Source organism: Achroia grisella, unplaced genomic scaffold, assembly GCF_030625045.1.
Source record: "Achroia grisella isolate CSIRO2021 unplaced genomic scaffold, CSIRO_AGI_Agris_v1 utg413, whole genome shotgun sequence".
Taxonomy (NCBI): Eukaryota; Metazoa; Arthropoda; class Insecta; order Lepidoptera; family Pyralidae; genus Achroia; species Achroia grisella.
In genome coordinates, this window is record NW_026712846.1 from 2,490,227 (window position 1) to 2,615,738 (window position 125,512).

At 31.8% G+C, this 125,512-nt stretch overlaps 1 protein-coding gene across 3 annotated transcripts; it reads right to left on the reverse strand.

Moving 5' to 3' along the window:
- Positions 1–1,153: 1,153 nt before the first annotated feature.
- LOC131844817 (forkhead box protein O) lies at positions 1,154–119,025 on the reverse strand. 3 transcript variants are annotated; one of them, XM_059193788.1, is made up of 9 exons: positions 118,042–119,025; positions 115,539–115,729; positions 23,975–24,157; positions 23,449–23,549; positions 22,203–22,442; positions 21,200–21,417; positions 20,255–20,442; positions 18,311–19,013; positions 1,154–4,544 (listed from the first exon to the last, which is right to left on the reverse strand). In XM_059193788.1, exons 1-8 carry the CDS (start codon positions 118,268–118,270, stop codon positions 18,831–18,833), a joined length of 1,533 nt encoding a protein of 510 aa, XP_059049771.1. In that variant the 5' UTR covers positions 118,271–119,025; the 3' UTR covers positions 1,154–4,544; positions 18,311–18,830. The 3 variants fall into 3 exon arrangements, with proteins under 3 accessions (XP_059049771.1, XP_059049769.1, XP_059049768.1); XM_059193786.1 differs by having other exon boundaries at positions 22,203–22,439; positions 115,539–115,750; XM_059193785.1 differs by having other exon boundaries at positions 115,539–115,750.
- Positions 119,026–125,512: the final 6,487 nt, after the last annotated feature.

Below are 125,512 nucleotides of genomic sequence, written 5' to 3' on the forward strand. Positions count from 1 at the left end.
AGGTTAATTACAATCAAGATTTTTTTTTTCGAATTTGGTGTTGTAATTGTGCCATTGTGTTTGCTTGCATCAGTAGGTAATGCATATATCAGATTGGCATTAAGTGTACGTAAACAATATTAATATTATACAAGAACATAAGTACAAGTAGGCACTTATTTCTTCTTGTAAAAGACTAGAAGCGGTCCTCTTCATGTCGTGACTTTTCATTTTTATCCCTAGAATCTGATACAGTCTCTCAATCTAAGTAACTCTTCAGTAGAGTAAAAAAACTCGAAATGGAACTCCAGTTCATTTGGTCGGTTTGAAAATAGTCTAGGGTAGACAATATTGATGATTTTAATATAGGTATGTGGTGGAAAGGGGATTCTTAGTAATGTGGACTGATGACTAGCAATGCACCACGTCAGGTTGACTTCCACACAGTTCCCCCGGGAAACCGTCATGGTGAATTTGCACGATGGGCTAACTGACCTCACTTCATCCTATCTATCTAATAGCTATCTATAGCATCTAATAGCTAATCCTATAATTCCCCACTGGTACCCCACTCGCTTAAACCATTAGCGCAGGCGAATGCACAATTCCATTATCATCAATAAAAAAAAATATTGGTACCTATGTATTTGAAAGCTTAAAGTTAGGACTACTATAAGATTTTTATGTAGGTAACTGAAATGCTGAAAACAAACAGTCAGCCAGTATGGTGATAACTGCCTACTAACCTGCCTAACGGCAACTCCACGAACACCATGCATTAGATTGGTGGTACATATCTTACTCATCTGTATAGCTACTTATCTACCAAGACAGTGTCTTAGGAAGATAAGTCTTAATCCTTATAATAATAATCTTTATTTGTCTCAAACAGAAACTTTTTACACAATACAACTATTGCCCATAGAATAATATAATTTAAAAACTAATTAATGAGACAAAACGGTCTATAACTCAGTGAGGGCAGTGAGTCCACCCTCTCTGCTATTCTGTTATAGCCTTTATCAGTAAAATACAATATATTTGTTTTATAAACGTAAAATCTCTCCTAATCATTTATTAACTACAAGGAATGATAAGGTTAATAATAAAACAACATATTAAATTTTGAAAACAATATCAAATTTAATACATAAATAATATTTATGTACTTCTACATACAATGTTTTTGTCTATATATTTACATTAAAACACATAATTTCTTCTAATTTAACTAGTTTTTCACATTTTTCGTCATAATTATAATAATAAGCAACTGAAAAAAAAAAACAACGAATTAAAGAGAATGTTACGCAATAAACAATAGCTATGCAAACATATAAAATTTTTAATATTGTACGAAATAATTCACATAGAAATATTTTGCTTGCTGTTGCACCCGATTCCTATAAATACATGATTACTAACGATGGACTAATAATAAAATATATTTTATCTATTAAACACTAGAGACAAGTAAATCCCATGAGCATCATAGAATGGGGACTTAATGCGCACTACGGTTAGTTACGCACACACATATGAGAATCATCTCAGCTCAATGCAGATAATATTTCTATGCGACTCATCTAGACCTACACCAGGGGCCCTATTCTAAACAATCGTAATATCCACGTCCATACAATAATAATTAAATCATAAAACCATTTGTTGGCAACATTAATTTTATATTTTTATTATGGCAACAAATTACGCGCCTTAACTCTTCTCTTTCAAATGTCAACCAGTTCCCATAAATGACGTGCTAATAAACGTGTCTTACTAAAAAAATACAATTAATGTTGCCAAAACCATTTCAGAATAAACTCATTTCATTAATCCTTCATTCGTACTGTAACTTATTTTTTTTGTGCGGTGTTAAAGAATGATTAACTAGATGCCCTGACATCCAATATCCACTTGTACACGGTCGCAACCGAACAATAAATAATATATAACATAAATAGATAATTTGTGTACAAAAAAAGTCTTTACGTTTGTATAAAATCGGGTCCCTTATCACACAGTTTCAGTATCAAAATTATGCATGCGACTGTAAACTCTATTGTTTAAATAAATAAACAAAATGTAGCATGCATAATTTCCCTACATAATAAAGCTGCGTAACATATTTCTTATATATAATATCTAATTCACGTTTGTGCTTCTAGTTCTAATTTGTACTTTGAAACTGACGTTTTGTTCGAAGTAATAATGTGTTGAAAAAATAACATTTTCTTATGTAGGTAATGGAATAAATAATTGTACGTATTTACTATTATTACTAGGTAAATATATATAAACTTGAACGAAAATTAACTAATATTACGGTAAAGATTTAACTAGGTATTTCTAGTTGACGTCAGTATTTATGTAATTAAGCAAAAACAGGACTAGAAGCACAACTAAGTCTACAATTTCATTCCTTCACATTAACGCTAGGCCTTAATGGGAACAGACTTAATTCGGTCCATACTTAATTGACCATATGGATTGACATTGAATAACGTCTCGTCGCAATGTATATTTTCAATATTTCAACAACCAAGAGATACCTAATTAACTAACATTCTTATTTAACTACTGCATGAGATAACTCCGAAGAGATTAATCATCTAAAACACTCATATAATACAACTATCGATTTAATTTTCGCATTATATAATAATATAATCGAATAGTTATTGGGCTTTGTTACGTATGTATATTTGGCAAATGGTTACTATTTATAATTCCCATCACCTAGTAAACGTCGATTGTCGACATCCAAGGACTATTATGACTTCAAGTCACGAAAAATAAAAGTATACATTAACTATCTACATAATTAAAGAAATTAAATTGTGTGATCGTCGCTCGCGTCCCAATTCCAAGGCCTAATCATATTAAATGCCTACATCTAGTAGATACATGTGACGTTCATACATAAATTCCTGATAGAACTTTTGTCAACAATATTGACTGAAATTCTACCAGAAAAGTGCTCCATGTTGTCAAAGAACGCATCGTTAAATTAATTAGATTTTTGTACGTCGTTTTCATTTGTAAAAGTATTCAATTTTGAAATTAAAAATGTCAATATGCGCTATCCAAAATAGTATCTATAGCACCATCATCAGCTGCAAATATACGTAGTACAGTAGATATAAAAGCGGAGAATAATTTATTACGAGTCAACTGCATAAAATAAAAAATATATATGTATAATAATGTATATGCAAAACCAATCGCTTCTTTAAAATATACATATAAATGGACGCCAAAAGGTACAAGAATTGACTTATAATATGATACAAGTACTAAATTGAACACTTATTGGCTAAATCTATCACAAACAGTCCACTGAGGTAATTCACAGAATGAACTTTTCTTGCTACTTTGGGCTAAACCTCAACACTGCTTAACTATGAGTAAAATCTGAACTTAGTAGGCAAAGTAGCTTATTCAAATTAACATCTGGGACTAGAGATCTGACTATATTGGATTTTGTTTGTGCATACTTCTAAAATATAAATTCCAAAGTCATAAGGTCTATTACAAAAATGTTTGAACAATGAGCATATGATCTAAATTCCCTTCTCGAAATATTCTAACAGGCACAATCAGTAGTGTTATTATTAATAGTATCGATAAAGTCATAATGGATTCTGCGACATTTCATGAAAATTTAAAAGATTTTGAGTACAAAATTGATTATTAAAATGTAAACGAAATATTTATTGGCATACCTTTGTCATTTAATGTTATACTGAAAAGTTATTACCAAAAATATTCTATTTAAATTTAATAAAATTGCGCAGAATGGTTCAATATGGTGTATATTACGTACATGAAATCTAAACCAAATATTTTGTAAACTGTACTTCATGTCGATACAAACCAGATATAATAAATATGATTTTCGCAAAAATATTTCATTTAATTACTATAATATGACAAACGGTATGGCATTTGTAGACGATATTCTAGAAACTAAAAATGGCAATAACCTATGAACCATGAATCTCGATGGTTTATTATGAAGCTTTCGGTTGAACCAGACAAGCATTCTTAACGTGCATTAAATTCCGACAAAATAGTCGAAATAGTGAAATCAGTCTATTTGTAGAGGCATGTTAACTACATTTTATTCAAAATTGAAACAGACCTAATTTTGACATTTAGGAGGGGACAGCGAGAAGATACTTCGAAACGGCGGAAATCCTCGATACATTCACCAACTGTTACTTACGCGAGGTCAAATATCTTAGCCTACAATTTTAAACGTCCAAAATATCACTTTAATTATCCAATCACGCACTTTTATCGTCAATTTTGCTTGCCAATAACAACTGTTGGAACACTAGTATCAGTCTCGATAATAACTGGTCTTCTCGTATTTGGTTCCTTGTGATGATCGTTGTAGGAATCGTTTTAGAATGTCACCACAACCTCAGGTAAACTATTTTTCTCCACAAAGTATATCAGGGCATGAATTTCATTCACCGCTCTAATATCCGCAAATAATGACCATGACCAACTCCATCGCTGTGTAACGTCGTCGCCACATTGGAGTAGCTATGAATGACCTGGAACAAAAGCAAACAAATGTAAGAATAAATCTTTACGAAAGAGATTTTAGTACAGACTATTGTCCATTGCTAGATAGACAAAATAGACAATAAAGAAAATATGTTTGCAATATATCAAATATTAGGGACCGTAACGAATTGGGCCATTTAATTAAATATAGTACGGTATGCAATAAGGCCGTAAATGCGAGATGTTTACCATTTTTTTTATTCATCTATATTATGTTACACGCTTAATTTAAAGTTAATATAGTTTGCTTTATCTCTAAAATAAATATTTTTAAAAATCAATTTTATAATGTAGAAAACGACTTTACAAGTCGTTTTGCTAAAATTTAAAATATTTTATTTAATGTTATATTGTTATTAGCCGTGTTTTCTTCTTTTCTATTGTTTCATTTCATGAAGATTTTATATGAAACACATTCCGTTAGAAATTGTTATAACGAAACGTCGCAATCTTGACAACTCTATTTCGAATCTAATTAAATCCGTATGGCCAATAAAAACGTCACGCGATGGCAATATCATAGTAATCTCGATCTAATTCTCACGCAGCGTCTGTGGATGTGGATTATCAGCATTTCTCGTTCGGGCAGAGTTTCTGCTGAGTTGGTGGAGTGTAAATCGTAACCTGCCCGACATAGCGACGCCAAGTCTGTAGCCCCCGCGCCCCGCACACCCGCCTCCCAGGTGACGAGCGATAGTGATGGAAAATTGCCATTGCTTCGACCTTCGATATTCTGAGAGATTGTTACTTATAATTATTAGTATCTGGATTATTATATGGATGGTTATATTGTTAATGTAATTATTCGTTAAATTTCATAAGACTTTTTATAACTATTACTTTTAGAAATAAAAATGAAAACTTATGTCTCAAGAGCGAGCTCGTTATATTTTTTTATTGTAACATTTTTGTTAATATATATAAAGTATACAAGTATAGTTCATATAATATTTCTTAACCTGTCATAGATTTTGTTTAAGAAATTTATTTTGTATTTACAGAAGTTAGATCAGACTTTCAAAATCTACTAGATTTGTTTTGTTTCGTATGTACCTACTTTTTTATCTGATTTTTATTTAGTGACTGTTATCATAAAAAATACTGGAAAATACTGTATTACAAACGAGTATTAATCAATTGTTTGTTTTACATAAATATAATCTTTTACACTTAATGTTATTTAAATATATATAATATTTACTAAGCATAATGTCAATCAGTCCATATACAAATACCGACTATGACCCTATGGTAAAGATTTTACACTGCGCCAACATAATGTGTTTGATATGTAAATATTAAAATGAAATGCTTGTTTGAAATAGAAGAGTGCTCGCGGAATGTGGTTTGTGCGGATATTTGATTATGTAAACGTATGACTAATCGGGAGTGAATGAATAACAAGGCCTCTACGATCTAATGGTGAAATTAGTTTTCGTTTTTTTTTAAAGCGATCCAAGTTAGCTTCAGTGTAGATCTCTTAAAAGTCTTTCTTTCATATCTATTAACAATCAAAATTGTTCCGTTGTATATTTTATATGTGAATATTCGTTTATGAAATATATCGATAAATTTTCAATTAAATATATTTAATATCGATAAAAATACCCCAACTCTAATAAACCACGATAAATCTGTCGCATATTCAGCGATGTAACGGACTTTCTCTGCGTGAGTCATTGCTCAGAATAAAGTGCGCTGCTCTTAATATGCGATGTGGATAATTGACATGCTTATCCTGAAATAAGTTCGATATAAAACAAGCTTAAGCGAAGACATAAAGTCTTATTATGTATTGAAGACGCAGATTCAGAAGAATGCGTTTCACATTTAATTACGGTTATCTGTTAAATTAGATTGATAAAATAATTAATTGGAAAATAAAAATAGCATATAAATGGTATGATTTCGACAGTAATCACTAATGGATTTTAGAGGGATTAGTTGATCTACCGATGCGATGATCCTTTTCTTTAACGTATGCAAATATTTTCTAAAGCTTTCCACTCAATGAGAGAAGACGGATAGGGTGTATTTTTATTCCCTAAAAAATACTGTAGGCTATATATATGGTACAACATACCTACCATATGACACCGAACTATCGCCGAGACTCTAACTTATATGTACCTACGTACATTTTTGTAATATTTATTTTTATAAATAATATATTACTCACAAAATGCATTCATTTTCAGTCGACAGAAAAGATGTAACTAGATTTCAATGTAGAATTATAAAATTACGACTAGGTTGTCACTATATTACGAGTGTAATTTCCGATATATCATTATATTCTTGTCAACTAAATATGATTAATATTTATTTATAAAATATGCACATATTTTTTTTTGAAAGGTTTTCAATCAATGAGGAATGGAGGATGGGATGTATTTTTATACTTTAAAAAACACTGGGCCTCGAGACGCAATGGCGTGCTGAAGTCATGTGGTAGAGCATTCTACCTACCACATGACGTTGAACCGTCGCGAAGACATCAACATTCTAATTGCATTACATTTTGACAAGACTGGCATACATATCCAACAGCAAACGATCACATATCCCTTAAGATCATCATAATAATTGCGTTTGTTACAGATGTTTCCATATCATAGAGTTCAAAACCGATTGTTTAGTCTGATACAATATTTTGTGTCAGTAATAAACAAAAGTGATCCGTGAAACGTTTATTGCTCGGAACTTGTACAATTGTTTTATGGAAATCCATAAAACTATTGGATGTGAATGGATACTAATAGAATGTAAATACTTATTTAAAATGACAAAGAATCGATCGTTACCACATGCTTATGGAAATAGAAAAAGATAGCAACCGACGTCTTGGATTTATTGATAGATTCCTTTACCAGTTGTCTGTGCTCTATAGTTTACGCAAAGCAACATGGCTGCCATACCACAGTCTCACAGATATCGTCAATCCTAATTGACAATTATTCAATTGTTAAACCGAACAGAGAACACTTTTAGTTCAACAATATTTAATAGGCAAACACTTAACAGCTTGCAATGGTCCGGATTGTACCGGTTTCTGTGACATCATATTTATAAAAACACTTTTTTTTAACCACTGAGGTGATAAAGACGCATGTGGTTCACTGTTCATTATATCAAGGTCCCATCATACATTGTCGACCTTGAAGAAACATTTACATACATTACCGCTTAGTACATTAGTGTGGATTAAATTAATTCATATATAGCGCACAGTTTTTATAGTAGATCAATTTAATTCGTACGTTACTAGAAGTACTAATATATCTATCTGTGGTACGTATTGTTATATCCATAAAGAGGAAAATCTGCGAATACGGACTGAAAGTAAAAGGGACTATGCAATGATATTTAGTGCATTAGAGGATGCAACAAGCAGATGAAGCGGACAGTTTATTTGGTTGACTACAATGCGTGTGTCTTTGGGTACCACCACACTTGCTGTAATATTATTTTTTAATGAGGAGTTAATAATGCTTTTATAAAAAAAATCGGTAACAAATTGTACTGTAATCAACAATAATTTGCACGAAAAATTCGAAACATTTATTAATATTAATAAAATTTCACAAAGAATATTCTGGTTGTCGTTCGAAATTTAAATAATATCTGCGAATATATCAACTGACCAAAACAACGGCTTACAACAGGAAGGGGATATAGATAACAGGGGAATGAGAAATATCGGGAGCCACATTACCATACTACAGTGTAAAGTGTCCTAGAAAAGTCTAGCGTAACTTTCCCGATTTTTTCGAATCACGAGACAAGACAGTGTGATAATAAATCGAGTTTCGGATGTCATGGGTTATAAAGCATAGGCGTAGTCGGTTATCAAGTGATTCCGGGGAGGCGGGACAGTTCTCAGCGCGAATTTATTCATGCCAGGGGACGGGCAACCTCTTACTCTGGCGTTATTTAGGGCACACTTCCTTTATAGCCGCGGTGGAGACGATTTGTAACGATTTCTAAATGTGACTTTTTAAATGCGCCTCTATATCAATGGACATTAATTTGCTTGTCATTTTGTCACGGTTCTGTTAGCTTCTTTTCTGATTGCGAAAAACAAAAATAGTATACTGTAATAAATATTACTCATATACTGACGGTCTCGGTGGTCTAGTGGTTTATACAATACGTGTTTTTGTATGTCTTTCAGTTGTTTAGCACTTATAGTACAAGCTTTGCTTAAATTGACTCGATACCATTGTGTGAATTAACCTGATTTATTATATATCTACCAGAATATTATTAATTAACGAGACTATCATATTGTGTAAGTAAATAACGTAACTAGATTTACGTAGACAAAAGTAATCTAGAAGACAGAATTATAAAATGATCACGTTGCTTGTAACTATGTTGTAATTTTCGATACATCACAATGCCTGCTATTTTTGCCTGACTGAATATGATAATTATTTATTTACATAAGGGCTGCACTAAAGTATCTATATTTAACAATGAAATTTACACACTTACGTTCCATTTATCATACAGTCGTATTTTGATAAAGGCTAACAAAATATACGCTAAATGTATATAGATAAATACAATACAGACTTACAATGTAATAATCAATTGTAGTTAAAAACAAGTTTTTACATGAAACTTAAATAGATCTCAACCTTCAGACTTAATTATCAAATCCGGAGGGTCAATAGTTCACTTTACATAATCATATATGTCTTTTGTATAATCAGCCGAGTTTAAGAGTAGCATGCAGGTGATTGGTAGAAGTTAGGCTGATGACATACTGTAGTTAATGGTACAATGCTACTACCGAGTGATGACTAACCGAGTGTATATTGGCATCCTCGGTGTGCATCTTTATTGATAATGTCTTATATATCCAGTTATTATTACTTTTTTTTACGTTACCGGTATAGAAAAAAACTACTAATTGTATGCGTAGTATTAAATAATTAGCTTTTAATATAAGTACTTTATTTCATATGCAAAATGTTTACTTCTAGATATGGCAACATATATATTAACTAACTAATTTAAAAAAAACCATATGCATTTATTAAAGTTTTTATCCTACCCGTTTGTTTGCTTAAATTAATGTTAAGATATACGTTATAAGTACGCTTCGAATAAAAAATATGTATAGTAAGCACAGGGCAGGGCACATAGCTCGTAGGACAGATGGCCGTTGGGGCAGTAAAGTCCTCGAGTGGCGACCATGGACCGGAAGACGCAGCGTGGGAAGGCCTCCAGCAAGGTGGACCGACGATCTGGTCAAGATCGCTGGAAGGCATTGGATGCGAGCAGCGCAGGGCCGATCGTCGTGGAGATCTTTGGGGGAGGCCTATGTCCAGCAGTGGACGTCTTCCGGGCTGCGATGATGATGATGATGATGATAGTAAGCACAGGTTAGCAAAATTTCTTTAAACTTTGCTAACCTTTTTTTTTAATCTTTTATTTGAACAAATCGGCATCGTATCAGATTTAAATACGGATTAAACGAATTATTATATAATATGAATTCTATTAAAATAAACCAGAGTGTTCAATGCTAGTAAAAATAAGAAAATGTACAGTGAAAAATATCGTTTCGTAGTTTTACGTTATCTTTTTTTTAGTAAAACAGCCAATTAGGCTGTTATAGTTTTTCTTTGCCAACCTGATTAGTACTTTTAATTTGCAATTAGTAGTCTTGCTATTACTAATTCTGATTCCAAACTCAATAAGTATCTTAGGTTTGGATTTTTTTTGTATCCGATTTAGGAGACGATATTATCAATGTTTTCAAGGATAACGGGAAAATGAAATAAGTAGTAAGTTAGTACGAAAAAATATAAACAATATTTAACATACGCACTTTTTTCTATTTCATATTATGATAACAGGACAAAGATTTATTTATGCCTTCTGAGGGTATATGTTTTTGCTTTTTTAATTGATGTTTCATGAACCAAATTTTTTTTAATGAATTTAATTGACATTTACTTTCGGATTACATCAAATATGTTATAAACTATATATGAAATGTTAACAAAGATTATATAGGAGTCGCCCTCTACAGTTAAAAAGTACACATAAAAGAATGTAGTCCACTTAGAAACTTTTCTCTTCGAAGTCGGTTGAGAAAACAATGACCTCATACGGCAGTATAAATAATATACCCATGATTATGTAAAATGTGCTTGATACATAAATGGTTTATTATATGAATGCTACGGCACCCACGTTGGCAGCCAAGGGTGAGCGGTGAGGGGCGGGCGGGGCGGGGGCACTTGTTGCATGAAGGCGGGACGGCTACGCCCAACGCCCCTGTAACCACGTGTTAGTAACTTCTGGAACTGCTGCTGTTAGCTATGTTTGATTTCATATTGATACGCTATATGAAACTTTTCGATATTCTGTTACCTACTTACAAAAAACCATAGATTTGTGACTGAAAGTCTGAAGATATTGCTAAAATTTCTAGGCATTGTTACAATGCAAGCCAAATGCAATTTTTAAGAGTTGTTAAATATACTTGCCTGTCCCATATTAAAAATACATGTCATTGGTGATATCGTTATGATTTCATTAAGGTACTAGATATTATAAAGTTACTCATAAGGAGAGATAACCAACAGCCAATTAATAAAATTAACGCAGTATTGTTAAGAATAAAAACAACTGTTAAATCTTTCAAGTTCCTATCCGTCCATCATGTTAGTACGGGTAGGAACCCTTCTAAGAAGGGAAAGGAGAGGATTTGGTTAGTATATCCTCTAGATACGAATAATCCTCTAGAAACGATATATAACTGGAAAACTTAATACTCGACGATAACAACTGTGATCTTATTTTACTTTCCAATATTATCAACTATAATTAAATATTTAGATAATATTATTTTTATACTAAAAATCTACTATATATATAAATGATAGAAATGTATGTAAATTAATATAAAATACATATATATTGTATCATCTTAGAACAATGAATTGCCTATCATATATTTTCATTTTTTTTTATTAAGTCAATTTAATTCGATTTTAAGCAATTAATACTTAATATTGTTAGTACATAGAGAAAATATTAACTCAGAAATATGTCTAACTTTAAAAGCTTCAGTACCTATTGATCGTAGCAAAATTTATCCAAATTTGTCTGTAGTTATAATCTCAACGCATTTGGGGGTCCGCAATAAAATCATAAAACCGTTAGTAGCGCGGGAGCGTGCTTCTGTTGGCAGTTAACACGTAATCCAATTTGTCGGCGTACGGACAACCAAGAAGAATGCTAAAACCGCGCTCAACCAAATTACATCCTGTATATCCTATCCTATTCACCCTCAAAGATTCTTGATGAGAAAGTTTTTTCTTTTTTTTAATACAGGATTGAGTAGTCTTGATATTTGATTGTATTACTTAATTTCAATGACTTTTCTATAAAATGTATGTTCGTGAGAAATGTATTTATTATTGCAAAAAAAATATATTTTGTTTTACAAACAAAATATTTTTTTTTGCATATTAATGGTTATTTTAACTATTAAAGATGTTTAATCATTAATAATAACGCAAATATGTCTATATCTAGAAGTAAAAAATCAATTTCATAAAATATATAGACAGAAATCTTAATTATGTCATCTCTTGCAATATAGTATTTGTGTTGCAAACCTAATAATTTGATGACTATAGGTACTATATACCACCTTTTTCTTAAATTTCGCATAACAGAAGAAATACTTAACCGAAGCTCATTTGTCAGACATAAGCGAAACTGCATTCCTATATTTGTTACGTTCCAATAATGGGAGGAGTTTTCTGACTATTTCAGAAGTCTCGGCACTACACACGCACCGACACAAATGCACGGCTAAATACAGAAAAAGGAGGTTATTCACTTTGTAAGAAGTCGTCTACGTGGGTACCTCAGTCTCCCTTACTATAGTCACTAAGGTAAATAACGTAAGGTTGCTTTGTAAGCTGTGTTTTTGTGAAATTAGGCTGTGAAATTGCAGAATTCATGTATATAGACTACTTTGTATGTTATTCTAATTACGTAAAAAGAAACTATAATAAATTGAAATATAGTATAAATAGTGTAGTTTACGATATCTAAGACAACTACTTATACAATACCATAAAAAATTCCCGCGCAATACATTGTAAAATATGGCTAGATTTAAAATGAAAATCTTTTTCCTAATATACATTACGGTCACGTAAGGCTCAAGACAGATTGACGGTTCTAACTATATTGACTCTCATTTAAATAACTGATCAAACTCGCCAGTAAGCTGTCAAACAATAACTGCCACAGACTTATTGGATATGCTGCGTTCATCCTGCCTACTTATATTAGATGGGGAAATTGAGGAGCAACTTTTTGAATTCATAGCATCTCGATTTTTGCGCTCGATAATATGATTAGTATACACTAAGAAAATGGATTATTCATTGTAAAAAAAATATCATTTTGATATGGGACAAAAAATGACTGTTATTTACGAAATTATTTATATAATACGATATATTAACTAAATCATGGTATTATTTTCCTAAATATCTATATTCTTTTTATTGTTTAATTAATAAAGAAAAATGTTTAATGACTTAAATTACTGACTTCAAAATTTCGACGAACAATTTTTAAATTAGGTCATGAATATTTTCCATTATTTTTTAAAATTCGTTTATTACCATAAAAGTGAATACATAAAATCTCTATAATATTAATTAGATAACATACGTAATAGATTTTTAGGTTCATTGGTCAATTTTAGGAAGTATGGAGCAAACCAAACGTATCTCTCAAGTTTCTCAGTGATTCTTAATACGGTAATAAAAATTCAAATATCTATGTATAATTCATTACTCATCAGTGAGGCCATGCGGCAAATATTTAAAGTACTTACCTATAAGTAACATTGAAAGAGGGTGTAAAAAACGAGCAAAGGAGCTTTTATTAAGTAGGGGGAGTGGGCCGAATATAATGAATAAATTCCGCGTAAGGGCCCTCGTAACGCAATTGAAAACTTTTAACAAGTGCCGAGAAATCGTGTGTAAAGGTGGGCCCTACCTAATTACGTTCGTAGCCGTGCCGAATACAGGATGAGTTCGGAAATTTAAACGACCCCCGCCCGCGAACCGAGAGACCTTATGAAAATCAGCTTGTTAATAAAATCTTTTGAGTGTTGACTTGTGACCGATGATTGACGGCCTCGGTGGTATAGCGGTTTCGCACACAGCTTTACTTCCGATGGTCGCGGGTATGATTCCTCGCACGGGATGACATTTGTATTCATGAGTATGATTGTTTGTATCGGTCTGGTCTGTTTTCCATGTACATTATGTATGTATTTACAAATATGTATTTAAAAATCTAAGTATTTATATCGATTGTCTAGTACCCATAACACAAGCTCTGCTTACCTTGGGACTAGGCGACGTTGTGTAAATTATCCAGGGGTTATTATTATTATTTGATGGAGTTAGACGTGAGAAATCAACGTTTGGGAAAATAAATTAATGAAGCTTAATACCATTTACTTAGTAACTACATGACTATCGGAGAGTTGTTTTTAAAATGTACGTACGATGTGTGTTTTTAAAAGAGTATGACTCTTTGTCTTAATAAAACTAAACAGTTTTACCAATTGACAAATGTTCATTCGATTTGTACAGCTGTTAGTAGGTGGTACACTGGGTGGGCAGAAAATGTCTGTTGGTCGGTGAAATGCTATGTGAATGTCAGACGACGTTTTCTTGAATCAAAAACTTTTTTTATCATTCATATTAATTATGAATTATGATAGAATAAGTATTTTATGAGTATAACATTTAATAACTCATATTGTTACAATTTGAATAATACTTTTTTACAATTTTTTTAAGGATTTCTCATTTCAACTTTGAGGTACTAATTCAAAGTACATTTTAAAACTCATGCTGCATGCTGCATGTAAGTTTATTTTATTTCTTAATAATGTCCTACATTAATTAATTATCTATTCTCGCAAAAAAGCCGTATTCTGCTGAATAGAAACTGCAGTATAGTACAGTAATTTACTACAAAACCAGTTTTTAGAAGAAACCAAAATTAATTGTTATTATTTTAGTTTATATTTAGTTATGTAAAATTTTTGTAATGAAATTGTTTTATAAGTTTAAAATCTGAGCAAGGATTACATTCGCTACATGAACATTTCACGCTACGCTACCCATTCTTATCCACCATTAACTAAGCTGGATTATAACAAAAAATTAACAAGATTTCCCGTCGCCGCTACCGTCTGCTTAAGACGTATTCTTTAGTAACCCTAAAAAACAAGTCATTACCCGAGGCGGGTTTAATCTAGCGTTGTTCTGGGGATTTTTTCGAGATGTTCTATTATTCGAAAGCGATCGCTCGGGTCGTCGACGGGCACCGTTTACGCTAAAATGATATGATTAATTACCGTCCGGGTGCCTCATTAGCGCACAAATAAGATCATTCATTGGTGAAATTGAATCACGAACGCTCGACGACCGCTCAATCGGAGTCTAATTATAATTTTATTTTACTCACCGCACTGCTAAATGCTGGCTTTTCACAAATTAATTTTTATTTTTTTAAATGAATGATTTACATAACAATAATCTCCGTAATCACTGATAACTGAGTTGATTGAGCATGAAATTTTGCAGAGGAAATAATTATGCAAGTTGAATCTTTAAAATGGGATTTCCCTATGTTACATTCCAATGGTAGATAACGGTTTTGGGCAACAATAAAATATAGCATATACATACTAATAAAAACCTTACACACCTAAGTGATTTCCATAATACATGCTTAAGTTATCTCATACTCAAATGTTTATAATAAAATAACTAAGAAATAATTAGGTAAATTAAGATTATTAGAAAAAAAATCCTCAGGTTAGTTGGTACTTCTATAGAATTCTTTATAAATGTGCATATGTGGACAAACGAGCTTTCGGCTCACTTGATATTAAGTTATTACCGCCGCCCGTGAGCAACACCAGGGGAATTGCATTGTCTTCAATATCGCGTCGGTTCGGAAAAACCGTTGCTGGAGGGTGATTCCAAAGTATAGCAAATAATTTCTAGATGATATCTAGATACATTTCTAGACCGTCGGCGTAATTTATTCTGTGTATAAATAACACGTTTTTACATTTTAAAATGCTCAATTAAATTATAAAACGCATCGCATTTATATTCTATTTCGACGACACGCAATAAAACTTTACGATTTTGACTCCTACACCTCCTCATTAAATATTTTGTTACAATGGTGACATAGAAAAAGTCTGTAAAGAAAAGAGCTCGAAATTATTCATGGGATAATATAATTTGCAAGCGAATACCATGGGCATACACCTAAGGCGTTCCAGCTAGATTCTTACATAAATAAAGGAGACATCACGTCTCATAATCCACGTACAAAGAAACATAAACATGAGTGACGCACTTATCTTTTGTAATACCTAATGTCGTAAAGCCGAATGGATGAGGAAATTCTTTCTTTCGGATTTTGGGGTCAGGCTAACATGAAATGTGACGTAGATATTTCGACTCCTCAGAATAATCGTGTTTTTTTTATCTTTGTTAAGTTGCGAAATATTTTATGAAGGGTGCAATTATATACATTAATAGTTATATAATAATTAGAATAGAACTAGTATTCACTCGGTACTACATCCGCGTTATCGAGAAATATTGATTGCATGGAAAAATTAATCACAAATAAAATCGGACAAATGTAATGTAGATTATTTTCCATCTTAAATATTACCTAGCAGTTAAACTTCATCAAATATAATTTTGTTGTTTTAAATTTCATATAGTTGGAATGTCTAACAAACTGTTGATTCTGGTGGTAAGTGGCAACTGTCACCTTTATATAAGTACATGGAAACCGTCGGGCACCACATTATCATGTGACACCCGTAGGACCTATTACGCGTTGCCATTCCGGACGACTAAGGAGACATGCCTCTGTACCAAGTAATTTTACTGCTATATCTTAACCTGAAACCGAAATGCGGCTGACTAAAATGGTTGTAATAGATGTATCACGCAGACGAGTTAGTACAAATTCTACCTCATCGATTGATTGATTAATATGATTTATTATGAATTAATAGACTTCAATATGAATACAATGTAATTAAACGATGAATGAACGAATGAATGTAAACGGTTTTATTTTCGCGAATCAAAATAACCTGCTCATTTTGATAGTCGGTTAAAAAGAAAATGCAATGTGATACTTTCATCAGTTATGTCAGGATCTGTGGGATTTCAATACAATCAAAGTTTTACCATTACAATAACATAGAATGGTAAAATAATGTAAACGCTATGCTTATAGTATTTGCAACCCGTAACAACGTAACCAATATCTACACATAAAAATAAACGTTAAAATTTACAACGCTTTATCGACTTAAAACTTCAAAACTAGATATTTCGAATTTTAATCTTCGAAAGTTCTTTTCGTGTACGTATATGAAAAGAATAGGGTTACCTTACTTTCGAAGTTAAATGACTTTAATGGAACGAATAACTTAAAATTTATATCTTAAACAAATAAGTAAGAAGGCTAACTATTGTATGCAACTTGAAGGAATACCATTTGTATATTTTATTAATTTTGTTCCACATAAGAACAACTCGACAATCATTGGTAGAACTTTTATTAGAATAATATTGAAGTAGATCATTATCAAAATCTCTTGTTTTGGGGAAAATAATGCGTAATAAACAATTACATAGAAATGAGAGCCATTTCTTACTGACAGTCGGTAGAAAAACGAAAACCTTGGTATAAATTTGAAATAGAATAATTACTTCGAACCAAAATGCAATTATTTCTTTTATAAAAAAATATAATTACTTTTTAATATGGAAACATTTATATTCCTGTGTGTGATCATGATTGGAGATTATACACAGACATACAAAAAGAAAAGTATTCAAAAAATTCTATCAATATATACATACATATACAAGTTCTACATAGCCAAAGACTAGATGGTGCTGTGAGACATACGACTATAAGATTTATTTCTTTATAAAACCATTTATGTGTGTTTAGCTTACTTAAAAATGGCGACCCTACTAAACGGGTCCGGATAGCCATTGCTGCATTTCCGCGAAACAATAGACTTATAGTTTTGTCAGATACGGAACCAACAAGTTATTGGACACACCAGAAAGTTCTGGAGATAATCGCTGATATTCCACTAGATTTATGGCGCTGTATTGTTAAACGCTCGCTAATATATCGCAAAGAACTCTTTGTTCGTACTTTCCAGTTGATTCGAGTTTCTTCAGAAATGGTTTCATTCTTGTTTTTGAACTTGTTTTCTCTATTTGATATTTTAGTGACGGAATGTGTTACGCATTTATATAAGACTTTCTTTTAATACTTAGAGTATTAGGCAACTATAATAAATATATGATATAAGAACAGAGTAATAATAATAAGTATAACTATAATGTACTCCTCACGAATTAAATCATGAACACATTTACATACTTTACACTATTATGTAGGAATGGAAACATTTAAATCTTGTCTCAAAATATGATTCAAAGTTCTCCATACTGCGACTGAGTATGGAGAAATTGGAGTAATATAGTATGTAAGTGGACTTGTAAATAGTCATGAAACATAGAAACCTCTGTGTTGATTTCTGATTCTAAAGGTAGTATAGTTAATAATAATAATTTATGAGTAATGTTAATATGTAATGTAAAGTTGTATACTCTACCTCTTTTGTTATGCTGATCATCGTCGCACTGGCTCAAACCTAGGTCCTGCCCCCTCCAGGTCCAAGCAACTATTCGGATTACAATATCCTATCTATATCACAAGCTTCCACCTAGCTTAGCACTAAACCCTATACTAACACAATTGACACTTCAACAACGATCGGTAACCGTCCACTTAACTTTAACACTAAATAAAACTCTAATATTAGTTAACATGATAAAATGAACAGAAATCTCGACTACAATACTAGGTACCAAAGTAACAAATTATAAAAAAAAACAAATTTTTCGCTGTATGTACATAGGACGTGGTAGTTTGTGGACAACCTGGAGGTCTAAAATAGCATCTTAGCACGAATTATAATACAAATAATTTCTAATATTAGTAATTAAAACTGTATTAACTGAGATATGAAACCTCAGCGGAGTATAGAAAATAATTCGTATTATAATTGGTGTAAAGTCCATTTTAAGTCCCTGATAAGTAGGTAACTTAGTCCGAATTGTAGCAGAATGCGTTTAATGAACCCAGGAGGGGGCGACGGAGTACGGGGTGCGGGGTGCGCCGCCACCAGACAGCGTGGTGGGCACGGGCGGCGCGGGCGCCACGAACTGGCTCTCCGCTTCGGCAGCCATCGAGGTCTGCTGCTGGGTGAAATTGAAGTCCAACGATCCGTCCATGCTCAGCTCGTGTTTTATGACCTGTTAGTGAAGTTCCATTATTAATATTGTATACTGAACAGGTCGGTAGATAAAAGATATTAATACAAAAAATTATACGTGATTATATATGATTTTTGATTTGATTTGAATTCAATACTCCACACTAATACTGTTCTAAAAATAGGTGTACACACTGAAACGAAAATAATAACCATATTATTATTGAAAATAAGTGTGTCTGTGTGTTCAGAAAAAAAAACATGTCAATATGATAACATAAACCTACTGGTCAGATCTTAATCAAATTTATATGGTACCACCGCCTAAGAAGAATCAGGTGTTAAATAAAAAAAAATAACCAAAATTGACTCACGTAGAAAATAGTACTCAGTTAATACTAAAAAAAACTGGTAAATAATTTGAATACAAGTGAGAATCTTTCCTTTCTATGAATTCAGTTGAAAAATAAACAGGTATATTGGCTGGAAATTTTCGAAAATATCACAAATAATTTACGCAAATTATACTCTCCCTTTTCCTGAAGGCATATCTTTAAATTAAAATCAAGGCAAGTCGCTAAGCTATTATATAATAGCTGATTATTTTTGTAGCTAATGCTGATTATGTATATAGTAAGTCTACGTTAATTTTCAATACTATTATAAATTTTATAAAAACTTATATATACTTATACATATTTTGTACATTTTCAAAGAAGTGTCAGTCAAGGCTCTGTGTTATTAATTTCTTACTAGCTTAATCGTATTCCGTTCTAAACTACACGCGTAAGCCGTATTTCATAATTATAAGTAATTCGGTGATAACAAAGAAAGTACTTTCATATCCAACTATACTAACTGCATTATAAGGCTGAAAGTTTGTTTGATCTAGTAATTTGAATTGGAAAATGCCATTGCCATGATAGCCTATTTATTATGAAATATAGGCCATAACCAATAGGAGCGGGACAGCAATGAAAAACGAAGCCTGAAGTCAAATCAGTTTCACTATCGACACCAATTCATTTGAAATTAATCAGGACCGATAGTAGACCGCATACTTTAGTCCTCAGTATGTCGCCTCCTACCTCGCGTTAGTTTCAGTATAGATTAGGAATAATCTCAAATAAAACTATTATGAAATAAAATAAACACTGTGGCAATTGTTCCAAAGGTTTTTATTAGTACATTACTAGTAATGGGGCCATTAGTTCCCATTCCAAAAATCCCGCTCCCCCCTGTAAACTATTTAATAATAAAGTAAAAATTTGTAAAGATTACCTCATCGACATTGCATTCAAAGCCATGTTCCAATGTTTCGATGTTGATGTCCTCCGCCAAGCCAGCGTGCAGAGCCCCCATGATTTGCCCCATAACTGTGGTAGGTCCCATCGTGCCAGCCTGCACCATCATACCACCATTCATGAGGGCTGGATCCGATGTCGTCACCATTTGGGCCGGTACATTTTCTGTGAATAAAATACAACTTGTATTTTCGAAATAATATACAAGGTAGTAACAAACAATTTCGACCATTTTCTTTTAAATGCAATTAATATACATATTTTTAAGATTAATACAAATTTCGAATGATTTAATAAATATTAGGCTTGGTATTTAGACCAAAGGTGAAAAATTATGAAAGAGGCATGAGTCCCAGCAATGGACGGCAGGCTTTGCATTTATTAAGTCACAAAATCATTAATAGATCTAAATCATCAATAATATTAAAATTGAATAACTACTTTTTGAGATATGAGGGTGATCCAATTTAGTTGACGATAGAATACTTTATATATTTCTTTTTATTAAGTAGTATTTTGTAGCTGGTTTAAAACACTACCTTACTATCTATAGTCGCAGTTACAATTCCTCGTACGATATAAACATTATACCTACTCATGACTATGACTATTTTGTATTAGTCTATTAGTCTGGGGTATTTTCCATGTATTTATATAAAATGTATTTATGTCTATGTCTATCTATCTGTCTAGTATACAAGTATATCAGTCTAGTACAATTTCTGCTTAGTTTGAGGCTAGTGGTGTGTGAATTATCTTGGATTATTATAGTAATTAATTAATCAATTATTTATTTCAGTATTATTTTAATTAATATTATAAGGAGAATAAAACATTTGTTTCCTATATATAGATTAATAGTGGCTGAGCTACACTATTTTCAATAAATTAAAATTCCGTACACAAAACAAACAATTAATACCTGTTTGCATAATATCGGCAGGATCAGCCGGTGGCGGTGGTCTCACGAAGGGATCCATCGCATGCTGATGCGGATGTGTTGGGTGCGCAGGATGCGCTGGATGAGAGTACAGGGATGCGCAGGCGCACCCACCATGAAGATGCCGTGGACACGTTGTCCCATATGAGGGGTAACGATAATTACTCCCGGATGACGACGAGGATGTAGTTGGAACATACCTGGAATATAAACTTTTATATAGGTCTATATTTGATGGTCTCGATGGTCTAGTGGATTAGCACAACGGCGTACTTTCCGATGGTCGCGGATTCGATTCCTCGCACGGTGTAAAGATTTGTATTCATGTATAACTGTTTGTATTGGTCTGGGTGTTATCTGTGTATATTATGTATGTAATTACAAAAAAAAATGCATTTAAGTATTTATTTCAGTTGCTCAGCTTGGGAATAGATGGAGCCTCTGTAGATTGTTCAGGAAATAAAAGAGGGAAAAATATTATTTTAACAATACGCAATTGAAAAGTAATTTATTGAATTCATTTTGATTTTTTATGTATTTGGAATGGGAAACAAGCTGACGCTGTCCGTGCCCGCCTGATGGAAAGTGTTGACTGTCGCTTATATACATTTTTCATGTATCACGGACTATTCAATACAATCGAAACACATGATCAATCCAATCGAAAAATGACACAGAGGTACCCACGTAGACGACTATATAAAGCCCAGTATATATATATATTATTTATTATACAATTTAGAGATCTTAATCTTAATTAAAGTAGTTTCTATTCTTAGCTTAAGTATACGTAATTCTATACAAAGCAAAGCATATTGTCTAAGACAAGGTAATTAGGATGATGCTATATTTACTGTAGAAACGAAATAGAAATCAAGCTTAAAACCTCTAAAGGCTCATAAAATAATATGCTAAGACTACACTTTATTGAAATACAATCCAAAGTGTACTCTTAGCGCTTAAGCATACTAATCTTAATCCTTACGTGTTAAGGAATGGATCAGCTCCTTGCAACTTCATCGAGTCCGCGAGTCCGGCCAACTGCGCGTCCTCTTGCGCGTAGTCTGCTTGTGAGAAATCGCTATTTGACGCATAATCCCCAGCGGGGTTGTAATCCCAGTCTGGCTCCGATGTGATCATGGATGGAATTGGGGATAGTCGGCCACATGACGACGCATTGGATGACGCCCTCTGACGGAAGTCCGGCGACAACTGAAAACTGCTGCTACGCAGAAGCGAACAAGCGTCAACGAAACAATCTCAAACATAATAAGAATCACGTAATCGTTAATTTTGAAGGCCATCAAAACTGTTCATCAAATTAGAAACGATAACATGATTCAGATAATTGCTCAATACGCAAATAATGAAAATTCTCGGCAAATAAGAAACTTAAAGCTAGTTTATCTAGTAAGATGTCTATAACAGTCCCAAACATTGAATGTAATGGGAAGCATGCAAATGTAATGTCTATATAGAGGGCTGCTAACATATAAATTTGTAGGCTACATGAAGCGATCACCATAAAGGGTTCAGTGGTCAGCGCAGAAATATTTTTATTACTGCAAACAATGACAAAACATTGTCGTAAGAAATGTGCTATGGGCTTGTTCTTTGACCATTCGAGTGTAACTGTCCGAAATAGAAGTTATGCCTGTAATCCCTACAGATATTCGGCAATAAAAATGTTAAATATTGGTGAAATGTCGAGATTCAGCATCCATATAACTCATCATCTAATGGTTGTGAATGATTTAAAACCTTTTATCATAAAGTAGCAGAGTTGCAATAACTCAATTTTATTAGTCTGGTCAACGCAGTTTATGTCCGATAGTTTTATTATATTGAATGAATGGATGGATATACCGTTTGTACAATTCGGATCTCACTTTGTTTCTAGTGGTCATAAAATTTCAATATCTCACAAACTGACGCTATTTAGGAATTCGTCGAGAACATGCTCGTGGTTTTGGCAGATCTCGCCATTACATTATTCGTATGGGTAAGTTATTCTGCGTTTAAAGTCAAATTAGTATCGCTATCCACTGCATCCGTTCTGTCGACATTATTGGCGATATGCCACGTTCCTTTAAGTCCACTCGCATCTGTAGATACCATCTTAACGAGAAAATGATCTAAACGATTCTAAAAATTATCTATACTTGCTAACTTCTATTTTAAGCTTTGTAACAATACTTTGCTTACAGAAAAAATATTTTTGGGATTCTTACCTGTGCAGTGGTGAATCTGGGAACATGTCAAGACTTTCGGAAACTGAACTACTGGGACTTGGTGTGGCGTCAGCTGTCACGCCATTTCTTAAAGCTTCAGCCTGTGAAGGCGGTCATCTCATTAATATTCGTTTGTTAAATATGCATTTTAATTTAAGTTTAGAAAAGTGCAATAATAACAAGAGATAATTTTAAATATTCAGTAACATGAGGGTTATACTGATGTTTATCACTGTCATTTATCATTTTGCTTTGGTCATTTACTAAGATTTTATGCAGTAATGTAAATTAAAGTTTAAGTCACAATTCTACATTAATTTGTGTTCTGTCTTATATTACGATTTTATTAAAAATTAAATACAAAGATATATTAGATAGATTTGATGAAACAATTTATATCCAGTAATCCACTATAATTGTCTAACTTTTTACATAGTTTTTTTACAGTAAGTGTAAAAAAACTATGAGATTGGCAATTTAGTGGCAGTTATATTGTACATATATGTATTATAGTAACTATTCTAACCTTCTTCTTAACCCTGCCTCTTCGTTTTTCGAATTTGGATGTCTCCATCGAGGCTGCGCGTCTTCGAACGGATTTTCCTGGTTTCGCATCCGGGTTGATCATCCACCAAGAAGATTTTCCAGTGCCTTCGTTCTGAACCCGCATGAACCGGTTATGTAATGACAGGTTATGCCGGATCGAGTTCTGTAACAGACAATTATTAGTTAGTGATGTAGCTATAAATTAAATAAGATAATGAGAAGACGTTTTAATTTTCATAATGTATACTTAAAATAGAAAATATTCACGGAATGGACGGATTAAAATTATTATATTTTTAGTAGAATTTAAAATTTATAGATTTAACATAACGACGAGATTAAGTTGCTTAAAAATGTATGTCCTAAACTGTATCATTAAAACTCACTAACAAAAACTCATCACATAGGTGCCATAATCTTGTAATGTTGTACATAATTTAATTTATTAGATAGATACATATGTATTATATCCTTAAATATATAACTTTTCTTGTTAACTTTATATATGAATAATAGAAAACTTATAGCCTAAATAATTTAAAAAAACTATTTAGAAGATAATCGTAAAAATATATAACGTTACCACAAATAATTACTTGTCAAGTAATTATGGCAAATACCTTATGACTGAGTTAATGCTGCTAAAAATAGTACCATAAAGAGAAACCACAAGAGCCCAGACGTTTGTGGCCGCAAAAAAAGGTCTATTTTAATTTCATCTACCGTTAAAAGTTAGTGCAATAACGTGTCCTACCATACTATCTCACACCGGCAATAAAATCTCACAACTTTTTCCGTCGAAGGAATAAAAGCGACCACAGCAACGAATGAAGTTTAGCAATAAAAGAGTCCATAAATAATTTCTGCGTGCCCTCAGAGATTTGCCACTTAAGGTGGATATCCTTCTCTCCATGTAAATATGTGGCAGTTATACTTTATGGTAAGGAATGCTTCAAAAAATTCAATGTCGAATATTTCTACGTAATTCTCACACACAATTTAACACCAATGTTATCTATACTCTTGAGTGGGATGCATAAATTTCCCGCGCAGTTTATGTAAATCACTTAAATTTTATGTTCGTCTGCAGCAAACGACACGTGTCATTTGTTCTTATATATTCATATAACGGCGGTATGATTTGTGTACGTTTAGAACACAGATCGACTCAGGTCCGTCGGATTATACGATGTCCCCTTTTTCGATGGAAAATTTCAATTCTATCGGTCAATCCGACTTTCAAACTAAGACATATAAAATTCATGGTGTTCTCAATGCCTTCTTCACGAATTTTAAAAAACGTCAATGACATTATAATGTATGTGGATGTACACGAGATACCTAAGTCATCTCTGTAATATTAATAACAAATAATGACTTATTGTTATATAAGGTTTATGCGCAGAACAATTAGCCTGTAATATCAGCGTGTATTAACTGCTTCCAATTAAGTTTATGTAATGTCCAACAATTGGACACGTACATAAATCCAGTAAATGTGGACAAGTTTCGCGATTTATCAAGCGTGAAAACACACGCAACAAATGGCCTGTCGACACTTTGATGGATTCGTCGCCAGCAGCCCTTACCATGAATTATGTCTGAGAGCGTGACAAATAATTTATAATATATCCTTTCGCGTATAATATTCTGAGGAGTATTATAGAGAAATGCAAAATAGAATGCATAAATTATAATCATGTATGTAATTATACATGTACAGAATGTATTATAAAGCAACAATATCAAAGTCGACTACGAACACACGAGTCTCAAAATAGCATGAAGCGCGAAACGTTCATATCTCTGAATACCAAAAGATCATCAGCATCATCTTTTATCTACTACGTAATATTATAAAGAAAATGAAAAATAACTAAAAATTTACAGTAGATCCACAAAAAAAAAATACAGTTTATTATTGTAGGAATTTCCAATCTTTGGTGATGTTTGTGATAAATATATAAATGACATAGTCTTTGAATTGTTTATAATAATTGTATTTAATAGATCCAAGTATATGCGTAGGTAAATAGTGTATATATGGAATGTATACGTAGTATATGATTTATAAACACAATTTTATACTTTTTTTCACTATTATAAACAATTAAACACGTAACTAATAGGATTTTTAACTTATCGGGAGCTTTTAAATAATATAAATGCATCGTGTATATAAGTTGGGCATATAATTTATATAACATACAAAAAGTCCAAATCTAGGAAAGTATCAAAACACATGAGACCACACCGGAATCGATTCCACTATCGTATGAATGACGCAAGTACGAAAATCCTTGGTAACGTTCGAGGTAAATTGTGACAATAGACACCATGACAGGACTCCATCACTTTTATTATGCAAAGTAATTGGACTTTCCCATAGACCTCGACTTCATATCGTAAAACTATGTCTAGACTTCGTATTTATATGCCTACATAAATGTTTAGGCCTGAAAATCAGACGATGAGACATTTATATTATATAATTTCAGGAGTGTATTTTATGGCTTTGCGAATAGGTATGAGAGAATAGTTTGCTCATCGGCTAAAGTTAATCGAATCTTTTGCCTCTGTGGCATCACGTACGTGTGTTACGCATTTCGTAATTTACCTGTTTTTTTTTCGGGGGCGTATATATTATGGTTCATACGGTCGTATTTCTCTACGCTCCAGTGAAGATTGAACGGGTACTGAATGCGGTGCTTTGTAAAAAGATAGAAAGATATAAAATAGAATCTAGAATCACATTTCTTGTGTTAACAAGATTTTATTTAAAATTATCTGTATTACTTTAACGATAATGTGGTACTGTACTTGAATTACCGTTTAACCAACTGTCTTACTTTCCGATGGTGTAGGATTCAATCTCTGCACAATATTTGCCTTTTTTATCTAAATCTATTTGTGTTCATGAGTATGTCTCTTTGATATTGATATCAGTAAATCTATATTTAGAAAAAAATATATATTCAAGTATGTTTATCACATGTTACATAGGTATCGATAATATTAGTCCATACATATTCAACTTAGTTTTGAATTATAGCCCTAATCCAGAATTATTTATTAATACTCAAAAACATATATACAGCGCAGTAGTTTGGATGTTCTTTTTTCTTTGTACAAACTACTGTAAAACGAACTAAGTACGACCCGATTAGCACCCGACCGGTCGTGCCAATCTGTCGGACCCATACATTGGTACGTGACCTGGACGTTGGGTTAGACCGTAGAATTTTTCTATAACGCAATAAACAAATATTATCTGTAACATTGAATTATTTATTATATTTATGATGATTCTTAAAAATGTGATGAGAATTATTTATTTACGTTTGTTACTCTGTTCACCACTAATAGATTATATATAAAATGAAAATAATTGATAATAACGCTCCAAAATTCTAAGACCCTTCCAGAAATATTATATAGAAGTTGCACGCATCGGGCGGGAACGGGTGCCGCGTAAAACCGGGGCGGCAAGACGTCGTACTTAGAATTTTGTCTACGGCAGGATCTTCGGCGCCACTGCGACCCTTATGGGGGTGAATTAACCGTCTACGCCGTCGACAGTCCCCTTTAATGCTCCACCGACTTAAATTTTGTCGAATTTCCACCGCTATTATATCGCGTTACGCAATCTCTGAACTGAATGGCTTATGATTTCCGCAGTTTATTGCCAATGCTTATTTCTGAATCTATGAGAGTTGACAGCGTGTCAGATTGGGAACAATAGTTGTTCACTTAGGGAAATAAGATCAGATTTACGCGCACTCAATATTGTATCTTCTTCCGGGGATATGCATCTGTCATTGCATTTACTGATTGCACATTTATACAAGTGTTTACATAGTGTGAATATATTTTATTAGATAGATAAATAGTTTATTTGATTATTACAAATCATACAAAATTAAACATATAAATGTAGACATTATATTGTTCGACATAATATTAACAAGTTTGTATCATTATGTGTGATTAGCAGCAAATTTGTATTGTATAAATTATTTTGTACAGAACATAGGCTTCACTTATCATACTTATCATATAACGCCAGTGGTACAACTCATTCCTTGCCATTCCATAGGACTAAGATATCATGTCCCTGTACCCTGTAATTTTTTTATTGGTTTATCCCACCCTTCAACGGAAACTTCATACAAAGCAAGCTGCTTTCTGGCTGAATATAAAATTATAAAATTTAGAGAGATTGTGTTGAAATAAGGTTCATGCCTCGACTTCCAAATAAAGCATTGCGTAGAAAAATCTCGCGAATTTCTTTCCGCACGTGAGAATTTGATCATCGTTTACGTACTTAAACCGTATCACAAAATATTGTATAGTCTGTAGATGGAAACGTAGCAACGGGCAAGAGAAGGCTTGTTGAATAATTCAGCGTGAAATTATGCTGTTAGGGTGACACACTCGGTGCATATAGTGATGGATTTTCAAACTGGGTCGTTAATATATTGTCATATGTATGTGTTGTTATTGTATTATACGGTCTGCATCATGATTACCGTAGATTATGTAATGCAGTTAAATAATTGCAATTTGAAACACACTGAACTTGTTAATTTTACATTTAAACATAAACCATTTGACAGTTGTATTTCATGCCGTTGTAGTACGCAACTGCAACTGAAATGACAAAATTTTAAATGTAATGAAATGTGTTACAGTATCTAGTGTGATGATTCTTTTAAATTGCAGAATTATGCCCAAATATTGGTACTAATTATCGTAAAAATTGAAGACAGTATTTTTTCGTAGGAATCAATCTTAAATTATCCCGGTAAAAAGAGAACGTATTTATAAGGTTATCTAATTAAAATTATTATACGTCTTAAACGTTTCCAAGTCACTTAAAAGCAACAGAGCGTCAATTAATGTTATTTATGACATATTAAACAAGATCTAGAGCCGTTAATTAATGAATAAATTTACATGTTGAGTAATTAAAAAAACTAATATACATTTACTTCCAACGGTATGAGTACCAGGCATATATGAATTTCGAGGAAGTAAATTCGTACAAAAATACAGATAAAACTATCAGCCTGTATTAGGTACTGCTTCCTTTTCAAAATGCGTCACATATACAAATGAATGCGCATACGAAAGGTTCCTGTGGACATTAGATGAATGGAATTATGGAACCTAACCGATCTACGCCTCGGTTACGTACTACGTCTTTTGTTTCGTACAACGTTTTATACTGGTTTATGTAATAAATGGTTTATTAAACTAAATGGTTTACTAAACTAAAAATAGAAAAATAAGTCTTGAAAATAAATTGAATTTATATAATTTACCGATATTTTAACATGGAAAGACAAAGTAAAAAAGCAATCAAATCAAAATTTCAATCAAATGAAATCTTAACTGTGGAAGCTTTATTTTAGGAGTATTTTAGTAAATTCATTTATAAACAAGTACAAAATGGAAACACATTAGGTTTTTTCTTATAAATCACATATCATATTGACAATTTTCCATTACAGACTAAATGAATAATATTATCATTAATTGGTCATCATTTATATTTTCATTTATATTAGTTTAATATAATAAATCGTTCTTTGAGTCCATATAATAAATCAAATTTATTAATAAAAATATTCATATTTTACTGATTACAAAATTAACTTGTATTTTTAGTATTCTATATTTATGACATATACTATTGTAGATATATTTTTTTCATATAAATTAAAATTCACATGTGTAACTTTTTTAGTAGGTAGTACGTTAAATGTCACTAGTAATTGACTGCGTATAAGAAATTGGAAATTCATCTGGTTTCCTAAATAGAAAGAGAATAAAATATAAGTTCTTCCAAATGGTCTCTTGAGTGTGAAATCAAATAATAAATAATTCAATTAGGGAATGACGATTACACAATAGAAAGGCAACGGGGAGGCGGGGACGCGACGTGAACGTGACGAGCCCGTGAAATTTGGAAGAAAATCCAGCAACGTGTCAACCGCCAGTGACAAATTTAATTATTCAACTTACCGAAACGTTAGCAAGATGACTGCCTCCGAGCCGATAACTAAGTAGGAATAAATTCACTTAGAGCCGCCGAAGCAAAGTTTAACTTAATAAAACATTAAAATTTTCCTAATTCAATTGTACTGAGGTCGAATTCCGGTGTCGACCTGATTTGAATAGGCACGGTAATGACGTGATTTTCTGACATACCTGTCGAATTATTGGTGAGCTGCGATGTTACAGATTTTACGTCTGCCAAAAACCGCGCTGTCTAATAACCGTTTGAGAACAAGAATGACAGCCATATAAAATATGTAAGTACTGAAAAATAAGTCAATCTAAATATATATAAAATTGATATTATCTTTATACAATATAAAGACCACAAATTCGTTACGAGGGAAAGGGTCTGTTTGTTTATGTGTTAAACTTTCACATACAAACGGCTAGATGGAATTTTCACAAAATATGTTATTAATTAAACATCAATATGGTTTAGAGAAATCCGAGAAAAATACCCATTTTGTGAATATTTGCAATATGTCACCTATGCTTTTATTAAATAATATACGGCGCCGTATAGATGCATTATTTATGTCTTTTGAATATCATCATTACATGGCTTCTACAATATAAATAATATAATTCTGATTGCCTTTTAAAATTTCTAATGACTTATAAATTGACTACACGGGGCATTCTAGTACAATTCCATGACATTCGTGATTTATTAGAGCATTCTTATTGAAGGTATTTGTTATATTAAAGGTTTTTAATATAAAATATTGGATAAATAAAATATCAGTTTGAGATGTTGACAGAATCTGTTTATTTTTCTTTAGTACTAATTACATGTCATTCACTAAGAAGTTTCTATATACAACATCCTTCTCTTTACATAAATGAAATTAATAAAAAATAACTTCCTTATCTTAACTAATAATCATATCTTTGAGGACGATGTATTATTCGACCAGAACGAGTAATATATGGGAAATCAGAATGTGTTTGTACTCTAGCAGATTGAGACGTACTATCAGTAGCAGTGTCACTATTAACAATTATTTCTTTTCCCGGTGTAGTAGTTACAGTAACTTTATTATCTTCCTCATCCGGAATATAGTATGGTACTGAAGGTAATATCTTTATAAAAAACCTATTCCTCAAAAATACTCTATTATCAGATTCTATAAAATACGATCTAGCATTTCTCTGACTCTTAATTACACCCTTTCTCCATTCATTCCTAACTTTAAACAACACAACATCCCCAGGTTGCAACATTTTTAAATTCACCTTATTTCTGTTATAATTTCTCTCACTCATCATCGTTCTTTCTATCAATTTTGGTTTAATACTAACTTTAGGTTTGAATCGTTCAGAATTACTTGGTAATATTCCTCTAAGTTTTCTATTAAATAAATTTTCTGCTGGCGATGGAATGTTATGAGCTATAGGAGTATTTCTAAATTCCAACATTGCTAAGAATGGATCCTTATTCTCATGTAAAGTTTTACATAATAAACGTTTAACGGACTGAATCGTGCGCTCTACCATCCCATTAGATTGTGCATGCTCAGGACTACTAAAAATATGATCAAATTCCCATTTTATAGAAAACTCTTTAAATTGTGTTGAAGAAAACTGTGGACCTCCATCACTTATTAATGTCTCCGGTATTCCATTCCTACTAAATATTCGTTTAAGATTAATAATAACAGAAGTACTTGTAGTTGATTCCAAATAACATAGTTCAGGATTCTTTGAATAATAATCGACAGCTAATAAATAACTGTTTCCACCAAGCTCAAATATGTCAACTGCTACCTTTTGCCAGGGGCTATCTGGCACACTATGAGAAACTAAAGGCTCTTTTTTATTGTTATTACTATAAAGTTTACATGTTTCACAAGAAGAAATCATGTCAACAATTTGAGAATGCATACCAGGCCAATACATGACTTCTTGAGCACGTAACAATGACTTCGTTATACCTAAATGTGGATAATGTATTCTAGATAACATTTCATGTCTTAATTTATGAAGAATTACTAAACATGTATTCTTTAAAATAATACCAGATTTAATTATTAACTCATTTCGCACATTCCAGTATGATTTAACAATATCAGGTACTTGAGCTCTATGAAAAGGCCAACCATTTTCAATAAATCCTTTTACAGTTTTTAATTCATTATCTTGTGCAGTTAATTCACGAATATTACCTAATTGTCTATCAGAAATATTAACTACAGAAAGTAAAATATCAATTTTAGCCTCAATTTCCTCAGTTTCTAAATCAATTTCAGAGTTACACTTTTCATTAAACGATCTAGATAATGTATCAGCCAAATATAATTCTCTACCTCTTTTGTAAACCAAATCAAATTGATATTTTTGAAGTTTAATTAACATTCTCTGTATTCTAGGAGAAGCAGTATTTAATGGTTTTTTAACTAGTGAAACTAAAGGAGAGTGGTCAGTTTCAATCGTAATTTTTCGACCATAGATAAATTGATTAAACTTCTCACAACCAAATAAAATAGCCAAAAGCTCCTTCTCAATTTGAGCATAATTATTTTGATTTTGGCACTCATTTAACGCTTTTGAGGCATACGCTACTGGAAGATTATTCTGTAGTAAAACAGCACCTAATCCATATTTTGAAGAATCAACGGACAAAAGAATAGGTAACTTTTCATTGAAAAATTGTAGCACTGGCTTTTTTACTAATAAACTCTTTATTCTATTAAAACTTTCCTCATGACTTTCATTCCAATCAAACTCAACATCTTTTTTAAGAAGATTTCTAAAAGGAGCATTTTCTATTGCAAAATTAGGCACAAATTTGGAAATATAGTTAACTACTCCTAGAAATCGTTCCAACTCTTTACGATTTTTAGGACTTTTCATATCCAAAATTGATTGAATTCTATCTTTTCCTAGTTGTATTCCTTCTTGACTTATTATATGACCTAAATATTTCAATTCTGATACACCTATTTTACATTTTTCTTTATTTAACTTTACATTACCTTCTTGTAATCTTTCAAATACTTTCCTCAGTCTTTTTTCATGCTCACTTTCATCTTTACCCCAAATTAATATGTCATCAATATATACCTCAACCCCTTCTAATCCTTCTAGCATCTGACGCATACGATGTTGATAAATTTCTGGAGCACTACAAATACCAAAGGGCATTCTAAGAAATTTATATCTGCCAAATGGCGTATTAAAACAACAAAGATCTGAACTGGCTTGTGTTAATTTAATATTCCAAAATCCATTTTTAATGTCAAGCGTACTAAAAATATTAGCTCCAGATAATTTGCTAGATATTTCATCAAAAGTCGGGAGTTCAAAATGTTGCCTTTGAATAGCTTCATTTAAATCTTTAGGATCTATACATAATCTCAAATCGCCATTAGGTTTATACACAATTACTAAAGAGTTAACCCATTCAGTAGGATTTTGAACTTTAGAAATAACACCTATTCGCTCTAACTCCTCTAACTTCTTCTTAAGACGAGGTTGTATAGCTAGGGGTACACGTTTACTTGCATGAACTACAGGACTCACATTTTCTTTCAATTTAATGTCATACTCTTCTTTCATACATCCCAAACCGACAAACAATTCTTTATAATCTGTCATAACAACTTGTTCACATGATACCTGAACCATACCATATTCAGGATTTATTATTTTCAATTGTGCAGAAGATTGCAATCCAATAATATTGCACGCACGTTTACAATCTACTATAAAGAACTCTAATTTATGAACATTACCATTATATTTACAGTCCAGAACAGTCTTACCCAAACAGTTGATCGGAGTTCCCGTATAAGTCGTCAACTTGGAATTAGTAATTAATAAATTATGTATGTCACCACCTAATTCAGGTAAATTATCTGCCCTTAGTACATTTGCTTGTGCACCAGTGTCCACTTTTAGCTTCAATTCTTTTAAATTACTTTGATTATATGCTCCAACTGTTATTACCCAGTCTTTATTACCATTGAGTGAATGTATGAAAACTGCGCCCAAACGAATAGTTTCAATTTCATGTTCGGATTCATCAACTTCAACAGTTTTTACTTGACACTGTCTAGCAAAATGATTATATCTCTGACATTTCAAACATCTTTTGTTGAATGCTGGACATTGTTGAGGTATATGTTCATATCCACATCGTTTGCATAAAAAAGTTTTAACTTTCAAATTACTATTTTTTATCTGATATCGAGAAGATTCATATTTTCTGTCAATGTCAACTTTATCACGTATGTTTCGATTTAATTTTAGTATTCCACTGGATTCACCACCACTACAATCTGCTGTGTTAGCACAAAGTTGTTGAATCTGCATTTTCGTTTCCTGTGATGCCCGACAAATTTCTTCAGCTTTTATCTATGATAAATCCCTAGTTCGTAATAATCTATCCTTTACTGTAATGTCTGATATTCCACATACCAAACGATCCTTTATAAGACTTTCGGCTAACGCGCCAAATTCACAGGTCATACTCAAATCACGTAAACACGCAATATAATCTTCATATGTTTCATCTGGCTTCTGATTTCTAGAGAAAAATTTGTATCTCTCATACGTGATATTTTTTTGAGGAGTAAAGTGTTCTTCAAACTTAGATAATATTAGTTCAAAATCATCTTTATTTTCATTTTTTGATGCATCATATACAAATGTGTTATATAATCTTAGACCTCTATCACCTATAAGACTTAGAAGAATAGCTGTTTTTATCTTACCAGATTTACTGTCATTCCCCGATGCCAACAAAAATATTTCTAATTTCTGTTTGAAAATTTTCCAACTATCTTCCATATTGACATTCCATATTAATTCGGAAGGTGTCCGTAATATATTTCCATAACTATTCTTTTCGTCAGCCATTACAGTAATAAATCCAAATAACCGCGCTGAATCTAAATCTTTATTAATTTACCGACTGCGCCATGTTATATTAAAGGTTTTTAATATAAAATATTGGATAAATAAAATATCAGTTTGAGATGTTGACAGAATCTGTTTATTTTTCTTTAGTACTAATTACATGTCATTCACTAAGAAGTTTCTATATACAACAGTATTCATTCATTATAAATGGCATTCATAAACTCACCACTTGTGCAGTGACTTATTTAATTACATTTGCCACAATTTATGTTACCAGTATTTACCATACTCGCACTAACTTTTTGAAAACAACAATTTAACCTGATGTTTAATAAAATCGTATTATTAACTTTTGAAATCCGTTTTGAATTTTAAGTGACTACAATTTTATGTGATTGTTTACTATATAATTAATGTAGATAAGGCACAATAAAAGCTTGTTTAGATGCGGCTATACAATATAAAGTTCAGTTTAATTAGCTTTATTTGTGGGTATGACACTAGTTTCTTATAATTAGGAGATATTGTACAAAGTTCTCTAAAGCGTGGGTATTCTGATCTTACCTGTTTTTGATGCCAAGCAGTTGTTTCATAAGGTTTAGTCATGTTTTGGTATGGCAGATAAATTACAGGCTGCATGAATAATAGTAGATACTTGCAGACACTGTATTTTATACTATTCATAGTCGTATGCAACTATTACCAGGTCTGTAGGTACTTCTTATTGTAAATCCAAGTATAATAAATAAATATTTACTTTATATTACTTATATTTTGATGAACCCAGTCCTTCTCAATACTATAAAGGATTTGACACATATAAGTATTAAAAAAACTAAATTATTATTAATATAGTTATAATTTGTGTCATGGCCTAGTAGTTTAGTAGTCCACATTGTAGAACACTTAAGGTCGGAAGTTTAAATGTGACAGACACCAAAAATAACTTTGTATGTTAATTTGTATTTCAGAAGAGCACTATGCTGATAGAAATACATGTGATATTATTATAAACTGATTAACCGCAGTAAACTCGCCCCTGACAGGGAAATTGCCATTTGACGTGTGTTTTTTAAATAGTATTTGAAGATGGAATAAGGCAATGGTTTACGCTGGCAGTGCATCAATGGAGATGAGAATAAAATCAGTTAAATAGTGGCGAATTAACTGGGAATTAACTACGATGGTTTCCAGGGTACACCGAATGGAGGTCAATCTGAAATTATATTAACCTTTCTCTCTCCTTTTCCCTGAATCTAAATAGGTTTAAAAATTCGCAAAATATAATATTCCTAAGGTATCTTTAGCAAAGTATACTAATCTGCTCTGGGCCATCATTGGGCAACACCATCAAGTTAAAGAGGATATTTATTTATCTTTTTAAAATTCAAATGCGCAGTAAGCGTCTTTTTAATTGATAGATATGTAGGATAAAAGTGTTATGATACATGTTTACTAAGAATATGGATGCTGCGCAATCATTAATCTCATCATTAATTTTGAAGAAACAATAACAACAACAAACCTTTTCACGGAACTACGAGTGCATACGCCCAAATGAAATTAGGACTTAAATATCAAACAACCCAACAATTAGGTCAAAAAATAATTCATAGGATGAATAGCTTTCAGATGGATAGCCAAAAATCGGTAGGCGTGTTCAATCTAAGAGATATACAGATTTATTAAAGTGTACCATAGAAATCAAGTTAATGTTCCGAATAATGTCCTATCTTGAGGTGTAACTATTATTAGGCACTTAACACACTACTTGAAATCATCATTACATCGTATAAAATAAAGTCGCTGTCGCTGTCTGTAGTATGCTTAAATCTTTAAAACTACGTAACGAATTTTGAAGCCTTTTTTTTTAACAGATAGAGTGATTGTAGAGGAAGTTTTATATATATAATAATACATGGACTCCCATGCGAAGCCGGGGCGAGTAGCTAGTAAACTTATATACCTAAGTTAGTAGAGACGTAACTATTCAATTCAGATGACATCTGGGTTAGGGTTTCTGGGGTTTGTCAGTAATAGGAACTAGTGATCATTGCTTGTAATGTTTAATTGATCTCCTATTGATATTTTCTCTAGACCAACGTAGTCATTTCCCCCTGAATTCGCTACGGACGGTGTAGTAACTAACCTGACTTCTTTTTCATTGCATTATCATCCACTGGTGTCGTGACTGTTAGCATAGGCGAAGACATCATTTTAGAATATATGAATAATATACATACATTTCAGGGTATCATCTATTTGGTCCTAATGCTTTCCTGGTTACACCGCGTATAAAAAGTAAAGGGTATATGTGGGTAATTATTATTAATAAAATTTATTCGTCATTTCGTAGTTATTTCAATAATTTAAAATTACATAGGTTTCGACATATAATATAATATAATATAATGGAGAACACGAGTGTACTTTAAGGCTACATAAGAGTTTCTTCATCAAAATTAAAACCGGTATCAAAATGTGATGATGAATATTATTGTTAGAATCTTTAATATTAATAATTAAAATATATACTACAAAATCCATATTATTCTTGAAAAATGATCACCTAAATAGGAAAATATTATAAAATAGAAACATTAAATTAAATCATTCTTTTGGCGGTCGGTTAAAAAAATGACCAATTCTCCATTGCCACTGATATTCAACACGACAGTTATAAATAGATGAGATATGTCGAAACTAGTCTACTAGTGCGTCATATAGTCTTGAAAAAGAATAATTAACATACTAATTATAATGGCTTCCTTTATTTATGTAATAAGTATGATAGACTAACTAACATTTTCCGTGACATTATCATTAACGCAATCGAATATATATCATAAATCAATTAAGATAAGTCGTTTAATTCTCGATAACACAAGTACAATGATAACCCTATATCCTAGACTATTAAAGATCACGGTTTGATCTGGGATGTTTCTAAGGACAAATGGTAGATAAAGAATTTAAACTACGTAAGCATAATGTAAATATAACTAATATATAGATTGAAATTCAACAAGACTCATTAACAATTTTAATTTTCCCGCCGATTCCAAAGTAATTAACGATAAGAATAACGCGCAGATACAGTTTCGATCTGTTCAAATAAGATCATTTGATATTAAATTAATCCTATTACGCTTCTCCTCATAAAAATACGTGTTCTGCAAGTGTCTTAAGCACAACATATTTTACAATAATTTTGTTGTAAGCAGCTGTTATACATTTTCACATACTAAAATCATGTGTTATGTAAGTTTCATAATCTGTATAAAACGGGTGTGCCAATACAACCCGTATTATTTGTATTTACCTCCAAGATTGGCTTAGACTCACAAAAGTTAGTGAAAAGACGACGCACGATTTCGTGATGAATTGAGAAAGAAACAGATAAATAGATGTCTTACTTATTATAATATTCCAACATCTTACTACTTATAGACACTCATAAAATGTAAGACTCATTATTACTAATGAATTTATATAAAAAAAGACATAGCTTTTATCAGTTATTTGGCCTCGCTGAAGTCAGGGCACAGTGATATTATTATCAAGCTGTGATTAGCTCTAATGACTTCACACTATATTTTAATCACAAACCATTAAATTACCTAAATAATAACCCTACAATATTATTTATTACTCATACATTTGTATAAGAAATAATCTAATTGCTTATCAAGGGAAGTTACTTTATATCGGTACCTACTTACAAAGATATTGATATATTGTGTTATTATATATTTATAGGTCAAAATATTTACTAATCAAGAAGACTCATCAACATGGACACAAAACAATATTTATCTCATATACAATATCTTCATACTTTTTAACGACTTAAACTATACCTTCTAACTATATCAATTATGCACATTTATCCTGTTCGCGCGTATAAACTCAGACTTAAAAACTAGTAATATTATAAATATACAAGTGAGTTTGTTTGTACGTATGCTACTTTTTATCCAGGTCAATCAAGTTATCCCGGTCACACGCATGAAGTTGTGAGAATAAACTAATATTAAACAGGTTTACAATGCCGGCTATCATATACAATATAAGATATTTATAATAAGTGATATTTATCGAAAAGAAAATAACTTCATAAATCCAAACAGTCACAGTTATATTATATAGATAATTATTTCTATGGGATATATTTAAAATTAAATTGCATTTAGTAATAAAAGAGAAATCATTTATGCAACAAGCTTGCCGGGATCAGGAACTTGGCCCACGCCCAGATCTAAATCTGAATCTTTTGGTCTTGACCCCGCCTAAGACGTTCCTCAGTGTGTAATTAAAAAAGAATAAGTATTTTTTGTCGCTGTTCAATCTTTAAGCCATGTTTATTTGCTGTTTTTGCTGATTTATCAACTACTAATTACGGATAATAAAGTAGAAACATTTGAATATTAAAAGGTTTTAAACATGAACTTTGAGATCGTGCTTTTATTGTACTTGCATAATTATTTCAAAAGGCACCCCCATTATTAAACAGACCTGCAGCCAAATGCAATATGGAAAAAATGTTACAAAGAGCATTTCTTTCAGTTCAGCGAACGAGGAATGACTGTATAAAATTCGCTTTAGTGAGATCTTTTGTCAGCCAATGACGGTGGAAGATTAAAACATTTCATGCTCGTCGAATAATAACTATCGAAGGCTAAGTGATCTTGAGTAATTCTTTAAAAAATCGAGGGGAGACCTATTTTCCCCACAGCGGAACGCAAACACCTTTTCAATCCTTCAATGGATCTAACGATGAGGCGGAGGGTAGAGCCGTGAAATACCAACTAGTGATGGCAGTTTCTTAATGGTATTGTAAGACAGAAAAAATACCGGGATCTTGCTACAATGGCGCAAAGAAAAAGATTAATCGTTCGGTAAGACGCACTCGTGAACGGCATACTCAGTGCTTTGGCAAAAATTTATCATTTTAACGCGTCATTGTCGTTCGGTCGCCTCCCACGCGTGAAAAACTTCCTGCGCTAATTAAATTAGAATTAGGGGACCGTTTGACAGATTACGTTCGAATTTTCACTCGAAGATTTTTCGACATAAAGACAAATTTTTACAACTGCCATAAAATCCGTCTTCTTGATTAATAGCCGAGGACACGAAAACTCGAGTGGAGAATTTTATTCTACTACCAATTGTGAAAGACGACGAAGAAAGAAGAATTACATAAAGCTTTCAGAAAGTGTGATGTAATCTCGGCCGTCGTTTCCATAAACTTAATGGCGAAGTATCACAGAACTTACATATCGCTGTTATAACAACCTAACTTGGCATATTTGTTACTCCCTCAGTCAGCATATTCGCGTCGAATGACCGCCAATTTATGTGAAAAGTTCTACCGGTTAGAGCATGACCTATCTATGGCAATAAAACTTTTCACTCGTCAAGCTATCGGTGTTTCGAAAAGAATGTCTTAAGTAAATATGGCAGGTTAAAGTTTTGGCGCGAAAGTTTATGGTTTGAGTGCGCTATGTGTCAATTCTTCGATTGAAATATAGCTTCGGTTGTTCGACGGTGCGAGGTGGCTTTTCCAGCAACTTCTCTGATGCGTAACATGGATATAATATATACTTCGTTATAGCAAAATTATGTAACCAAGCAAGCATAGGATTTATTAATAAAAAATATCGAATTTAAAAAACAAAACGGATTTCGTCTTTGAAAGAGCTCATTAAAAATTGTTATCGGGTTAACGTTACCGAAATCTGGCACCTTGATAGATAACTGTCCTGCAGCATGATTTTCGCCATTATCGGCCACTGACCCGATCCTTTCTACGCATAATTTTTTAGCGGATCGTACCTATAAACTATCAGTATATTTTTATTATAATTAATCTCGAGCACTAAGACTGCATTAAATTATGATTAAAGAAAACTGTGTAACCTTAATTACCAAATTTTGCCGGTGGACTTGGACCAATGATTATAATTTATGGTAGTGTTTTTTTAAAATTGTGCACCGCATAGATTCCGATATATTTAATGTAGTCGTAATACAGACAGTGAATCATTGTTCCATCATAATCTCAGAACATGACAAGTTTTTAATAATATATTTTTATTATTTGGTAGTGAATATGGTATACCAAGTCGTCATGTTAAAAACAAAACGTCATACATCGATTTCGACTCAATAAACTTTATTAACGAGGTGCGTAACGTAATGAATGCGAGCGATATATCTCAATATATAAAGTGGGTAGACAGCCGTGCCTTGCGGAACGCTATGAGGATAAGTAAAATATTCCACTTAGCGAATTGCTACGTAAATTGCCACAATTATCATACCGTTTTACCGGCGCTCTGTCTAAACCACTGGAATTGTATATCAATTGGAAAATCGATCTGAAACTCCAGAAGCTTAATTCGAAATGCAACCTAAATCCTCATAGTTTCTACATTCTTACTACTACTAAAATGCATAATATTACGTTAGTCATCTGCTTATAACTAATCCTTAACACCTTCATTGCAAAAAATACATAATTGTTTAACGTCTAATACATACAACCTACCAGTGGTAAGTTTGCCGGGTAAATGGAAACTTTTTAACACAATAGAAACTTTTCAACCTTTTCTACCTTGCATTTCATGCAAGGCGTCCATTACCAAGAATCCATTTAAAGGTAACTAGAGCTATTTCTGACACGTGACCTGTAAAGTGTTAGGCAGCTCGATTGAAATACGTAAACTTCGAAAACTATTGAAACTTATTCGAAACTTATGAAATTATAATGAACGGATGATTTTCAGGCAACCATTTTCAAAAATAACTTATAGGTAAAACAATAATAGCTATTAGATAATAATATCAATACTGATAAATATTATTATAGAGATATCAGATTTTGTTATGAGGAAACTAAACTCCGGAACCAATGAATCAATTTGTGAATTTCTATCACTGCACAATGTATTGCATTATTGCAGAGCAACATGGGCTATATATGTAATACGTTAATATATAGGATACCCAAGCAGCTATTAGCATCCCAGTAAAACCCGAGCGGGACACTAGTAATAAACATCCAGAATATCGCAGTATATTAATAAATTAAGGTAGCTTTTTAAATAAATGTACACATGGATAAGGCTACAAATTACTTTCAACACAAATACTATATTTTTATTCAACAAACATGTCCACTATTTCAAAACATAAAATGTAGAATTTATATAAAAGCGTAAAGGAATTTTGTTTCATTAACCCAGTACAAGGTCTATCGCATTCAAAGCATCTACTATGTATGACCAATAAATAGACGGAAAACCTTAAAGGGAATTATTTCCTGTATCACAGTGGGACGGACGGCCCGCTCGGAAAAGTAACTGTAGTTAGGGCGCTCTTTACTACGCTTTAGTGAACCCACTACTTTGTCATAGAATTTATCTGGACTCTCTTATTTTTATTTAAAGAATAAATCTATCAATAATGAAATAGTGGCAAACGAAATCAAAAGATATTAATTGTTATGTCTTTATTTCTCTACGCACGAGATAGTATATTTCCTTATTTACATTTCCTTAAAATTAAATAAAAAATTTTTGAATAATTTGTTGGACCAAATAAATTAGCTTTTGTTTTAGTCTATATTTTGTATGAACTACAAATAAATAATAAAGTTATTCGTCACTCTTTCATGTCTCCAAGAACTATATATACAATATTATACAAAAATATTGTATCGCTATTCTCAGTTTCATATTTAGTAACAGAATATTATTAATATAAATTTATTATAATATTTAATATTCATATAATAAAGTAGAAATTGAAAGCTTCATAACTGAGAAAATAGCAACAAACCGCCATTAAACAAACCACTATTTCAATATAAAACATTATATACTTCGTTCTGTGGTCGTATTGTGATATTTGCGTCACAGTAGTTCATTCAAGATTGAAGTAGCGCCTTCATACTAAGAACGTAAAATAAAGTACAATTCTTACTCCAATTACAATACCTAAGTAAGGTTTGCACATGTTGAAAATGTACGATCTGTGTCGTTAGGTAGGCGTCCGCGCGTCGCGTCGGCAGGTACATCGGTGGCGCCACATGGGCTTCTACCAGATTAATGGATCATTGCCCCCCCACCTCCCCACATGCTGCCACCCCCGCAGATGCGAAACTACTGTTCGACGACATCGCTCCTTCCTCCGCGAGATATATAGCCTTCGCTCTTTAACACTTAACATCTACAAAATTCCTTTTATAATAAAAATTATGAAAGTGACCTGATCTCACGACCTTCAATTTCAACAAGTAACCAACTACATTTATGCTCGATAAAACACTCCGAAACGGCTCCTCGTAAATCAGGGAGACATCGAAAGTTGAGCGAGCACTTAAAGTTTAACAGACAATAATAACTGGCGATGAAAAAAGGAGATACGTCCTTCGCTGGTGGGGATAAAAAGTAATGTGGCAATAGTGGTGTTCAGAAAGGGCTAACTTGGTGAGTGGGTAAGTTTTGAGGGATGTTGTAATGAGACGCGCGGGACAATCGATAAATTTGAATGTTCCCCGGCGCCGCCCGGCAACTTGCAACTTTTTTCGGTAGCGAGGGAGTGAGCGCCACCGCGACGCCACTCCTATAAGTATTAGAAACCACCAAATATACTATGCTATACTGTTAAGAAAAAGACACGCCAATTTATATCATCAATTATTTTTTATTTCTAACAACTACTATTACTACTATTTTAAGGCAGTTACGAGTCATTGCTATTCAGGTATTCCGTATTTCAATTGTAGAATAATTTAATTCAATTATAAAATATTTTTCCTATTATGTCATTACAAACACTTGTAGTGACGGATAAATAATTAAAAAATTAAGTAGAAACAATTAATTAATTGATATAATTAACTGGAGAAGTAAAAGATAACACACAGTAAGAGCATCTGTGGAAAATAACCACGTCAGACAAATTATATTGACATAAAGTATTGACTCGAGTTACTGATTAACAATATATCTCTTCATTTCATATGTAGAGAAAGACTAATTAGACATTTCAATAATTATAATAATAATAATAACATTTTTTTTTGGGTTTTTCATAAATGACTGTTTCTAATCAGTAACAGCATTAATAAGTAAGATTAGTAACTGAAATACAATATTGAGGTGAAGATAGACAATGGTATAAATAGATGAGTGAACACTACCAATACTTTTTACGCTTTTACTCTTGTGACATGTCTCAGGATCTGCTCGAATTTTCTCTCTTTACGTGATATTATTATACTCGTTCTTTTTAGAACTCTTTATAAAAACTATTTTAAAATATAAAAAATAAAATTACCAACTCCCTATTATTTTTAGAGTATTTCGCCAAATAATATAGTATAGCTTTAAGTATGCCGTCGCGCGTTACGATGAAAGTGTACCCTTACGCAGGGCTGTCAATCGAGATCGTTAGACCAAACTGCAATATTTAAGAATATAAATTCGAGGGTGGTGGGAAATATTACACTTGTCAATTCATTTATATTTTTTGCATAATTCACGAAATTACGTGTAAGATAATATAATGATGTTGTTTAGGCGGAAATACTATATAATCTAATCTAATATAAAATATTATATACGTGTATAATATAAATATTTAAATTATTATTAGCGGTTATTATTTATAACACATTGAATATAGTGATATAAGTATTGAAATCATAGTAGTTAATAACCTCAGTGATCTAGCGCTTGAGCAGACGGCTTTACTTCTGATGGTTACGGGTTCGCGGGTTGTTTGTAAATTTGTTTCTGGATATTTTCTATGTATATTAATTCTGAAAATCTTTGATTGCAAAAAAATGAATTTAAGTATTTTCGTCAGTTATTTAGTACTCAAAACACTGCCGATTAAAATAAAAAAATGTTTATATTACTAATAGTTGTAGTAACTAAATTATTATTGAATATATTTAACTGTTTAAGAAATTTTTATATTTAGCCAGAATTTCCACAATTTTCTGTGAATAATATATTAATCATTGTTACCTCAAAATGTCACTATGAAAGTAACTTTGAAATTATATACGTATTCAATGTAATATGTACGCAGTGAACACTTTCTCATAAAATATCCGAACGTAACAAGTTTCCTCAATAAAGTACATATAATGCAGCATGAAAAACATCGTGTTTCTGCGTATCTCGGAGATTTTCTCGGTTTCGCTTCTATCTGAAATACGTGTAAAACCATATCAATGTTTAATTTCCTGTAAGTTACAACCCTATAAATAAGCAGGTAAGCCAGTAGGCGGACGCGGAAGTGATAATCTTAAAAGTTAGATTGACATAGTTTCGCATAAAACTGTGTAGCCAAGTTACAATGTCAGCCCATGAATATATGTACTGATTTATTGAGCCTGGCACTCTTTCAACTAGTAATTGGGACGAAATGCGTAAAATCGGAATAGCGAAACTTTTTATAGGTCGATAGATACCTTACCTTAGTACTTACCTTAAAATTTTGTTGGCAAAACTGAAATTATTGTAGACTCTAAGAAGTTTGGTAAGTACTTTGTTCTTCTTTTTGTAAATGGCACGAGTTTGGAATATGTTTTGAATTTTTCATTTACTTTTTTAGTAACTAGAACTTATTCTCATGTAAATAATATATTTCGTGGAAAAAAAAACGGGCACCAGTCGTAGGGTAATTAATAAGTTTTTCATTGCATTTTACATTTTTCCAAATATATTAGGTATTTTTTTTGCTCATGATATAATATCAGGAGTTGGGGAGTATCAAGACTTGCTATAAGACTCAATAAGAAACGAGTAAAACTTATCAATTACGACAATAATAATTGAATTCTGGTCAGTTTTGGTACACATAAAAAATGGTTAAAATAATATCAGGAATTCCCAGGTTTGTTCCCTTGAATTAAGTATGGTTACTGCAACCAGTATCTTTTAATATGTCACTATAGTTAAATTTATATTCCGTACATTTAATTATAGTTACATATTGAATAGGCCATCTATCTGTAGGTATCCTAGTTAGTATCGGAACAAACTAAAACAAAGATGGCTTGTCTCTATTCGTAAAAGACGTCATCAACTTAATTTCAGTTAGAACGATTACATCAGCGTAGGTGAAACAAGGATAAAGTTTTGTATCTAGAGTAGTCGTACCGAACTTAGCACTTACAATAAATTACCAGCTCCCTTCAAAGGAGAATGGATTAAAACTAGTTCGTGAAGTGCGGCCCTGGAAGCGAAGAAACTTTCAATTTTTATGACAAATTCAATTAGGAAAAGATTTATGCTTCTCTATCGCACGATGAAACCATTTCTCTTGGTGTGAGGGAGACGTTATGGCCGTACAAGTTAAGCCTTTGATAGCCAAGTTTAGGTTGTAATTTCCAAATGCATTTTGTACAACTAAAGAGACATTAGTTTTATATTAATGTCATTTATAATGGATGTAATTTGTATATTAATATTATACTGTAATGGACTACCCTTTTTCGTGCTGGATTACAATTATGATACTTCATAAATAATTAATAATACTGAAACTGACTCTTATTATTATTTTATCGATTATATCTTATTCAGAAGTTTTTATATATATGGAAAAAATATTGTACTATAACGTGTTTCCTAATTAGAATGAAGCAAATATCAGCAAAAAAATAAACACAATGTTGTATTCATATTTTAATTTAATAGTACAAACTATACAGCAATAGTTAATGAATACAATAAGAATAGCCTACAACGCCAGCATTTTGGTATTGCTGCATAATAAGTTGTTGGGTTTCAAACTTTTATTTTTCTCATTAAACAAAAGTTATTTCTTCCTTACTTCAGATTTAGTAGGGTTGTTCATCCAATGGAGAAACAATACGATACACTGTTGCAGATTTATCAATTGGCAACGAGTCTGCCTTGAATGTAGACGATGCGTCCGATCCGAACACGACACCAAATCCCATTACCGATAGGAATCTCGCGACATCGGTGGACAATAAAATGGTTCCATCATATCTGAAACTTTGCCCCATAATGAAGCGTATGGGGCGAATGGTTTACGACAGTCGTCGGCGAATCTTTATTGGTAGCGGACCAATTTAGATAAAAGGAAAGAGCTTTCGCCCTGAAACACCAGAGATAGCAGTCTTAACTATCGCCAAGTTAGCGGTACTTAATCCGGTTGGTTCGCGAATAAATCAACAGTCCAAGGCCATAAATTTCGGTCGCTCACCGTAATAGGTGAAAACTATTAGGTCCAAGGATAATTTAGGTGGTGCGCCGAAAAAATATGAAGGCCGACCGGCGCCAGGAACGACTTACAAATTTTAATTCGGTTAATTTCGTCGTGACAGTAAATCATTGGCGAAATATGTAACGACCAGTTAATTGAATCACTTGTTCTACATTTTTTGCGTCACTTTTTATTTTTCTCAGAATCTGTAGCGCCCACATAAAAAAGGGTAAAAAATATCACATGTGTTTATCTAGAATGAAATGTGCAGTAAATTTCATTCGAATCCGTCCAGCCATTTAAATGTGAATGAGTAGGTAAACTTTCTCATTAATAACATTAGTAGGATTATGTCTCCGGCCATAATTATCCAATTAAAATGTCTTCGGCGTTCTACGCTGCTTATTAGTGAATATTATTCAGTATTTTCATCTATTAATGGAAAGTTAAAGGAAGCAAGATTTATTCTAAAATGCCTGGTTTTGGTTTAGTTCCCTTATAATATCTATATATGATATATTATAGGTACGTACGTATTACTGCGTTTTTGTGGAGGTATATGAAGTTGCCTATTTAGAAAACAAAAATATTTTTTACTGGACTCGACAGAAAAAAAGTAGATGCAGAGAAGACTTAATAAACAGTGACATTACATACTATATTAAAATAAATTTGTTTTAAGTAATTCACATTATAAAAGAAAGTGAAGTAATTAATTCCTCACTAAATTTTCCAAACTTGAGATCAATCCGATCCACTTATGATCTCTTGTTACTTTTCCAATTATGTAACGGCCAAGCAACTTGAGCTTTGTATATCGATCGAATTAATACAATTTAGTTTAAATGAAAGGGGTCTAATTAAATTGGACGGGTTTATCGCAATAGCGCTAGGCGTCGTGGTTCTTCGCTCATTCACTCGACGTAAACCGTCGGGACCAGTCGTTCAAAATGAGATATTTCTTACTTCCAATTTTACGTCCAAACTTCGAGAACGTTCGACAACTCGCATTGTGAAATATTACTGGACGGACTTGACTGTCTTTCATCGATATATTTAAAGTTTTCTCTTTTGATTTACTCAGACACCTTATGCAATATGATACCTGATAAAATGTATTAAATGTGACAATATTACTAATTCTAAAAGATAATTGAAACTATTTTAATAAAAAACATAATATAAGTATAATAGTATCTATACCATAATTGTTTAACGACAACGTATATAAATAAAAAGTTTGTCTCCAAAGCCACCAACTCATATAAAACGGTATAAAAGTAATATTAACCGCTTATGTAATAAAAAAATATATAATTTTTTTTCTCCCACATTATTATATATAGGTACATAAATGAAAAAAAAAATGGTTCATACATACACGACATGACATACATCTATACACGACGCATAACTACACCTATAATGAAGAATCAATTTCTATTCATCTTGGAATCTGGAATAGCAAAGAAACATTTATATTTTCTTGGAATACTTCTCTTGAATTTTTTTTTATTACAATTGAGATTGCATTTTGAACGTAGCTGTTTATTTACTTATTAAGTTTAAAAATAATTTTAATTTGGGCACCTATAATCTTCAACGTTACAAAGAAATTCGCTCAGTTTTCAAGGAAACAACATAATCCGAGATCTTTAAGTGGACTTAGCCAAATCGGCGTCTCCCTTTCTTAGCTTGTTATCTCATATCCTAAAAGTTTAAAACGCAGGGGCCATCGAAACGGAAACTTATTAACTCGATGTGATCGCCCCCTGGAAACTACTCTGCGATAAAATGTTACAGAAACGGGAACTTCGACAAACTGTAAAAAGAAACAAGAAAGTTTAAAAAGAGAGAACGCTAAATGCTATCTGTACTTAGCAGAGTAAAGTAACATTCACACAATGGTAACAATCACACGACGGCGACGTTCCAGCGCTACGAATCGATTAAGGGCTACACTACGCTTAAACGCATCGATTAGTCGCGTATCATTCTAATTACACTTTTATTCACGGGAGAAATAAACGACAATTTTTATGTCTAACTGAAATCACAAATAAGACAGCATTAATAACAACTGAAGACAATCCACACAGCGCCATTTAGACCCAAGCTAAACAGATCTCGTGTTATCGTTACTAAACAACTTTTATATCAAAATACATCTTTTTGTAAAAAACATAATGAGTGGTAGAATAAAATAAGAGATTATTCAAAAATGTTTATATTACGTTTATTTCATTGAAGATTATTTCTATTTCTACCTCTTGCGTACATGTTAAATTATATAGATTCGAAAATTGAATTTAAACATATCATGTTTGTCTGATTTTATTGACGAGGATTCACAGCTACGTTGTGAGACTACAATTTAAAAGTTTACACAATCAATGCATTTTCAGTGTTCGGATCACGCTCTACCTACTGATCATAACAAGTTTGAAATTCGAACAAAATATGGCAACTCTTTTTATTGTGCTCAACCTGACGCGAATGTGTGCACGGTTTTATTCTTCTACCGTGTAAATTTTTATGCCACTACGATTTTATACCACTGTCGTATATTCATACAAAAGTTCGAATGTTTACATACTAATAAATTTTAATTAAACGCGAACTGCATTAACTTAAGTGTGTTGCCACCTTTTAGAAATAAAAATTATACGCTATAGAATTCTTGAATTTAATATATATTTGTCGTTATAGTAACAGCAATTTAGTTTGTACTTATAAGACGTTTGATAGTTATAAAAATAAGGTTACAAAATTTTGTTTTTATACAGCTTACTTTAATGTAAATATTTATTAAAACAGTAAAACGACAATTACTACAGTTTTTTATTCCAAATGTGGATTTATTGATATTTTATTCCTTTATTATTTATGTACTTACTCCATTTCTAGTATTAGTCGTTTGTTTTTATTATTTTAGCCTTCTATCACAATTTTGATCTAGCAGCTTGTTATAGTGTTTTATTCAGTTTTTTCCTGTTTCAGACTTCATAGTAATTCTTTCCTGAGTTTTAGAATATTATTTTGCAATGCTTTTCAATGCATTAAGCAAATTTTTATTTAAAATACAATCAATTAGATTCACGTATCGCGTCATCTTTGGTGGTCTTGAGTATGACCAATTGCAATTAGAAATAGATAATCTACTGAAACGAATACGGATTTAGTGCCACTAAAAATAGATTTTAATGAATTTATTTCTAGCTACGAGAGAGATTTTGCTCGCTAACTTTATATTAACTGCGTATCGATCTACTTAGATTTCCCTCGTTCTAGTTATTTTATAATTTTACTTTTGATACTACACAATAAATAGTATATTTTTAAAACTATTGTAGTAAGCATACAGACGAATATCGCTTATTCTCTTTAAATACAAATCAAAATATTAAATATTAAAATTATTGATAACATTTAAAATTACTAAATTTAAAGATTAAATACACTACACTATTACGTGTAATGTACTCATAACACGTAATACTGTCAAAATAAGTACATGTCGTGTTTAAATTAGCAAACAACAAAATATATACAAGTAACAAGTTAATAATAATAATTAAAAGTGAAATGGACTTATAATTAAAAAAATATTAATTATACCACATCCATTATCGATGAATAAATATTATATAAGAAAACTTAGGAAAAGAAGCAATTTTTAATTTCACTCCGTTCTTGTTATTCTCTAGGTCACGCAATATCGTCACCAAACTACATATACTAAGAATATATCCTTATATATATTTTTTAATTTTTACCTAATTTCATGATGATATATATAATAAAGCATTTTTTATTATTTAACATAATGTAGTAGTTGCAATTACTTCCCAACTGAAGTATCTAGTCGGACTGAACGGTAAGAAGTTTGATATAAATTGACTTGCAAAAATTGCAGTCTGCCAGAAGAGTCATGTGAAAAACAATTTTGACTTTGACTTTGATTGTAACTGTGACAACATGAATTGAAAATTCTTCCTTTTTTAAAAAAGATATAACAGACATGAAAAGACTAGACTTATAAATATCAAGAGGATCGCATGGTCCCGACTGAATGTTGAATGAGTAGATAAATACTTAGAAGGGCGGTAATAGTGTCAGGGGTAGGTTTCAGGCTAATTATGCAAATTATGTGCATTTACCTGTCATTCCACGTAAACCTTCAACCCCTGTATATGTCGGAGTATAATGAATAATGAATCTGTAAGAATGTCTAGAAACTAGTAAATTACATTTCATGACATTGCACTTTAAACTTTAAGTAAAAGAATAGTCGCCAGAATATGAAAGTTATTTTTTATTGGTCTTTAATTTTTTTTATGTGTGGCAATACATATACATATATGTATTTAAAGTTACATTTTTCAATAGATTTTGATAGTAACAATAAAAAATTATTAACTATCTAAACTCTCTTATACATATTATAATTATATATACATTAGTCACTTATAAAAACAACTAATAATATCAGAAAGAGAAAATAAAATTATCTTTACTAACTGTTAACGTTGTTGTGTAACAGTAACATTGAGAAATAATACTTAACTTTTGTTTAAACATCATACATTATTGGTATTAGTACGTATATATATACTGTATTTGTATATGTAAATAAAAAAACATGCCTGTTTTTTTTTAATGGAGATAATTTTCATATACATAACTTACTTACTACATAAGTTACTTCATTTTTTAACGTAACTGTTTCAAATGTATTGCCAAAATTATGAACATAACAGCTTTAAATTCGACATGGCTGTTTAGGCAGCTATAATTGAGTAGACGGATGCAGAAATATGACACCTACCTTATAATTACTCGGACATAAAAGAGGAAAACGCGTGGGCGATATACCTATATAGGTAACAATATAATACTTCAGTTATTGGGTACATAAATAATAAAAATAATAATAAACAAGGACAATTTCCACAGAGCAGTCCAGTCCCAAGATAAGCAGATCATCTCTTATGGTAACTGTTCTAAAATCTAAAATTCATTTTTTTCTATATAAAAATAATTTTATTTTTAATATTTCTATAAATTATGTACGTACGTATAGAAATGTTTGTACCCACGACCACTGGAGATAAGGCTGTGTGTTAAACCGCTTGACCACCGTGGCCGTCATACATCCATACATATGTTTTGTGTGGCGTAGTATATAACAGCTATAATTTCAATAAAAGAGATATTATAAGTTTGAGGTGAACATACATCTGTGCGTTTGAGTAGGTATGTCTATGGCATCGTAGCTAATGAACAAAGGAAACTAATTATAATGCGGTTTCTTTTGTTCGAAATTGATATGGTACTTACTTAGCCACAACATATTAAGAGCTTTTGTTAGTTACATAGAATTTTGTAAAATAATTATAAATTACAAATGATACTTCTCAATGATGACGCAGTAAGGAGAAAAATTCATTATCATCACCAGGGTTTTCTAAACAACAAAGCACATCACATCGTTTTAAGGGAAGAAAACGCAAAATAAAAACATATACAAGGCCGCATGGCTATGACACAATAGCAGAGTAATATTCTCATAGAGATTCGTGCTCTAAGAAATTCTAAGCCCTGTGAACTCGTAGTGAGTTGTAGAATTTAAATATTTTTAAAAGGTTTTTATCCTAATAGCGGTGTTCCTATCGTATACTTTTTCCCAATTATAAATATTAAATTCAAGCACTTTGTATAGGAGCAGACTGAGAGTACTTGTTATAAATCTTACAGATGCTTATGAAATATAGGCTATCCTTGTTACATTGTTGCGTATTCATCAGATAGCATATTCTGTCCTTTTTCCGTCAATCATAGCCGTGACTGTTGCAAAAGACACCGCAAATTTTTTTAGTACTTTTGTGTATATATTTATTTTTAATGGATGGTAATGGAATAGTGTTCCCGCCTGGGCTAACAGTTTACGCTGGCTGACCAGTGGATAACAATATATGCATAAGAAGTTATAGTTATTTAAATGGAATTTATTAGGATGGTATCCAGGGAGGTAAACCTGGCATGGTATATAGCTAGCAATGATTTCATTAGTTTTCGTTACTTACATAAAGTAAGGGAAAGGGGGATTCCCTTTCCCTTACTTTATGTAGGTATAGAACTGAAACGTCTATATCAGTTTCCCAACCGTTTTATAGCCATGCCTCACCTGAGCCTTTCTAAAATACTTATGCCTTTAGAAAGAAATCACTAGGAAATTGTCAATCTTATGTTTTTAGAAAGAAATCACCAGGAAATTGTCAATACAACAGTAATTATTCGAAAAATTTAAATTGACATTACATATAATATTAATAAAGAGTGAAATTTCGAATTGCCACCCTTAACAATCTAATTGCCCTCCTGTGGGACGTTGGGATACACTGGTCCATACTAAGAATACCCCTAGTATACAGAGCAATGTTGATAGAATATAAAAAACATCTATATTGATGTCATGTCACTGTCATGGCATGGCATGGCATGGCATTGCCATGTAGCCCGCACTTTATGTATATTATTGAAATTCCATAGCATACCACCACGTGCCGATCGGGGAGTTGCATAGTAACATTAGATAATAGTCATATCTATGTACAATATGTAAATATTTAAATACGTAAGTATTTATTCTACGTTTTATAAAAAATATGTCTACAAAAATACGCACGCTTGTGGCACATATTCCGAGGCATTGGAATATTTAAAACTAAAATGTTTTTTACCGCATTAAATTGTCTAGTGCCATGAATCATTGTAATATTAAGTATAATTTACAATTCAGTCAAAATAAAACATGACGTAGAGAAGTGCTATAGTTTGTACCAATAATATCAAATTAATGCTAAATATTCAATTTCAAATCAAGTAAAAGAAAAATATATATGTATATTTAAATTATATGCAATTTGACTGCAATGACTTTCCATATGAGTACCTCATTGGACAAGGAACCCTAAAAAATATTAAACGGTAAAAACTAACTAGTTTCATGGTAGGAATTCAATACGGTAGCAGTTAGCAACTATTCGAGGCGGATTAAGCTACAAACGAACGACCTTGACTCTACGAACGTATGCGGCGGCCGAGCAAAAACGTCTCAAGAACGTAGCATTCCTAAAACTCATTACCAATTTAAATAGAACACACTTGGAAACAATTCACATTCCATATTCAACTTTATTGCTTAAGTGGTAAGCGATCGGTTTAATTTACGGAATGGTACAATTAGCTTTGTCGAAATTATAGTCACGGAGTCGTAACCATTATAAAAATTAACAGTACAAAGTCATAGTACAATAAAAAAAACCGGTCATAAGCGTGTTAGACACGCCTTATTAGGGTTCCGTAGCTAGGTTTTATGTTTAACTTACCTGCTCAAATACTTGCAAGTCATTAATATTAAGTGACCAAGTACATTGTTATACATTGAGAGCTGTCTATTTTAGGCAAAAAATTCACATGAATATATAAACATTTATATGTCCATATATCACAAAATAGACACTTTTTTAATGAGTGTTATGATTTTTTAATTTGGTTAATAGTAAGATGAGATCTAATCAAATATCCAAAACATCCGATCATTTTTGGTAAACAAAAAACATACTTGTTTTCTTAGTTGATATATATTAGATGCAGTCCATAATTTTTTTTTTGTAAATGATAAATTACATACAATAAAGATATTTAGCAGTTCAATATGCCAATACATAATTCAAGCATGCTAATATATATCCTATATACAATATTCATACTTATATTACGTTCAATTATCTTGCTACAAAAAACTGAACAAAAAATTATTCGTAGGTGTCTAATAATATAATATGAGTATACTGATTTAATTCGAAATTTCAATTTAAAGTTAATGAAATTTTGCGTAAAATATATAGCGATGATAAGTGATCAGCATAGTAGTATATAGTATGTAGATAATATTATTAACTGTGGTATATAGCTATGACGCAATTATAACGGTTTTTAATTCTTCTCACGTAATTCGAAGATTGCTTTTCTTGCTTTCTATTGAACATTGGTTTGCAATGAGTGTAGTTCTTAGTTCAGAACTGTTGATATTATAATAAAGCCGTATACATTCGTATTAAAATTAGGGACAGAATCTGGCAAATGTGGTAGTCTACCTCAGAAAAGACTGTATACCATATACAACATTAACTGACTCATGCAACTTCGTCTGCGTGACATCGAACACTAAAATAATTATTCAATTCGAAACGGTTGTTTCTGAGATTAGTTCATTCAACCAAATATAAACTCTTTAGCTATACATATAATTTTGTACCACATTATTATTCTGCACTGATTGTTTTATAATAACAATCTCAGGACAATTCACACAGCGCCATCTAGTCCCTAGTTAAGCTAGCTAAAGCTTGTGTTATGGGTATTAGATAACTGATACAAATACACAGATTTCTTTTAATACATACATAGAAAACACCAGACCGATACAAATAATCATATTCATGAATATTTATATACAAATATTTGTGCCATGCAAGGAATCTAACCCGCGACCATCTGAAGAAAGGCGGTGTGCTACCGCTAGACCACCGAGGCAGTCATACGTGTAAAATATTTTATTAATCATTTTACAAGGACCTTCATAGATCACTTTGGTCAATGTCCTCGAAATCAATCCTGCGCATCAAGGTCGCTGAGGTGACATTGCAGCCAATAGACTGCGCAGGCGACGATCTTCGCTCGGGCACACTATTAAACTGATAACGTTACAATTACATATGTGTAGCTACATATCAGTATTATGTTCATATATCTATATAATAATATGTGAAGCAACAACTTTTTACCCCTTTTTACAAAAAAAAGTGCGAACGGAGGAGAATGAAATTTCTCACACTTATAGTTTATATAGAGAAGGAGTGTAGATTTAGAATGCTAAGACTTTTTTTTTTATTAATTGCATAAATACATAAAATAAAAAAAATACAAATACACGTATATTATAAATACTCTTTTGCTTACTGCTGTGACTGACAGTGACTGCCAGTGTCTGTATTGTACAAGTCTTTGACAATAGAACCTTAATAACGTTCAAACTTCTAATTTAAATTAATTATAGTCGTATAGCATATCATTTACATATATCGTTAATATTTCGACCACTAGGCGCCACTAGTGTACATAGATATACCAAAGTACATCAAAGTATATTTCTGATAAGATCTGAAATTATTCGGATTACAATGATTTCAGATAAAATAATAAATATTTAATTTGTAGGACAAGTCCAGCGGTTATAAGGAAAATTCAAAGTACACAAACTCCTGTTCAACCTTGATTTGATTACTTATACCAATGTGTCAAGTCCACATTGAAATGAATGATATATGAAAAAATCATTTTAATTTTCTATATTGAATTATATTATTTTGTGAACATATCGTATTTTAAAAGAACATACTGCGTCGAATAATAATTTATTAACGTCTTATAAATATTCCATAATATATTATACCTACATAAATTGTTGAAGGTCTAATTTAAATTTTATTATTTTAATAGATTTTGTTATGTTTCCTCTTTTCTACGAAACTTCAAGATAATCCATATTAATTTATAACAATAGGTAAGGGGTGGAGGAAAAATATTTCCGTTAAACAAATTTTACGCAACAAATAAATGTAGCGAAATTATGTAAATACAATTTTATTGCTACATTTATTGCTTACACTGCGTATAACATACAATGGCAGCCATTAAATTTAATTTGACTTCATGTATATCATAAATAAAAGGACAATGGATTTATTAAGATGTTTTTATACGTACACGTAACTATAATATATTTATCTCTCTATTTTAGAATAATCATTACTTACATATTATATGTAGCAATACACAAGAAACAAGCCTATATTTATGGAATGTAAAAAGATACATTTATTTTTATTATGTTATTTCAAAATATTTCATTTTATAAATATTTTATTGTTTCTTTATTTTGAATATTAGAATATTATTATTACCAGAATATCAAACCCGCGATATTTCAATTAAAACATATGGTATACTACTCTAAAAAATATTAAGAACTGCAAGATAATGAGAGAGCATAGAGCGACGTTTTGAACTATCCAAAAACATATATCGTAAAAATGTACTTACAGCTAATCTAAGTTTGGGCATACGTTCATTCTTTATTTAAATATATAATTGTTTTATTGATTTTAGTGAAACAGTCGTTATATCATTAGTACACGTTGAGTGCTACAACGATAGTTGCGCAGTAAGGTAATAGATGCAGAAGTTACTATAAATTGACATAGTAATGCGACATTAAAGCATTCTAGTGATAAACTGTCCCGGTTTACCCAGTTAGAGATCAGGAGGCGATGACAAAAATCCAGGGAACATCAAGGGATTCATTTTATAGCTTTAACTGCATAATGTTGGTAGGTAATGTTTGATGCTGCGCTAACGGATTTGAAGGGTATCTAAACTGAAGAACATAATCCATAGCTACGGCTCCTGTACTGACTAAAATGACTATGCACATATGTAGCTCTTGTGTTTCCTTTCCTAAAACTCTAATTATTATGAATTAATTACTATCATTAAAGTTTTAAAAATTATTACATACATTTTTTGTGACAGTGAATAAAGGTCTTCCTAGTTACAAAAATAAGCTATAATTATGCATTTATTACATAAGTCGATGGGTGATATAAGTTAAATTACCGGTTTGTAAGCCCTTCAATATCGAACAACCTTGGTAGTTCCTTACCTACCTCAAAATATATTTCCGTGTGACCAACAAGTATAAAACGTTTGTATTTGGGTTTGGTTACGAATAGTTTTTATACCCTTTTAGTCATATTAAACATGTAGAAGATAAAATCGTTAAAGGGCATTCGTATAAAAACATATGGCCATGAGTGTAGCTTCCGTTAGCGTGACATAGTTATATCACTGAAAGTATGGAATGAGTTATGAAAAAATATATATTTATTACTTTATTTATATATTAGTTACCTATATCATATCTTTTGTAGTTTTCCTTATTTATATTGATATCACATAGGGTAATCCCTAGAAATAGCTTAGATTTTAATATTTTTAGTAATATTTTATGTAAAAAATATGAATACATGAACACAACACACACGAAGAAAATAGAATTAATAATAAAACCAATTATAAAGTAAAAAAAATAATTAATACCCCTATTTATACTGTATATTCAAATCGGGTAAAGTCGGAACGGAATACCAGTAAATAATAAATTAGAAAAAAGAAATGGTTTTGTACTCTGATAATGCTATCTGTAAGAGAGGATTGAATCGAGGATTCAAGTGGGTCAATTAATCATTATGAAAAGATATCTGTATCGATAAAATTGAATGCGATAATGTCAAAAAATTACTCGGCCGAGCAATGATTCATGATTTTAAATTGACTAGTAATAATTGAGTTATGAGTAATGCCAGTGGTGGAAGAAATTATGATAAGAATTCAATTTTTTTTTATACTATGATGGTGGCAATCAAGCATACGGCCCATCTGATGGTAAAATCAATACCAGATGTGTAGAGGTTAAGACAATAATGTATCTAGTTTCACATAAGTGTGATAGGACAAACAATACTCAAAATATGTATATATTTTACATATATTATATGCTCATATATTTGCAAAAAACTATGTTTATGAATGTCTATAATTTGTCAGTTATACAAAAGCATAGTACAAACATTCATATTCATAAACATAACCGTTTGTATCTATCTGGATAGTTTTTATGTATATAATGTACGCTTTTACAAAATAAAGTTTTTACAGTCATTTTACAGCCAGTCATCTATTAATATTCAAATACTGATAATTTGTAACTGATCCATTGTACAAGTTATATTAGACTAGATGGCATTGTGTGGTTTTATCCATGAGTATTCATTTTTAAAACGGATTTCAGTGCTTCGCGGCATAATAGTTTACTACACAGATTTAAGCTCTAATGGTCAAGAGTACAAATCTGATCGACATAAAAAAATTGTGTCAATTTATATTTCTGATTAATTCTCCAGTATAGGAAACATGAGAATAAAATTGTGTGACGTTAGATCCAAATATACTCAGCGATATGTGGGTACGTCAACTGCAACTGTACAATACAATACCTCTGACTACCCCATCCAGGATAAAAGTCATGAAGGTATGTTTATTTTGATTGTTCATTTTATTTTATTTATTTCATTGACAAACTATTTAAAATAACGTTTAAAAATAAAACACAAAGCTTATATTCGTAATTCGCAAAATTCAGAGCATGAGTTATTAGCGATGGGTTATAAGAACGATTTAATCCGATTTGGTGTACGTCCGCACCCTATTATTCTCAGGGCGGTTCTCAGAAAAAACGAATATAATTTTTACCAGCCTCATTTTATCTCGGACGTACAACGTTGTAGGCAAATTGAATTTTTTGCTATGCTTCAGTGGAGTAATTTGACTAATGCATTTAGTCCAATGCACGTTCAACGTGTGCGGGCAGCCTGCGTAAATTCAATAGCAATACTCGATTAATTTGCGAATCTTATCGTTGGGCTACATCGGTCCCACAATAAGATTACAAAATCCAATTGATTTGGGAACATCAGATGATGACGTTCTAATCGATTGAATGTAGCATGTATTCATTTTTACTATATAGACTTAAAGTGTTGGAATACTGAGAGGAATCCAAGACATTGTGCTCATGTTTTGTTATGATTGAAAAATTACAAACCTGTAACTTGTCAGATGTCTGATTAAATGTTTTGAAGCCAAAATAATATAAGAAGAATAATAGAAATAGAAAAGAATAAGAAGAAATCCCATATTTGTGTTCCGGAATGGCATTTGTACAGACAAACAGTGTATTAATTATATGAACAATTTAGATCAATTTATCTACTATTGAAGAAATCACATACTATTTTATGATATAATCGAATTTTGTTATTGGGCCACCATATTAATATTATTCATTAGACAAATCTAATGTGTACAATGTAATTCAAATTTTCTTCGTGTTGGTGAATTTTTATCGTGAGGTTATTGAGACAAGATAACACGAACAGTTGGGGTCTAATCAATGTTAATAACGAATGTAGTAATAACATCCCTATCTTTGATAGCAGCAGTACAATTCCATAATAACAATTCGACCACCTGTTACGTCTCACGGGTTTTGGACCATGGATTTCTGTCAATAAACTTAACTATTATACATTATTACTACCTGAAGATTTTGTGCAAAACAATATGCAAAGAAGAAGCATTATTGGAATAAATATAGATTTGCTTTATGCTTCACCTGAGATCTTTTGACTCTACTTTACAAATAATCATTACAATTTTTTTTTAATCATTATACATTCTGACAATTGTAGGCAAATATTTTACTTATGAAGTAAAATCTTTATAGGCACTGCTTTGCACGGCCCAAAGCTGTGATAAGAGTTTGTTTTGAAATATAAATATCAACATTATTGTTTACTTACCGATCTTAAACGATAGTCAAAATTGTTATATGTCATCATTTATTTACCTGTAACAAAAAAAAAACGATAAATTAAAACAAAACAATTTAAAGCTCAAGACATTCAATCAGGTCCATTTTGTTGGACAGCAGCCAAACTCCAAATGCAGACGTTCACACAAGTTTTGCATAAAACTTAATCCCAAAAGTATTTTATGAATAACTCGGAGTCCCAGGGAGTTTTGAATGCATTTTTTTAAATAAAATTTATTGGTGCAATGTATATTTATAGATTGGAAGTGGATACAGTTGAAACCACGCCAACGTCTGCCAACTTGGTAACTACATTTCGAAGGCAGAAAATGTGGTTTTGGGAACTTTTATTTTTATTATGACTACTTTCGCTTCGCTCGTAAATTGACGGTCGTTGGCTGGTAAAGTGATAAGTGGTAAATTGTTGGCTTTGAAGTCATTTTATTTAATATTTATTAATTTTTCTTTTTTAATGTTGGTATTAGGTAAAATATAATTTCTATAATTTGCTAGCAACTTTCATAATATGTGTATTTTGCAGTAAAACATTAAACTTTACAGTAGCATTATCATTATCATAAACAACAACTTTTATAGATGCCTAGCTTTTGAATAGTAAAGACTCATAAATAATCTAACAATATTATTTTTAAATATTTTTAGTGGAGATAAAAATTGTACAAGTTCTGTATAAAGTAAAAAAATAACTGTATTTACAGATCAATATCCCAGTAAAGTTATATGCATATTAACAGAGGGGAAAACCTAGAGAATTACGCCATCAATAGCGTATTTACTTTTAATAACTACTTGCGTGAAACCATGACTTCCTCGCTCATAGGTACAGTTACACATATCCTGTGAATACAAAAATTCCAAGAAATCTTTACATTCATTAAGTAACATTCTAGCATTCTCACATGCCTTATATTTGGTATTATATGTTTTGTAAAACATTATGCCTTTACTTCAACGATTTTACAACTTTAGATTAGGTGGCTGTGGTAGAGTTTCAATTATACGATTAAGTATATATCACTATTTTGAATTTGCTGTTTCTGGTTTAACAGGGTTTATTATATAATAATCCATTACCATGACGTTTTGCCTATCAAAATTTTACATACTTTTTATGTATGTATTAGTTTATATACGTTTACAACGTATGTTTGATACGAGCTTATTATAAGCATTAAAATTATTTTTAATAAGAATAGGTTTTATCCATAAGTTTGGTCTTAACCATAAGTTTTCTTTTAACAAATCTATTATGATTCAATAAATCTATTGATAGAAGTAAATAATAATTAGTTGCTTTGGATAATGTAAAACTAAAATTATTATATTTATACAGCAATGTGATGCATTTACTAAATTGTTACAGCGCTTTTCCAGTTGCTGCTTGCTTGTTGACAGTACAAAATAGTTTAGTACCTACTTCGTTCTTGGCACATTAACATAATATTCTTTTATATTAGTTTCATTATTTAATCAGTCCGTGCCATAAGGCGTTATGAAAACTCCAATAGTATAATTGTATGTATCATTCTTGCATGTACCTATTCATATGTTGATAGGATTCCACACGGAAGTCATTAACGTTTTGTGACCTTCGTTCGCCGCGGGACCGAGTTGGTGTTACAGTCGACCTATTTCCCTGATGACGTAATAGAGTTTATACCAAAATTATCATACAATACTTAATCCACAAGATTGGATTAATTTTGAGCCGGTCCTCAATTCAAATAGTAAAGTAAACGATACAAAGGAACTAATGTGCTCAAACGCTACAGTAACTGAGGGATTTATTAATCAAACACAGAAATATCAAAGGCTTTGATATTAGTAACATTTCATGATAAGTAACACCTATCAGATACGATACAAGTACGCGATAATACAATTTATTACTATAAGGAAAGTGGAGTAATTATTAGTTACAGAATTAAATATCGATTGTTGTTACCTACATAAACTGCGTGCTTTAGAGTAGGTAAATGATATTAGATTATATGCTGTTATCTAAAAAAAGGCGCGAAGCTTCCACTGCGGCGGCAGTGGCAAGGCCGCGGAGCACGTGGCTGAGGCGCCTGTTGCTACTTGCCCCCCCTTCCCTCCGCTTCTAAACCCCCCCAAAACATTGCGACGTTGCCGTTCCGACCAGTACGCTCACTAGCATGTGATTTGACTGTTCTATAATTTTGATAGGGACCAATCATAACGACGAGTGCGGCGTGAATTAATGTTACATACTGCTAAAATACTTTGATGCTAAATAACTAGTAACAAATTTTACTCATCCATGCGTTTTCTATATAAAAAAAAGCATTTAAACAATCCCATTCTTGCACATACGAATATTAGACGACACATTACAACGTATAAATCTGAAAATATAGACAGAATGGAATGCATATAATGTTACCTACTACAAAAAGCGGACACATAGTGATTGATATAGATACCAAAATGGTCGATGAACTCAATACATGGCATGGCTATCTGATTCAAGGTAAGTATAGTAAAACTGAGATAATGATAAAATGTTGTGATTGTATGATACGGTAATAGATAGATAATATTTAGAGAGAAAAATGTAAAAGAGGCTCAGTAGAGTTGAAGCAATATTTAAAAGAGATCAATAATAAACAATTTAACCTAAAAATAAACATAATTTATGTTTATTAGTATATCAAAATAAAAGTTGATCAAGAGTGTTCTTAGAGAAAATACATCTATCAAACGTCCGAGATATAGGCGAACTTGATCTTAGTTAAGTGCTTCAAAATAGATAAGAATGCACTTCAAGATATAAGCAAGGTTACGACTGCAAATTTATATAAAAGACTTTCCGCTTATTCTGGATATTTAATATATTTTCTATAATTTTTGTTCTATAATTGTTACAATTACTTTGGGTCGCAAAAGGAATACAACTAATATTTATTGAATATACCTAATAAAAAAGATGTTTACCTTTGAATAATACTATATTTTTTCTTATTCAGAAAGGAGACTCATCGCACGAATAACGAATAAGAACCTTACTTGTTGATGTATTAAAAACTTTAAAAACATAACTGCTGCAAAAAATAATTAAATAAAATAATGCATATAAAACACCAGAATTGAAGAAGCATGTGAACGTATGCTACTAAGAGCTGGTGTCACGTGTTATAGTATGGAACGTAATGCAAAATTTCCATTTGAGATTACAATGCTATCGATAAATGATCGATCATACGCCAAAGGTCTTCTGTGTTTATCTTTGCTTTCAGAAGTTAGGGGGCACTAGTAATAATAAATAGTGGAACGATAACAATTATAGATACATATAAATATAACTCATAACTATGTTAAGATTGAGACGAATCATTTCCAATACGAGATATTAAGGTTGGCCCACATGTCAAAGAGTTCTGCTAAAAATAAAGCATTTCGCAGCGAACGACTGTTTATAAACATTCCGTGACGTAAGTAAATTATAAATATCCTTCAAATGCCATTTCTTGTCGAATCGGTCAACCGTTAATGATCGCGAACGATAATAAATTATATTGACGCTGGGGGAAAGTTCCTTACTTGCCCGTTTATAATCTGTGATGTGAACACAGCCAATGGTTTGATGCGAAGAAAGTTTTTGATTCCGTAGACATAACGTCGTACCAATTCACACATGTAGTATAAAATACATTTTTAAAACTAGAGTAAAATGTCGAGGCGGTTCCTAAATATGTATTCAACGAATATGACAAAAAACAACATATATTTTACTAGATATATTAACAAATAGCTTTCTATGGTCATTTGACGGAAATTAAGAATACTTATGCAACAAATAGGATATTGGTAGCTTAAGCAACTGGATGCATAAAGGAACTGAATGTAAATAGTCGTATTATTTACAGAGAAAATCAATCTAGATTGTACGATTACATAATATAGGCGATTCAATATATATAGATAGTGGTACTCGAGCGGCTTTTTTGAAATGCCTTTTAGCTACTTATTACGCACTGTAGCAGATAATTCTGTTAGACAGGTGTCAAGTTTCCTGTCAGAATGTAGCAAAAGGAAGATCGCCGCCTTAGTATTTTCCCTGCCGACATTACTGCCTCTCAGACCTCTAAATAGGTCCTAATTATAATTTCCCAGAATCTTTTTTATATAATTTGGGCAAACAAGCTGATGGACCACCTGATGGTAAGTGGTACCGTCACCTATATATGAACAGCACTACGCACATTATAATGTGACACTATTATTACCACTCATACGTAGCCAGTAACGATCCATAACCTGTAATTTCACTGCTTTATCTAATTCAACCGAAACACGGTTTATAAGCAAATACCCACGAAGACGACTTTTTACAAACTCTACCTCGGTTAACATTCGCTATAATATCTATAATTAAACAAGAACAACATGTATAGATTGTTTCAACCCCGTCAGCGTGTGACAATCTAATCACATCACTGTCTACCACTCAGGAAATTGACGTGTATTCTGTAAATCGTTCGAACAATTGCATCGATTATCTACTACACAACTCTATATTTACAAAAGTTAATTTTGTGTGGACATTAGCGGCCAATTACCGGCATGAACTGTGTTTTACGATACCTATCGATATTTTCGTTGATAGTGCTCGATCACGCGATCCCTGCATCATTATATTGACGCGCAGCATTGATAAAACTGTCATAATTAAGGTTTTTATAATGCGATAACTTGATAACAATTTATGGAGAATTTAATTCACTGATTTTATATGTTTTCAGCCTGGAATAATAATTATACGCAATAGTTTTAATAGTAATATTTATCTCGGTCATCAGCATTTTTCTATTCAAGGTTTCCCCGTAATGGAAGAGTTGTTTGTATATATAAATATCTTGTACATTTAAAAATAAAGTACATTTAACAAACCAAACTTTATATGTATCTCAAGTGAGTCAACTACTAAATAGAGTTTTAGTTTCTATTTTTTATTATAATAAATTTAATTTAGTTGTATAGACATTTGTTATTGCTTTAATTAAATTACTGATAGAATAATATGATAAAGTGAAAATTTTCAATATCATACAAGGTCGTGTCTCAATTAATCATTTACATAGTAATATTTATTCAGTAAGTATTTCTTAATAAACAATTTAAATTTATTTAAAGGTAGATGCAAAATATGTTTTATACATTGTAATTTATTGTAACTATCAAAGTATATAATAAAAACGTGTGTAAAAGTATAAAATGACTTATATTAGAATACAATAGTCCAAAGCAGGGTGATCAATATTGTTCACAATATTATAATGCGTGTGAACCAGACTGTTTGTATACCAACACCCCACTATACAAATATTGTTTACAAACCTACAGGCATGGTCATAGAATTTTCACGGTCGCCATATCGCGAAATATACATAACATGGCGAAACGCGTAGGCGTCACCGGGATACTGAGTATTACGCATTTATTGATGTATTCTATATTTTTTTTTCGGACTACTCTAATGCTGTTGGCCGTAGCTGGCCTTTACAGCTTCATCGGACGTTATGGGGCGAGTGCAGATGGCACTCCAAACCCGCGGAAGGACTTATGGAGCGGCTGAAGGCCAACTCCTGCCTGGCGGATACGACTTTAGTCTGAGGGCACCACTAGGGGTTCGAACCTCGGCTCAGGCCGTTGTAATTTCGATCCCCGTTTGAATTGGACGGGGGATCGATCGGAAGGGATGTATTCTATAATTTTAAAACTTCTATGTATGTACAAAATAATAGTAGATACTGATTATAACATTAAATTATTATAGTATGTTTATATATTGAACACCACAAAAATATTTACCTCAAATTTAAACAATTATTATTGCAGGCTTCCTCCAGATTTGGTTGGGCAGGGATAGAAAGACAATGGTAAAGGCGAGTTGACGTACTTTCGCAAAGGAGCCCCTTAAAACTACACCGGGGTCACAAATCCCGGGAACTTCTTAGAGTTTCCCTCTCTCCCATGAACACAAAAAACTCAATTCGCTTAAGCCGTTTCCCAGATTAATGTGGATAAATGCACAAATAAAAAAAACGCCTTATTAACATAAGTACAAACACATTTTTGATATATATATCGAACAGATATGGTTCGTTTACAATTTTATAACATGTATATTGTCCCAAAACGTTAATTTAATAATAAATAATTTATACGTCGCATTATACACCTACAGCCTCCGTAAAGAAAATGATTTACAAATTTCAGTTTTCATAAATTCAGTGTGAATCCTACACACTCGTACAATTACGAGTTTATTACGCATTTGTGAGTAATTAAACGTTATTTTGTAAGGAGGCGTTATAAATTTATAAGCAGGTATCATTTGTGTTTATAGAGTATTTTAGAAAATGGTTTCAAAAAAATTGCGTATTAAAAGAAAATATAGTAACATTTTTAAAATACAGATAAATAATTTTAATTGGTAGGTAAGTATGTAGGTAGTGTCTTTTTGCTTTCAGGACTTGCTCGCTTTATTTATAACACCACAGCTCAGAAAATCATTCTCAACTTTATAACGACGAAACGGAAACAGAAATAGAATAGTAGCATATATGACTCTTTGTATCTTCTGTCGTATTCAATAATAGTAATAATTTATACTGTTTTTATTGTTGATATAAATTTGTTTTTAGCGAAACATCCATTAGAGTATTACCAGTACACCCACTATAGGAAAAACAGATAAAAGGTAGGTTCTCTACGGATTAATATTATCGAAACAACACCTAACATTCGAATTTCGAACAGTCATGTTCGAAATGATCGGTTGTTTATTTTTAAATTTTAATTTCTAGTACACTTTTGTTGCTAGCTAGTGTAATATTCTACGGACGACTCAACTGGGCAGCTGATTAGTCATGTCAAATGTACGAATAGCCAAATCAGCCTATTGCCTAAAACTCTAATTTGTAGAATTGATCTTCAGTGTTGAATCATAACACCAACATATTGGTTCTACTACTGCGAATGGTATTGTAAGACTTCAACAGATTGTTCACATTGATTGAATGCAAAATCATGTCAGACTTTAATACTGGCCACTAATAAAAGCTGTACCGAATTTTATATTTTAAAATTAAAATATTTTGTTTTGGATTTCCATTTTTAATTCTGTTTAAATAGTTATATATGAATAGATTTTAAAATAGAAATGTTTACACAGTATACAGTTTACACAGTATTCTAAATTTTATTTGGAATAGGTGTGTCTTTGCTTTTGTTATGAGTAGAGATGCAGTTATTTTCCGGACCCCGAATATATATAGTAGGCACTTCGAACTTCTGCTGTATATTGTATGTTTAATAAATATTCCAAATACATTATCTGTTCATCATATTATACCTACTACGGAGGTCATTGTTCAAAGTGCGGTATTTAGAACTTGCAATACTTACTCTTAATAAATGAGGCATACAAAACAAATTATTTATAGGCATTTTAATTAAATAATTGCAATGAATAATGTATTTTTATGGTGAGTAATTGTGTTATTCGCATATATTATATACGTATTGTGGCTGAATTCTTAATGGGTCAAACGTCAACGTCAATCGTCAAAGCCTTTTATGTCATAACTTAATGATAAGAATTTAGAAAAATGAATGATGTCGATAATAAAACATTACAAGATTATAACATTACAAAATTAGCACTGGCTGAAAAGTGTTTACTCTGTGTTTACATGCATGATTGCAATATTTCAGATTTTTTTCGGTTTAATGGAACCTAATAACAAAGTAATGGCCCATCCCCATTACTTTGTTATTTAAAAATCTTATAATTTTACTAACACATCATATAATTTTACCAATGGTAATTTATTGCTAGCAAAAATATTACAACTTTCCAATACGCTCCCAATATCTTGAGCGTCGTTCCGTGATATCGTTGCCATGACAACGGATCAAGGCGCCGTCGAGCCGCCCACCTACCACTGTACAAATTATAAGCAACAGAAAGCAAAAAAGTAAAACATAGAATTGTCGGAAGCGATCCACGCAAGTGAAATGCGGTGACATAGAATCGATTTTGTAACAGAGTAACAGCTGAATAGTCGCCGGGTAACAGGTACGCGGCGCGACGCAACCACTATTCTGTGTATCACGTTTTAAAAGATTCCATTCACGTGACACTACGTATATATATATATATATATATATATATATATATCTACTGTAATTTATAAGACTTTAATATAACTCACTGGATATAATGTATAGTAAATTAGAAGAAAAGTATTTACCGTCGTTTCATATAATTATTGTATAATTATATTAAGGCCTTTCATTAGTAATTGTTATGAATAATTCGAACAACTCATATATGAAGACATAGTTCTATTCTAAATTATCAACAGAAAACAGAACAAAAAATGCTTATCCCATATAACTCCTGAATTCTATTTTCCGATAGTATAACCGTTACTTAAAAACATTTTATTGAAGTAAATACATACATTATTGTTTGGATTTGTTTATTTGATTATATAACTGCAGTAAAAATCCAAAATTAAAGCAGTAAATTATCTTGTAAATTTTCTAGAGATAGGTACTTTACAGAATATAAAATCAAAGTAATAAGAATATAAAATAGACAAAAGACATTAATTATATAGAAAATGTACTCAATAAATATACATCATAATTTTCTAACAGACAATAAATTTAATACACACAAAACAACCCAGTACTAATAATGTATTGTAACAGAAATATTCATATATATATAGGTATATAGCTATTGTTGAGAGACTAAATGCCGAGAAGAGTCTATATTACATTTCATTACATTATCATTATACGTCTTGTTCCACAAAAAGTATATAATTATATACATCAAAAATATATACACCTCCCATGTGAATACGTCTTAATTTTCGCGTAATTTGGGCTGGGTGGCTGATTGAACTGCTTAATTACGTGGCGTTTACGCGCCGCTGCGTAATCGTCCTATAATCGTCTAGTAATTGCTGCGGGCCCGATCTGTGACATTCGCTGAGCTTTCAACGATCTTGATCTCGATTAAAATGATCCCTTTTTATTTGGATCTACAGTACTGTGTTACTGAATTTATGCTGATATAATAAACGTATGGCTGTTTCGTAATACTGCTGTTAATCGTGTACGACAGCAGTGTAACAAGGTAATAATAAATAAATAAAGTGAATGCGATTTCGAGCTATATTTTTAACTTCACAACAGTTACAAGTAGTCCAATAAAAAAAAGAAATAAAAATTATATTATGAATAAATATGTCCCAAAAAAATATCCAAAAGTATGTCGCTAAGGACGACAACATATTTTCGAAGATTTAATCGTAACCAGGTTTTAATATATATGAAGAAATGCATGCTATTTGAATTAATAAATAAGTAAAACATTTCTACACAAACACACCAAACAATTGCAATAATACAACACACATACTTTGAAGTAATATAATTTATACAATATTGTATAGTAAGTAGTAGTATTAGGTGTATAATGAAATAAACATATACTTACTCTTAACTATCACTAGCGAAGTAAAACAATACGTATATAAGAATAAAGAAAAACAAAAATAAACAAGCCACTGTGCCCACAGATAATTGTGTTGCTGTAACGTACACTAATGTTTTAATAAACATAATAAATATTTACTATCAACGTAGCTAATTACAATAAAAATAGAATTGCGCTGGGCTACAGCTGGGCGCTAGACATATTTAGCGACTACTGAAAACAAATCGTCTGCTAGTTTTGAAATATAACGTTACATATAGATATATATTTATTGGCTTTTCTGAACATGAATATACCTGTATTATACATATAAACATTTCTCTTGAATTACTCCATCAAACGTTGAAAGACATATAGACAGCGGCGGCTACTCTATACTATGCAAAGATTTACAATACTTAACAGTTCATATGCTTGTCTATTGGAAAGTATTTAGTATTTTTCATATCTAGCTTTTTAACAGTTTACCATAAATATTATGTGATTCCTGTATACAATTGTAGAGCATTACATTATTATACAACTCGTGCTTGTCATTCCGGAAGACTAAAATGTTAAGCCTCGGTATCCTGTAATTTCGCAGCCATATCTCTCACCGTCCAACTACTAAAGACAATTTACAAAGCAAGCTGCTTTGTGGCCAAGACAATGATACCCGGCAGACGACATCGTATAAAGTCTATCTCGGTTATATTATATGTACTATAGAAATTACCTATATTAACCGCAAGGTAATATGGCCTGTATCTTAATTAAAAAAATACGGATCCTATAATACGAGTAACAGCGTATGTATTTAAAAACAAAAACATCTAGTAGTTTCTGAATTACGTTCGCAGTGGAAAAGTACGGGAGCAAGTTGGTTTTCAGTGATTACTGGGGGAGGGGTACTGCCACGGACGCATGCGTACTCCAGTCACTTGTTGCGTCCACGTGGCATGTCGGGCTACAGGCACCCCGGGGGAAGCGCCCGGGGTGTGGGAAAACAAGCGCTACGATCACCTGACGCGTAAACTTACGGGTATTTATGTCGTGTACGAGTACACCAATACTATAGATTTGATCAAAATATTTATAATATAACGCGATATCACTATTGGTGTAGATTGTTAATAAACAATTTGACATGATCAGTAAAATGTATAATTACACCGTTAGAATAACAGTAACGGCCTAAAATAAATAATAAAAAAAATTGAGAACATTAAATTTTTTTTTAAATGTCAAGTATGAATAAAATATTTAATGGAAAATTGTAAACGTTTTGTTTATTAAGACTAGTTATTACGATATTAGATTGGAAAAGTTATAGAATCAGTAGAAAAAAAACAAAACCATAGATTATATAAAAAGTAGGAAAAGGAAATGATTCGTACTAAATAGTCAATTAGCCTCAAATTCTCTTACCTGGAAAAACGTACGTTTGATATAGCCATGAAGTGATTACTTATTATTATATGATAATTGAGTATTGGAGATATAAGAAATCTGAAACACAATGAATTGATAATAAAAAACAAGTTTTTTTTTTTAATTTAAAATGTATCTTTTTTTCTATCTGTGTCACTTAATTGGCTAGGTTAAAGATAAAAAGGCACTCCGCCAAGATGGCCGTGCAAGGTTGCATTCGTCATAAAGTCAGCGTCCGCGCAACACTCGGCTGTGACTGCAGTTCAACGACCTCCCCTTGCGAGTGCGTCAGCTAGCTCTTTATAAAGTGCAAAGCGAGAAAATAAACGCGCGATAACCGCATCTGTGCTATTGCTCACTAATAGGGCTGTCACATTTATTGATAGATGGTTGTCTAGCGACCAGTTCAGATTCTAGAAAGATTGTTTGATTTGGGAACGATCTTGCCAAGGTAGCCTTTGTATAAAGTCTCCAACGTAATAGGATACCTGTCCCCTCGATTACCCGTCCAATTCAAACGGGGATCGAAATTAAGACGGGCTGAGCCGAAGTTCGAACCCCTAGCGGTGCTATCAGACTAAAGTCGTGTCCGTCAAGCGGGAGTCGGTCCATAAGTCCTTCCGCGGGTATGGAGTACCATCTAAATTCGCATATCCTCCGGTGAAGCTGTAAAGGCAAGCTGCGGCCAACAACATTAGAGTAGTCCCAAAAAAAATAAGGATAAATATGTGTCTACCATTTCAGCCGCCATTTTAATTTGTAAACTGTGTTTTGAATAGAAAAATAGGATATGGCTGTTAATAATTTAACTGCTATATCCTATTTTTCGAGATATGGGGGCGTGATGACATAGTTGTCCAGAATGGTAACGCATGAGGAGTAGCTACAGCACTACTATCACGTCAACTTATTTGCCATTCCAATTAATATAGAAAAGAAGGTTAATAACTCTACAGTTTACCTAATAACGATTCTCTCATTATTACTGCCAACGAATATTAGTAAAATCAAGTTACCAATACCATGTTGGTCTTCGATACCAAATATAACTAAATAGGCAAGAATAGTCCTCTTAAGGTAATCTAGATTGAAACCTAATTAATTTATTTGACTCATTATTTAATGTAGTAAACCTATTATGGATTATTTACTATGATCTAATATCTTAACATGATAAATAGTCAGTCATATTTTACTATTATTGTACCTACATTTGTATTTGGTAGGCGATATAAATAAACAAAATATCTTTTTAAATTATAGATTTATGAGTTTGTATTTTAGTCATTCTTGGGGATTGTATACATTAGATGATTATATATATGACCTATAATTAAAATTCTAAAATGATGGCTTATTAATAATAAGAATAAACTACATATATGCGGATTTTTTATAAATGAATTCGCATTATTAATGCTTCTAAACTCAGAACATATAATTGAAACATACTTTAAAATGAAAAATACTGTGTAATGACAGCCCTATATCGAACTCATTAGCTTAACTCATGAATTTTAGTTATATTGTTGGACGTCGCACACGACGACCTAATATGAAACTACGTAGGAATACTTTGTGTACTTCAGTCATGTATACATACACATATGGTTTAGAATATACATTTATTTTTTAAATATTAAAAAAATATTTTAATATTAAATATGGTCAGTTTATTGTTAGATGTTGTTGAGACAAAATGAATATTTAATTTACTTTATTTAAGTTTGTAAGTACATATTTATTTTTATATATATATAGGTAGGTATTTGAGATTATGTTTACTGTCTAACACATTAAGCATTACCTCATCAGAGGCGTTTGCTTCAATTATTTTGACGACATTATTTTTAGTTTTAGTTCAAAATAATTTGAATATCGTACCTAAGCTATAATACAACTATTGCATACTATATTTATACCAATAGCCAAAACAAGGAAAGCACTTACAATATAAATTCTTTACTAATTTTAAATATAAATACTTTTTAAAACTTTTTTTATGTCAATGCAAAGTTTGTACGAAAGAATATGTTTAAAAATCTTATAAAAAAAAGAAACATTAGCGTTAAATACTTTTCTTACTAAAAATATAGAATAGACAGACTGCATCTCATTTTCTTCATTAGTACTCGCATGGAAAACAAGGCGAGAAGCTAATTAAAAAATGTTCCAACTCTACAACAAAACTAGTAAGCGGTGAATGTACGAAGTTTAATAGGTCGAAAACCGGTCATATAAGTATTCCACCAAGGGTATTCTGACACGGTAGGGTTAATTGGAGGTTGCAGGGTAATGATAACTAATATAAAAATACGTGTTAAAGTTTTTTTTTTTAATCAGACTAGTATGTACATGTACATTACGTCCAAATGCCAAGGCATATTATTCAGACTATTTGGATAGTCTGTTAGTATATTAAGTAATGAGGACTAGATTCCAAGGACTAGTTATTAATATTAGTTATAGTAGAGTATTTTTTAATAGAATTGTGCATTCGCCTGCGCCAACGGTAGGCGTTGTCCAGGCATCAGTGAAGGATCATAGGATGAGCATGAAGGTCAGTCAGTTCAATTTGGCAAATTCACCAAAAATTAAATACAATGATTTCCAAGAACGACTGCCTGACCTCCACATAGTCTTTCTTGAGTTGATACAACACGTTGCTATCATTGAGGTCACTTGTACCCATTATTAACCATCCCCATAATATATTACGACAAAGACTTCGTTAATTATAATGTATTTTAGGCTTAGATCACAAATAAACAATAGAAAAAGGCTAGCCTATTTATTTTAATGAATAATTAAGTCGTCATACATACGAGTACATCTCCTCCGTAGCAGATGTATGCTATCCCATCACTATTGTGACATCCCTACAACACTTAATTCATGTTTATGACCGGTGTAAAGAGGTCAAAACGTCGAGATAACTAAAGGTATATTTACATGCATGATCGCTTTAATTTCTCTTCCTTATAGATTCATATATCATACAACGCCAGTTTTAAGGTTAACATTTTTCTATATGTTAACATGATATAGGTATATGTACCTATACTGAAATACCTACATAAATAAGTACCTACATTAAATTACCTTGCCCTAATTGTACAGTTAGTTATGTTTACAAACGACTTTACATTAAGCATCTAATCAGATATATATAATTTTGTACAGTATAATATTAAAATTACATAGTCGAGTTAATAATGCTACGAATTTATTAGGTAGTCCCTACAAGGCGATACGTGCAAGCAGTGTTGCCACCGCCGTGATTTCACCGCTGAATCTGGTAAATTTAATCCCCCATTTGATGAGCAAATTTGCTATTGGATGGTATAATGGGCAAATATTGGACAGGTTTACGAAATTTATTATATATTTTTGCATTATTATTTTCGAACTAAAAATAATATAAAAATAGATTTAGAAAATCATTACTTCTGAGACTGTATTCATTTCTATTTAATGATGCTAATGAGTGATTAATAATTGGCACAATTTTTTACTATTATATATTTTTTTAATAAGCATATCTTATTTTGTAAAATTATACTTCTGTGGTTGAAAAATTTGGTTATTTATAGTGGTTTTTAATGTTCTGCCCTGTGGGCTCATCATGACCATCATCAGACCACTACAGTTCACTGCTGGTCATAAGTTTCTCATAAGGCACGATCTTCAGCCCTTCTCTTCCAGTTATTACGTATGACGTCTCTCCATCTAGCTGCCCAGTGGGCTCGAACAAATATTATTGGCAACATTGTGAGCAAGGTTCGGGTTTGTCACAAATGTCAGAGGCGTAATAGAAGCGCAATGTCAGTAAAATGTCACACTTTACGATTGAATGCTCTTGCGCACAGTTCACGGACTCGCACCGCTCTAGTGGCATTCAACCGGTTGATAGTTTTAATTGGTAGGTATCTATCTATCTACCTACTGCCTCCTATTATATTGAAATATAATGCGATAAAATATTAATATAAACATTAAGTATATTTAAAGCGTTCGAACCAAGGTTTTTAATTACAATATTAATAAAGTACTACAATCTCCCGTCGTTTCTTCATGTGTGGACCGGAATAAAAAAGATTGAAAATATAATATGCAAAGTCCTTTGCAGGTATAACATGTGTGTCAATTTTATGTAGTTTGATTCAGCCGATACGGCTTCACTCAAATTGTATACGTACTCTCATTTACATCAATTAATTTAGTTGTATTTTTACCTAAAAAAAACTAAAATTCAAAGTAAAACAGGTACTCGCTTAAAATGCATTGCGACTAACCACAGTATAAATCGATAAGCAGCATAGACAATTCAGTAAATCGCCCATCATTTTCCCTGACATTAATTAATCTATTCTATCAGTTGTTGAATTGTAAAATGTGATATAGTTTCTTATTACTGAATTATTGAACTGTTGTTAAATTCAATACTATAATATATTTATAATTATATAATTATAACGGTGAATAAATAAATAAGGGCAATTAACACTATTAGGTTATTTAAAAATGTTTCGCTGTTAAGTACTCAAATAGTGATAAAAATTAAAAAATAAACATTAGGTAACAAAATAATACGATGGTATTATTAAGCAATCGATGTGACCATTGACCATATTATAGTAATTAAATATTTTTCCTGTATATGACAACGATTTGATTATTATGTCCGTTGGTTTGTACTGGTTTATTTTAATTTAGAAGGGAATTTAAATCTGATTACAACGTTGCATATTATTATACTGTGACTAAAGCCGCAAACTACATAGTCACAACCCTTAAAAGTATGAATCCTTAAAAGGATTGTGACCAATACACACATAATCCAGCAATTTCATTAATTAAATTATTACTTGCATAATTTATAGTTGAATTATTAAATTGAAACAAAATTAATGATTTGATTTCACTAAAAAAACATTGACTGATGCAATAATACAAAATGTTACATGTTTTTCATTTGTCCTTGAGTGTCATAAAACATGGAATAGTAGAAAGTTACCTTTAGAATGTCCTTAAAATATGTCAGTAATATTGCATTTCTGAATGTAAGTAGGCCACTCAAATATACTGGTTTCTCTTCTTACAAGAGTGGTTAATCAAGTCACTACGTCAACGCCGATCCCATACATAATCGTACTCATAATAGGTATCTACATCAATGATACGAGCATATTATTTTTGAATTATTATCTATTTATTAATACAATATAAATGTGACATCCTTAAAATATAAGGTGGAACCTTGCTCCTTAAATAGGACAAATCCTGTACTTTTGGATGAATTAATTTTATATTATTACAGAATTCAGAGGTACTGAAGGTAAATAAGGTATTTCCTATATATATATATCTATCCTATATGTGACTAAGGAAGAATTTAAAAATTATACAGTATTGGTTTGATATTCAATCAATTAAGAAAGTTTGAAAGTGATTAATTCTGTTTTATGTTGCTATTGCCCATTAACAGTCATCTATTTTATATAATTGTTACTGTATATATTATTTTAAAATGTAATAGAAAATTAATAAAATATTAATATAACTATACCTAACATGAAAACATAATATTTGATAATCTAGTGTATGGGCTACCACTTCTTAAAGATTGCAAGTACTATGGCATCTAGTCGGCATAACATCAATCAATAAAGGTAAAAAGTAATTACTTTAGGATTAGGTACATGCTCTCGATTTTCTGGTAATCTCACATGCGTCCTACTCACACCTATATTTACAATAATATCATACCTATCACTAGCTCTAAAACTGTACTATAAGAAACCTTCCTTTGTTTTAGTAGTGGGATTCATGAAGCCATAAACTATTTTAGCAAATAAATGTATACTATTTGACATCAAAACAAAAAGCTTGCTGGCAGCTTGTCCACCATTTCTTTATAAACTTTATATTATTTTAATATCTGTTTTCTATGTGACACTTGTGACTACTTCTGTGTTTCCCTTTTGGCAATTAAAAAATATACCGATAATACTATTATTCTGGTTTTTAATAAAATAGTGGTTGTGTTCCCGCTCAAGTAACAAAACTGTTGACTTTAGCAAATAGTTGTACACCTAGGTCTATTTTCAGTGAACCACGTGTAAGAATATGCCGTATCTTCGTTTTATTTCAATGTAAGATTAATGAACTACGTTATCTGTCAAACCAAACAGATACAGCATATTTTAACAAACGCTTTTGAAGATTACAAGGTATTAGATTCGGCCTCCAACGTTATGGCACCTCTGTGTGGCATTGACAGAGGCCACGCATTAAATCTAATATTGAATATATATTTAGCATACTAGAATTGTGAGTTGTTCAAATACACTAAGCTATAAAATGGACTAAGATCATTTAGTAGTCGAATTATTTATTTTTCTAGTAATATTTGAAGGAGTTCTTAAAAATTATTATAGGATGTTTGAAATTCATGTAAAAATATGCATAAATAAAAGACTAAGTTTTCTGAGTCGTTAAACTAATAGTTATATTGCAATTACCGACAAGTTGTGCCATAACATTTCTGAATGATAATTTAATAATATTATTACAATTTAAATAAAATTAACTATGAATAGTCAGTGCAGGATTCAACTGTGACGCTTCTATCGTCTGTACACTGAGTTGTCTGTCTCTAGTAAATTATAATAGCTATATAATAACTTTCGTATAAAACTATATTTATATATAAAGTTTTATTATTAAATAGATAAGGTATTTATAACCAATATAATTTTTATATTTTACAACATTTAAAATATTTTGTTTTTATACCTACTACCTATAATAAAAAAAACTGTTCTCCCTTATTAATATAAATATACGAGTGATATCCACAACAAAACATACAATCGATTAAATAAGGACAATTGAGCATTTAATAAAGAGCCAGCAGGAAGCAAATTAACACTTATAAAACCAATATGTCTCAAGTAATATTTTTTGTAATATATAACAGAAGTAAGTTTTGTATACTCGTAAATGTCACTCAAATACTACTTATATTTGCGATTAGAAAACAAATCTTTGTAAATTTTAATCAAATTGCGATCAGTGAAAACTAAATTAATGATTATGATCTAATGACGAAAAATACTTATACTTCATTGAATTTATTGGCGAATATCAATTTGTAATATTATACATTTAGAGAGGAAGGAACATTTTAATAAATGCTCAACAATAAAGCTGAGTTAAAACTTGTAACAAATAAAAGTAGTGCCTTACGTTGATATCGGTATAATTTATATAAGACACTACGGATTTTGGCTTCCATCACTTCCATGGCAAAAAAAATGAAAAATTCAAAAAAGTATATACTAACTGTAACAGTTTATTACAGTGTTGATTCTCGACTCGACTCGTCGAGACTCGAAAATGTCCCATGACACAACATCAATGAATTTTACTTTAACAGAAGTAATTCAAGAGGTTACAAAAAAAGAATCTGATAGCAAATGTTAAAAATTTGATAATACAGATGTAGAGCCTGTAATTTATATGCTAAAGCTTGAAATTTGGACGGGTCAATATATTAATTAATAAGTCATAAATAATTTAATTATTATGGGTAAATTGTCAATGTCAGTAAAATGTTAATTAAGATCGCTTTGGAAACGCGGAATGTTCTTAATACCTTACTGAAGTTCTTAAATACAGAGAACCTGTTACTTAAGTGATTATATTATCGAGCAGTATTCTCACTTTAAGTAGAATTTTTCTGAGAAATTAAGAGCATTAAATATTTATAGATATATTCACATCTGAAGTGACTTTAAATAATTATTGTATTGTGGCAACAATTATTTTAATAATTACCAAAGATATTGGTTACTGTATAAAGTCTTCTGAGAGGCGAGACCGATGTAGTCTCGCTTATTTCAACCGCCGAGCAGATAGCTTTTTAAGCTCTTTCAGTTGTTGGGTTTTGTCCTATAATCTCACTGCCTTTTTGCCAAGAGATGAGATGCACGACATGCCTCTGCATAAGCATGAGAGGTAATACGGGTGTCACATGACAACTGATATACTTAGGCTACAGTTAGGGTTTACCATCAGGTGGGACGTCAGCTTATTTGTCATTACAAATTCAATTATATTTTTTATGGCATATTCACTAATAAAACAATACTTCATTCTTACTGATATGTGTCATATTAAGTCATTTCAGACATAGTGTGGTTTTTTTCAGAATTAGGTACCTGAAACAAAAAATATTATGTCGTTAGTCTTGCATCTAAATAAATTTACTCTAAATAATTCTGGCGACAAGTACAAACGATTTAAGCTTACGTACATTAACATACGTATATTTTCCTGGTAGAGATAAATATCTTTATGCTATATAACATAATAAAGCTCATCCTTCTTTTCCATATCATACAGTATATTTTAAAAAATAAATCAATAATATCCAGTCCATGGTGTAAATCAGACAAACTTATACTTTAGTTATATAAAATAATTTCTTTGTATATTATTGTTAGGTCAACTAGACATATACCTACGTACTCCGTACTACATTTATGATGTGGTTTTCCCTATACATGAAATTATCAACCTCCTTTTGTTACTAAATTGTGTAGGTACCTAATTTAATCGGATTGTACCGAACAAAATTATTAATTATATAGAGGGGGGAATATAATTTAAATAGAGAAGCAGCGTAAGAAAAATATTAATAATCATCTAATTGACGCAATTATCTAATTTTATGTTACTTGAAGAGTGTAGTAAAAATATAATCTACTAAAATAACTTTTGATACTTATCAGTAAATCCATATAAGTAACATACTAACTTATATTTTCAAATCGCTCAAGTGCATCACAAGAGGTCAGTAAGTAGAACACTAAAGTTAAAAATAGAATTCTGTTCTTTATTTAAACGACTGCTGTCAAAAATAACTGTCGTGGGAAACGGTCCGTTACGAATGGCGTAACATTTGAACTGACAATTCTAGAATTTACAAATCATAAACTCACCGGACGAACCGTGTGTTGGACGCATTTGACGAAAATAAATCCAGTAGGTAGATTCAAGAATTTCTCATATTTTAGGTCACTCGATTTTATAAGCTAGAACTTCTGAATATAATGTTTATTGCCGTTCATTTCTTTTGGCGCGCAAATGATTGCGTAATATTTAAATATCGAAGGTCCTAGTCATTACTTATAATTTAACTCCAGTTTTACGACGAAATTATTATACAACAATGGGACATTTAATATTCAAGTTCAATTAGTGTCAATTTATTAGGTTTCAACTTACCTTCCTATATTCAGAAACATCGCAATAAAGTGGATTGCGTAGGTGATGAATTGATCGTAGATAACACGATAACGAAGGAGCTTCGATCAATAGTAAGAACTGAGATTCATTAGTGTAATGGTAGGTTCTAAATACTGGTCATTCTATGTTTGTACATTCATACGTTTTATGAAATTGATTTATTAAAATATTCTGCTTGAATATCCGTCTCACCTGCTTACATCATGAGCTGCTTGCTTTGAAAGACTTATCCTTACCATGTCCCATATAGAATTTACATTAATATACATCAGTAAATATAATATCTATGTAGCTATGACATATTTTGTTTCTGAAGAAGGGCATTATAATGTATTTTCTAAAATATGTATTATCTGGTGCTAATTGTTCGTATATATATTTAAAAAAAATATATAGTATTCGTATTCATAAATAAGAGTTCGCTAACAATTTTTAGGTCAATATCTAACACTATATATAAACCTTTTAATTATCTATCTTAATTAAATCTTTTGCATTTATTTATATACTTGTAATTTTTTTTTTAATTAAGTTTTTACTTCAATTTTTTATTAATCAAATACGTGTGTATGTAAGTATGTTATTAGATAATGATGTAAAATATATAGCTATGATGTAAATGCCTGGAATGATTCTATGAGGTATTTTAGTTATATAATGAATCAAATATCATAAAATAATTTGTGATAACTAGTAATTTATTTAATTTAGCTTTGAATAAGTCTCATCAAAAATAAAACGGATTTGTAATGGATAAAATATATACCTACTAATTAAACATAGGTAGGTATATGTTTATTTTATACAATCTGTATTTTATACATTTATGACGTACATTACATGTATACACACATTATTTATTATGTAAAATATACCATCAAACGCTGGATTATAGAAATGTATTAGATTCAATTATTAATACAGAAGTGATAGACATATATCACATACTTACGTAGAAATAATACAGATCTGCTTATATCGATCGGTTCGAACCCATGAGCAACAGAACGCGAGTAGTCAATGATGATCATAGATAGTTTGAACTCTTCATAAGTTATAAAAATATATTTATATTATATACACATTATTTATATAAATAGTAATTTGATAACGTTTTGTTTTCAAGTTTACATACGAGTACATAGGTGAAATTCTTTAATAGCATTCACATTAATAAAGCAACTATACCAATTAGTTGGTTTGTTAGTGATATTAATAATTGTATTTTTAATTTGACAGATCATTAATATAGACGTTGGCATTCGCACGGCATGTGCCCTAAGATATAATTACGATAATTAATATACAACGCCAAGTCTCGCGCCAACATTATCACTATACCTACCTTCCTATTATATTAGCAATTCGCTTCGAAACCACTATCATTTTACTCTATGTTTACATAGATAACATTTTGTTCTATAAACAGGAAGCTTTTTGTGGTATCAACACAGGCACATATATATACTCGATCAATTAAAAAAAGAATTATCAAAACCGGTTTAGAATTAATACAAAGAATGTTTAGTATATATAACATAAAAATATAGAAGAAGGTTCTCAGCCTTTTTTTTCAAGGCGGTTGGAAATATGCAGGTGGTATACTGAAAATTATCGAGAAGTTTGTATATATTATATGGCATTGTCGTCAGTGCACGCTTGGCGCCTCCCAAGGCCGGCCGCCTTTCGACTCGCGGCTAAATTAACATAATATAACAAATTATACATACATATATACATAGATAACCGTGAGCTCAGTGAGGAATGCGCGGCTCGTTTTCCTCCTTCACGCGAAACTATAGACCTGTCTTAACTGTGTAATTATTCACGTACATATTAAACTCATCTCAAAACGATGGCTCTTTGGAAAATTACCGACGTTTATGTAAATCTACGGTGCTTCGATTTCCAGACTAATCTATAAACTTAGGGATATAGACATTAGCCAATATGACTAGTAATGCCTTTAATCATTTGTAGTATTCTATTGTTGAAAATAGTCGAGCCGAATTCTAACCGAACCGAATTCTAAGAGTAACAGATGTTTAATTATTTTTTAAGGTACTATAAATTTATTACAGTAACTTAAAAAAGAATAGGGATTCTATCCTAATTTATTTAAGAAAGTTTATAAACAATTTACAATAAAAAATAGATGATCCTGTGGTTTGTAGTGGTCTTGAAAGTTGATTTGGGATGATCAATCAAAACAAAAAACTCGGTACTTAATATTTATTCATTTATTTAAAATATACGACCATGGACGACGCCATATTCGAGATGAGAGAGAGAGCGGGAACGTTCAGTGTTACGTCAAAAATTTATCATAGACACAATGTTATGTTCGCAAGAAAAAATTAAACTCAAAGAATACGTAAACAATACAAATTAAAAAAAAATCTATATATACAATAGCTATATTATTAGCGATTAACGTCGGTTGTAATTTAATTTATTATAAACTTAGGGACATGTACTACAATTCTAACCGTGCGAAGGCATGATGGGTAATGAATGAATGAAGATAATGATAATCAACACTCACATTATAGCATGTTATATTACTTAAAAAACTATCTATATTTCACATACTAGGTGTGTAGATAATACGTATATAATTTGAAAATACTTTTGAAATGACCAGACTTCGAAAGCATGTAGAGAATGTACTTACATAGTTGCAATATGTACAGCATTTTTTAAAAACAATAATACAAAACATAAATATGCAATACTGGAAACTAAATTAATTCTGCTATCTTATTACAACAAAATAGTGGTATGTTTTATCAGAATCAATCGAGATCATTTTGAGCCCTTTTAAGTGATTTAATCGCATACAAAGTAGAGCCATATATAATAATGTGTGAGGTCTTTGTTAATTGGATGGTTGCGAACCAAGTCGCGGATACAACTACATCTATTATTAGGTGAATAATGCTAGTCAAATAATCTTTATTTACACATAGATATAGTGTCAACATGTTTACAACCATTTTTAAATCTGTGTGTAATGATATTATTACCAGATACGGGAAGTCGCTATCGATAAGTAAAATATCGATTATCGAACTATTTTGATACATATCTTAATCTATTTTGATATACAAATTTCAAAAATTGAACTTATAAAATTTGTATATAGGAATGCAAAGAAATCAATGTTGACATTTATATATAGTTCAATGAGTAATACATTGTTTTACCAATTCAGTAATATCATTAATTTATTTAGACTACAAAATAAAATTCTTGTTATATTTAAAACTTTGTTTTGAAAATAATTGGATACTTAATTAGTAACTAGTCTCATTTATCTATAAATTTCTTGAAGATCTTATCAAATAATTACCATATCTTTTATAGATTAAAGTATAATGGTGTGTGCACACATACATAAAATAAAATAGACGAATTATATATTAAACAGTGATTATTTAAAATTTTCAAACTTACATAACTAATCTTATAGACAAATTCCATCTTACGATAGCATGTGTCATTGTGATATCTTTTAATCATTACAAATTATATTTCTCGTATAAATACTAAAAGATTAGATTAATATAGCGAAAATTATTTATACCTAGCAGGTAATAAATAGCTAATAGTTTTGTTTCTTAACATTACACTGGACTCGATTGAATTAGCGGACAGAGATACAATACAGCCAAGTTAAACCTGGTGTTATGGAGGGCAGTTGAGGCATTAGACTGATTCTGGTACAGTATCTACCTTACCTCTACTACTCTACCTTATTTTTTAAAATGGGAGATCTGAAAACCAAACTTAAAAATGGACAGTCCCAGACGATTGAATTTTTATAATATAATATCATAGTTAATGTGATTAAACGTTTTAATAATTAATATCAATGTAAGTCATTAATATTAAATATTAACAAGATAAATTTAAACTATAATACTATGATGTCATGAAAAATTAAAAGCACCTATACACACTTAAATTTTAAGGTAATGTATGTACAATATACACAAACGGTGTACGTAATCGCGCGTGTGTATGAGGTAGTATGTATAAGTGACTACAACTTACATAAATATCGGCCTTGTATATGTGTCTGTCACCACTGAAATGCCGCTCTACATTCGTGAAATTATTTAAAGTAAATAATTATTTAAATCCCGTCGACAATTTAAAGTTATATAATTTAATAACGAAGAAAATAATATTAACAAGGATCGTTAAATGAAATATTATAATAATAATACACCAGGATAATGCACACGACGCCATGTAGTCCCAAGCTACACAAATAATGTGTTATAGGTACTAAACAATTGATGCAAATACTTAAATGCATTTGTTTTTAGAAATGCATACATATTACATATATAAAACACTCAGCCCAATAAGAACAATCATACCCATGAATACAAATGTTTGTACCGTACTAGAAATCGAACCCACGACCAACGGAAGTTCGGCGATGTGCTATAACCGCTAGAATAGCGAGGTCATCTAATAATAATTTATGTGCTAATGCTGAAAACTATTTTATTCCTGGTTTTATAGGCATTCATGGTTGTAGCTACTTGTTTGTTGTCATAAAGTAATTTCTCATTACTATTAGACTACAATATTGTCGATTACATAGTTAACCATTTAAAAATATCCCTAATTCACATATGGCTTTCGCAAATATGTATATTATATATGTCTCTGTATAATTGCACAATATACACTTCTATCAAACACTATGACATATACACAAACGATTTCACGTATAGACAAAATATAAAATTTTAAGAGAAAGGAGGAGAGTAATCTACGGCGGTGTAATCTTTATCAGTCATAACAAAACACAAAGAAGTGCTTGACTTTCACAAGGGATTTGCTTTGCCTGTGTAGGCCTTAACGAAAAATTTAAATAATAAGTGATCAATGCAAATATTACTTTGGGCACGGTACCCTAAAAATATTTAGGTATGCAGATACGATGACAACGAGTAATTTTTGCAGCGAAATATAAATGCACTTTATAATCCAAACTAAGCGATATTAAACACCTACAAAAAAAGAGCATGCGAGCAATTGGAATATTTTATTTGATGAAGATAAAAATCTTAGGTCACCTTGCCCAATATCAAGTTTGCGAAAATGATGTGTGTTATTTTATAGGGACAAATAGGACACTCAAGTGGCATCGAATATTGGCGATATTCAACCGAATTCAAAGAAGAAGAAGAGTTCCAAATTTGAATTCAATATTTTTTTGTAAGTATATTCTACATTTATAAATGGATGTTAGTAATTGTTTCGATAATTTAGTTAAGTCGATTTCTATATGAAGAATACCATCATAATCATCCATAAAAAAAGTAACTTGTTTTTAAGAATGATAATAAAATGATGCCGTCTGCATAAGGGTTTACGCTGGCGGGGCACTAGTGGAGGATGATAAAATTAGTATAAAATACATAGGTATGGTTAATTTGGTTTCTGTAATATTAATAATTTCAAGTCATCATGAGTCTGTTATTTAGTACTTATCAGTTTAATGACATTCAATTTGAACAAATTATAAAGGCATACATTTTTATAACAATCATATATCACTGACATGAGATAACATCTTGTAATGTGAGTACCAATGTATTAGGATAGCATGACTCTCAACAATTTATAAACAAATGTTTATATGGAATAAAATAAATACAATAGTCCCAAAAATGTATCATATTTCATATATATAAACCTACAAAATCCATACTCTCTGTCCTGTTCAATGTATTGGTATTATAATGGTCTATGAAGGTCCTTGTAAAATGATTAATAAAATATAATACAAATATGGTTTATATATCTGTATCAGTATACAGTTAGTCCAGTAACCATAACACAAGCTGTAGCTAGCTAAAATTGGGTCTAGATAGCGCTGTGTGAATTGTCCTGAGATTAGTATTATATATATAAACTTCCAAAATCTGTAATCTCTGTCCAGTTCAATGTATTGGTAATATATTGGTGACGATTGTAGGTAATATTCAATGGTGAAACAATAAGAAACCAATAGATAATTAAAGGAAAATGAAATAAAAATCTCTACAAATGGAATGTTAATACCTACATTCATAACAATTATTGTATAGCTTTATAAATGTACGTTTTATCGATACACACGTGTTGTGCAAGTTGACAAATAGAGCTATTTGTAACATAAGATTAGAAATAAAAATACAGAACCGGCATCAATTTTCACAAATAAAACATCTACATACGTCATACGGCGTAGGAAAATATAAGCTCATAACATACTCGAGAAAAGTAAACACTTCAAAATCCAAAACATTGATTTCTATTAATCTCGTTTTAGACCTTGAACTTCATCAGGTTGTTTTGATAGTGTGAAATTTATGTAGGTAATTTAATATTCGATCATAAAAATCAGATTCTGCGAACATATCGTCTAGCAAATGTGCATTTAAAAAGAGACAAATTGAGTAGGTACTATGTCCTGTTTAAAATCACTTATAAATTAGCATTATACATTTTTTTATCTACTAGTAGCTCGTTCCAACATTATCAATACATAAAAGATGATATATAAATTAATAAAATGCATTAACCTACTTAAAGAAAATCAATCAATGTTTGTGAAGATCGTACGAAAATCTGTTAGACTTGAACATTTTTGTTTTATTTCAACGTGGTTTCGTTTTATAGTAATTGAATATTTATATAGTGGATGATAGTGGAATGATGCACCAGCCTGCGCCGTTTGCGTTGCATACGCTGGCGAGGTTGTATGATAATATAGTATGAAATCAACTTAATTAAACAATCCTGGCAAATTCATCAGTAATTATCCGCAATGAATTTCAGAGGCAACAGTGTGGAGGTCGACCTTACACATCGTTAGCATAAAGGCCACTCGTCCACCATCTGCCTCCCTCCTGAATATTTCTAATGATTAATGAAGTAAATTTTAAACTGCTTTGTAATATTCAATGCATGCCGATTTTCATTTCGAGAACTGATGTTTTGTTATTAAAAAATAAGATTTTCAGACATCTTGTTTTTTTTTATGAAATAATCTATACATTAGATTGATTAGATCAATATTTGATACCAGATCGAATACATCATGTAGCGTCTACCTTTTGAATAGATGAAATTCCGATATTTGCTTTGAATTTTACAGTATATTTAAGACGTAGATAACAGATGGAGACAATTCATAATATACTCGTAATATAGGCACCTTATGAAATCTCTCTATATTTTGATCTAATTGTAATTGATTTTATATCCTTCCAAAGGAAAATAGGATGAAGCTTAATTAATAATATCGTATAACTTGATAAAATAAGTCCTGGAACACAACAATGTATATACGAGTTACCTACATTATTAGCATCATTGTATTTCAACTGCGTCATTCGCAGTCACTAAGTGTTTGATATTTATTTTATCACAACATGAAGTCGGTGTCAGAGTCGCATCAATTTATCTAATCAACACGCAATCTAATACAATCATAATAAATAATAACTAAGGAGCTACAAAATTCTTGAAATTGTTGAAATATGTACAGCTGTTTGTAACCAAAAACATACACATGTAACGTTACTATTTACGTGAACAGTACCTACCCACCATATGCGTTCGCGGAATTAAACAACATCGTAGCCAACTTCACATCGTTCAGCGATAGCGAACAAGTAAATCGCGATTATAAGTTCCAATTATAATAAGACGCAATAAAAGGAAGGCGCGGCGCGGAGGACGCGGCCGAGTGACGTGACGTGACGCGACGCCGGAGCGCTGTGACGCTGCACCGTGTTATGTCAATGTAAACAATTTACTGTTTGTAAACACCACCGAACGTAAACATTGCCACGTTGTTGCTTAGATGTCAATGGAGTTCGTGGAACGGTATGCCTCGTGTGCACACGAGTATCGGCAGCATATTAAGTTTCCTGTTTTTGCACTTTTTCGCGTAACATGTGTACGACATCTGAGCTTATTTATATATCTGTACAAATGAACCAGTAGCTAATTTCAATGGAAAGTATATTTCATGTGAATTATAATATTAATTAAATTAATATTCATCATCATTTAATCATCCAAATATGTTCGGCTTTTATCGACGATTATATCACCAGACACGAATAAAAGATCGTCTGATTAAGAAGTTATGCGTTTGGCATTCGATTGAAATTTTACCCAGCAGGGGGCAAGCGTATCGCCGACTCTTGAGATTAATTAAACACCGATCAATTAATTCAATTATTGATAATTACAAAAATGATTGAAAATTTAAACGTTCAAATGGATGTAAAAATGAATTTCAATATAATGATGCTTGCTCCAAATAATTTAATCATTTAACAAATTAAATATAAGTGTATATTATCAAGTATGGATTTGAACTTCTTAAACTTTAATATGCAATAAAGCTTAGCCATTCACTATACAGATTCTCCGCTTATCATAGACCTAAGAACTTCAATACACACCTGCACCTTTCTCTCCACTTTTCGCCGGTTGCAGAATGTTTAAGTTACAATTAGAATAACTTTCAATCCTTCAAGCACCTATTAATTCTTTGTCCCGGATACTCTTCAAGAACTCCATGCACAAACCTTTCTATAGCTTCCTATGTAATGGTTATCACATGACACGTAATTTCAGTGGTGTTGTTCGAATACTTTTTTCCTGATATGGCTTGGTACATTGTGCATTCGGTAAAGACAAGATTGATAATGTAATTCATCAGGTAAATTAGGATATATATCGACGACAATTGTCACTTTTCATCAGGTAAGCACGTCAACTTGTCTGCCATTCCAGTCACGAAAAAAAAACATAAGTAAAAATGCTACAGTTGAACGACTCAATCATTAATTATAATTGATGATAAGACATTGTACAATTTGAATGCAACTTGACCCCACTATCAAGTGCTTACTAGCTCGTCAAATCATAACAACTGACAAAAACAATACGCCAATTTCTATGAAAAACAACAGAGAGTTATATAAACATGAGTGCGTACGAATGTAAGAGGCATTTATTAATTTATAAGCATACTAAATAAATGGACGACGTTAAGTATAATTTTTGCTTACTGCGTAGTGCTACGATCTATTTGTTTGCACGTGGCAGAGATTTGCTTTGCTCCTTCGTTTAAATATTCTATTTTTAATAAATAGTAGTCACCTTTTGGCGTCTAATGGCGATATATATTTTACTGTCCATATATAATATTTGTAACGTAAGACGTTAGTGTTATCTGAAATGGGATTTAAGATTTCACAAATTACAAATTCCGTACGTGAACGTTTAAGATTGTGTGTTGAACTAACAAATTAGTTAGAAGGTCTTTTTTAAATAATACTAGCTATGTTTTTTGGGTTTGACTCGATTTTACGAGTAAATATCTAGTATGTAATATAAAAATATACAAAATTTCATTCATCCATCTAATAATCTTAACAAACTGATGATATTTTTATAGTAGCATTAAAAATCATTTAATGTAGCAGTACTACATTAAAAATTATTTAATGCTACTAATTAATTGGACTGAATCTCTTATAATAGTAAAATAATAATGTGATAAATCCTAGTAATTTGGTATGTCAGCTGATTGCTTATCAGAATGTAAGTAAAATAAAATCTGAAGATAAAAATAGCAATGGCCTTCATGTACATTAGCAAATGTATTGTAGTGGTACAGAGTCCATAGTAGATACAACTACTGTTCAATTTCAGTCTAAAGAGAACTGGTATTTATTAATTATTATCTTATATTCTTCACGCTTAATGTCAGATGAAACTAGTATAGATAGAGGAAATGATAAGGAAACCGATTGTAAAGTGTCTACTATATATGTTTTGTATGTGTATGTACTTAATTATATATCAATGTATGTGTATTAATGTGGATAGATAACGTTTATTCATATCAATATAGATCATAATGTAAATACGATACAGTGTATGTCTGTTTATTACTTTTTCACCACAAAATGGCTCAGAATTCATTGAAATATATGAAGATCACAAGAATGGATATAGGCTATATGTATTTTATATCAGGAAAGCAAACGCATGAGTGGTATCGCGGGTGTCACATGTTAAAGCGATGTCCGTAGTGCTATTCATGTGTATAGGCGACTGTTACTGTTTACCATAAGGTAGGCCGTCAGCATGTTTACCATTACATAAAAAAAGAATACTTGCTAAAATATTAAATCTACAATAGAAGGCAAATATATAAAACACGCGCAATTTACCTTAATACTATTTACCGCTAACATTGCACTATCAACAATGTACATATTTACTAATTGCTAGCTAATTGCGTTACCCGCGACTTTGTCTGCTATTTTATATAAAAGATAGCATCCTTTCGAGATCAATCTATTTCAACGTAAATTTGCATTAAGAACGTATCAGCCGTTTAGTTGTGAAAAGGTAACAATCAGACATTTTATCCTATACTTTTAGTTCATCAATTACATCACTACGAAATAACAGACAAGCAAACAAAATTACTTTTATATTTACAGTATAAGCATGATATACTATGGCTGATATAGTATAAGCTTGATATAGTATGATACGTCTATGGTTTATTTGTACCACTTTCAAGCAAGTGGGTTGTTAGCTTGCCTTTTACAATAGTAAAAATCGGTACGTGTCACACTATAATATGGAAGTAGACGCCATGGAAAAAACCATAGACACCCGTTAACTCTATAAGCGTGTAGTCTCGGCAACGTATTCTGAATTTACGTTTTGCTGCACAATATATTCGTAGGTATTGTGAGGTTTGTCAAAAGTGGGCTTTATTCATTACAATCCTATAGTTTGTCAACTTTATTTTCTGTAATTTAATTATTATAAAAATATAATGGTAAACAGAATTAAGGAAATAAAAAAAAATTACTTTGAGGAGAAAAAATTCTAAATAGTACAACAAAGTATATGAGACTTTGATTGCTTTTTTGGAGTTAAAAGGTGAATTATAAAGAATTTCATTACGGTGACAAATTGGAAAAAGTAACAAACAGTCAAATTTAGGCATTTGTATCTACTAGGTACAGATGAAGATATAATTTTGTATAGGATTTTATATCTTAAGATGGAGTCAAGAACAAGGTCTACAGAACAGGCGACTATGAAACAAGTCAGCATGTACGTGTACATTAGTACTTAATTCAAAGAAATTTAATTGCTAATTGATTCAATGAAATCTGTTAATAAAAAAATCGGTTGATTTGACAATCTCATCATTCTAGCAGTCGTGTCGGCCTAAAGTATGAATGATAGAGTAACATCTGACAATCGAGTGCTCAGAATCACAGCTCTAATGTCCCTATAATAAAGTCTTGATTCGAATGAACGCAAACAGTTATACGCATAATTACACGCCCTGCACACAAGTACCAAAGCGAAAAATGGCTTATCTATTAGTGGAATTGACTCACCGGGTTGTGCTAATTTGATATTTACCAATAAATGCCAAAGTTTTGGCAAGTCTTTATTACGAGAGCGTATTCAGTGAGCATTATATGTTAATAAATAAATATTTACAATACCTTTAAAATCAGACATAACAAAGATAGAGTTTGACCTTCTGTGTCTGCCAGAATTGATAATATACTAATAGTTAGTGACACGCCCGTCTTCGCACGTGTAGATAGAGATTAATTAGTAAATTATACGAAGGTCTATAATAGTATCACCGAATATATTGTGGGTAATAATGCGTACTATTAAACGTACTATTAATGATTCTATAGGCTCAGTTCTGATTTTGGTTTCATTATTACAATTATTGTAGGGATATCTACTTTATTTTTTAAATAAACACTTCATATTACTCGCTGTTAACATTGCGTCTTATATGTTAAAATCTGTTAGGCGTTTTTTGTGTTTATCAGTTACAATAAAATAAAGAGATCTTTCCATTTTATATAGAAAATACTGAAACGATTTATATTTGCAATTCAAGTGAGCAATAGTTTTCTATAAGAATTCATAGAATGCAGTCAGTAATTTAGCAACAGGTTTCTTCCAACAATTCTGCAAGTTGATTTCATTTCAAAATTCATTTTGTGCACGCACGCCGGTTCCGTTGACTTGACTTCTCTTACAAACATTAGGTATACAACGAGTAACAGAATTAACCAAATTCCTGAAAGTAGATTGTTCAGAATCAGATATCTGATACATAAATCAATATCAGCTTTGAATCGTTAGAAAAATAACCCTTATTACAAGGACAAATGATTTTCTTACGATTGATATATATCTACCGTAATTTGCAGTTAGCGTTAACACCGAGGAAATTTCATTTATCCTTATATATGTTATTTAATTAGAACTAAAAGAATTATAAATTTGAAAATATTTGTAATCGGCACACTACGATCATTTTTCTAATTAGGGTGTAAAAACATTGGATTTATTCGTCACAGGTTGTAGAAATTATCCGAGCACGATTTTTTAACTACTTAATTTGACTTACTTTATCTTCATCGCCAATTCTATTACTTTATGATTGAATTTTTATAGTGGCAATTACGATAGCCCATGGCAACAGGTTGGTATAAAATCGACATGCTCCATCGATCAACTTTCACTTGGCTTGAATAAATGACAAACTGCCGCTGGAATTAAGCGGCCTTAAAATTCTTCCCTCTTTAAAACAGCTTTTAAATAAAAATTAGACTTACGCTGCAAATTTATGAAATTGCTTTTTTACTATCTGTTTACCTAAATCGTTAAAGTTAAGCGTCTAATTTAGATTGTAATTTTGAAAGTAGGTATTGTATATTTCTTATTTTCGAATAAAAACGAATTTTTATATGATATAGAGATTAAGAATTTAATATGAGATAAACCTGAACTGAGCTGTTATTTAAATGATAATGTCATAAGTAGGTAGTACTATGATGCACGGAAAATATACATAATATTCTGAATTGTAGTTAGTTACAATTAATTGTCACACTTCACGAGTTTGCGCCATGTATACACCGGCCTTGGTCGTGCCAATATGTCGCGTTTTGAGTCGAGATTGAGTATTGTCTCAAATGTCGACCCGTTTAATCTACCTAAGTAGGGTACTTACGTACAAATTTATTATAACTCAACAGATCGTCCCGACTTACCGAACGTAATATTGTGCCAAAGATACGACTTTTAAGCATCTTTACACGTTGTAAATTATAAATACGTGAATTAGAATTTCCAATAATGAATGAATTCACTTAATTTACATGACTCTTTGAAATCTAAGTTAAACATAATTTATTTATATAGTACACTTTTTATCACTATTAGGTAGGGGTAACGTCCAATTCGGCTAGATACTTCAGTTGATAAATAGTGCCAAGAATCTCAACTTAATTTTTTTAATATCATGATTAATTATTTTATTCAGTTACACATACTATCCTGAATAAAAGCTACAAAGGATAGGATAGATAGAATTTTTCTCAGACAACCCCCAATGCACAGAACTTGTCTATCATTAGCGAGTAGCTAATCTTAATTTGCAATTTATTATATAAGTATGCAAGTTACAAATTAAGAAAATACAACTTAACTAAAAAGAATAGTTCCCTATGTTACTATACAATAACAGAATTGTTTGTCATAGTCAACGGACATCAGCCAAACGGAGAAAATTTTCAATTTATAATTTTTTAATAGAAACGGGAAATAATTGGTGCTGCTTAAAAAGGTAAGGGAGAAAAAGTTAGTAAGGCATAAGTGATACGCAATTGAAGTTATAAAAAACATATACATATGTATTTAGATATGAGCGAGAATAATAATTAAAGCAGATTAAAAATATATCGCTTAGTTTAGAAGCCTTCTATAGTTTTCTATCCGTGCATCCGGTTGCACCTGAGTCTACGCAGACAGGTTTTGATGACGCGTTCAAAACTTGTTACACGAGTCATTTATTCCTACTACGCGATGTTTGAGAATATAAAATATGAATACATAAATAATTCATTGATATGATTAATCAGTAGGTAGGTACCTACTCACTTTTAAAAGAATTTTATGGAAACTAATAGAAATTTTAGTGCTGCGTTTTTACCGTGTATTTAAATTGCATCCTTATAGTATACGTACATTGTATAATAAGAAAGAACAAATTTAATTAATATAATTTTTGATGAGATTAATGATATAGTTTCTAGACTTTCCGTTATTTTTATTTATTTAAAAATATATACCAACTCGTAAGTATTACCTCGTAAGTATTGATTTAAAAAATCTTTTAATTCTTCAGTGTTCCTTTTTCTTTTTTTTTACAAATTATAATTTAAATACTATTTTGTTTTGAATAATAAGCAATTTTTTAATATTTATTCTGTTTTCGTATTTTACGTAATTTAAAAAGATCTTAAAAAGAATTGAAGTGTTTTAGGATTTATTTTTTAAATATTAATGAATCCGTACTTTTTACTTAATTAAAATAAATAGTATATTATATTAAATAATATATTTGACATGAACCTTGAATAAAAATACTTGCCTACTAGTAAATTTAATATCTACTTAGCCACTAGATATTTTGTTGATAAGACAATCAACTTATGCAACTTAATACAAATATCAACTGTCATACTTGATAAGATAATGATAACGATAGTAAATTTTCTAATAATAATACAATGTGATAAAGGAAATAAGTACATCCATCGAATAAAATACTGTGAGTTATACCGCATTAAAATTGATTACTCAACAACGTGTAAAAAAAATTGCAGTCTTTACAACAGTTGTTGCGAAAGCATGATCTTGTCAATAAAATATATTTTATTGATATAGCTACCAATACGACAAATATAGATACTAACAAATAATCGTATTAAACATAATTAACAGGTATTTGATAAAAAATATATATTATACCTAAAATATTGTACCACACTTGAATAAGTAAATATCTCTTAACATTTTGCCTTATGATGGTTGCACGTTTTCTTCCCAGTCATACTCATGAATAGAAATATTTGTATCCATGAGCATGGCTGGTTGGATTCTATGATAGTACAGGCCGTGGATATACTATGGAACTATATAGTGCTACATTTATAGGTATTTTTTTCTTCTTGCTCGTTCTTCTTATGATGAGACTGCTTTCCGTAGGAGCGGTAGATTAAAAAAATGTAATGACTATTCAAAAGTGCTTCAATGTAAGTTTATTTGAATAAATGATTTTCTATTCTATTCTAATCTATAATTACTATTTTTCAAAGTTCATTCAGTTTCAAGACATTAAGTAACTCTTTATAGATCTAGATATTGATATTTAAGTACAGTTGTACTTAAATATCAATATCTAGATAAATCTGACGCTTTACTTACAATATCGTTCCTAATTGACCGACACGTAATTGCTAATTAACATAATCACATCTTCGCATGACCTATTACGATAATAATACTTCAATCACAATATATCAAAAAGAACATTGGTGCCAATTATCTAGGTATAAAAAAACACTTTTTTATCAGTCTAAGATAGACAAGTATATTTAATTACTGCACAATTGATACAATTTTTTTATTTTTTAATATAGATAATAATATTACCCCTTATAAATACAGAGAACTTGATAGTCGGCTATTTTTATACTGTGGAAATCTTCTCCAAGAACACACTTGTGGAGGAGAGAGGATATGTGAATAACATACACCTGCTATCTTGTTTTACTAGATATGAGCCGCAATATAACTTATTTGCTTCAGCTGCATGTATATTTTTATAAGGTTAAACTACGATTATTTAAAGTCGCTATTTTCTATTTTCATAAACTTCATCAATTCTCTGAACGGAATGCAAAAAAAATTAGAAAATATTGAGGCATGACATCTTAATCCTCTGGAATAGCAACGAAGTGCTGATCATATACACTCACCATAAGGCGAGCCATCAACCTGTGTATATTAGTACAAATTCCGAGTCACATCGAGGTAGCTCATAGGACAGGCATGCGAGCAACAAATAGTTCAATATATAGATCATCAATAAACATATTATATCATAGCAATTAACTTTTAGGTTTTTTTTTTTATTGTATGTATTAATGTAATTATGTAATTATTAATGTAATTAATTTTAGGTAGTTGAAAGATTATATATTATTTTGAGTTTAAAATTGAAAATTAAATTATACTCGTTATTGATAAGAAATATAACTCGTTATATAAAAAGAAAAATATATAGATCTGAACAAACATATATTGTTAAAATCTTTATATTGATCTTACACGACTGTAACTAGATCAAAAGGTCATATCAGTGGGCAGATCCTATCGTACTCGGAAATCGACAATCTTCATTATTAGTTATTTCATAATTAACGTGATTATGACTCCTTCTTTTAATTGAGGTCGCGGCCCTACAATTATATGATCAATCAATTATTACAAGTCTTATGTTCATAACTGTAAAGTTCAAAATATCAAGATATAATGACTGGTCGTTGATGTAGCATATATTAGGAAATCTTTAATAGACGTATAGGTTATTTGCAATTGCAGTGAGTGCTCTTAGCAGTTTTGACAGCTCACTTGCTAGTAAATGGTCACCGTCACCCAAAATGTACAGTATGGTGTGACTGTTGCAAACTCTGCACATTTTTATATATTTATTTTTGTACCATTTTGAATGTAGTTTGTTAACAGTTTTTATACATTGTTTGATTAATATCATATATACTTACATTCATTGTATTGTCCACAATGACTTAGGTATTAAATGATATATAAATACGTACGGTAAAAATTATTATTACTGTTTCTGTTTATAAAATTTTTAATTACAAACAATAGTACTAATATATCTATAATTACATTCTGAAATATTTTATTTTAAGTAGTTATACAATTTTAAATATTGTCGTCATATTTTACAGTAGTTAATACTGTATCTGTTTGTACATTAGATATAATATATATAACATATATGTATGTATATTTTACAAAGAAGTATATAACAGAACGTAGGTACAGTTCTATTTTAATAAGGATAATTCAATTATAGCAATGTGATATATTTATAATTAAATAGTACCTATTTATTTAACCAAACACAATATTTCATAACATCATGTTTTCAATAACGAGTATTATACAAATTTTATAAGGAAACATCATTAACTAACAAAATATTACAGGCACATCCGTGAAAAGTGATGTTTAATTGAAATATTTTCAAGCATTTTTCATACATCAACACAGTGATTTTTGAGGAAGGTTTAAGTGTAGGTATACTTTTTTAATGTTTTGTGCAAATAGATTGCATTCGAAGCCGAGACGCGTCGTCAGTATAATTTTAAAACTACCTTACTAGTAATAGAAATCATATTTATTCATAAACTTGATATAAATACTTATGAATAGTCATTTCTATATATCTTTTATTCTATCACACTCATTAGTACTTTCGGTTGGGGCCTGGTGATCTGTATTACAGTTTATATATATTTCAGACACCAGCATATTGATTAGAATGATAAATTTAAGCATTTTATTATAAAAAATACTACATGTATCGATGCCATCCATGTTTTTGAGGAGAAATAAACTAATTGATATATTGTAATAGTAAACATAGAAAATCTAAGAGAACGTATTATTTTATATATGTTAACAAGATTGTGTGTTCACATAAGTAAATTCTATGTCTACGTGGAGATATGACAATGCTATTTTTGTTATCACCATCAGATTTAATGTCGTTAAGTTCAACAAAAAGTTCGAGCTATTTTCATCTCAGTCCACGTGTAGGTATTTATTCAGAGCACAAAAAATAAATGGTGCCTAGAGTCTGTACATCACGACACTGGTTCACGCAGTTTAAACTATTCCAACCGGTTTTGTCTACATTGTATCCAGTATATTTCGTTCCACCTACGTCATTGTATTTGGAGACTTTTTTATTTCAGACAATAGTGCAGATTATATACAGACTGTACGCCTATCCGTACTAATAATATAAATGTAAGAGTGCCCATCTGTGTGTAAGTATGTAACCTCTAAACCTATTTCACGTTATACGACTTGGTATCAGCAGTCATGTATCTTATTATTATTATTAATATTATAAACGCGAAAGTTTGTAAGTATGGATAGATGTTTGTTAATCTTTCACGCAAAAACTACTGAACCGATTTTGATGAAACTTTACAGTAATATAGCGTATACATCAGAATAACATATAGGTTATAATTTCTATTACCTGACTATAGAATAAAATTGCTGTCTAATAGATGTATCTGTCTGTTTATTATAATTTTGATATAAGGATAGCTGATACGAGGACGGAGATAGGTTACATATATTATATTCCAAAAATTGATCCTGAGATGAAATGGGGGATGAATAGTTGTAACAGCTAATACTTGTATATAAAGTCAAAGGTTTGCTTGTGTTTAAACATGTTAATCTTTGCAACTACCAGTCGTATATGTTAAAATATTTTGCCATGTGATAACTAATTTGTTTTGTACGGTTTGTATGTACATTAAACATAATGTGACCCTTACAAGACCAACTAAAAGAAAAAAAATGAGAATATCTGAAACCACTAAACGAAAAAGAAGTAATAATGCGGGCATGTCATAAGATGCCATACAGTGACTCGGGGAAAGACGGCGGCCGATATTTCTTTTAAATTAAACGACGAGTGAAACCGCAGGGCACGACTAGTTTTTCCAACGATCATACGAAACGAGTTCTTTTCAGGGACTGAGTGTGAATAGACAACAACATGAGGTGTAACTTAACGACCCTAATTGGCTTTGAGTGAAAGGTCATCGACCGTTGCAGTGACTTCACGAAAAATATTACATACCTACTGGAACTTTAGAGCCATCTAGCGACTAATGTCGATGTTAAATCGTGACATTTCTATTTGTGTGTGTAATAGATGATATGGTATATCGATAGTCACAGGCATCAGCTGCAGTTTGAATATGACAGGTGTGGTAATTTTCATTGTTGAGGTTTTATATTAATTTAATTTTTTATTTCATTATTTTCTTAAAACTAGCCGTCGGCATACGTAGTGAAAGAGAGGAAAGTGAGTAAAAGAGAGGAAAAAGAGATGGTAATTTTCTTTTTATTGACTAATCGCTTTCTTTACTACACTTATATACTGACATTATATGCGAAACTGTGCGTCTGTCTGTTACATTTTCACTATTAAACTACTTAACTGATCTTGATGAAATTTCAATTCAAGATTGATGTGTATTTTATTTCAAAGCTAATATTTAATGGGTTGAAATAAGCTGTGAATATTTGTATAGAAGTTGCGGGTAATAACTAGTCCTTGATATTATAACTGTGAAAGTATGTCTGTCTGTTTGTTACCTTATACGGCAAAGCGATTGAAAAGATCTTAAGAAAATTTTATTTGAAGGTAGATTGTATCACGAGGGTGGACATAGTCTATCTAAAAACAGCAGATATTAATATATATCCGCGCTATGTGTAATATTAACATTTGACCTTAATGTAGTACCTAATTGTTACTGTTATCGTATGATAAGTTATCCTCATATCAGTAGTATTATATCTACTAGGTAGGTACCTACAGTTATGTACATTAGTGTGTGGGATTATATAATACTTTTCAAAAAATAATAGGTACACACACATAAAGATGTACAGAGTGCAACAAAATTTTGCGAATTATGAAATATCTTTGTTACTGTCATTTACTTATTTATGTTTTCCACACATCGCACACTCGACAAGAAACTTTTATACTACAAAAACATTATTTCGACTTTAAATTCTTAACACTAAAGTAGATTTCATATTTCTTGAGTTAATGTTATTTAATTTATTCTTAAGCGTGCTTATTATCTATTGTTAATTTTAAATTTCCTTCTGCAGTAGATAAGCTAGGAGAGCTAATCAGTCTCCATTCAGTCGATCCCAAATATGATTATTGCTTAATGCAGTAGATTACTTGTATCATGGCATAATTAAATATAATTTAAAACATATAATAATTTCATTATACTTTTGTTTACATAAATGTATCATATCCATACTGATGGTGTAATCTATCGAGGATCTATCTCTGGAGTCAATACGGACGAACATTTCAGAGCATTTTTGAAACAACAGATAGCTTATGACTTCTTCGTAATACAATCTACATATAAGCACGCATAATTTCATAAAGATATTAGTATAGAGTATGGATTTGGTTAAATAATACTCCTATCCGACTTACTAGTAGGAGACGAGGTTTCATGTAAGTTTTACGAGGTTAAATGTTTTCATTTATATTTATCAGTTGTATAGGACCCACATAGCACCTAAGGCATGTAATGTGTAGTATATGTGGATGGTTATAAGGACAGAGGAAGGCCGAAAAAGAGATAGACAGTCTGAAAGATGATATGAGAAGAGATTGAGTGAATAAAGAGACGACTGCGAACAAGGATGAATGGAATTATGCAGGGTTATTATAATTATTGTTTAGTTACATATAATGTAACATTATTGTATCGCTCTCGTTACCGTTTGTCAATTTATGTAATCAAAAAGAAGCAAAATTGGACAGAGGTCAATTAAACATATTTTGTGGTTTCCTTATTGATCAAGCTAATGAATATTCAGTAGATTATAGATAGAACGATTAAGATTAACCTCAATTTATGTTCTCAAATCTCCAGTAGATATCTATCAATAGAATTTATATATATCTATGCAGTGGAACATACAATTATCTTCTTTGAATTCAATATTATTATATTTAGTTTATTTTTTTAAATACAATCGCTTTCACCTTATACAAATTGAATTAAATACTTTAGTATTTGTTTATAGTCACAGTGACAGTTCCAAAAATATATTACCATATATGTTAAATATATAATATTGCCATGTAAGAACCAACAACCAAAAACGTTAAATATTAAATAAAAAGGGTCATCCATCCAACTATTAATATGTAAATATTGAAAAAAAAAAAAATAATAATTTTCGAATACGTTGATGCTATACACGTATTAAAACTTTTGACAAACCTGTACAAATCGACAATGTTACCTCTCATTGAAACAATTCAATGATTTCTTTCAACAATTTAATTTCGTTCTTTATTTACGAGTAGGTATATGCAATAATAGATATCGATCCGCTGTTGTCTATATTTTCAAATATTGCAAAGTACTGTAGCCAATTCGCGTGTTACCAACAAATATACAATGTGCAATCTGACTAAATAAAGTACATTCATTCAATAATATGAAATTTTATATTTCCGCAATAAGCAGTTTGGGTCGCAACACTGAGCCGCGATTGCTCGAGTCATTTCACTAAATCCAATACATTTTTTATTCATGAAACGATTGACGTTTGTATGTTAATTCACAGCGTAGGTCCCGGCTTGAACGGATGAAATATTGAATTATTGCCGAAAGTCGGGGATATATAGGAGCTCTGGCCGATATTAATCCGTCGGCTGCCCTCAGCTGGCAGGAATTCAAATAAATCGGGACCGTGACAAACAAGACAAATAAATCAATCAGAGAAAGGTGGCGGTGCAGCTATTGCAGTCCTCAACCGACACTCCACACTCCCCTTCTGTTCGGTATATCAAAAATTTGTATTCGGAAATTTATTGCTAAGCCTAACTAAACTCGTTACGAGTTTCTGCTAAAGAAATGTTACTTATAAGTTTTGATTTATAGGAAGGTGTGTATATTTTTCTTATCAACAAATTCAAAATTCGAAGTGTGTTGTTGTAAATTACTTTCAATAAAATATACAACGAAAATATTATATGAAAATAGACAAAGTGAATGTTATTTTTCAGTCATTGTGAATTCACTTGCAGACGGGGTAAATATGTAGACATTTTGTTAGTTTATCATTCATTTGCAGACTTTACGCAGACACCCGTGTTAAATAGAATTGCATATTAATTAGTGCATTTAATTTTTCATGTAAGCGACTGCAAATTATGTTTAATAAACTTATCATATAATTGAAAATATTTTCAAAATTTGTTATATTAATTTATTTATTAAAGGTCAATACATACTACAATTAAGCTAAACTCGATGTCTTTGTGTTTTTAGGAAAAGACGTCAATAATAGTTTTTTTAATTTTATTTCATATTTTTTAGATTTTTATCTGAAATCTACTATCAAGGGAAATATCAGTATTATGTTCAATAGACATTTTTTTTGTACTTGTACTCTGAACGAAATACCCCTCAATATGTAAAGAATACCCCTCAATAAAAATTATTTTGATCTATTTTTAGATATAAATTTCTAATAATCAGTGAATATATAGGAAATATTTTCCTGTAAAAGTATGATAGTGCTGATACAGTATAGAAATATATTTAGCTACGAATTACGTAACATTACTTATTATGTAGTGTACCTAATGTATAGATAACGGAAATATAGTTTATATAATACAAAATAAGGTGTCACTTACGCAGTAAAATAATTCATTAACAATAATCAGGAATCAAGCTATCTGCGTATCTCTGTATTTATACACCAGCAAAAAATTCCCGAGACCCGAAGTCAATTCCGATATCATTTAAATAAACCACATCAAGGCCAATACAATATGGACCTCCTACCACGACTTGTAAATACATCAAATGTCGCGATTCTATCGCTTCCACAACTTACATTGTCGCTTCAAATCTCAGAAGATTACAAATTATAATATACTCAACCAGCAATAGAGATAAGATTTATGAGTTTATAAAATTTGATAATAGAAATATTACCAAGTGCGACGTCACTCGTTGCTGAGGCTGATAAGATATGAAGGCATGTACCTACTTTATATTAGTTGGTCGAGTTTCATTCGAATACTTATATTAATAACTTTCTAAGTAGAGAGTTTATTAAAGGAGATAATTATCGGTTTATGACTTCCCCTAAGGGATATGCGAAGAATGTAGGTGTACTTCTATGCTAAGAATACAGCTTTCTATTCTGAGAAGATTGCAAACAGGATTATTAGAAACAGTTTTTTTACACAATACTTGTACCTATGTCTCCACTGATATATCAGATGGTATGTATGTATATATAAATATATTGATAAAAGTGCCGAAGTTATCACTTGCTCGACAATATCTAAATAAATATATCTGAACATCTGACATATTATTGATGACATTCAGTTTGACTTCCACACGGTTTTCTTTGATACCATCGTGGCCAATTCTTACCACTCTAATTTGGTAATACTCGTATATGCATAGCACCATACAGATAACATAATATTACATAGCACCATGGACATTACAAAATTCGTTCTAACACTCATTCATTATCATCCTATAATTTTATTGCCATTTCTTAAGATAAGGTTGACTCTTCAAAACAGAACACCATATGGAAAATAAGCAACTTTATGATAGAAATAAGCAAAACAGTGATTCAGGTAGACGACTTTTTTATATGTAGTAATGGTGTTTACAAATCTGACAATTATTGAATATATCGCGATATACCAAACGAAAGACTTAGGACAAAAACGAAATTGCAGCTTGTATAACAATAATAAGAATGCGACAGCCCTACAGGTGTAACATGCGTTGTTTTGGATCACATTTCTAAGAACGTGAGATAATTATTGTGTGTTTACTATGTTACTACAAGTCAACACTACTCGTGTTATTTAATACCCAACGCCCATTGACAAGAATGCCAAAGCTTGAAGAATAAAAAGATGATGTAAATTGAGTTTCAATTTCTAATGCGTCAATGTTTCCGCATTGTGATTTTGGTACAGTCACCCTGGTTTTTATATAGCAAAGTTATTTTTTGGTTATGCAAACATGTACTAACACAAACATATTTTCGTGGAGTATGTAGTATTACATTTTGACATACAAATTTTGTGTAACGATATGTTACACAAAATACTAATAATATTTGTATTTGTATTTTTAAATGTGCTTGTTACATAATTATGACTAAATGTATAATATTTTGATTGAAAAACAATGTCAGTACCATCGATGTTATCTGTTAAAATTATTTCTTCTATGGGTCCAAAAATTTAATTTTATTTACGTATTAAAGTTAAATAGCAAGAAACTTAGTTCAATAACTTATTGTTATAAGTCGTTCCGCTTGTATGTAAACACTGATTTTATAAGGCTTACAGTAATTCATTTTATATAAGTAAGAAATTTTCTGCTCTTTATGTGATGTATGCAATTTATTAATAAAATTTGTGTGACGCCTGTTAATTTTCAATTATACCATATAATACCACGCTATTTTTATTGGTAGCAGATGTTTTATTGAAATGTAGAGACTGTCTTTAAAACTATGAATAATAATATGACTAATTTGTACAAAAAAATATTAAATATTAGCTTATTCATATATTAATTTTAAAATACATATTCTAATTTTTAATAGATGTTAGATCAAATGAAGCACCTTTTTTTTATAAATGGCGTTTCATTAAGTAAATGTTATTAATAACAATTTTCAATTGTACTAAATTAGAATCAATGTGTTTATGGTTATCTATGAAGAGTTTGACTATTGCTTGTTGTAATTTAAGTAGTAAGATTCAGAACTGCAACTGTGAAAATAGTATAATATCAGATTTTAAACTATTTTAAATAAGAATTGTATTTTTTACTTACAATTCTTAATTAAAATAGTTTAAAACTGTTACGTAAATAAGTTTCATATTATTATTGTAGTGCCTTTTTTGTTTAGAAGTACTGTAAGTACTCAAGAAATTATATTAGTTTAAAACTTCTAAATACTAGATTACATATAACAAAATAGAATATAATAAATCTTTATTGCTAACTATGGGTATATTAATTTGTAGGTGGTATCATAATATATATAGTACATGTATCAAGAGTTACACCCTATCGGACATGCAACAACAACAAATGTAATTTAAGATATAATTTTATAATTGCTTCAAATCCATCCTGAATAAAAATAAATGTCTTTATGAATAAGACTGTACATTGTTCGTATCAGTCGAATTCCAAGAACAAAACATAATTTGAAGTTTACTACGTTACATACAAGTGGATGTTGTACGAGTATGTGTACGTTTTTTAACCGACTGAAAAAATGGAGTAGGTACTCAATTGAACTAAGTGTCTTAGTCAATAATTATGAATCGATTTGGATGATTCTCAATTTAGTGAAACATGTAACATATGGTTTAATCTCATACGTACTTTATACCGACTAGGATAATGTTGGAGATCATTAATATTTCTTATTTTCTGAATAAAGAAAATTAATAAAAATTTATAATATAATTTTTCTGTGTTTTTATTCAGGTGTTTTGTATTGGACTTTATTCCCTAAACCTGCAGAGTATATTATCCTACAGATATTTTTTGCGGTTGTAAATTTGTATATAAGCTCTACCATCGACTTCCTATCAATCACTCATGTCATTAGTATTTTATAAAGACTATTTGTTTACAAACAGCGTTGTCCTACCAGCCGATGGACGTTTTATCAAACGCCGAAGGCAAACTAAACATTGCCTAGTCTTTTGTTAAAGCGACATATAAATGGACATTTCCAACCAAATACTGACAAGAGATACATGCCAATCCTTTTTATTTCATATCAGTAAACAAAGGTAATGTGAAAAGAGGCTAACAACAAAGAGCACTATTGAAGTCTTTGGGAACAGGACTTTTAAGGTCTTCAGATCACGTAGACTAAATGGTAGACGTATGAAGTCAGTCACATGATGGCGGCACAGAGGGCTATATATTATATATAAGCTTGAGTACCAACCAAATCTAGAACGTGGAGTTACTCAAATAAAAACTTAAAAAATTGCAAAAGAACATAATAACTATCACCAGACTTAGCACACAAAGTACCTACTTGGGATTATCGTGAGTCCATGCAACGTTTACAAGTTCCCAAAATGATTACGAGATAATAAAAGCTTTTACTCTGTACATGTTAATCTCTATGGAGGACAGTTTGAGGACATTTGGGGGCTCTGACTTCGGAGCTCAGTCACAGCAATTATCGATAAGATGGAGTAGCGACCTCATATAAGAATTTGCCTGCTGCTACTAACCGTAATTAAATAAAGTATTTTTTTATACTAGTGTTAACTATATAGAGTATATAAATACAAATATCAGTACTAATTGTAAGATGTGGCGCAATAGGGTTATTTGATACCTACAGAATTGCGTTTGCGCATAATAACGTTTATTACACGTGTCAGGATCTACCTGTGTGAAAATTGCTTGCTTTACTACAGCAAAATAGAAGGTACCCTTTAATATTATTAATTCAAACTTTATTCTTTTCTTATTTTTCCAGATATCATAAAGTAAAAATGTACTAGCAGCATCCCGTGGCCGAAGTAGCTTAAACTTAGGTTAAAAGTACTGTACTTAACAATTTAAGATATTATCTATCTGTGTACAAAATTTAATTGAAATCCTTTCAGTAATTTAGGGTTCAGTAACTTTTGCTTTTATATTAGTAGAATTTAGATAGTAGCTAGTTACATAATTTCAAGTGTCGTTAAACTCCATACAATAGTTTACGTGTTATGAATACTAAGGTAGACAACCAAAAAATATTTTAATTTGCACAACGTTGCGTTGCAAACTCTGACTTAGTGGTGGGAGAAGGATTGTTAGTAATGTAGACTCATGACCCCATAGGTGGCAATGTACCAAGGCAGATTAACATCCACGAAATAACCCATGGAAACCATCGTCATTAAGTCCTGGTGAATTTGTCATGATGGGCTAACTGACTTGACCTCGTTTATCTTATCTTCCTCCACTGGTGCCCCGTCAGCGTAAACCGTTAGCATAGGTGGGTGCACCATTCCATTAGCATTCATAAAAAACTGACTTACTATACTATAATATATTACTACAAATGACTATAACTTAATACTATACCAGCACTGCAGAAGCGTTATTATTATTAGTTTAATATTTTCAATAATTTCAATCACTTAGATAAGATTGACCTTTCCTCTCTATTACATAGTCACGTGCAATTATAATAAGTAAACATTGTATTACATTGTCATATTGACATTATATACAATTTTGACAGCACCCTCAGATATATCGCATTTACATGTATTTTATAATAAATTGAAGTTAATTTCTGACCATAAATTAAGTACTGTACGATCCAATTCATGGCAATTTTACAATAAATATTTATATTTCAAAAAATTATCATTAGATTTTATTTTAGCATTAGATTTTATTTTTGCAGGAGGGTGCAAATTAATATTATTAACATTCATAATTTTGAGTATAACGTTTGTGGCGACTACGTCGCTTTCTTAGTTCATGTCTGCGGTATGCCACAGACAACGTAATAGCAGGTACAACGCAGTTATCTATGGTAAATACGCAAAATGCATTGATTTACATATATTATTACACATAATGATACAATACAATATATTTCATAAAGACAATAGCTAAAGATTTAATATGAGTTTTTCCAAATATCGAACAATACACAAACAATAACCCATTATTTAATGAACCTACTTGTTAGTTTTATCTAATAAATTTACCCACCGTACGTACTTATACTGTCATATTATTACTAATAATTGATTGGGATTGAATTGAATTTGAACTGAATGAGTGTAAATTATTGTGTTTTCTAGAATATTTTTATTTACATTATAAAATCGTGTGCGTGGGCACCGCCATCTCGTCCATTTCAAACGCCATGCCACGCAGTTTGCTTTGTAGGTTGTGTTTTGGTGGAAGGGTGAGATATGCCAGTCAAATTACAATATTACAATGCATACCAATGCATAAGGTACCATGAAAACGAGACGCAATGCATGAAAATGCATACCAATGCATAAGGTACCATGAAAACGAGCTGCCACCTACCATCAGGTGAGTGGACAGCTCACCTGATGGTAGGCGGTACCTTTGCTGTTTCCATTCCAATTACATAAATCTTTATTAAATATTTAATTAGTACCTAGTCATTTACTTTTTACTCAAATGTGTTGCAATTTTCTGTTATAATAGAAGAATGTTATAATAGGACTAGCGGCCCCATTGTTAGCAAGGTATGGTCAGGTGAAAACCGTCATGGTAAATTCGCCACGTTGGGCTAACTGACCTGACTTGTCATCCTTTCAAATAGTAGTCTACTTGTATTCCGCCAGAACAGACCGTTAGCGCAGGCGAGTAGATCACTCTATATTCATACATTAATATTATTAATAGCTTCATCGAATGATAGCTGTGATATATGATAATGATAGCGATAATGGTTTTTTAAGGTTTGGAAATGCACACGTGACACCCCTGGACATTCAGGCTACGGTAACCGCTTACCATCGATCGGTCGTAATGTTTGATACCACTGTGGTACATAAAAAAAATATAAAACAACTGTAACTAGGTATATAAAAACCAATATAACGTTATAAAAAGTTTTTATAATTTACATTTAAAATTGGATATGAAACAGCATTTCACATGACTTTCCATCCCGTCTGTGCATGTAGAACTCGTATGGTACGTGTATGAATGGGCGTCATATTATGTTATCTGCCTCTTAAACTGCTGTGCAAATACAGCATTCAGTGTTATCTGTATTGCAAGATGGCGACCGTGTAAATCAATGTAACCTCAATTACTTATTAAGAATGACTGGAATTTTCCAAAGATTAGTTACCGAGATATTCCGCAGAAAGTTGATAATTACAAAGTTATCAATTTATACCTAAGTTTTTTTAATTACATTATTATATAAACATCTTAACTGTGAAGATCTATACCAGCGTTTGCAAATCCTTTTTACTCATGAAACCATGACCCTACCATTAAAAAATAAAAAATAAACACAGTTTCACTAGTCGTTACCTACGACTTCGTCTGTTTTTAAGACTAAACATTTCTTATGTCATTCTACGTTATAGATTCTATTTTCACGTCAATTTTTATTAATATCCTTTCAGCCGTTTGAGCCGTACAGACAGACAGACGTATGGCTTTATAATATTTAGTAAATGATATAAAGATATGACTGCCAAAAGAATACTGTAATTGAATCTGTATTATTGTAGACATGTACAACCATATTTGAAAATAATACAAGCTGAGTTTCTTGTCAGTCCTTCTGATCTCTAAATCATTCCGACCTGATGGTAGATTTGGCATATCATAAGAATCTGTAATAGACCTACATGAATAAAGATCTTTTGATTGATTTGATTCAATGGTTAATATGTATATGCCTGCACCACTCAAGATGCGTTATTTACAGCTTAAAAACAGTAATCTATAGGATCCATGATCACACCCAAATTATAATCTGTCACAACAACTGCTCAAGACAAATTTAACTGAAACTCTAATTACAGTGGAAATTTTGTAGCCAACGTTCAATAGCATTTAAAGTAATCTATCAATGACAATTTCTAGTTACATTAAAAACTTGTTATATACCGCGGCACCACATGCGTGTAATACTCGCACTTATAGAAATTTAAAGTTTATTCAAAAGTTGTTCATTACAAGATTACAAACAAAAAACTAGAGATAGATTCTCAGTCTTCTTTCACCAGGGACTTGCAACACCGTGTACCATACAAGAAAATTTACCCCTCTAAGACCATCAAGATCAGGCCCAAATGCAGAAAAATACGTTGACCGATCAAGAATCATATCCGGAATGTCTTTAACACAAAGAACAGGCCGCCGTTGCACTAAAGGCCGTTAAAAAATATATAGAGGTAATTACCGGATTTTAAAAAGGTCTTATGTAACGGAAATATTATTAAATGTCCACAGAATCGGTAGTATTAAAGGTGCTATCGACAGAGCAAGGATGTCGAGAGATTTTGTGGAGGTGTGCTAACGGTTCTACATAACGGTTGCGGTCATTTACTATTCAGTTGGACTCGCTGGCGACATCGATATGGGGAATGCGAATTCTGTTCTTAAATCTACGCTATGGCAAATATTTGTGCCAATTTCAAACAACTGAATGGTGGTCGTGTTAGTCTAAACCCAGAATATTTTTATCGAAGCGTGATTCTATGCATCACTGATCAGTTGTATAATTATTCTTATTCTTTTAAAAATTCAGTATATATTAATTTGGTAATTAATAAGTGTTATTATTTTGTGGTTGAACAAAATTAAAAATATGACAACTGTAACCATCTTTATGTGGTGAAATATAGAACTCTACAGATTTGTATATTTAAATATACGAAATCCATAAGAAAATAATGTTCAATGTAAAAGAAAATTACTTATGATTCTCGATTTAAATATTCCTATTTCTAGCCAATCTAACACAGCTAGAAGTACTGCGTTATACAAATAGAAAAAAATATTTGGGATTTACAAATTTTAATACTATAATAATAAAGAATCAATTCTTGCTATTATGACTTATGAGGTTGGTACAAATAACTAAATTGGTATGTACGGAGAGGACCAATAGAATCTTGACTTTACAGTTCAGCCTGTCGGTTGCATCGTATCGGGAGTGTGTTGTAGTTTTATTTCATATGTGAATAGGTAAAAAGAAAATACAAGACTTGGAATACGGAGATACGCACAATTATGAACGATTGTCAAGACATTGACGTGTAATACGAATATACAATATAAGAAGTATAAATTCAAATACAAATTTAGAATAATAAATACCTTTCTGAACGTTTCAGCATATATACTATACTGGCTAATCAGAAGTGGCGTCTGTAGATCCGATTGTACAATATTAATATTTGTTGTCAAATAAAATATTAATTTTATAGACTTTTCAATTCTTTAATATTTTCATAACAACCACATATACTTAGATTTGTATACTCAAACACTTTACACTACCCGTCGACTATAGGTAGAATAGTCATCAATGACACATTTTATGTAAACTATATGTTATTTTTATTTAACCTTTGACTTTTTATATTCTAATATATGACCTAATGAACATAACTAACACTTAGTGTGTTTCCGACTAGCCCACGTGAGCAGTTACATATTAGTTTATCAACTTAAAAAATAGAAGTAAATGCAATTTTTTACATAAATAGTACGAGCCAGTCTATAAAGTTATTCTATTCATGAATAAACTCGCGGGTAAAAACTATGACAAATTGCTGTCAAAATTACGTGATTACTACAAATCAATCCGATTTATTAGATTTTAAATTAAAAATATCGGACTATTACTCTACAAGGCGATGATGGTTAAATTACATTACTACAAAATTTTAGACAAGCGAAAGGAAAAATGATATGGTGATTTCAGTATACGTATCTGTGATAGTATTATAGTTTTATAGATTTATTCAACCTGTTAGACACAAATTTACTCTACATTTTCAGTACTTTTTTAAATTAAGAAAGAAATTACTTATATCATTCTAATTAAAATGATATTGATTTTTCATATAATTAAGGAATCGGCTGCGAGTTGAATGCTCACTTGAAGGTAAGTGACCCCCAGAAACACGGAAATCACGTGACGCTCTCGTTTTAGAGGACTAGGTTGTCAGATGCTTGACATCTGTCATACAAATGACACAAACGACTGTACAAATACTACCTTCAAATGTGATGTAACTTAGTACTCATCATTATTTCTAGAAAATGGGTTTTTCATTAATATAACGTGTATTTCTTGAGCAAAATCTATTATAGGTGATAATAACAGAACTGTAAAAACATGTTGTCCATCTGTACACAGATCACGCGGTAACTATTGGAGGAGTGTATAATAGAAAACTTGGCATAGTAATAACGTATAGCCCTGGTCGAATTTAGAATCGTTATTATTTCGGGAACTGAAATTTTTACTTAGACGTCATGAAATCGAATTTATCTGTTAGTTTATAATTACTTTATTTCTCTTTACATCTACTTATTAACCTGAGTATAACGCATTAAGAATACACCTCAACTATTTATAAAAACTATAAACGTCTGATAAATTTATTTCAGCTATTAATTTAAGCGTTTTAGAACTATGTATATCAATTTAAAGTGCAAGTGTATATGTGTAGGTTATAATTTATTAGCTTATTTAAATCAAAGATACTATAATATAGGGATTTTAAAAATGTCTACATAAAAGACCTTGCATGGGATGTTGAAAATTTAAGACGTCATGTTATGTGATGTTTTGTTTTCATTTTCTCGTTTTTTTTATGTAACATTTACATTATATCTTGTTCTACAAAAGTGTTCAAACATGACGTCAAATTAGTAAAAAATTAATAGAGTAAGAACGATCGATTTAAAAAAGAATCAGCAGAATACGTTCAGATTTGAATCCGATATCGCTAAATTATCTTAAAATATAGTATGAAATATTATTTTTACCGTTGGAAAAACCCCTTGCTGTGATAACTCTTAAGTGTTTTCATAGCGATTTCATATGTATCTATTGAAGGATTGAAAAATATTTTTGAACTATTCGAAAAGAATTAGTAAACCTGTTAATAATTGAAAATTCATTCACCTTGCTTACTTAGGTGTCACATATTAGGTCTCTCTTTCTTTCAAATTAAAAGTATACATATGTTGGATAGAGACGCACGATTTCCACGATTTGCTAATTAATTAGACTTACAATGACATAGTAGATGCTAGTTCGATTCTAGACTTTATATCTACGAATACAGTCTTTACATTTGTATGATGATTTTCCTACTATTGAATGGGCATTGTATGCGTAAACATTAATCAATGCCATGGATACCAATTTGAAGGTCGTCGAGTTCGCGGCTGTACCTAAATCTTCAATAAGCTAGATATTTCGATAGATGAAATCGCTAAGACGCAAATAATGTGAAAAGATTGAAATGAGAAACAGAATTAATCTATTTTTTCGAGTCAACGGCGAAGGCGTGTCAACGTCATGTGACCACACGTTGTGGTTGTAATTTGGATAGTTTTCATAATGTCAAATCCATTGACGGGTTCCGTGGCATCGTTTTACGAGTCGCGCTTTTAGTGTCGGCAATGTACTGAATATATATGGGCTATATCGTTATATAAATTGAGGATTGAGTGTAATAGTGTTTTTTATTATCATTTATATCGGTCGTGTCAGAGCTTGGATTGAGATAGCAAATGCCACTGCGCAGTAAGTACAACGAAATGCGTAGCGCTTCTTACTATAATATACCTAGTGCATTTGTATAGTTTTTTCTGCTTTGACACAATTTTTACAATTCCATATCTAAATACAGAAATAGTGAAGACTTTACGTTTTAATATTATTATTATTGTCTTAAGGAAAATAATTTGGTTTCATTGATAGTAATATTACAATAGTTCTATTTCTTCATGTACTGTTTCATTACAAAAGTGCACTAAAAAATATTAGACACGCTATTTAAAAGATGAATATATTGTACATCAAATATTGTCGTACTATTGAACAATTCAAGGAAATACTTAAAATAATAAATAGCGTCATTCTTGTACGGTAGACGATAATCATGGTACCTACCTACAAGAGGAAAAATTAAGTAATTATTAGAAACCAACATATTTTAATACAATAAATATATATGTACTGTTCTAATGCATGTTAAATCCTTGTATTGAATATTATATTAACGTTATATCATATAAAATAATAATATTGTTGAATTCATATTATGAATACATTTAATGAAACATCTAAAATCAGGATTTTTCCAAATGATACATACAGACATTTATCGTCATAAATGTACCTAATAATACATATGACCTAATATGTAACACATATAATATAAGCAACATAATAAAAAATAACAAATATTCTCATAATTTTGTAGGGATTTTCAACAGATAAACGATTTTTGAAAAACTATAAATCAATGTAAATACGCAACATTAATACGAAATGGCTGATGTCCCATCACGTAGATAGGTGAAAATACATTTGGAACTGACAGTGATAAGTGCGTAAAAGTACGAGATGCATTTAGATGTAACAGCAATGATTTCGTACCCGACTGCGTATGAATGACGTGTTGCTACTATTTCTCAGCAGTGGACTTAAGCCAAAATGAATCACCTGAGGAATGCCCTTAAAAATAATTTTCAAACAAAATAGCTCTTCGTTCGCGGAAAAGCGTCGCAGACAGAATGTAAACAGTTGCAAATAGATAAATCTACTACATAATAATGTCTATAACGATTACTACAAATGTAATGCTAGTTTTATTAAAGATTGATTCAGATTAACAATAATTTATTATAATAATACCAACTACTTAGTTAAATAAAAATTGATTAGACATTAAAATAATCTTTGATACATATCCAATCTCAAAAGCAAATATAATCTTTTCAATTTTTAAAGGTAACACAGTAAACCTCTTTAGTACTATGCCATATGTATTTCCTACAAAATTGAAAGGAATGTTTTGTTTATACTAATTACTATTTGAAATCTATTATAGTATTTAAGGATTATATAAAATAATAATTAGAAAAAAATCCTTACCTTCCATCCAGCAGAAGAGTTGCTATCACCCTTATCCTTAAAGTATGGCACATTTTGAACCATCCACTCGTAGATCTGCGACAACGTTAGCCTATTATCTTGAGCTGAGGTAATGGCCTGTGTTATGAGATCAGCATAGGAAAGGTTGCCCCATGCGTTTCGACGGGAGGAGTTTTTCTTAGTTGTCACCGCTGTGGGCAATGGAGGTGCACCTGAAACAGTGTATTTACTGAGAAAGGCTAAATACATGAAGAAAATTCTAATATACCGCTATATCCCGGAATAGATTGACTTAACCTTGTAATTTTCGTCAGTGAAATCAGAAATGAAATTACAGCATTGAACAATATTTAGTCTGTACACATACAACTTTGTCATTGACGATTCATTATTAATATCGTCAGTGACAAATATACGTTTAAGTATCGAAACGGAATCGCCATTTAATTCAATTCATGAAATCGACTAACGAAGTTCATCGTATTATTAGAAAATTTCACATTTACAAAATGAATCTTAAATTGTGTCAATCGTGACTATTCATAGTAAGTCAGAATTTGTTTTTTTCAATTTTTGTTCAGTTCAATTCATATTTTGTGTGTATACATATTTTTTAATCCAGGTTTGTTCAATGAATAAAATATATATAGTTTTGGTTACTATTTTAGTGTCAGTCAAGCGCAGATAGCTTGCCAGGTCTCAACAACAAATGTTTTTGTATTGCATAATATCGTTTGTTCATCACGAATTCTGCACGGATGTTAACATTTCTTTATATAATTGATTGATTAAGAATTTATTAATTTGTTAGAACTGCCGACTATCATCGTCGTTTATTTGTAAATTAAATTAAGTATGAATGTGTTTCATTCAACGATGCAGTAATTGAGTAGAAAAGAATAAAAAAGCTTTCAATTCAAATAAATGTGCATTTAAGCATTTTTTAGTCGTCATACTTATATTTTGAATTTACCCCTCATTCGGAATACTGTCTCATCACAAGAACAATGAGCAAAAAATTTTAGTGTTGCACTTTTAAATAATTTAGTTGTAACTTGAATTGTTAAGTTAAAATGTGTGAATACAAACCACCAACTAACACTATTTTCTTAGAGTCAAAAGTCAGATATTGAATATTAGTCAGTAAGAACTTGGCTCATAGATAGGATTTTACTCTTATTTCTTTTTCAGTAATTGCATTGTGTTAGTTCATTTAAATTGATTTATAGAGCAATGGAAGAGTTTATTCTAAAAACAACTTAAAATGAACTTAGAATAATGCTGTAATCGAGTGTACAAGAGTTTGGATGAGTTTACAGTGGATTGTTTTGTAAACAATCGGTTTTAAAAGATATTCAAAATAGTGTGAATTTCTAACGCCTGAATGGAGCTATTATGTACGATATATAATTTAGATACTCAAAGGTATCTAATAATGGTACGATCTTTTTATATGTATACATACTATACCATTAGCACGGTCATTTTTTACTAAATATTTCATTCACACACAGAGAATATACGTCCAAGAATCATAGTGACTTATAATTTATTGTCACAATAAATACGATTTTTTACAAATTTGTACATTTCTGTTAATAATATTTTTATAAGTTGTATCTTGTCTAAAAGTGTTATACGTCGTTTCTTTGAACTGTCTTTTAGGAGAACGTGTATATGCCTATTTTTGGTAGTAAGGAATTTTAAATTTGGACTTCTTAACAACTATGTAAGTATTTGATGTCTTAATATAATTTTAGATAAAATGATTTTGTTCTAAATGTCAATTTTAGAGTACATTTTGTAAATTGTAAACTTAGCATCTAGGTAGGTAGCTTTTTATCTATACACTATACTTTGGAACGTAAAATAATAAGTTCATGAGAAATATTTATAATTTTAATACAACAGATTGAATGAACGAGTATAATAGCAGAGCAGGTTAGACGTCCTGTTTTTCTGTAAAATATGGTAAGGATACCTTATTGTTTTTTATTTTCAAAACATTCAATGAAAAATATAGTAGTATATTTGATAAAGAGGTGCATGACGTAGTTAATATAGGATTAAAAAAATATTATAAATTATTTGCTTGAAATCTTATTGATGACGCAGTAATGAGCAGTAGCAGTAAACGTAGACATTGTATTGTAGATATTTGTGAAGCAGAATATTCGTGTATCGTTATTTCTTTTTTTTTTGATACTTTATGTATTATTGTTTATTTTCCGTGAAGATAGGTACTGTATTAGATAACAGTTATTTTCGCGAACTCGCTATCTCTTAGTCTGTTATTGTAAACAAACAAAAATTTGCTACAGTTTTGGGTTGACGTTATGTGAGCGTTATTTTCATTATTTTTATAGCGTATATCATGACTTCTTCAATGTTTTTTGTTATTGGACTCATACACGAACGGGGCGTTGGGACGTGGGCGACCTAAATAGCTGCGCGTATCGCTACCACGACCCCACTATCGCTCAGTTGAACAAGTGATATTTACCGGTCAAATTCTGATTGGAATTCTTCTTGGAGCCCGTCTCATCTCCCGGTTCTATGTAATTGTCTGGCCTTGGCAAAGGCCACGTGTTGGAGCGCGCTCGAGTTTGTGGCTCAAATCCTGCATCGGCCAACTCCCCCAATGGCTCTAATTCACCCACACCTTCTAGTTCTGCAAGCCCGGTCTGTGAAGACCACGGGCTGTGGTAACTGCCGCCCCCTTGTATAGACATTTCTACGCCTCGATTTCGATCAGTGGAATTTTTTGGTAGGTGTGTCGGTCGGAACGCTCACCGGCGCGTGCCGACACCGGCCGTTAGCATCTCAGCGTGCTCTCCTTTCGGATTTTCAACAGATTTCTTTCTATTTCCAGAACGTTGTCGGAGTCGAACCGTGATCCGGAGAGGTTATCTGTCTTGTCCTTATCGGCAATGTTATTCGAAGCCAATAACATGTGGCGTCTCGCTGTTCATAAACAGCGATGTGCGCAGAGAGCTTCAGCCGTCGGGCCGCTCCCGAGAGGCGATTTTCGCTAAATATAAGCGCGGGCGAGGCGGGGGCGGGGCGCGACCACGTGAGCGACTACGCGCCGATTTTCCAATTCATCACTGGCGGGCTAGAAGCGCGATAACCTTGTAACGTGGCTCGAAACACTAAATTCTGTCTCTCATACGTTCATCGTCACCGTCAACGGTCTCTATTATAGATATTACCACTGCGTAAATTCGGGTGTCCTTTCAAGTTCGGTTAACACTTTATAACTTTTCCACTCTGATAAGAGTTATCACTGAGTCTTATTTTCAAATAATATACAAATTGTCTGCTTTTGCGGTAGTCGCGAAAGACACAGAAGGTACACTTTGAAGTTCGTTCGGAAATGTCCACGCGGTGAGCGATAGTACCAACTGCGTAATAAGCCGAGTGTTGCGTAGCGCGGCAAATCGTCCTCGGCCGCGAACGGTCGCACGTACACTGAACTGACTGAGTGAAGCGGAGACGCGAGGCGCGACGCTCGTGCGAATTCCGCTCAGCGGGCGCCGCGATGACCGTGGAGGCGGGAGGGAGGCGGAGGGAGGCGGAGGGCGCTGATAGAGAAGTGGCGTCGTGTGACCGCGCTCGGTTGCCATCTCGGCCACACTCGCCGCCACTCGGTTCGACTTCGCTCACTTTTATAATAGGCCGAAATTCTTTTCACACTTTATCGAAGCATGAGTAGTAGGCAGACTATCATCGGCGTCCTTGAGATCTATGCAGCACGCAGTCTGCAGCGAAGCGTGCACCACACTGATAGTGTGAAATAGCTGTTGTTATCTAAATATTACTGTGGTCATAGTGTGTACACTACAAATATATATCAAACTCTTAAGTAACACCTATAAAACCACTAAGAGAGATTATAAAAAGTCGTCAGGTGGGTCCTCACTTTCTCCCATTTCAGCCGCCAAGCAACTTACTTTGTAACAGTAAGGATAAGAGCTATGTCATCTTAGTCCACTCAAGCAACGCAACACAAGATATTTTTTTTGTCGATAACAAAACTGTGCCCCCATCTGTGCTAACGGTTTACACTGGCGGTGAACCAGTGCAGGATGATATGATGAATATCAGGACAGGTCAATTAGCCAATCGTAATGAATTTACTAAGAATTAAACACGATGGTTTGCAGGAGAAACCTCGTAGAGGTCAACCTAACATGGTAAATTGTTTTTATTTTATGGATAATAATGGATTGTTGCAGCCGCGTGCGCTAACGGTTTACGCTGGCGGGGCACCAGTGGAGGATGATAAGAATGAGCATGAGGTCAGGTCAGTTAGCCCATCGTGACAAATTCACCAAGAATTTATCACAATGGTTTCCAGGGGGAACCGCGTGGAGGTCAACCTAACATGGTACATTGCTAGCAATAAGATCATCAGTCCACATTACTAACAATCCCCTTTCCCCCTATGGTAAATTGTCGACGCAGTGCTTCAGGGGTGTAAAATGACAATGTATTTTGGCTTTAGTGGTGTTTATGTATTATGTAACCGTTTTTTAATGGATGATAATGGAATACCTATTCACCAAGAATTTAACATGATGGTCTATCTGGCATGGTACATTGCTAGCATTGGTGTATTAATCCACATATACTACAGTTACCGCTTACTATCCAGTGGGCCGGTAGCTTGTGTGTCATTCACATTGCATAAAAAAAAATCCGTTGGGTAATTTAAAAGATTTAAGCGAAAAAACAGCGCCGATATCTATATTTTATACTGAGCAAAGATGTGAATTAAATATACAAAGCCAGTCTTCACAGTAAGCAGCCATCTTTGAACAAGTGAAATAATAGCGGAAATAGAAAAACAATGTCCATAATCAATACTAATGAAACACCTACCTATAATTAAAGCTAGAAGTAGGATAGAAAGCCTATAAAATGGCATGACACACGTGCGCCAGACATGGAATGTGCAAATTTACACCTTTTAAAAATACCTAATATTTTTTTGGGTCGATTCGCACACACATCTCATAATGAGTACTCGGTGAATAAATGTGTACCCGTAGAGGAAGAAATACAAACAATGGATGAACGTCGTGGCGCGGCGTAGTGGTTTTACTATCCACGCTTTTTTAAATTGATGACAATAGAATTGTGCTCCCGCCTGCGCTAACAGCATGCGCTGGCGGGGCACTGAGTGGAAGATGATAAGATGAGTATGAGGTTACATCTGTTAGTCCATCGTAGTAAATTCGCCAGGAATTAAACATCATGGTTTGGAAGTCAACCTAACGTAGTACATTGCTACGAAAGGGAATAAAAATCCACATTACTAACAATCACAGTCCGCCCCTCCATCCACGATTTTGTATTCTATAATTCCGGTTTAGCACATCGCTTTAGTTCTGATAGTCACGGGTTCGATTCCTCGTACGGTACAAACATTTGTATTGAAGACTATGACCGTTTGTATCCGTCTGGGTATTGTCTATGTATATGTGTTGCGGTTAATTATAGATTTCGAAGCATGTTTTCTTCAGAATAACTATGGATTAGTGGTATTACAGACTTCACATTATAACGTGTTATCCATGGTGCTGTTTATGTATAATTGTATATAGGAGACGATTATTTTGTATGGATACGTACTGTATGCAGAAGATGAAATACATATAATGGAAGAATGTATTGGCTGGTTTTACTATCTACGCTTATTTCTAATGGATGATGGAATGGTGTACCCACCTGCACCACCGGTTTACGCTAGCTAGGCTCTGTGGAGGATGATAGGATGAGCATGAGGTCAGGTCAGTTAGCCTATCGTGACAAATTTACCAAGAATTTATCAATATGGTTTCCAGAGGTTACCGCGTAGAGGTCAACCTGACATGATACATTGCTAGCAATAAGATCATCAATCCACATCACTAATAATCCCTTTCCTCCTTGTATATAATGTATGTACCTATTATTTTAAAAAGTATCTATGTATTTATTGTCTCGTGCCCATCAATTGTCTAGTGCCCATTACACAAGCACTCTGCTTACCGCGGGACTAGATATGTTATTTATTTAATTTTATTTATAATGGAATTATCCGCGGCATATACCTAGAGTACAGGGAATTTAATTATAATTAATGTATCTGTCAAACTGACATGTATCGTAAACTAATCGTAAACGTCAAACCATAAACCAAGGTCATGGCACCAGCCGCGGTGACACCAATAAATGACACATTTATCAAAATCAGTTAAAACCTTGAATAAAATTTGCATTAAACTTTTCCGGATCTTTTGGTATCTCAATTATCAAATAACTGTCTATACTGAGAATAATAGAATTGATTCTCTTCATTTTCCAGTTTTTTTATGGAAAAGCTAAGTGGTCTGTTATCGATGGGGGAAAGGTGATTATTAGTACCCCATTGCTGGTGATGTATTATGTGCCTCCTGGAAACCATCATGTTGCATTCCTGTTGTATTTGCCACGATTGGTTAACTGACCAAAAACCAGTGGAGGATGGTAAGATGAGTAAGAGGTCACTCTTACCCATCTTACCCTCCTCCACTGGTTCCCCGCCAGCGTATACCATTAGCCCAAAAAAAAAGTAATTTTCTTTTAACAACCCTTAAAAAACCGCCCTCATATCGACGTCCACGTTACTACAAGCGCTTATCTCCCTGAAAGGTGCTTGTTAGGAATGTCGACTGATGACTCCATTGCTAGCAAGGACCATGTCAGGTTGACCTCCACGCATATCCTCCTGGAAACTATCGTGATTAATTTATACATATACATAAAATTGGAGTGTCTGTTTGTAATATTGAAATAACCGTATTTTACTACATACATATGAATATAAATACGATACACATACCAAACAACCACTTTTTAAAATTTTTGTCTGTCTGTCGGTCTGTTTGTTCCGGCTGATCTCTGAAACGGCTGGACCGATTTTAACGGGATTTTTTTTTATTAGCTAATTTAGCGTGTGGTGTCGCTGTAAGAATAGCACCACCCCCTCTCTTCCCGTGGGTGTCGTAAAAGGCGACTAAGGGATTCATCGACCAGTGGACGGGCAGCAGCGTCCTACTGAGTAACTACCATCATACTGCGATCGCCAACCCGCATGCCAAGCGTGGCGATTATGGCAATATCCCCCCAAATGAATTTACACCCAAGGCCCCGGCCCCCAGTCCCCGGCGGCCCCGCTAGTCTTGATCATGGTAGCGGTCATGGAAACGGCGGGGCAGGGGGTGCGAAGAATCTCCGGGTAAGACCAGGCTACCACAAACGACGACCACTGGCCCTGGCAACATACAACGTTCAAACACTGCGGACCGACGAAAAGTTAATTGAACTGGAGGAAGAGTTGAGCAGATTGCACTGGCATGTCGTGGGATTATCTGAAGTCCGAAGGAAGGGGGAGGACTCGATAGTCCTGAAATCGGGCAATCTGCTTTACTTCCGGGAGGGCGATCAACTGTCCCAAGGCGGTGTCGGGTTCCTCGTCCACAAGTCCCTTGTGAATAATGTTATCAAGGTCGAGAGCGTGTCGACTAGGGTAGCGTACCTGATACTCAGAATTACCAAACGGTATTCATTAAAGGTCATCCAAGTGTACGCTCCAACTTCGACGCACTCCGACGATGAGGTTGAGGCTATGTATGAGGATATCTCCAGAGCCATACATAGTACAAAGACTCATTATAACGTTATCATGGGGGACTTTAACGCAAAATTGGGCAAACGAAGCGGTGATGAGCTGAGAGTGGGGCAATTTGGTATCGGTGATCGGAACTTCCGAGGTCAAATGCTGGCCGACTTCATGGAGAAGGAGAACCTCTTTATGATGAACTCCTTCTTCAGGAAGCCGGAACACCGGAAATGGAAGTGGATTAGTCCCGATGGTGCCACAAAAAACGAGATAGATTTCATCTTGTCAACGAGAAGACAGATTTTCAATGATGTCTCTGTGATCAATGCCGTCAAAATTGGAAGTGATCACCGGATTGTAAGAGGCACATTGAATCTGAATCTGAAATTCGAACGATCCCGACTGATGAAATCTACGCTCCGCCCTACACCTATACAGATCCAAAACCCCGAAAGCTTTCAGCTAGAATTGCAAAACCGTTTCGAAAGCCTTGGTGACTGCGTTGACGTGGACGATTACAACAACAGGTTCGTGGAAACTGTCCGTGCGGCTGGGTCTAAGCACTTCAAAACCCGCCGCGCAGAAAGAACCGAAAAAATATCTATCTCTACCCTCAAATTGATGGATGAAAGGCGAAGTATGGTCCTGCAGTCTCCGACTGACGCTTCTCAGTATCGGCAACTTAGCAGGCAGATCTCTAAGTCCTTGACTCGTGACTTACGCCACTTTAACACAAATTGTGTAAAGGAGGCTATTGAGAGAAACAAGGGCTCAAAAGTCTTTAACAGGGATCTGGCTGAAATTTAGGCTACCTTTATTTTAGAAAAATGAAGTAAAATTCCACGCGGACGAAGTCGCGGGTGCAGCTAGTTTCTAATAAATTTGTCACGATGGGCTAACTGACCTAACTTCATGCTCCATCCTATCACTGAAGCCCAGCCATCGTGCACCGTTAGCGCAGGCGGATGAACCATTTCATTATCATTCCTATAAAATATTTGTCATCTCGTTTAGCACAGCGCACCGCTGAACTTCCTATGGTCGGGGGTTCGTTTCCTAGCACGGTGCAAACATTTGTATTCATGAGTATGACGGTTTGTATCTGTCTGAGTACTTTATGTGTATAATATGTATGTATTTACGAAAAAATATATATGTAAAATACATGAGCATGAAACTTGCGTGTTGCTCTTTTTAATAATTTAGTCGTAAATTTGTATGAACAACATTTGTCGAGTCATCTAGTAATAAAAAAAGTATATCTGATAATATGGAATAATATATATATATATACATATGTAAGTGATATTAAAAATCCATAAATTATCTACCCTGTTATAATTCATAGTAACAAAACAAATTGAATGATATCAATTAGGTGGTACCGACCACTTAACTGATTTATATCTGGTGTAAATTATAGGATCTTTAATAGATTTCGTGAGGGAAACTTGGCTACCACAATTAAAACACCCAAATGGACATTAGAAAAGATTAAGTGAGTGCACATGTTCTGTTCACTGAAGGAGGGATTCTTACTTCAGCAGTATTCTATTACCTACCTTTGTTGCAAAATTATACCATTGTATATACATATAAGTACATATGAGTATATATATATGTACTTTTTATATATTAAATGTATTTTTACTGGCATAGTGCATGCACCTGCGCTTACGTTTTACGATGGAGGTGTACCAGTGGAGGATGGTAGGATGAGCATGATGTCAGGCCAGTTAGCCCATTGTGGCAAATTCACCAGATATTTATCATGATGGTTTCCAGTAGGACAGGACAGGTAGGTAGACATTGCTAGCAATGAGGTCATTAGTACCTATTACCACAGATAACATAATATTACATACTATTACTAACATTCACTTTCCTTCAATATTACTCATATTGAAGGAAAGTGATTGTTGCCTATGGAAGATTGATAACGAAAACAATTCAGGAATATAAATGTGTAAATATACTTTCGCGACTATTATACCATTTGAGCTAGTCAGAGGTATTCTCAGCAGCCATGTCAGATCTCAGTATTTCATTGAGTTTTGTACAATATGTACACGGTTATTTATATGCGTCGTAGAGGTTACATAGCTCGATAGATGCTTTTAATTGGAAAGAAAGTAATCATATTAATAAAGGAATAAGAAAACATACAAGTATCCAGCGAGAAAGAATTTTAAACAACATTTGATGCTACAGCTTCACCGGACTTATAATAATGAATTCCAATTTTCTATAAATACAACTCCCGTTTATTTCATTATTTATATTACTAACAACCCCTTTTTCCCGTAGAACCATTGACCTCAGAATA

Excerpts from the sequence above, each read along its gene's own strand:
- LOC131844817 (XM_059193785.1), bottom strand. The coding sequence starts at position 118,270 with ATGTCTATACAAGGGGGCGGCAGTTACCACAGCCCGTGGTCTTCACAG. Across the intron at positions 23,550-23,974 it reads GAGGCAGGGTTAAGAAGAAG|GCTGAAGCTTTAAGAAATGG; the intron begins GTTAGAATAGTT and ends CCGCCTTCACAG. Across the intron at positions 19,014-20,254 it reads TTGAATGCAATGTCGATGAG|GTCATAAAACACGAGCTGAG; the intron begins GTAATCTTTACA and ends CTTCACTAACAG.